The sequence below is a fragment of the Hordeum vulgare genome, chromosome 6H, assembly GCF_904849725.1.
Source record: "Hordeum vulgare subsp. vulgare chromosome 6H, MorexV3_pseudomolecules_assembly, whole genome shotgun sequence".
NCBI classification, from domain to species: Eukaryota; Viridiplantae; Streptophyta; class Magnoliopsida; order Poales; family Poaceae; genus Hordeum; species Hordeum vulgare.
This window is the reverse complement of record NC_058523.1, coordinates 11,022,244-11,166,422: the sequence shown is the minus strand read 5'-3', so window position 1 is coordinate 11,166,422 and position 144,179 is coordinate 11,022,244. Positions and strand designations below refer to the sequence as shown.

The 144,179-nt window shown below is 44.8% G+C and overlaps 5 protein-coding genes and 1 pseudogene across 8 annotated transcripts; 3 read left to right on the top strand and 3 right to left on the bottom strand.

Moving 5' to 3' along the window:
• Positions 1-50,281: 50,281 nt before the first annotated feature.
• On the top strand, positions 50,282-54,034 carry LOC123401279 (protein KINESIN LIGHT CHAIN-RELATED 1). Its single transcript, XM_045095052.1, has 3 exons — positions 50,282-51,111; positions 51,333-52,241; positions 53,479-54,034. Exons 1-3 carry the CDS (start codon positions 50,438-50,440, stop codon positions 53,723-53,725), a joined length of 1,830 nt encoding a protein of 609 aa, XP_044950987.1. The 5' UTR covers positions 50,282-50,437; the 3' UTR covers positions 53,726-54,034.
• Positions 54,035-59,354: 5,320 nt separating this feature from the next.
• LOC123404884 lies at positions 59,355-60,128 on the bottom strand (annotated as a pseudogene).
• Positions 60,129-63,730: 3,602 nt separating this feature from the next.
• Positions 63,731-73,422, top strand: LOC123401003 (lysine-specific demethylase JMJ25-like). Of its 2 annotated transcripts, none has more exons than XM_045094720.1 (16): positions 63,731-63,949; positions 64,347-64,367; positions 64,562-64,621; positions 64,726-64,857; positions 65,249-65,379; positions 65,550-65,649; positions 66,228-66,360; positions 66,664-66,727; positions 66,804-67,710; positions 68,222-68,551; positions 69,128-69,964; positions 70,047-70,119; positions 70,205-70,290; positions 71,068-71,187; positions 71,378-71,448; positions 71,911-73,422. In XM_045094720.1, exons 1-16 carry the CDS (start codon positions 63,746-63,748, stop codon positions 73,031-73,033), a joined length of 4,392 nt encoding a protein of 1,463 aa, XP_044950655.1. In that variant the 5' UTR covers positions 63,731-63,745; the 3' UTR covers positions 73,034-73,422. The 2 variants fall into 2 exon arrangements, with proteins under 2 accessions (XP_044950655.1, XP_044950654.1); XM_045094719.1 differs by having other exon boundaries at positions 64,347-64,400.
• A 2,377-nt stretch (positions 73,423-75,799) lies between these two features.
• Positions 75,800-76,937, top strand: LOC123401006. The gene has a single exon (XM_045094722.1). It carries the CDS (start codon positions 76,202-76,204, stop codon positions 76,760-76,762), a length of 561 nt encoding a protein of 186 aa, XP_044950657.1. The 5' UTR covers positions 75,800-76,201; the 3' UTR covers positions 76,763-76,937.
• On the bottom strand, positions 76,921-81,261 carry LOC123401004 (P-loop NTPase domain-containing protein LPA1-like). The gene is made up of 7 exons (XM_045094721.1): positions 81,000-81,261; positions 80,106-80,368; positions 79,852-79,933; positions 79,249-79,671; positions 78,330-79,070; positions 77,968-78,087; positions 76,921-77,441 (listed from the first exon to the last, which is right to left on the bottom strand). The coding sequence occupies exons 1-7, from the start codon at positions 81,135-81,137 to the stop codon at positions 77,115-77,117; spliced, it is 2,094 nt and encodes a 697-aa protein (XP_044950656.1). The 5' UTR covers positions 81,138-81,261; the 3' UTR covers positions 76,921-77,114.
• Positions 81,262-94,091: 12,830 nt separating this feature from the next.
• Positions 94,092-120,499, bottom strand: LOC123405608 (two-component response regulator ORR21-like). Of its 3 annotated transcripts, none has more exons than XM_045099239.1 (4): positions 120,207-120,499; positions 99,473-99,637; positions 99,186-99,365; positions 94,092-94,454 (listed from the first exon to the last, which is right to left on the bottom strand). In XM_045099239.1, the coding sequence occupies exons 1-4, from the start codon at positions 120,436-120,438 to the stop codon at positions 94,417-94,419; spliced, it is 615 nt and encodes a 204-aa protein (XP_044955174.1). In that variant the 5' UTR covers positions 120,439-120,499; the 3' UTR covers positions 94,092-94,416. The 3 variants fall into 3 exon arrangements, with proteins under 3 accessions (XP_044955174.1, XP_044955173.1, XP_044955172.1); XM_045099238.1 differs by lacking the exon at positions 120,207-120,499 and adding an exon at positions 99,746-100,001; XM_045099237.1 differs by lacking the exons at positions 94,092-94,454; positions 99,186-99,365; positions 99,473-99,637 and adding exons at positions 114,531-114,893; positions 119,632-119,826; positions 119,934-120,098 and having other exon boundaries at positions 120,207-120,490.
• Positions 120,500-144,179: the final 23,680 nt, after the last annotated feature.

Genomic DNA, 144,179 nt, shown 5'->3' with positions numbered 1-144,179 from the left:
TTGACAAGATAATAGCATGGAACCATCAAAAATTATAGATACGTTGGAGACGTATCATGGCCCAATCCCTTTTATAGCAAGGGACAAGCCTGGACAAACTCTTATAGGAGGTAAAGCGCTCCCGAGGACACATGGGAATTTCTGTCAAGCTAGTTTTCATCATGTTCATATGATTCACGTTCGCTACTTTGATAGTTTGATATGTGGGTGGACCGGTGCTTGGGTGCTGCTCTTACTTGGACAAACATCCCACTTATGATTAACCCCTCTCGCAAGCATCCGCAACTATGAAAGAAGAATTAAAACAAAGTCTAACCATAGCATTAAACTAGTGGATCCAAATCAGCCCCTTACGAAGCAACGCATAAACTAGGGTTTAAGCTTCTGTCACTCTAGCAACCCATCATCTACTTACTACTTCCCAATGCCTTCCTCTAGGCCCAAATAATGGTGAAGTGTTATGTATTCGACGTTCACATAACACCACTAGAGGAGAGACAACATACAACACATCAAAATATCGAACGAATACCAAATTCACATGACTACTTATAGCAAGACTTATCCCATGTCCTCAGGAACAAAAGTGACTACTGACAAAGCATAATAATATTCATGACCAGAGAGGTTTTGAATAGCATCAAGGATCTGAACATATAATCTTCCACCGAGTAATCCAACTAGCACCAACTACAAAGAGTAATTAACACTACTAGCAACCTTACAAGTACCAATCGGAGTCGCGAGACGGAGATTGGTTACAAGAGATGAACTAGGGTTTGGAGATGAGATGGTGCTGATGAAGATGTTGATGGTGATGAGTCCCCTCCGATAAGAGGAGTGTTGGTGATGACGATGACGATGATTTCCCTCTCCGGGTGGGAAGTTTCCCCGGCAGGACGACCCTGCCTGAGCTCTAGATTGATTCTGCTCAAGTTCCGCCTCGTGGCGGCGGCGATTCCTCCCGAAAGCCTCCTCTTGATTTTTTCTGGAACGAAACCCTCCTTATAGCAAAAGAGGGGAGCCAAAGGGCCAACAGGGAGCCCACAAGCCCCCTAGGCGCGGCCAGGGGGTAGGCCGCGCCTAGCAGGCTTGTGGCCTCCTCGTGGCTGCCCTCTGGTACTTCTTCCGCCCGGTATTTTTGATAAATTCCAAAATAATTCCTCTTTGATTTTCACGGCTTTTGGAGTTGCGCAGAATAGGTATCTGAAACTTGCTCCCTTTTCAGGCCAGAATTCCAGCTGCCGGCATTCTTCCTCTTCATGTAAACCTTGCAAAATAAGAGAGTAAAGGCATAAGTATTGTACCGTGAAGTGTAATAACAGCCCAAAAAGCGATAAATATCAACATAAAAGCATGATGCAAAATGGACATATCAACTCCCCCAAGCTTAGACTTCGCTTGTCCTCAAGCGGAAACCGAGATCAATAAATATGCCCACATGTTTAGAGAGAGAGAGAGGTGTCGACCAAACAAGATATGGACATGCAGACATCATGATCATAATCAGAACAGCAATATCATCATATAACCTCTTATGCTAAAGTGATAATTCCTTCACAAAGTAAAGTATGGATCAAGAACCTTATTGAGAATTAACAACCAATAGCCTTTAGTCATTGAAGCAATTGCAATTTATCACAACATCGGAAAGAGTCAAATAAGAGCTTGTAAAGCAAATCCACATACTCAATTATCCTTTCTTCTTCTACAATTGCTACAACTCACGTGGTACTCATGAGATCAAAGTTTCAGTCAGACACAGAGAAAGATAGGGGCTTATAGTTTCGCCTCCCAACTATTTACCTCAAGGGTAATGTCAACAATAATAATTCATGAATACTTGCTTCCAAGTTGACATATGAATATAGATCTTTCCCTAGCACATGACGTTAGCCAAGATAATGGCGAAATAAGGAATTGGTGTCGATCACCCTGACTCTTTTAAGGGCAAAAAGTAAAGGTACAAGATAGGCCCTTCGCAGAGGGAAGCAGAGGTTGTCATGCGCTTTTGAGGTTTGGATGTGTGACCTCTTAGTGTGAAGCAACGTCACTTTATATTGCCTCGTGTGATAAAGAACTTTATTATGCAGTATGTCGCCTTTGTGTCTTCCTCATCCAGGTTCGTACAAAGCTTATTTTCTACACACTAATAGATCATACATACTTAGGGAGCAATTTTTATTACTTGCACCGATGGCAACTTACTTGAGGGATCTTATTTAATCCATAGGTAGGTATGGTCGACTCTCATGGCAAAACTGGGTTGAAGGTGTATGGATGCACAAGTAGTATCTCTACTTGGTGCGGAAGTTTTGGCTGATATGAGGTGGAAGCAAGCGTCACATGCTAAGGGATCTCTAGTCATATAATCATTGTTAGGAACCAAGCAAACATAATTCATTATGTTGTCTTCCTTGTCCAACATCTACTTCTAAGCATGCAATAGTTTAGTGAGTGTTCACAATCATAGATGGTGTCCAAGATTATATATTTATATGTGAACCTCTCCTTCTTTATTACTTCCTATTAATTGCAACAATGACCAAGGTCTACGTTTGTCCACCCACGACAAGTTTCAATCAACATTCTTTTTATATGTGAAGTCATCACTTCCCGTAAGATCATTACATGATCTTTCATGCTTTTGCTCTTTTATCATTATTTTCTTTAGATCATGGCATGAAGCAAGGCCCTTAACTAAAACTCTCTTTATTATATGACTCACGAACTAGAATACATCGAGGGTGACACAAAGCAAAACTCAAGCCTAAAACACTAAGAACTTTATTCTACTAGAGAAAGATAAAACCAAAAAGGATTGAACTAAGAAAAGGTAAAGGCAAAATATGTGTTGGTGATACGATACCGGGGCAACTCCCCCAAGCTTGGCACAAGCCAAGGGGATTGCCCATACCCGTGCTTAGTTGTCTTCCTTTGGAGGTGATGGTGGTGGAGTTATTGCAACCTGGGTTTGATCCTCCGTCTTCCAAGGCATAGATGCTCCATCATGGAAAGATGATCGAGTCTCCAGAATCCTCAAATCTGCAGCCAACCGTATTGATTTAAATCTATACTCATACTCACAGCTTTGGTTCTGCAGGTCATAAATCTGGGCTTGGAGGTGATCAATTCTGTCATAGAGCCTGGAGAGGTGCTTCCCGATGTCATTGGCATCGATCTTGTGCTTGTTGGTGAACTCCGTGATCATCATGTGGTTGGCGTTGAGTCCGCGTTCCACCATCCCTTGGCACTTGAAGACTTGTTGCTCCATTGCTTCAAGCCTCGCCTCCACGCTTCCGGTCTTCTTGGGCCCCTCAACATCACGAATGTGCAGCACCCCCTCACGCATCTCGATAGATTGAGGGTGTTGCAGCACTCTCCCGAGGTAGGGATTGATGACCTTCTCGAAGAACTTGTCCTTCGGGGCTTTTGGGGACGCCATAGTGATCTAGATCTGTCAGCACAACAGCTCGAAACGAAAATACAGGAAATTTGCACGATACGAGGGTAAGACCTTTCGGGAGAATATATAATGATTTTTTTCGACCAGAAGGAGTACTCTGCAAGAAAACGGAGTCCGGGAGGCACACGAGGTGGTCACAAGCCCCCCAGGCGCGGCCAGGGGTGTGGCCCACACCTCGCAGGCTTGTCGCCTCCTCGTGCGCTTTCTAGACTACTTTAAATTTTCTATTTTTCTAAAAATTCCAAAACGGAGAAAAATTCCTACTGGAAAAGTTTTGGAGTCGGTTTACTTACCGAATCACATACCTCTTTGTTTCGGAGTCTGAAACAGGCTGATAAATATCCCTTATGTACTCCTTCGGAGTTATGGTATTGATAATATTGCTTTCAACATTTATGGGAGTACCTGAGATATAATGCTTGATTCTGTGCCCATTTACCACTCTCGGAAAATTACCTTCCGTGTTGTTGATCTTGATGGCACCGGAACGATATACTTCCTCAACAATGTAAGGACCTTCCCATTTAGAGAGAAGCTTGCGTGCAAAAAATCTTAAACGAGAATTATATAGCAAGACATAATCACCTACATTGAACTCACGTTTTTGTATCCTTTTATCATGCCACCTCTTAACCTTTTCTTTGAACGACTTGGCATTTTCATATGCATGAGCTCTCCATTCATCAAGCGAGCTAATATCAAATAACCTCTTCTCACCAGCAAGTTTGAAATCAAAGTTGAGCTCTTTGATTTCCCAATAAGCATTATGCTCTAGCTCAAGAGGTAAATGACATGCTTTACCGTAAACCATTTTGTAAGGAGACATGCCCATGGGATTGTTATAAGCAGTTCTATAAGCCCACAGTGGATCATCGAGCTTCTTAGACCAATTCTTTCTAGACCTATTAACAGTCTTTTGCATAATTAGTTTAATCTCTCTATTACTTAGCTCTACTTGACCACTGGATTGAGGGTGATAGGGAGATGCAATTCTATGGTGGACATCATACTTAGCAAGCGTTTTACGGAAAGCACCATGAATAAAATGTGAACCACCATCGGTCATTAGATATCTAGGGACTCCAAATCTAGGGAAAATAACTTCTTTAAGCATCCTGATAGAAGTGTTGTGATCAGCACTACTAGTTGGGATAGCTTCTACCCACTTAGTAACGTAATCAACAGCAACTAGGATATGAGTATACCCGTTGGATTTTGGAAAAGGTCCCATATAATCAAAGCCCCAAACATCAAATGGTTCAATGACAAGTGAATAGTTCATAGGCATTTCCTGACGTTTACCAATATTACCTATTCTTTGACATTCGTCACAAGACAAGACAAACTTATGGGCATCCTTGAAGAGAGTGGGCCAATAGAAACCTGATTGCAATACCTTGTGTGCAGTTCTGTCTCCCGCATGGTGTCCTCCGTAAGCCTCGGAGTGACACTTCTGTAGGATCTGTCCCTGTTCATGTTCAGGTACACAACGTCTAATAACACCATCTACTCCTTCCTTATAAAGGTGAGGATCATCCCAAAAGTAATGTCTCAAATCAAAGAAGAATTTCTTCTTTTGCTGGTATGTGAAACTAGGTGGTATATATTGGCAACGATATAATTTGCATAATCAACATACCACGCTGTACTACGTGAAGTATTGATGACATTCAGTTCCTCATCAGGAAATATTTCATCAATAGGTTGTGGGTCATCAAGAACATTCTCCAACCTAGACAAGTTATCTGCTACGGGGTTCTCAGCACCGTTCCTGTCGACAACATGCAAATCAAATTCTTGTAGCAAGAGAACCCATCTGATAAGTCTAGGTTTAGCGTCTTTCTTTTCCATGAGGTATTTAATAGCAGCGTGATCAGTGTGAATAGTGACTTTGGAATCAACTATGTAAGATCTAAACTTTTCACATGCAAACACGACTGCTAAATATTCCTTTTCAGTAGTAGCATAGTTTCTTTGGGCACTGTCTAGAGTTTTACTAGCATAGTGAATAACATTCAATTTCTTATCAACTCTTTGTCCTAGGACAGCACCAACAGCATAATCACTAGCATCACACATGATTTCAAAGGGTAATTTCCAATCAGGTGGTTGAACAATAGGCGCAGTTATCAATGCCTTTTTAAGTATTTCGAAGGCTTCCTCACAATCATCGTCAAAAACAAAAGGAATATCCTTTTGCAAGAGATTGGTAAGAGGCCTAGAAATCTTAGAAAAGTCCTTAATGAACCTTCTATAGAAACCAACATGACCAAGGAAACTTCTTATACCTTTGATATCTGTATGGCATGGCATTTTTTCGATCGCATCAACCTTAGCCTTATCGACTTCAATACCTCTTTCAGAAATGTTATGTCCTAAGACGATGCCTTCATTAACCATAAAGTGGCACTTCTCCCAATTCAAGACAAGGTTGGTATCTTTACATCTCTACAAGACTCGATCAAGGTTATTGAGGCAATCATCAAAAGAAGACCCGTAAACGGAGAAGTCATCCATGAAAACCTCAACAATCTTTTCACAAAAGTCAGAGAATATAGCCATCATACATCTTTGAAAGGTAGCAAGTTCATTATATAAGCCAAAAGGCATACGTCTGTAAGCAAAGGTACCAAAAGGGCAGGTGAAAGTGGTTTTCTCCTGATCAGATTGTGCAACTGGTATTTGGGAGAAACCAGAATAACCATCTAGAAAGCAGAAGTGTGTGTGTTTAGACAGTCTTTCTAGCATTTTGTGGATAAAAGGCAAAGGGTAATGATCTTTCCTAGTGGCCGTATTCAATTTCCTAAAATCAATCACCATCCTATAGCCAGTAATAATCCTGAGTGGGATCAATTCATCCTTACCATTAGGGACAACGGTAATACCTCCCTTCTTAGGGACGCAATGCACCGGACTCACCCAATCACTATGATCAACGCGATAGATAATACCTGCTTCCAGGAGCTTTAGTATTTCTTTTCTCACTACCTCTTTCATCTTAGGATTTAATCTCCGTTGATGATCGGACTGGTTTGGAATCGGGATCGGTTTTAATCTTGTGCTGGCATAGAGTGGGACTAATGCCATTAAGATCATCAAGAGTATATCCAATAGCAGCACGGTGCTTCCTCGGAGTTTTTAGTAACTTCTTTTCTTCATGCTCTGAGAGGCTAGCACTAATAATAACAGGATATATCTCTTTTTCATCGAGATAAGCATACTTAAGAGTATAAGGCAACTGTTTGAGCTCGAACACGGGATCACCCTTTGGTGGGGGTGGATCTGCAAGCAGTTCAACACGCAAATTATTCTTAAGGATAGGATATTGTTCAAAGATAACTCTATCTATCTCATCCCTTTCATCCATATGCATATCATTTTCATGCTCAAGCAAGTATTGCTCTAAAGGATCAATAGGAGGCACGGCAATAAAAGCGAGGGAAATAATTTCATCCTTACTAGGCAACTCTTTTTCATGAGGTTGTCTACCAAACTTGGAGAAATTGAACTCATGTGACACACCTTCAAAGCCAACAGTGACAGTTTGCTTCTCACAGTCAATATGAGCATTGACAGTATTAAGGAAGGGTCTGCCAAATATGATGGGACAAAAGCTATCTTGTGTGGTAGCAAGAACGAGAAAATCAGCAGGATACTTCGTTTTACCACACAAGACTTCAACATCTCTAACAATTCCCAAAGGGCAGATAGTATCTCTATTGGCAAGCTGAATAGTGACATCAATAGGTTCCATCTCAACAGGTGCAATCTCGTCTTTAATTTCATCATATAAGGATTGAGGTATTACACTAACACTAGCACCCATGTCACATAAACCATGATAACAATGATCTCCTATCTTAACAGAAACAACAGGTGTGCCAACAATAGGCCTATGTTTGTCTCTAGCATGTGGTTTAGCAATTCTAGCAGCATCTTCACACAAGTGAATATCATGGCCATCAACATTGTCGGACAGGATATCTTTGATAATAGCAATGCTAAGTTCAACTCTAATTTGCTCAGGGGGTGTAGGTGTTCTAATGTAGCCCCTACGCATCACAGTTGAAACTTCAGAATGATCCTTTATCCTAACAGGGAAAGGTGGTTTCTCAATGTAAGCACTAGGAACAATAGGATCATTATAAGCAATGACTTTCTCTTCAACTGGATTGGGTTTAACTACATTGATTTCTAAGGCAGTATGATATTTAAACCACTTCTCTTTAGGGAGATCAATATGAGCAGCAAATGATTCACACAATGAAGCTACTATCTCAGAGTCAAGTCCAAATTTAGCGCTAAAATCACAAAAAGTATTTGTTTCAACAAAGGATTTAACGCAATCAAACTTGAGATTCTTACCTGACTCCTTACCTTCATCAAACTCCCAATCTTCAGAGTTGCGTTTAATGCTTTCCAATAAATTCCATTTGAAGTCAATATCTCTCTTCTTAAAAGAACCGGTACAAGAAGTGTCAAGCATGGTGCGATTATCATGAGAAAGCCGAGCATAGAAGTTCTGAATGATAATTTCTCTCGAGAGCTCATGGTTGGGGCATGAATATAACATTGATTTAAGCCTCCCCCAAGCTTGAGCTATACTTTCTCTGTCACGAGGCCAAAAATTATAAATATAATTCCGATCACGATGTACCAAATGCATAGGATAAAACCTTTGATGAAATTCCAATCTCAATCGGTTGTAGTTCCATGATCCAGTATCATCACATAGCCTATACCATGTCAATGCTCTATCCATCAAACATAAGGGAAAGGCCTTCTTCTTGACCTCATCCTCGGGCAAACCTGCAAGCTTAAATAAACCACAAACTTCATCTACATAGATTAGATGCAAGTCGGGATGTGATGTTCCATCTCCTCTAAAAGGATTAGCCAGCAGTTTATCAAGCATACCCGAAGGAAATTCATAGCAAATATTTTCAATAGGTGCAGTAGGTTGAGGAGAAACTCCTTGTGCTTCCGTTCGAGGTGAAGATACCCCGAACAAGCTCCTCAAAGGATTAGTTTCCATAGTGACAAGTGACAATAAATTTCAGCACACTATATAAATGTTTCCTTGCCAAATTACACTTACCAAAGGCGCTTCACTCCCCGGCAACGGCGCGAGAAAAGAGTCTTGATGGCCCACAAGTGTAGGGGATCTATCGTTGTCCTTTCAATAAGTAAGAGTGTCGAACCCAATGAGGATCAGAAGGATCTGACAAGTGGTTTTCAGCAAGGTATTCTCTGCAAGCACTGAAATTAACGGTAACAGAAAATTGTGTGGTAAGATGATTCGTAGCAAGTAGCAAGTAACAATAGTAACAACGGTGCAGAAAAATGGCCCAATCCCTTTTGTAGCAAGGGACAAGCCTGGACAAACTCTTATAGGAGGTAAAGCGCTCCCGAGGACACATGGGAATTTCTGTCAAGCTAGTTTTCATCATGTTCATATGATTCACGTTCGCTACTTTGATAGTTTGATATGTGGGTGGACCAGTGCTTGGGTGCTGCCCTTACCTGGACAAACATCCCACTTATGATTAACCCCTCTCGCAAGCATCCGCAACTACGAAAGAATAATTACAACAAAGTCTAACCATAGCATTAAACTAGTGGATCCAAATCAGCCCCTTACGAAGCAACACATAAACTAGGGTTTAAGCTTCTGTCACTCTAGCAACCCATCATCTACTTACTACTTCCCAATGCCTTCCTCTAGGCCCAAATAATGGTGAAGTGTTATGTATTCGACGTTCACATAACACCACTAGAGGAGAGACAACATACAACACATCAAAATATCGAACGAATACCAAATTCACATGACTACTTATAGCAAGACTTATCCCATGTCCTCAGGAACAAAAGTGACTACTGACAAAGCATAATAATATTCATGACCAGAGAGGTTTTGAATAGCATCAAGGATCTGAACATATAATCTTCCACCGAGCAATCCAACTAGCATCAACTACAAAGAGTAATTAACACTACTAGCAACCTTACAAGTACCAATCGGAGTCGCGAAACGGAGATTGGTTACAAGAGATGAACTAGGGTTTGGAGATGAGATGGTGCTGATGAAGATGTTGATGATGATTGATACGTCTCCAACATATCTATAATTTTTGATGGTTTCATGCTATTATATTGTCAAACTTTGGATGTTATGCATACCTTTTATATATTTTTTGGGACTAACTTATTAACTCAGTGCCAAGCGCCAGTTCCTGTTTTTTCCATGTTTTTGACCCCTTTCAGAGGAGATTTTGAAACGGAGTCCAAACGGAAGAAAACCCCCGAAAAGATGTTTTCTGGAATGGAAGAAGATCGGGGAGCTTGAGAGCCAAGGCAGGGGAGCCTCAGGGGCCCCACAAGCCCCCACCCCGCGGCCCGGGGGGAGGCCACGCCATCCAGGCTTGTAGGCGCCCTTTGCCCTAGGGTTTGCGCCTATATATTCCCTAAAAATCCCAAAAAAATCAAGAGATCATCGAAAGTACTTTTCCGCTGCCGCAAGCTTCTGTCTCCGCAAGATCCCATCTGGGGCACGTTCTGGTGCCCTGTCGGAAGGGAGATTCGGACACGGAGGGCTTCTTCATCAACACCATGACCTCTCTGATGATGCGTGAGTAGTTCACCATAGACCTACGGGTCCATAGCTAGTAACTAGATGGCTTCTTCTCTCTCTTGGATCTTCAATACAAAGTTCTCCATGATCTTCATGGAGATCTATCCAATGTAATCTTCTTTTGCGGTGTGTTTGTCGAGATCCGATGAATTGTGGATTTATGATCAGATTATCTATGAATCTTATTTGAGTTTCTTCATATCTCTCTTATGCATGATTTCATATCCTTGTAATTCTCTTTGAGTTGTGGGTTTTGTTTGGCCAACTAGATCTATGATTCTTCCTTTGTGTTGCGATCGGGATCGCGTGATGGTTAACACCTACCAACCCTTCCCCTAGGAGTATGCGTTTAGCACCTTGTTTCGATTACTAATAAAACTTCCGCAACAAGTATGTGAGTTCTTCATGACTAATGTGAGTCCATGGTATAGATTCACTTTCACCTTCCACCATTGCTAGCCTCTCTAGTATCGTGCAATTTTCGCCGGTACACAAACCCACCATATGCCTTCCTCAAAACAGCCACCATACCTACCTACTATGGCATTTTCATAGCCATTCCAAGATATATTGCCATGCAACTCCCACCGTTCCGTCTCATGACTTGTGTCGTCACTCTCATATTGCCATTGCATGATCGTAAGATAGCTAGCAAGATGTTTCAACGTCATACGCCAAGCTAGATCGTTGCACATCCCGGTACACTTCCGGAGGCATTTCCTATAGAGTCATCATCGTTCTAAGCTTTGAGCTATGAGTAAATAAAAGTGTGATGATCATCATTATTAGAGCATTGTCCCATGTGAGGAAATAAAATAAAAAAAGAGGCCAAAGTTGCCCACATAAAAAAAGAGAAAAAAAGAGGCCAAAGAGCCCAAATAAAAAAAAATAGAAAAAGAGAGAAGGGACAATGCTACTATCTTTTTCCACACTTGTGCTTCATAATAGCACCATGTTCTTCATGATTGAGAGCCTCTTGTTTTGTCACCACCATATGCTAGTGGGAATTTTCATTATATAATTTGGCTTGTGTATTCCAAGGATGGGCTTCCTCAAATTGCCCTAGGTCTTCGTGAGCAAGCAAGTTGGATGCACACCCACTAGTTCTCATTTTGAGCTTTCACATACTTATAGCTCTAGTACATCCTTTGTATGGGAATCCCTACTCATTCACATTGATATCTATTAATGGGCATCTCCATAGCCCTTTAATACGCCGAGTCAATGTGACCATCTCCTCCTTTTTGTCTCACAACCACCACCACACTTTGTTCCACCTATAGTGCTATATCCATGGCTCACGCTCATGTATTGCGTGAGAGTTGAAAAAGGTTTGAGAAAGTAAGAGTGCAAAAACAATTACTTGGACAATACCGGGGTTGTGCATGATTTAAATTAGTTGTGCGAGGATGATGGAGCATAGCCAGACTATATGATTTTGTAGGGATAACTTTTTTTGGCCTTGTTATTTCGAAAGTTCATGATTACCTTGCTAGTTTGCTTGAAGTATTATTGTTTTCATGTCGATAGAAAACTATTGTTTTGAATCTTACGGATCTGAACATGCATGTCACATAAAAGAAGTTACAAAGGACAACTATGCTAGGTAGCATTCCACATCAAAAATTCAGTCTTTATCACTTCCCTACTCGAGGACGAGCAGGAGTTAAGCTTGGGGATGCTTGATACGTCTCCAACGTATCTATAATTTTTGATGGTTCCATGCTATTATCTTGTCAAACTTTGGATGTTTTGTATGCCTTTTATATCTTTTATGGGACTAACTTATTAACTCGGTGCCAAGTGCCAGTTCCTGTTTTTTCCGTGTTTTTGACCCTTTTCACAGGAGGATTTTAAACGGTGTCCAAACGGATTAAAACTTCCGAAAAGATATTTTTTTCGGAACAGAAGATATGCACGAGACTTGAGAACCAAGGCACGGGCCACGAGGGGACCCCACAAGCCCCCTAGGCGCGGCCAGGGGGCGCGCCTAGCAGGCTTGTGGGCCCCGTGTGGCTCGTCTGCCCTACCTCTTCCGCCTATTAATTCAGAAAAAATCCAAAACTGCGCGAGAGATCCACGAAAATACTTTTCCGTCGCCGCAAGCTTCTGTCTCCGCAAGATCCCATCTAGGGCACGTTTTCTGGTGCCCTGTCGGAGGGGGGATTCGGATACGGAGGGCTTCTTCATCAACACCATGACCTCTCTGATGATGCGTGAGTAGTTAACCATAGACCTTCGGGTCCATAGCTAGTAGCTAGATGGCTTCTTCTCTCTCTTGGATCTGCAATACAAAGTTCTCCATGATCTTCATGGAGATCTATCCGATGTAATCTTGTTTTGCGGTGTGTTTGTTGAGATCCGATGAATTGTGGATTTATGATCAGATTATCTATGAATCTTATTTGAGTTTCTTCTGATCTCTTATATGCATGATTTCATATCCTTGTAATTCTCTTCGAGTTGTGGGTTTTGTTTGGCCAACTTGATCTATGATTCTTGCAATGGGAGAAGTGCTTGGTTTTGGGTTCATACCGTGCGGTGACCTCACCCAGTGACAGAAGGGGTAGCGAGGCATGCATCATGTTGTTGCCATCAAGGGTAAAAAGATGGGGTTTTCATCATTGGTTTGAGTTTACCCCTCTACATCATGTCATCTTGCTTAAAGCGTTACTCTGTTCGTCATGAACTCAATACACTAGATGCATGCTGGATAGCGGTCGATGTGTGGAGTAATAGTAGTAGATGCAGAAAGTATCGGTCTACTTGTCTCGGACGTGATGCCTATATGTATGTGTTGGGGAACGTCGCATGGGAAACAAAAATTTTCCTACGCGCACGAAGACCTATCATGGTGATGTCCATCTACGAGAGGGGATGAGTGATCTACGTACCCTTGTAGATCGTACAGCAGAAGCGTTAGTGAACGCGGTTGATGTAGTGGAACGTCCTCACGTCCCTCGATCCGCCCCGCGAACAATCCCGCGATCAGTCCCACGATCTAGTACCGAACGGACGGCACCTCCGCGTTCAGCACACATACAGCTCGACGATGATCTCGGCCTTCTTGATCCAGCAAGAGAGACGGAGAGGTAGAAGAGTTCTCCGGCAGCGTGACGACGCTCCGGAGGTTGGTGATGACCTTGTCTCAGCAGGGCTCCGCCCGAGCTCCGCAGAAACGCGATCTAGAGGAAAAACCGTGGAGGTATGTGGTCGGGCTGCCGTGGAAAAGTCGTCTCAAATCAGCCCTAAAACCTCCGTATATATAGGTGGGAGGGAGGGGAGGAGGCAGCCTCAAAACCTAAAGGTTTGGCCGAAATTGGAGGTGGAGGAGTCCTACTCCAATCCTACTTGGAGTAGGATTCCACCTTCCCACTTGGAAACTCTTTCCACCTTGTGTTTTTTCCTTCTCAAACCTTATGAGCCTTAGTGGGAACTTATTCCAGCCCACTAGGGGCTGGTTTATCTCTTCCCATAGCCCATGAGACCCCTTGGGGCGTGACACCCCTCCCGATGGTCCCCGGCACCCCTCCCGGCACTCCCGGTACACTACCGATGAGCCCGAAACTTTTCCGGTAATGCACGAAAACCTTCCGGTAACCAAATGAGGTCATCCTATATATCAATCTTCGTTTCCGGACCATTCCGGAAACCCTCGTGACGTCCGTGATCTCATCCGGGACTCCGAACAACATTCGGTAACCAACCATATAACTCAAATACGCATAAAACAACGTCGAACCTTAAGTGTGCAGACCCTGCGGGTTCGAGAACTATGTAGACATGACCCGAGAGACTCCTCGGTCAATATCCAATAGCGGGACCTGGATGCCCATATTGGATCCTACATATTCTACGAAGATCTTATCGTTTGAACCTCAGTGCCAAGGATTCATATAATCCCGTATGTCATTCCCTTTGTCCTTCGGTATGTTACTTGCCCGAGATTCGATCGTAAGTATCCGTATACCTATTTCAATCTCGTTTACTGGCAAGTCTCTTTACTCGTTCCGTAATACAAGATCCCGCAACTTACACTAAGTTACATTGCTTGCAAGGCTTGTGTGTGATGTTGTATTACCGAGTGGGCCCCGAGATACCTCTCCGTTCACACGGAGTGACAAATCCCAGTCTTGATCCATACTAACTCAACTAACACCTTCGGAGATACCTGTAGAGCATCTTTATAGTCACCCAGTTACGTTGCGACGTTTGATACACACAAAGCATTCCTCCGGTGTCAGTGAGTTATATGATCTCATGGTCATAGGAATAAATACTTGACACGCAGAAAACAGTAGCAACAAAATGACACGATCAACATGCTACGTCTATTAGTTTGGGTCTAGTCCATCACATGATTCTCCTAATGATGTGATCCCGTTATCAAGTGACAACACTTGCCTATGGCCAGGAAACCTTGACCATCTTTGATCAACGAGCTAGTCAACTAGAGGCTTACTAGGGATAGTGTTTTGTCTATGTATCCACACAAGTATTGTGTTTCCAATCAATACAATTATAGCATGGATAATAAACGATTATCATGAACTAAGAAATATAATAATAACTAATTTATTATTGCCTCTAGGGCATATTTCCAACAGTCTCCCACTTGCACTAGAGTCAATAATCTAGTTCACATCACCATGTGATTCCAACGAATCCAACACCCATATAGTTATGGGGTCTGATCACGTCTTGCTCGTGAGAGAGGTTTTAGTCAACGGTTCTGAAACTTTCAGATTCGTGCGTTCTCTACAAATCTTTATGTCATCTTATAGATGCTGCTACTACGTGCTATTCGGAAATGCTCCAAATATCTACTCTACTATACGAATCCGTTTCACTACTCATAGTTATCCGGATTAGTGTCAAAGCTTGCATTGACGTAACCCTTTACGACAAACTCTTTAACCACCTCCATAATCGAGAAAAATTCCTTAGTCCATTAGTTACTAAGGATAAATTTCGACCGCTGCTAGTGATTCAATCATGGATCACTCTCTGTACCTCTCAACATACTTTGAGTCAAGGCACACTTCAGGTGCGGTACACAGCATGGCATACTTTAGATTCTACGGCTAAGGCATAGAAGACGACCTTCGTCTATTCTCTTTATTCTACCATGGTCGGTTTTTGAGTCTTACTCAAATTCACACCTCACAACGCAACCAAGAACTCCTTCTTTGCTGGTCTATTTTGAACTCTTTCAAAAACTTGTCAAGGCATGCATCTTGTTGAAACTTCTATTAAGCGCTTTCGATCTATCTCCATAGATCTTTGATGCTCAACGTTCAAGTAGCGTAATCCAGGTACTCCTTTGAAAACTTCTTTCAAACAACCTTGTATGCTTTACAGAAATTCTACATTACTTCTGATCCACAATATGTCAACCACATATACCTATCAGAAATTCTATAGTGCTCCCACTCACTTCTTTGGAAATACAAGTTTCTCATAAACCTTGTACAAACCCAAAATCTTTGATCATCTCATCAAAGTGTATATTCCAACTCCGAGATGCTTGCACCAGTCCATTGAAGGATCACTGGAGCTTGCATACTTGCTAGTATCTTTAGGATTAACAAAACCTTCTGGTTGTATCACATACAATGTTTGCTCAAGGAAACCGTCGAGAAAACAATGTTTTGACATCCTACGTGCAATATTTCATAAATAATGCATCAACAACTAACATAATTCTAACAGACTTTTAGCATCGCTACGAGTGAGAAAGTCTCATCATAGTCAACTGTTTGATCTTATCGAAAACATCTTTGCGACAAGTCGAGCTTTTCTTAATAGTGACTTATCACCATCATCGTCTGTCTTCCTTTAAAAATCCATCTTTACTCAATAGTCCTATGACCATCAAGTAATTCTTCCAAAGTCTACACTTTGTTTTCATCCATGGATCCTCTCTCGGATTTCATGGCTTCCAGCCATTTGTCGGAATCTGGGCCCACCATCGCTTTCTCCATAACTCGTAGGTTCACTGTTGCTCAACAACATGACCTCCAAGACAGGGTTACCGTACTACTCTGCAGCAGTACGCGACCTTTTCGACCTACGAGGTTTGTAGTAACTTTATTCGAAGCTCAATGATCACCATCATCAGCTTCCACTTCAATTGGTGTAGGCGCCACAGGAACAACTTCCTGCGCCCTGCTACACACTGGTTGAAGTGATGGTTCAATAACCTCATCAAGTTCTACTACCCTCCCACTCAATTCTTTCGAGAGAAACCTTTCCTCGAGAAAGGATCCGTTTCTAGAAACAAACACTTTGCTTTCGGATCTGAGATAGGAGATGTACCCAACTGTTTTGGATACCCTATGAAGAAGCATTTATCCGCTTTGGGTTCGAGCTTATCAGACTGAAACTTTTTCACATAAGTGTCGAAACCCCAAACTTTCAGGAAACGACAGTTTAGATTTCTCTAAACCTCAGTCTATACTGTGTCATCTCAACGGAAATACGCGGTGCCCTATTTAAAGTGAGTGCGGTTGTCTCTAATGCAAAACCCATAAACGATAGTGGTAATTCGATAAGAGACATCATACTATGCACCATACCAAATAGTGCGTGGCTATGACGTTCAGACACATCATCACAATATGATGTTCCAGGTGGCATGAACTGCGAAACAATTTCCACATTGTCTTAACTGCGTACCAAAAACCCGTAACTCAGATTTTCATTTCCATGATCATATCGTAGAAAGTTTATCCTCTTGTTACGATGAACTTCACTCTGGAACGGAATTGAACTTTTCAACATTTCAGACTTGTGATTCATTAAGTAAATACTCCTGTATCTACTCAAATCGTCAGTGAAGTAAGAACATAATGATATCCACTGCGTGCCTCAGCACCCATTGGACTGCATACATCAAAATGTATCACTTCCAACAAGTTACTATCTTATTTCATCTCAATGAAAACAAGGCCTTGCTCATGTGGTATGATTTGCATGTCACTAGTGATTCGAAATCAGGTGAGTACAAAGATCCATCAGCATGGAGCCTCTTCATGCAATTTATACTAACATGACTCAAGCGGCAGTGCCACAAGTAAGTGGTACTATCATCATTAACTCGTATCTTTTGGCACCAATATCATGAACATGTGTAACACTACGATCGAGATTCAATAAACCATTGAAGGTGAATATTCAAGAAAATAGAGTAACCATTATTCTCCTTAAATGAATAATCGTATTGCAATAAACACGATACAATCATGTTCATGCTTAACGCAAGCACCAAATAACAATTATTTAGGTTTAACACCAATCCCGATGGTAAAGGGAGCGTGCGACGTTTGATCATATCAACCTTGGAAACACTTCCAACACGTATCGTCACCTCGCCTTTAGCTAGTCTCCGTTTATGCCGTAGCTTTCATTTCGTGTTACTAATCACTTAGCAACCGAACCGGTATCCAATACCCTCATGCTACTAGGAGTACTAGTAAAGTACACATCATGTATATCAAATACACTTCTTTCGACTTTTGCCAGCCTTCTTATCTACCAAGTATCTAGAGTTGCTCCGCCTCAGTGACTGTTCCCCTCATTACAGAAGCACTTAGTCTCGGGTTTGGGTTTAATCTTGGGTCTCTTCATTAGTGCAGCAACTGTTTTGCCGTTTCACGAAGTATCCCTTCTAGCCCTTGCCTTTCTTGAAACTTAGTGGTTTTACAAACCATCAACTATTGACGCTCCTTCTTGATTTCTACTTTCGCAGTGTCAAACATCACGAATCACTCAAGGATCATTGTATCTATCCTTGATATGTTATAGTTCATCACGAAGCTCTCACAGCTTGGTGGCAGTGACTTTTGGAGAACCATCACTATGTCATCTGGAAGATTAACTCCCACTTGATTCAAGTGTTTGTCGTACTCAGACAATCTGAGCACACGCTCAACGATTGAGCTTTTCTCATTTACTTTGTGGACAAAGAATCTTGTTGGAGGTCTCGTACCTCTTAACAAGGGCACAAGCATGAAATCACAATTTCATCTCTTTAGAACATCACTTATGTTCCGTGACGTTTCAAAACGTCTTCGGCGCCTTGCTTCTGAGCCATTAAGTATTTTGCACTGAACTATCATGTAGTCATCAGAAACGTGTATGTCGGATGTTCACAGCATCCACAGACGACGCTCGAGGTGCAGCACACCAAGTGGTGCATTAAGGACATAAGCCTTCTGCGCAGCAACGAGGACAATCCTCTGCAAAGTTTGCTACTATCAACTTTCAACTAAATTTTCTCTAGGAACATATAAAAACAGTAGAGCTATAGCGCAAGCTACATCGTAATTCGCAAAGACCATTAAACTATGTTCATGACAATTAGTTCAATTAATCATATTACTTAAGAACTCCCACTCAAAAAGTACATCTCTCTAGTCATTTGAGTGGTACATGATCCAAATCCACTATCTCAAGTCCGATCATCACGTGAGTCGAGAATAGTTTCAGTGGTAAGCATCTCTATGCTAATCATATCAACTATACGATTCATGCTCGACCTTTCGGTCTCATGTGTTCCGAGGCCATGTCTGCACATGCTAGGCTCGTCAAGCTTAACCCGAGTGTTCTGCGTGTGCAACTGTTTTGCACCCGTTGTATGTGAACGTTGAGTCTATCACACCCGATCATCACGTGGTGTCTCGAAACGAAGAACTGTCGCAACGGTGCACAGTCGGGGAGAACACAATTTCGTCTTGAAATTTTAGTGAGAGATCACCTCATAATGCTACCGTCGTTCTAAGCAAAATAAGGTGCATAAAAGGATTAACATCACATGCAATTCATAAGTGACATGATATGGCCATCATCACGTGCTTCTTGATCTCCATCACCAAAGCACCGGCACGATCTTCTTGTCACCGGCGCCACACCATGATCATCCATCAACGTGTTGCCATCGGGGTTGTCGTGCTACTTATGCTATTACTACTAAAGCTACATCCTAGCAAAATAGTAAACGCATCTGCAAGCACAAACGTTAGTATAAAGACAACCCTATGGCTCCTGCCGGTTGCCGTACCATCGACGTGCAAGTCGATATTTCTATTACAACATGATCATCTCATACATCCAATATATCACATCACATCGTTGGCCATATCACATCACAATCATACCCTGCAAAAACAAGTTAGACGTCCTCTAATTTTGTTGTTGCAGGTTTTACGTGGTGACCGAGGGTATCTAGTAGGATCGCATCTTACTTACGCAAACACCACAACGGAGATATATGAGTTGCTATTTAACCTCATCCAAGGACCTCCTCGGTCAAATCCGATTCAACTAAAGTTGGAGAAACAGTCACTTGCCAGTCATCTTTGAGCAAAGGGGGTTACTCGTAACGATGAAACCAGTCTCTCGTAAGCGTACGAGTAATGTCGGTCCAAGCCGCTTCAATCCAACAATACCGTGGAATCAAGAAAAGACTAAGGAGGGCAGCAAAACGCACATCACCGCCCACAAAAACTTTTGTGTTCTACTCGAGAAGACATCTACGCATGAACCTAGCTCATGATGCCACTGTTGGGGAACGTCGCATGGGAAACAAAAATTTTCCTACGCGCACGAAGACCTATCATGGTGATGTCCATCTACGAGAGGGGATGAGTGATCTACGTACCCTTGTAGATCGTACAGCAGAAGCGTTAGTGAACGCGGTTGATGTAGTGGAACGTCCTCACGTCCCTCGATCCGCCCCGCGAACAATCCCGCGATCAGTCCCACGATCTAGTACCGAACGGACGGCACCTCCGCGTTCAGCACACATACAGCTCGACGATGATCTCGGCCTTCTTGATCCAGCAAGAGAGACGGAGAGGTAGAAGAGTTCTCCGGCAGCGTGACGGCGCTCCGGAGGTTGGTGATGACCTTGTCTCAGCAGGGCTCCGCCCGAGCTCCGCAGAAACGCGATCTAGAGGAAAAACCGTGGAGGTATGTGGTCGGGCTGCCGTGGAAAAGTCGTCTCAAATCAGCCCTAAAACCTCCGTATATATAGGTGGGAGGGAGGGGAGGAGGCAGCCTCAAAACCTAAAGGTTTGGCCGAAATTGGAGGTGGAGGAGTCCTACTCCAATCCTACTTGGAGTAGGATTCCACCTTCCCACTTGGAAACTCTTTCCACCTTGTGTTTTTTCCTTCTCAAACCTTATGAGCCTTAGTGGGAACTTATTCCAGCCCACTAGGGGCTGGTTTATCTCTTCCCATAGCCCATGAGACCCCTTGGGGCGTGACACCCCTCCCGATGGTCCCCGGCACCCCTCCCGGCACTCCCGGTACACTACCGATGAGCCCGAAACTTTTCCGGTAATGCACGAAAACCTTCCGGTAACCAAATGAGGTCATCCTATATATCAATCTTCGTTTCCGGACCATTCCGGAAACCCTCGTGACGTCCGTGATCTCATCCGGGACTCCGAACAACATTCGGTAACCAACCATATAACTCAAATACGCATAAAACAACGTCGAACCTTAAGTGTGCAGACCCTGCGGGTTCGAGAACTATGTAGACATGACCCGAGAGACTCCTCGGTCAATATCCAATAGCGGGACCTGGATGCCCATATTGGATCCTACATATTCTACGAAGATCTTATCGTTTGAACCTCAGTGCCAAGGATTCATATAATCCCGTATGTCATTCCCTTTGTCCTTCGGTATGTTACTTGCCCGAGATTCGATCGTAAGTATCCGTATACCTATTTCAATCTCGTTTACTGGCAAGTCTCTTTACTCGTTCCGTAATACAAGATCCCGCAACTTACACTAAGTTACATTGCTTGCAAGGCTTGTGTGTGATGTTGTATTACCGAGTGGGCCCCGAGATACCTCTCCGTTCACACGGAGTGACAAATCCCAGTCTTGATCCATACTAACTCAACTAACACCTTCGGAGATACCTGTAGAGCATCTTTATAGTCACCCAGTTACGTTGCGACGTTTGATACACACAAAGCATTCCTCCGGTGTCAGTGAGTTATATGATCTCATGGTCATAGGAATAAATACTTGACACGCAGAAAACAGTAGCAACAAAATGACACGATCAACATGCTACGTCTATTAGTTTGGGTCTAGTCCATCACATGATTCTCCTAATGATGTGATCCCGTTATCAAGTGACAACACTTGCCTATGGCCAGGAAACCTTGACCATCTTTGATCAACGAGCTAGTCAACTAGAGGCTTACTAGGGATAGTGTTTTGTCTATGTATCCACACAAGTATTGTGTTTCCAATCAATACAATTATAGCATGGATAATAAACGATTATCATGAACTAAGAAATATAATAATAACTAATTTATTATTGCCTCTAGGGCATATTTCCAACAGTATGATCATTGCCTTAGATAACGTCATGACTTTGCGCGGTTCTATCAATTGCTCGACAGTAATTTGTTCACCCACCGTAATATTTGCTATTTTGAGAGAAGCCTCTAGTGAACACTATGGCCCGCAGGTCTACTTCACACCATATTTTCAGCTTTACAATTTTACTTCGTTGCACTTTCCGCCTTCAGATTCACTTTGCAATCAATCTTGAAGGGATTGACAACCCCTTTATAGCGTTGGGTGCAAGCTCTTTTGTGTTTGCGCAGGTACTCTGGACTTGGCGCGATTCTCCTACTGGATTGATACCTTGGTTCTCAAAATGAGGGAAATACTTACTGCTCATGTGATGCATCACATTTTCCTCTTCAAGGGAAAAACCAACGCAAGCTCAAGAGGCAGCAGAAGGATTTCTGTCGCCGTAGCAGGGTACGATGGAGAAGCGGACGCATGGATACAGTGTCAGCGGTCGTACCACTGACGGACGTCGGCTCTGACCCGTCAACCATGCATAGTACCCGCACGCCAGCGCCGACTCCATTACCCGATCCGGCATGGCTACAGTGGAGACGGCCGTACCGGTGACCGGCGCCGGATCTCATAAGACGACGCCGAACGTACAACACGCGTCCTACATGGGCAACATACCCCAACCCCATAGGCTGGCCGGCGGGTCCCATGGCCAGATGGGACCTTGCAACCGGCGGGCCCCACAAGCGACAAGACTAAACTGTAGTGGGGCCCCTGGCCGACCTGAGAGGCTGCTAGCCGGGTCCCCCATAGTGTACTTATATCCATTTTGTAGGTTGGTGGGTTCGTCTATAACCCCCCCCCCACCACCACCACCACCCTCCATGCAGGGGGGCGGCCATTCTTACACCCACACTCACACACATGAGAGGTAGAACTCGAGCCGACTGCTCCTTCTTCCTCGTCCGTCGAACAGCTCAAGGAGCATACTGTAAACACTTTGGTTCATCAACCATGCCGGCAGGACTAGGGGTATTATCTCCCACGGAGAGCCCCGAACTTGGGTACATCGTGCGTCTTGCTTGCTAGCTACCAATCTTGTTCTCGGAGCCTGTCGGTGTCCTTTCGGGCCCAACACCTTCGATAAGCCTACCTATGGCATATGTCGTGAGAAAACGATGACAGGCACTCTGTTGCCACCCGTTTTCAAACTTGCATCCGTTATTAGTTGCCGGTTCTCTCTGTTTTTTTCGACCGTTCTGATACCAACCACACGCACACACGCGTACGGCATCGTTAAAATATTATTTTCAAAAGTGTGTGTAAAATATTCTCGGATTGGGTTGGAACTTGGCGTGCGGTCTTATTTTAATGTAGGTAGACCGTGCGTCAATTTTTGTCGCGATCGGAGTCCGTTTGATACCCGAACTGTTCGACCTATAGCGGCACTATAGCCGGTTTAATTGTCGGACTTTCGGTGTTTTAAAAACTCTGTCACCGGGTGCCCATTTCCCCTCTCATATCCACATAGCCCCCTCTACACAGCACACCATATCCATCCTAGCCTACCCCTCTGATTCAGACCGTCCGATCGAGATCTCGCGGCCCAAAAATGGTGCAAACCCCCCTAACCTAGCCCCCTTGCCATATTTATACAACCCCCTACCTAATTAGGGACAAAACCCTAACTTCTAGGTATTATCCCGCAGCCGCCGCCAGCCAGCATCTCCCTCGGGATCCTTCCCGACCACCTCCCTCGTTTTCATCCTCCACCAGCCATAGCCATGCCCTCCCCTTTGATTTGTGTTGGGGAACGTCGCATGGGAAACAAAAAAATTCCTACGCGCACGAAGACCTATCATGGTGATGTCCATCTACGAGAGGGGATGAGTGATCTACATACCCTTGTAGATCGTACAGCAGAAGCGTTAGAGAACGCGGTTGATGTAGTGGAACGTCCTCACGTCCCTCGATCCGCCCCGCGAACAATCCCGCGATCAGTCCCACGATCTAGTACCGAACGGACGGCACCTCCGCGTTCAGCACACGTACAGCTCGACGATGATCTCGGCCTTCTTGATCCAGCAAGAGAGACGGAGAGGTAGAAGAGTTCTCCGGCAGCGTGACGGCGCTCCGGAGGTTGGTGATGATCTTGTCTCAGCAGGGCTCCGCCCGAGCTCCGCAGAAACACGATCTAGAGGAAAAACTATGGAGGTATGTGGTCGGGCAGCCGTGAGAAAGTCGTCTCAAATCTGCCCTAAAAGCCCCATATATATAGGAGGAGGGAGGGGCACCTTGCCTTGGGGTGCAAGGGACTCCCAAGGGGTCGGTCGAGCCAAGGGGGGGAGGACTCCCCCCCCCAAACCGAGTTGGACTTGGTTTGGTGGGAGGAGTCCCCCTCCCTTCCCACTTCTTCCCTCCTTTTTTTTTCTTTTCCTTTGATTTTCTTATATTGGCGCATAGGCCTCCTTGGGGCTGTCCCACCAGCCCACTAAGGGCTGGTGTGTCCCCCAAAAGCCTATGGGCTTCCTCGGAGTGGGTTGCCCCCCTCCGGTGAACTCCCGGAACCCATTCGTCATTCCCGGTACATTCCCGGTAACTCCGAAAACCTTCCGGTAATCAAATGAGATCATCCTATATATCAATCTTCATTTCCGGACCATTCCGGAAACCCTCGTGACGTCCGTGATCTCATCCGGGACTCCGAACAACATTCGGTAACCAACCATATAACTCAAATACGCATAAAACAACGTCGAACCTTAAGTGTGCAGACCCTACGGGTTCGAGAACTATGTAGACATGACCCGAGAGACTCCTCGGTCAATACCTAACAGCGGGACCTGGATGCCCATATTGGATCCTACATATTCTACGAAGATCTTTATCGTTTGAACCTCAGTGCCAAGGATTCGTATAATCCCGTATGTCATTCCCTTTGTCCTTCGGTATGTTACTTGCCCGAGATTCGATCGTCGGTATCCGCATACCTATTTCAATCTCGTTTACCCGCAAGTCTCTTTACTCGTTTCGTAATACAAGATCCCGCAACTTACACTAAGTCACATTGCTTGCAAGGCTTGTGTGTGATGTTGTATTACCGAGTGGGCCCCGAGATACCTCTCGGTCACACGGAGTGACAAATCCCAGTCTTGATCCATACTAACTCAACTAACACCTTCGGAGATACCTGTAGAGCATCTTTATAGTCACCCAGTTACGTTGCGACGTTTGATACACACAAAGCATTCCTCCGGTGTCAGTGAGTTATATGATCTCATGGTCATAGGAATAAATACTTGACACGCAGAAAACAGTAGCAACAAAATGACACGATCAACATGCTACGTCTTATTAGTTTGGGTCTAGTCCATCACGTGATTCTCCTAATGACGTGATCCAGTTATCAAGCAACAACACCTTGTTCATAATCAGAAGACACTGACTATCATCGATCAACTGGCTAGCCAACTAGAGGCATGCTAGGGACGGTGTTTTGTCTATGTATCCACACATGTAAATGAGTCTTCATTCAATACAATTATAGCATGGATAATAAACTATTATCTTGATACAGGAATTATAATAATAACTATACATTTATTATTGCCTCTAGGGCATAATTCCAACAGTCTCCCACTTGCACTAGAGTCAATAATCCAGCCCTCACATCACCATGTGAATTACATTGTAATAAATCTAACACCCATACAGTTCTGGTGTCGATCATGTTTTGGCCGTGGAAGAGGTTTAGTCAGCGGGTCTGCTACATTCAGATCCGTGTGCACTTTGCATATATTTACGTCCTCCTCCTCGACGTAGTCGCGGATGAGGTTGAAGCGTCGTTTGATGTGTCTGGTCTTCTTGTGAAACCTTGGTTCCTTTGCTAAGGCAATGGCACCAGTGTTGTCACGGAACAAGGTTATTGGATCCAGTGCACTTGGCACTACTCCAAGATCCGTCATGAACTACTTCATCCAGACACCCTCCTTAGCCGCCTCCGAGGCAGCCATGTACTCCGCTTCACATGTAGAATCTGCTACGACGCTTTGCTTGGAACTGCACCAGCTTACTGCACCCCCATTAAGAATAAATACGTATCCGGTTTGCGACTTAGAGTCGTCCGGATCTGTGTCAAAGCTTGCATCGACGTAACCTTTTACGGCGAGCTCTTCGTCACCTCCATACACGAGAAACATCTCCTTAGTCCTTTTCAGGTACTTCAGGATATTCTTGACCGCCGTCCAGTGATCCACTCCTGGATTACTCTAGAACCTACCTGCCATACTTATGGCCAGGCTAACATCCGGTCTAGTGCACAGCATTGCATACATGATAGAGCCTACGGCTGAAGCATAGGGGACGGAGCGCATATGCTCTCTATCTTCATTAGTTGCTGGGCACTGAGTCTTACTCAATCTCGTACCTTGTAACACCGGCAAGAACCCTTTCTTGGACTGTTCCATTTTGAACCTCTTCAAAACTTTATCAAGGTATGTGCTTTGTGAAAGTCCTATCAGGCGTTTTGATCTATCCCTATAGATCTTTAATGCCCAGAATGTAAGCAGCTTCTCCTAGGTCCTTCATAGAGAAACTTTTATTCAAGTAACCTTTTATGCTCTCCAAAAGCTCTACGTTGTTTCCAATCAGTAATATGTCATCCACATATAATATTAGAAACGCCACAGAGCTCCCACTCACTTTCTTGTAAATACAAGATTCTCCAACCACTTGTATAAACCCAAATGCTTTGATCACCTCATCAAAGCGCTTGTTCCAACTCCGAGATGCTTGCACCAGTCCATAAATGGATCGCTGGAGCTTGCACACCTTGTCAGCATTTTTAGGATCGACAAAACCTTCGGGTTGCATCATATACAACTCTTCCTTAAGGAAACCGTTAAGGAACGCCGTTTTGACATCCATCTGCCAGATTTCATAATCGAAAAATGCAGCTATTGCTAACATGATTCTGACGGACTTAAGCATCGCTACGGGTACCGTGAGCGTCCGTCTTCTTCTTAAAGATCCATTTGTTCTGAATAGCCTTGCGGCCTTCAGGTAGTATCTCCAAAGTCCACACTTTGTTCTCATACATGGATCCTATCTCGGATTTCATGGCTTCTAGCCATTTGTTGGAATCTGGGCCCACCATTGCTTCTTCATAATTCGCAGGTTCATTGTTCTCTAATAACATGATTGACAAGACGGGATTACCGTACCACTCTGGAGCAGCGCGTGATCTCGTCGACCTGCGTGGTTCAACAGAAACTTGAACTGGAGTTTCATGATCATCATCATTAACTTCCTCCTCAACCGGCGTTGCAACGACAGAGGTTTCCCCTTGCCCTGCGCCACCATCCAGAGGGATGAGAGGTTCGACAACCTCGTCAAGTTCTATCTTCCTCCCACTCAATTCTCTCGAGAGAAACTCCTTCTCGAGAAAAGTTCCGTTTTTAGCAACAAACACTTTGCCCTCGGATTTGAGATAGAAGGTGTACCCAACTGTCTCCTTTGGGTAACCTATGAAGACGCACTTTTCTGCTTTGGGTTCCAGCTTTTCACGCTGAAGCTTTTTGACATAAGCATCACATCCCCAAATTTTAAGAAACGACAACTTTGGTCTTTTGCCATACCACAGTTCGTATGGTGTCGTCTCAACGGATTTTGATGGTGCCCTATTTAAAGTGAATGCAGTTGTTTCTAATGCATAACCCCAAAATGATAACGGCAAATCAGTAAGAGACATCATAGATCGCACCATCTCTAACAAAGTACGATTACGACGTTCAGACACACCATTACGCTGTGGTGTTCCAGGCGGTGTTAATTGCGAAACAATTCCACATTGTCTTAAGTGAGTACCAAACTCGAAACTCAGATATTCACCCCCACGATTAGACCGTAGGAACTTGATCTTCTTGTTACGATGATTTTCTACTTCACTCTGAAATTGCTTGAACTTTTCAAATGTTTCAGACTTGTGTTTCATCAAGTAGACATAACCATATCTACTTAAATCGTCAGTGAAGGTGAGAAAATAACGATATCCGCCGCGTGCCTCCACGCTCATCGGACCACACACATCGGTATGTATGATTTCCAACAAGTCACTTGCACGCTCCATTGTTCCGGAGAACGGAGTTTTAGTCATCTTGCCCATGAGGCATGGTTCGCACGTGTCAAGTGAATCAAAGTCAAGTGACTCCAAAAGTCCATCGGCATGGAGTTTCTTCATGCACTTTACACCAATATGACCCAAGCCGCAGTGCCACAAAAACATGGCGCTATCATTGTTTACTCTAACTCTTTTGGTCTCAACGTTATGTATATGCGTATCGCTATCGAGATTCAATATGAACAATCCTCTCACATTCGGTGCATGACCATAAAAGATGTTACTCATAGAAATAGAACAACCATTATTCTCAGACTTAGAAGAGTAACCGTCTCGCAATAAACAAGATCCAGATATAATGTTCATGCTCAACGCAGGCACTAAATAACAATGATTTAAGTTCATCACTAATCCCGATGGTAGTTGAAGTGACACGGTGCCGACGGCGATTGCATCAACCTTGGAACCGTTTCCTACGCGCATCGTCACTTCGTCTTTCGCCAGCCTTCGTCTATTCCGCAGTTCCTGCTTCGAGTTGCAAATGTGAGCAACAGAACCGGTATCGAATACCCAGGCACTACTACGAGAGCCGGTTAAGTACACATCAATAACATGTATATCAAATATACCTGATTTTTCTTTGCCCGCCTTCTTATCTGCCAGATACTTGGGGCAATTGCGCTTCCAGTGACCCATACCCTTGCAATAGAAGCACTCTGTTTCAGGCTTAGGTCCAGCCTTGGGTTTCTTCGGCGGATTGGCAACAGGCTTACCGTTCTTCTTCGAATTGCCCTTCTTGCCTTTGCCGTTTCTCTTGAAACTAGTGGTCTTGCTCACCATCAACACTTGATGCTCTTTACGGAGTTCAGACTCTGCGACTTTCAGCATCGCAAACAACTCGCCGGGAGACTTTTTCATCCCTTGCATGTTGTAGTTCAACACAAAGCCTTTATAGCTTGGCGGCAGTGATTGGAGGATTCTGTCAGTGATAGCTTCTTGCGGGAGTTCAATCCCCAGTTCAGCTAGACGGTTTGAGTACCCAGACATTTTGAGCACATGTTCACTGACAGACGAGTTTTCCTCCATCTTGCAAGCATAGAATTTATCGGAGGTCTCATACCTCTCGATCTGGGCGTTCTTCTGAAAGATAAACTTCAACTCCTGGAACATCTCAAATGCTCCATGACGCTCAAAGCGACGTTGAAGTCCCGGCTCTAAGCCATACAAGACTGCACATTGAACTATTGAGTAGTCCTCCTTACGTGCTAACCAAGCGTTCTTAACATCCTGATCAGCCACAGCGGGTGGTTCATCTCCTAGCGCAGCATTAAGGACATAATCCTTCTTTCCATCTTGTAAGATTAGCTTAAGATTACGAGCCCAGTCTACAAAGTTGCTTCCATCATCTTTCAACTTAGCTTTCTCTAGGAACGTATTAAAATTCAGGATGACACTTGCGTGAGCCATGATCTACAACACAAATATATAAAAAGTGGACTTAGACTATGTTCAAGATAATTAGAGTTCAACTTAATCAAATTATATGCTAAACTCCCACTCAAAAAGTACATCTCTCTAGTCATTTGAGTGGTTCATGATCCACTTACACTATCCCAAGTCCGATCATCACGTGAGTCGAGAGTAGTTTCAGTGGTAAGCATTCCTATGCTAATCATATCAACTATATGATTCATGATCGACCTTTCGGTCTCATGTGTTCCGAGGCCATGTCTGCACATGCTAGGCTCGTCAAGTTTAACCCGAGTGTTCCGCGTGCGCAACTGTTTTGCACCCGTTGCATGTGAACGTTGAGTCTATCACACCCGATCATCACGTGGTGTCTCGAAACGACAAACTGTAGCAACGGTGCACAGTCGGGGAGAACACAATTTCGTCTTGAAATTTTAGTGAGAGATCACCTCATAATGCTACCGTCGTTCTAAGCAAAATAAGGTGCATAAAAGGATTAACATCACATGCAATTCATAAGTGACATGATATGGCCATCATCACGTGCTTCTTGATCTCCATCACCAAAGCACCGGCACGATCTTCTTGTCACCGGCGCCACACCATGATCATCCATCAACGTGTTGCCATCGGGGTTGTCGTGCTACTTATGCTATTACTACTAAAGCTACATCCTAGCAAAATAGTAAACGCATCTGCAAGCACAAATATGTTAGTATAAAGACAACCCTATGGCTCCTGCCGGTTGCCGTACCATTGACGTGCAAGTCGATATTTCTATTACAACATGATCATCTCATACATCCAATATATCACATCACATCATTGGCCATATCACATCACAATCATACCCTGCAAAAACAAGTTAGACGTCCTCTAATTTTGTTGTTGCAAGTTTTACGTGGTGACCATGGGTATCTAGTAGGATCGCATCTTACTTACGCAAACACCACAACGGAGATATATGAGTTGCTATTTGACCTCATCCAAGGACCTCCTCGGTCAAATACGATTCAACTAAAGTTGGAGAAACCGTCACTTGCCAGTCATCTTTGAGCAAAGGGGGTTACTCGTAACGATGAAACCAGTCTCTCGTAAGCGTACGAGTAATGTCGGTCCAAGCCGCTTCAATCCAACAATACCACGGAATCAAGAAAAGACTAAGGAGGGCAGCAAAACGCACATCACCGCCCACAAAACCTTTTGTATTCTACTCGAGAAGACATCTACGCATGAACCTAGCTCATGATGCCACTGTTGGGGAACGTCGCATGGGAAACAAAAAATTTCCTACGCGCACGAAGACCTATCATGGTGATGTCCATCTACGAGAGGGGATGAGTGATCTACGTACCCTTGTAGATCATACAGCAGAAGCGTTAGAGAACGCGGTTGATGTAGTGGAACGTCCTCACGTCCCTCGATCCGCCCCGCGAACAATCCCGCGATCAGTCCCACGATCTAGTACCGAACGGACGGCACCTCCGCGTTCAGCACACGTACAGCTCGACGATGATCTCGGCCTTCTTGATCCAGCAAGAGAGACGGAGAGGTAGAAGAGTTCTCCGGCAGCGTGACGGCGCTCCGGAGGTTGGTGATGATCTTGTCTCAGCAGGGCTCCGCCCGAGCTCCGCAGAAACACGATCTAGAGGAAAAACTATGGAGGTATGTGGTCGGGCAGCCGTGAGAAAGTCGTCTCAAATCTGCCCTAAAAGCCCCATATATATAGGAGGAGGGAGGGGGACCTTGCCTTGGGGTCCAAGGGACTCCCAAGTGGTCGGCCGAGCCAAGGGGGGGAGGACTCCCCCCCCCCAAACCGAGTTGGACTTGGTTTGGTGGGAGGAGTCCCCCTCCCTTCCCACTTCTTCCCTCCTTTTTTTTTCCTTTGATTTTCTTATCTTGGCGCATAGGCCTCCTTGGGGCTGTCCCACCAGCCCACTAAGGGCTGGTGTGTAATCCCGTATGTCATTCCCTTTGTCCTTCGGTATGTTACTTGCCCGAGATTCGATTGTCGGTATCCGCATACCTATTTCAATCTCGTTTACCGGCAAGTCTCTTTACTCGTTCCGTAATACAAGATCCCGCAACTTACACTAAGTCACATTGCTTGCAAGGCTTGTGTGTGATGTTGTATTACCGAGTGGGCCCCGAGATACCTCTCTGTCACACGGAGTGACAAATCCCAGTCTTGATCCATACTAACTCAACTAACACCTTCGGAGATACCTGTAGAGCATCTTTATAGTCACCCAGTTACGTTGCGACGTTTGATACACACAAAGCATTCCTCCGGTGTCAGTGAGTTATATGATCTCATGGTCATAGGAATAAATACTTGACACGCAGAAAACAGTAGCAACAAAATGACACGATCAACATGCTACGTCTTATTAGTTTGGGTCTAGTCCATCACGTGATTCTCCTAATGACGTGATCCAGTTATCAAGCAACAACACCTTGTTCATAATCAGAAGACACTGACTATCATCGATCAACTGGCTAGCCAACTAGAGGCATGCTAGGGACGGTGTTTTGTCTATGTATCCACACATGTAAATGAGTCTTCATTCAATACAATTATAGCATGGATAATAAACTATTATCTTGATACAGGAATTATAATAATAACTATACATTTATTATTGCCTCTAGGGCATAATTCCAACAATTTGGACCGTCCAGATCGAAATCTGACGGCCCTTAGAGCCTCCTGTAGCCTCCCTCGACCTGATCTTGAGGAGCCCGAGCTCATCTCGTCTCCACCAGCACCGAGGGCCGCCCGACCCCTCCGTCGCACCTCTTCTACGAGCCGCCGCCGTCGACCAACGCCACGCCTAGGCTAGTGCCTAGTCATGACGAGTTAATGGATATACTTCTCGCCCCTCGTTGGTTAACCCAAGTGGAAGGTGGAGATGTAGTCAGCAGCAAATTTCCCTTACACAAAGACTGTAAGGTTTATCGAACCAGGATGACTCCTAGGCTCAACAAGTAGGTGTCTTCCACCCTGGCGCTAGCAGAAGACATGGACCTGCACACACAACAAATAACTTTGCTCCCAACGAGTAGAGAGAGGTTGTCAATCTATCCGGCCTTGTAGTTTACAAAGTATCAAAACACAAGCGGGAAGGTAATAGTGATTGCAACGGAAAAGTAAATGAAAGCGGTAAATGATGGAGGTGTAAACAATGATGGTGATATGGACCGGAGTCACGTGATGTTCACTAGTGATGTCTCTCTCCCAAAAGACGATAAACAACTATGCTTGGGTAAAAAAATCACAGTTGGGCAATTGACAGAATTATGATCGCACTGCAATGCTAATTATGCTCCTTGATAGTTAGAGGTTCCATAGTAATGGACAGTACGCCAAGACAAGTAGCCCGTTTATTTATCAGCATCTACTTACTAATCATCCACCTTGAGATATCTATCCAGAACACCTCTCCGGTATTAAGTTGCGAGCCCCACCCAAAGTGTAAACTCAAAGCAACGGACAACTGCATTAACGAACTATGCATAAGGTAAATAATCCTTGCAACCGTGGTCACAAGCACCATTGTTTTCTCCCGGGTGGGAACAAGCACATACCCTAGTCTCATGTTTCTGTCACTCAAGCTAGACATCGAGGGGCATGAACCTACAATCATGCATAACGCTCCCTCTTGGAGTTACAATCTACTACTTGGCCAAAACAATAAATAGCAACGAAGAACATGCAAGAATCACTAAGGAACATAATATAAAAGGATAATAAACTATATAACTCATAACAATCTGAACATAATCCGAGCATAGCAAAAGCAAGAGAATTACATAGATGCCTTGATCATGTAGGACAGCTCACAAGGACTAACCGTTGAAGCACAAGATTGGAGAGAAGACATCACATAGCTACTGGTCATGGACTCATGGTCCAAGGAGGACTACTCACGACATGTCCGGGAAGCGTCCATGGCGGTGGAGAAGCTCCCAGAGGTCAATCCTCCCTCCGGTAGGGTGCCGGGAAGAGGTCACCTGACGCTCCCAATCTTGGAAGTGCTGCGGCGGCGGAACGATGGAGAAATTCGCGATTCCAGAAAGTCTTCGAGGGTTTCCTCACGGGGCCCTAAATATAGGCCAAATGAGGGCACCGGAGGAGGTGGGACCCACCCAAGCGACCTCCTGGCGCGACCTAGGGCAGGCCGCCTAGGAGACCCCTGGGCCCCCTTTGCCCCTCCTTCGGTGATCCCGAAGCTTATATTTCGCTGATTTTATATATATATATTCTGGATTTTTTTGGGCTTCGGAAAATTCGGTAAAAGCCCGTGCAAAATAGACATCAGCAGACAGAAACAGGCACTGGGTGCACTGGGTTACTAGGTTAGTCCAAATATGTGTAAAATGATATAAAAGTCTAGCAAAATATATAACAATGTCACCCAAAAGATCATGGAACAAGCAGAAATTATAGATACGTTTGGGACGTATCACCTGCCCGTGCCCTTCTCCATCCTCTCTTCATGTATATCCTCTCACCTCGTTCTATTCCTCTCTGTGACAGCCAGGAAGCCATGGAGCTACCGCCCGATCTGCTGAAACTGCAGACGCCAAGCCTTGTCGTCGCCGGGAATGGATCCCTCTGCCCCGGATCTGTCCATCACGTTGATCCCCTCAACCAGATCCGGCAAGGATTGGCCGGAGAGGGCATCGCCGCCAGCCATGTGCCCTTCATGTCCTAGCCGTTGACTGAGGAGGAGGACGAGCCCCGCTCGCCTCACCTCGTGCGGGCCAGCGCCAGTCCAGCAGTTGGCCCGGATGCCTCGCCCCGACCTAGCTCGGTGCACCCGGTCAGGTGGGCCTCGAGTCGGCCCGGCTTCCCCTACCTCCTCTTCAGGCCCGAAGGTGAGCCCCCGCAGCCCCCTCTATTTTGCGCATGTGGCGCCATATTTTTAACTTGGGCATGCCCTGTTAGGCCCGTGTAGGGCAGATTCGGACCAGTAATGCTTTTTAAGCACGTGTGATTTTCTTTAATGTCGGTAAAATGCATATTTTCAAACGGCCGTAGTTTTAAATCCGTGTGTCAGACCGCGACGAGTTATGTATGTAACTTGGCTAGAATTTCGCGTAGATTAATAGTTTCCAACTCTCATGCATATTTAAAGTTGTTTAACGTGATGTTTGCATCCGTTTGCGTGTCGACGTGATAGAAACGGTTTAGTCTGTAGTTAATTAATTAACCGTAGCTCCGTTGGACTAGAACGACGAGTAAAATCACGTGCACCGATTTGTTATGTCGTTTTGCAAACATAAAAGGTGATTAGGACAAATCTAGACAGATTTAGAATATAACACATGGGGTCCTTTCAGAGATGCTATATGTCGTTTCCGGCCTCATTTAAAATGCCTATATAGGTAGATTATTGTGCTTCAGCCCTTGCCATGTTAACAACATTTTAATATTTCCGTGTTAATAAACGGGGGTGAACTAAGTAATTAAATGTGGAGTTCCGTCAATATGCAACTCGTTGCATATTGAGCTTCACTTAATGTGTAGCGTTTGACTGTGGGAATTGTCATGCCATGCCTTGCATATTTGAAACTGCTCATACATCATATGTGTTGTGCATCATGTCGTGCATGTGATGTGGTGAATATCGTGTGTTGATGCTTGTTTCCGGTTTGCTTTGTCTTGATAGAGTTCCGCAAGCGTCTCGGAATGTGAGGACCCATTCAACTATGTCGGTTCGTCTGCTTCATGGAGTCGTTCTTCTTCCAAGAGGGATCTCATGCAAGATGATCATTTTCCAAGATACCATTACTATCATTGCCATGCTAGTTATTTTGTTTCTACCGTTATGTCTCGCTGCCTACCACCTGTTAAATATCAGACTCCCAACATTGCCATGAATACCTTCAACCTTACTACAACCAAGCAAACCACTGATTGGCTATGTTACCGCTTGCTTAACCATGTGTTAGCGTGCTAGTTGCACGCGTAGTTGCTTCCATGTGTTAACATGGGTTCCTTGTTATATCACCCTATATTAATGCTATTTAATTTAAAGCACCTATATACTTGGTAAAAGGTGGAAGCCTTTCTAGCATGGTGTTTTGTTCCACCTTTGTCGTATTAGTTTCGGCTACCGGTGTTATGTTCCATAAATGAGCGCTCCTAACATGCTTGGGGTTGTTATGGGGACCCCCTAGATTCTCGTTTTGGGATAAAGCTCGTCTGTCAAGGCCCAACATTGGTACTATATTTTCCCAACATAATAATTCTGTTAATACTGAAAAACATAGGGCGTCATGAACCCGAGGAGTAATTCAACATAATACAGGGAGGGCCAGTGCTGATGGTGCTGGTCCAAAATAGAGGATCGTGCGGGGCCAACCCGGGGCAACTCGGGAGATGTCTATCAGGCCACCATATGCTTCACTTATTCGTCGTGTCCTGAGAACGAGATACGCGGCTCCTATCGGGATTGTCGACATGCCGGGCGGCCTTGCCTGATTTGTTTTACCTTTCTCGAGCGTCTTATGCGAGGGATTCCAAGGATGCTTTGGGTTATCTCGAGGTTGAGGTTTTCCAATAGGAACCCGAGGAGATCACGGGTTTCCCTGATCGAGGTCATTCCGCTGCAGCGTGTGGTAGTTTGTGATGGACTAGTTGGAGCACCCCTACAGGGTTAATTCTTTTGGAAAGTCGTGCCCGCGGTTATGTGGCAACGTGGAAGCTTTGTTTAACATCCGGTTTTAGATAACTTGAAGTAAGCTTAATTAAAACTTGTCAACTGAGTGTGCAACCGTGATTGTCTCTTTTGTGAGCTCCTTCTCCGATCGAGGACACGGTGGGGTTATGCCTCACGTAAGTAGGTGTACAGGATCATTTATTTGATCATCAGAAGTTCACGTCCGCTATGCGTAGATCATCCCCCTCTTTATTCTTGTACTCGTAACTTAGCCACTAAATAAATGCTTAGTCGCTTGCTACAGCCTCACCACTTAACCATATCTCACCCATTAAGCTTTGCTAGTCTTGATACCTTTGGAAATGAGATTGTTGAGTCCCATGTGGCTCACAGATTACTACAACACCATTTGTAGGTATAGGTAAAGGGTTACTTTGACGTGAGCGCGCTGATTGTGCTATTTGGAGTTTCTTCTTCTTCATCATCATCAATATAGGATGGGTTCCAGGCCGGCAGCCTAGGATAGCAAGGATGGACGTCGTTCTTTTATCGTTTGTTTTCGTCCGTAGTCGGGCTCTGCTCTTCATCATGATGATTGTATGTATTGTACTGATGTGACTCTGATGTAGCTTGTGGCGAGTGTAAGCCAACTCCTTATACTCATCTTTTCAGTACATGTACTTGTAACGATATCCATTCTTGCGAAAACGACGAGATGCGTTTCTATCCCTGTCGAGGCCCTCGCGCCAAAATAAGGATAGGACCGCATCTTAGGCGTTACATATCTATTCTAGATTCATTTTGTTCTAGCACACATTTTCAGATAATATTTGACTTCTCTCCTTTAGTTTACATGCCAAGTCTTGCCTCTGTTATTGTGGCCTACTTTCCTCAAGACTGCATGACTAGTATTATCTTTGTTACAATGATCATATTATATCTATTATTTATTTCTTTTAAATCATTCGGTAAATTGCTCATTTTTCAACAGTATCATCGGGATTTTTGAATGAATTCCACCATGGCTTCTATAAAGCTCATCAACCTCAATCTAATTTTTTCTGGAGATACGGTTGCCAAAACCTGATGGTTTTCAAGATCAGCCTCAAAACCAGAATAGCAGAAATCCATTTGGTGTTGTTGAAAGCCATAGAGTTCCTATATTTTGACAAACACCAAATGACACCAGAAGTGACAATATTTAAAGCAGAGTTATTATTATCAAAAATCCAGAATCTAGAGTGGTTTGTAATGAAGGACCAACTACTTCTAGATAAAACACAATCAAACAACAAATGAAAGCATATTCATCTTTAATGTAAAAAAACACAGTCTAGAGGTTTGATTATGTGCAATTTCCTAAGATTGTCCCTAGTCATTTGCTTGTTGTGAGAAAGCAACAAGAGAAAGATATGAATATTAGGTGGAACTTTAAGATTCCAAACAACAGTAACACAATCTAGTTGTACCCCTCTAAAGTTGATCACATGGTAAAGGTAATAGATAGAATATTGTCCTTTAATTTGTTCTCCAGCTCCCAAAGCAGTGAATTGTATCTTCACTAAATATAATATCACCATCTATCTCCACTAGTTGGTACCATTGTTCCAGGACTTTATCATGAAAGATCCTTCTAAAAGAAAGCTTTAGTTGATGACAATCTGAATCCTTACTAATACATTTAGACTGCTCGTTACAAATACAATATACATGCCAAAATTGCAAAAAAATGGAGAGGTACCAAACTAGGTGTATTTCCCAAAACTTGATCTCATCTCCCTTGGAAATCTTCCATCTATATCCTAATTTAAGAGCTTGAATTACGGATATGACTCCCTTCTAGAACCTAGATACCTTAAGATTAGAGCTTGGGAGCGAAACAAGTTAGGTTTGTCGAAGTTGTATTTATGATCTATTATTTGCTTCGAGAGTTTCCCATCACCTACATAATATCTTTTGATCCAAGAACCCATAAGGCAGAGATTAATCTTCTACATATTGGGAATCCCTAGGACCTCAAACTCTTTCTTCATACAAACTAGTTTCCAATTAGCTAGGTGGAGCTTCCTGTGATCCTCAAAACCATTCCACTGGTAATGTGACATATAGGAATTGATCATATCAATAGCCCACTTAGGGAATTCAAAGAAGGACAAAGGTGGATAGAAATGCTTGTTGGGTAACGTAGCATAAATTCAAAATTTTCCTACGCATATTCAGATCTTCCTATGGAGAGACCAGCAACGAGAGAGGGGTAAGAGCATCTTCATACCTTTGAAGATCGCTAAGCGGAAGCGTTGCTAGAACGCGGTTGATGGAGTCGTACTCACAGCGATTCCGATCTAGTGCCGAACTACGGCACCTCCGCGTTCAACACACGTGCAGCCCGGTGACGTCTCCCGCACCTTGATCCAGCAAGGAGGATGGAGAGGTTGGGGAAGAACTCCAGCAGAACGACGGCGTGGTGTCGATGGAGAGACGAGGTCTCCCGGTAGGGCTTCACCAAGCACCGGCAGAGAGGAGGAGGAAGAAGGGCAGGGCTGCGCCGAGAGAGAGGCAAAAGTCTGATCTCCAATGGCCAAAAGTGCCCACTATATATAGGGGGGGAGGGGCTGCGCCCCCTTCAGGGTTTCCCTCTCCTGGGGGGGCGGCAGCCCTAGATGGGGCTGGTGCGGCGGCCAAGAGGGGGAGGAGGGGTGTGGCGCACCCCTGGTGGGCCTTAGGCCCACCTGGCTTAGGGTTTGCCCCCCCCCCCTTTTCTCTCCCCCACGCATTGGGCTGAGTGGGGAGGCACACCAGCCCACCTAGGGGCTGGTTCCCTTCCCCACTTGGCCCACCTTACCACCCGGGGTCGTTGCCCCCCTTCGGTGGACCCCCGGGGCCACCTCCGGTGGTCCCGGTGGTCCTGGTACGTTACCGGTGATGCCCGAAACACTTCCGGTGTCCGAAACCATCAGTCCTATATATAAATATTTACCTCCGGACCATTCCGGAGCTCCTCGTGACGTCCGGGATCTCATCCGGGACTCCGAACAACTTTCGGTAACCTTGTATAACAATTCCCTATAACCCTAGCGTCACCGAACCTTAAGTGTGTAGACCCTACGGGTTCGGGAGACAGGCAGACATGACCGAGACACCTCTCCGGCCAATAACCATCAGCGGGGTCTGGATACCCATGGTGGCTCCCACTTGCTCCATGATGATCTCATCGGATGAACCACAATGTCAAGGATTCAATTAATCCCGTATACGATTCCCTTTGTCTGTCGGTATTGAACTTGCCCGAGATTCGATCGTCGGTATACCTATACCTTGTTCAATCTCGTTACCGGTAAGTCTCTTTACTCGTTCCGTAGCACGTCATCGTGTGACTAACTCCTTAGTCACATTGAGCTCATGATGATGTTCTACCGAGTGGCCCCAGAGATACCTCTCCGTCACACGGAGTGACAAATCCCGATCTCGATTCGTACCAACCCAACAGACACTTTCGGAGGTACCCGTAGTGCACCTTTATAGTCACCCAGTTACGTTGTGACGTTTGATACACCCAAAGCACTCCTACGGTATCCAGGAGTTGCACAATCTCACGGTCGAAGGAAAAGATACTTGACATTAGAAAAGCTTTAGCATACGAACAATACGATCTAGTGCTATGCTTAGGATTGGGTCTTGTCCATCACATCATTCTCCCAATGATGTGATCCCGTTATCAATGACATCTAATGCCCATGATCAGGAAACCATGATCATCTATTGACTAACGAGCTAGCCAACTAGAGGCTTGCTAGGGACACATTGTGATCTATTTATTCACACATGTATTACTGTTTCCTGTTAATACAATTATAGCATGAACAATAGACGATTATCATGAACAAGGAAATATGATAATAACCATTTTATTATTGCCTCTAGGGCATATTTCCAACAGTCTCCCACTTGCACTAGAGTCAATAATCTAGTTACATTGTGATGTATCGAACACCCATAGCATTATGGTGTTGATCATGTTTTGCTCGTGGAAGAGGTTTAGTCAACGGGTCTGCAATATTCAGATCCGTGTGTACTTTACAAATATCTATCACTCCACTCTGGACATGGTCGTGGATGGAGTTGTAGCGGCGTTTGATGAGCTTCGTCTTCCGGTGAAACCTGGGCTCCTTGGCTATGGCAATGGCCCCAGTGTTATCACAGAAGAGTGTCATTGGACCCGACGCGCTTGGAACCAATCCAAGGTCGGTGATGAGCTCCTTCATCCAAATTCCTTCATGAGCTGCTTCTGAAGCAGCTATGTACTCCGCTTCACATGTAGATGCTGCCACAACTTCTTGCTTGCTGCTGCACCAGCTCACTGCCCCACCATTCAACACATATAAGTATCCGGTCTGTGACTTAGAGTCATCTGGATCTGTGTCGAAGCTAGCATCGACGTAACCCTTTACGACGAGCTCTTCGTCACCTCCATAAACGAGAAACATTTCCTTAGTCTTTTTCAGGTACTTAAGGATATTCTTGACCGTTGTCCAGTGTTCCATACCGGGATCACTTTGGTACCTCCCTACCAAGCTTATGGCAAGGTTTATATCAGGTCTGGTACATAGCATGGCATACATTAGAGAGCCCACGGCTGATGCGTAGGGGACAGAACTCATCTTCTCTCTATCTGCTGCCGTGGTCGGCGACTGAGTCTTACTCAATCTCACACCTTGCAAAACTGGCAAGAACCCTTTCTTTGAGTTTTCCATATTGAACTTCTTCAATATCTTGTCAAGGTATGTACTTTGCGAAAGACCTATGAGGCGTCTTGATCTATCTCTATAGATCTTGATGCCTAATATGTATGCAGCTTCTCCAAGGTCCTTCATTGAAAAACTTTTGATCAAATAGGCCTTTATGCTCTCCAACATCTCTATATTATTCCCCATCAATAATATGTCATCCACATACAGTATGAGGAAAGCTACAGAGCTCCCACTCACTTTCTTGTATAGACAGGCTTCTCCGTAAACCTGTATGAACCCAAATGTTTTAATCACCTCATTAAAGTGAATGTTCCAACTCCGAGATGCTTGCACCAGCCCATAGATGGAGCGTTGGAGCTTGCACACTTTGTTAGCACCCTTAGGGTCGACAAAACCTTCTGGTTGCATCATATACAATTCTTCCTTAAGGTTCCCGTTCAGGAACGCTGTTTTGACGTCCATTTGCCAAATTTCATAATAATAAAAGGCGGCAATTGCTAACATGATTCGGACTGATTTCAGCTTCTCTACGAGAGAGAAAGTCTCTTCGTAGTCAACTCCTTGAATTTGTCGAAAACCCTTTGCGACAAGTCGAGCTTTGTAAATGGTTACATTACCGTTTGCATCAGTCTTCTTCTTGAAGATCCATTTATTTTCTATGGCTCGCCGGTCATCGGGCAAGTCCACCAAAGTCCATACTTTGTTCTCATACATGGATCCTATCTCGGATTTCATAGCCTCAAGCCATTTGTTGGAATCCGGGCCCGCCATCGCTTCTTCATAGTTCGAAGGTTCACCGTTGTCTAACAACATGATTTCCATCACAGGGTTTCCGTACCACTCTGGTGCGGAGCGTGCCCTTGTGGACCTTCGCGGTTCAGTAGTAACTTGATCCGAAGCTTCATGATCATCATCATTAAATTCCTCTTCAGTTGGTGTAGGCGCCATAGGAACAACTTCCCGCGCTGCGCTACTATCCTGTTCAAGAGGGGGTGTAATTACCTCATCAAGTTCTACCTTCCTCCCACTTACTTCTTTCGAGAGAAACTCTTTCTCTAGAAAGGATCCGTTCTTGGCAACAAAGGTTTTACCTTCGGATCTAAGATAGAAGGTATACCCAATAGTTTCCTTAGGGTATCCTATGAACACGCATTTCTCCGCTTTGGGTTCGAGCTTACCTGGTTGAAGTTTCTTCACATAAGCATCGCAGCCCCAAACTTTAAGAAACGACAACTTAGGTTTCTTGCCAAACCATAGTTCATACGGTGTCGTCTCAACGGATTTAGATGGTGCCCTATTTAAAGTGAATGCTGCAGTTTCTAATGCGTATCCCCAAAATGATAGCGGTAGGTCAGTAAGAGACATCATAGATCGTACCATATCTAATAAAGTGCAATTACGATGTTCAGACACTCCGTTGCGTTGCGGTGTGCCAGGCGGCATCAGTTGTGAAACGATTCCACACTTCCTTAGGTGTGTGCCAAACTCGTGACTCAAATATTCCCCTCCACGATCAGATCGCAGACATTTAATTTTTCTGTCACGTTAATTCTCAACCTCACTCTGAGATTCCTTGAACCTTTCAAACGTCTCAGATTTGTGCTTCATTAAGTAGATATACCAATACCTACTCAAATCATCGGTGAGAGTGAGAACATAATGATAGCCACCGCGAGCTTCAACGTTCATTGGACCACACACATCAGTATGTATTATTTCCAATAAGTCGGTTGCTCTCTCCATTATTCCTGAGAATGGAGTCTTAGTCATCTTGCCCATGAGGCACGGTTCGCATGTGTCAAATGATTCAAAGTCAAGAGACTCTAATAGTCCATCAGTATGGAGCTTCTTCATGCGCTTAACGCCGATATGACCAAGGCGGCAGTGCCACAAGTATGTGGGACTATCATTATCAACTTTACATCTTTTGGTACTCACACTATGAATATGCGTAACATCACGATCGAGATTCATCAAGAATAAACCATTCACCAGCGGAGCATGAACATAAAACATATCACTCATATAAATAGAACAACCATTATTCTCTGACTTAAATGAGTAGTCGTCTCGCATTAAGCAAGACCCTGATACAATATTCATGCTCAAAGCTGGTACTAAATAACAATTATTAATGTTTAAAACTAATCCCGACGGTAGATGTAGAGGTAGCGTGCCGACGGCGATCACATCGACTTTTGGAACCATTCCCCACGCGCATCGTCACCTCGTCCTTGGCCAGTCTCCGCTTATTCCCGCAGTTCCTGCTTTGAGTTGCAAATGTGAGCAACAACACCGGTATCAAATACCCAGGAGCTACTACGAGCGCTGGTAAGGTACACATCAATAACATGTATATCACATATACCTTTAACGTTGCCGGCCTTCTTGTCCGCTAAATATTTGGGGCAGTTCCGCTTCCAGTGACCTTTTCCTTTGCAATAGAAGCACTCAGTCTCAGGCTTGGGTCCATTCTTTTTCTTCTTCCCGACATCTGGCTTACCGGGCGCGGCAACAGCTTTGCCGTCTTTCTTGAAGTTCTTCTTACCCTTGCCTTTCTTGAAACTAGTGGTCTTGTTGACCATCAACACTTGATGCTCTTTCTTGATTTCTACTTCTGCAGACTTGAGCATCGAGTACAACTCGGGAATGGTCTTCTCCATCCCTTGCATGTTGTAGTTAAGCACAAAGCCTTTGTAGCTTGGTGGGAGAGACTGGAGGATTCTGTTAATTATAGCATCATCCGGAAGTTCGACTCCAAGTGAAGTCAGACGACCGTGTAACCCAGACATTTTGAGTATGTGCTCACTGACAGAACTGTTCTCCTCCATCTTACAGCTAAAGAACTTGTCGGAGACTTCATATCTCTCGACACGGGCATGAGCTTGAAAAACTAGCTTCAGCTCCTGGAACATCTCATATGCCCCGTGTTGCTCAAAACGCCTTTGGAGCCCCGTTTCTAAACTGTATAACATGCCACACCTAACCAGAGAGTAGTCATCACTCCGCGTTTGCTAGACGTTCAGAATGTCCTGGGCTGCTGCGGGAGCGGGAGGGTCACCTAGCGACGCATCAAGGACATAAGCCTTTTTAGCTGCTTCAAGGATGAGCTTCAAGTTGCGAACCCAGTCCGCATAGTTGCTACCATCATCTTTCAGCTTGTTTTTCTCTAGGAATGCGTTGAAATTGAGGTTGACGTTGGCCATCTACAATATTTATAAAGACAACTTTTAGACTAAGTTCATGACAGTTAAGTTCATTTAATCAAATTAAGTATGAACTCCCACTTAAATCGACATCCCTCTAGTCATCTAAGTGATACATGATCCATGTTGACTAACCCGTGTCCGATCATCACGTGAGACGGACTAGTCACCATGGTAAGCAACTTCATGCTAATCGTATTCAACCATACGACTCATGTTCGACCTTTCGGTCTCTTGTATTCGAGGTCATGTATGTACATGCTAAGCTCATCGAGTCAACCTAGGTGTTTCGCATGTGTAAATCTAGCTTACACCCGTTGTATGCAAACGTTAGAATCTATCACACCCGATCATCACGTGGTGCTTCGAGACAACGAACCTTCGCAACGGTGCACACTTAGGGGAATACGTTCTCGAAATTTTAAGAGGGATCATCTTATTATGCTACCGTCATTCTAAGCAATAAGATGTAAAACATGATAAACATCACAATGCAATCATATAGTGACATGATATGGCCATTATCATCTTCGCCCTTTCGATCTCCATCTTCAGGCATCGCATGATCATCATCGTCACCGGCGTGACACCATGATCTCCATCATCATGATATCCATCATCGTGTCTCCGTGAAGTCGTCACGCCAACTACTACTATCACTACTACTATAGCTAACCGTTAGCAATGAAGTAAAAGTAGTAAGCACATGGCGTTGCATCTCATACAATAAATTAAGACAACTCCTATGGCTCCTGCCGGTTGTCATACTCATCGACATGCAAGTCGTGAAACCTATTACAATAACATGTTCATCTCATACATCATACATGCAACATCACAACTTTGGCCATATCACATCACATGTCAAACCCTGCAAAAACAAGTTAGACGTCCTCTAATTGTTGTTGCAAGTTTTACGTGGTTGATTTGGGTTTCTAGCAAGAACACCTTCTTACCTACGTGACAGCCACAACGATGATATGCCAAAGATATTTACCCTTCATAAGGACCCTTTTCATCAAATCCAATCCGACTAGAGTAGGAGAGACACACACCCGCTAGCCACCTTTATGCACGGTGTGCATGTCTGTCGGTGGAACCAGTATCACGTAAGCGTACGTGTAAAGTCGGTCTGGGCCGCTTCATCCCACAATACCGCCGGAAAAGAATAAGACTAGTAGAAATTGACAAATCATCGCCCACAACTTTTGTGTTCTACTCGTGCATAGAATCTACGCATAGAAAACCTGGCTCGGATGCCACTGTTGGGTAACGTAGCATAAATTCAAAATTTTCCTACGCATATTCAGATCTTCCTATGGAGAGACCAGCAACGAGAGAGGGGTAAGAGCATCTTCATACCTTTGAAGATCGCTAAGCGAAAGCGTTGCTAGAACGCGGTTGATGGAGTCGTACTCGCAGCGACTCCGATCTAGTGCCGAACTACGGCACCTCCGCGTTCAACACACGTGCAGCCCGGTGACGTCTCCCGCACCTTGATCCAGCAAGGAGGATGGAGAGGTTGGGGAAGAACTCCACCAACATGACGGCGTAGTGTCGATGGAGAGACGAGGTCTCCCGGCAGGGCTTCGCCAAGCACCGGCAGAGAGGAGGAGGAAGAAGGGCAGGGCTGCGCCGAGAGAGAGGCAAAAGTCTGATCTCCAATGGCCAAAAGTGCCCACTATATATAGGGGGAGGGAGGGGTTGCGCCCCCTTGAGGGTTTCCCTCTCCTGGGGGGGCAGCCCTAGATGGGGCTGGTGCAGCGGCCAAGGGGGGGAGGAGGGGTGTGGCGCACCCCTGGTGGGCCTTAGGCCCACCTGGCTTAGGGTTTGCCCCCCCCCTTTCTCTCCCCCACGCATTGGGCTGAGTGGGGAGGCACACCAGCCCACCTAGGAGCTGGTTCCCTTCCCCACTTGGCACACCTTACCTCCCGGGGTCGTTGCCCCCCTTCGGTGGACCCCCGGGGCCACCTCCGATGGTCCCGGTACGTTACCAGTGATGCCCGAAACACTTCCGGTGTCCGAAACCATCCGTCCTATATATCAATCTTTACCTCCGGACCATTATGGAGCTCCTCGTGACGTCCGGGATCTCATCCGGGACTCTGAACAACTTTCGCTAACCTCGTATAACAATTCCTTATAACCCTAGCGTCACCGAACCTTAAGTGTGTAGACCCTACGGGTTCGGGAGACACGCAGACATGACCGAGACACCTCTCCGGCCAATAACCATCAGCGGGATATGGATACCCATGGTGGCTCCCACTTGATCCACGATGATCTCATCGGATGAACCACAATGTCAAGGATTCAATTAATCCCGTATACGATTCCCTTTGTCTGTCGGTATTGAACTTGCCCGAGATTCGATCGTCGGTATACCTATACCTTGTTCAATCTCGTTACTGGTAAGTCTCTTTACTCGTTCCGTAGTACGTCATCGTGTGACTAACTCCTTAGTCACATTGAGCTCATGATGATGTTCTACCGAGTGGGCCCAGAGATACCTCTCCGTCACACGGAGTGACAAATCCCGATCTCGATTCGTACCAACCCAACAGACACTTTCGGAGGTACCTGTAGTGCATCTTTATAGTCACCCAGTTACGTTGTGACGTTTGATACACCCAAAGCACTCCTACGGTATCCGGGAGTTGCACAATCTCACGGTCGAAGGAAAAGATACTTGACATTAGAAAAGCTTTAGCATACGAACAATACGATCTAGTGCTATGCTTAGGATTGGGTCTTGTCCATCACATCATTCTCCCAATGATGTGATCCCGTTATCAATGACATCTAATGCCCATGATCAGGAAACCATGATCATCTATTGACTAACGAGCTAGCCAACTAGAGGCTTGCTAGGGACACATTGTGATCTATTTATTCACACATGTATTACTGTTTCCTGTTAATACAATTATAGCATGAACAATAGACGATTATCATGAACAAGGAAATATGATAATAACCATTTTATTATTGCCTCTAGGACATATTTCCAACAATGCTAGCAGGACAAACCTGAATAAGCATGAGCCGACCTTTATGTGAGAGGAGCTTCCCTCTCCAACCAACAATTCTCTTTCAAAATTTATCTATAGAGGTTGAATATCCTCCTTTATAAGATTTTCATGGTGAAGAGGAATCCCAAGGCATCTAATGGGAAAACTACATGCATTGTGTTCTAATAGGTTTAGGAAGATCTTGATATAATCATCTTCGATACTGATAGGAATAAGCTCAGTCTTGTTGTCGTTGAATCTCATGCCAGAAACTTGTTCAAAGTAGTTCAAGATTGTTTTCAGGTTTTGGGCATGATGTGAATCATTATATAGGAGTATTATAGCATCATAAGCATACTGAAGGCATATAACCCCCGTGGAAAACCTCAGTGCAAAGCCTTTTGATCAAATGATGAGCAAAAACTTTAGAATAATCCTAGTAAGGACATCGACTACTAAATTAAATAAAAGAGGGGAAATGGAACCCCTTTACCTTAGCCCTTTGCCGGTGACAAAGAAATCCCAATCAACATTGTTTATTTTGACACGAGATGAGCCTTCATGGGTGATTTGGTGGGTCCAAGATAGCCATTCATCACTAAGGCCTCTAATTATAAGGATTTTAACTAGAAACTCAAGGTTCACTTTATCAAAAACCTTTTCATAGTTTAATTTAAGCACTAACCCATGAGTCTCACTCACTTTGAGGAAATCATTGACTCGTAGCTGCTCGCTCAGCTTAGGAGTAGCGATTAGTCGCTGAATCGGCCTATTAACTGGATTAACCGGTTAACCATTAATCAGTGTAATTTCAAACACAATAGAAGAAAATTTTGTATCGAGAAAAAAATCTACATTGCAAATATGAAGTAAATGGCACCATTTTCGTTTCTTAATAGGTGAAAAACATGTGTACCATAACAATCAACCATGTGGGCATACAAAGTATCAACAAACATGTATACAAGAACACCACTTTTTTGTTGATTTTCACCTAGGGATGCATCTTCGAGAGATTGCGCCCACACGACGGTGACAGACAGTGGAAAAGTGATGGAGGCCATGCAGGGCGTCTGAACAGGTCGATTGTTGGAGGTGGCGGGTCCTAAAGAATGAGGGGAAGTAGTGGCGCATAGATGGAGAAGATAAAGCAGCAACACACATAGGAAGAGGGAAAGCGGCGACGCGCCGATGAGGACCTGATCAATCGCCATCTCAGTCGGGAGGGGACGAGAGGAGCGGGAAGGGGTGGGTGAAGGGCTAAGCCCTTAGCTCTTTAAGAGCAGCAGGGCCGCAGGTGCTGTGAGGGGTTATGAGCCAAATAACCGGTCTTTGTTTGCTCATGAGTTAGCGGGCCAACAGGGATTAATCAGCCTGGCAACCAATTAATTGGTCTAACACACCATTTAATCGGCGTGACAAGTTCACGCGATAAACAGGTGTTATTCGATTCGGCCACCCAATGAGTAGTGATTAAACTGGCCAATTAACTGATTAATCACATGAATTCTTGAACAATGGTCTCACTAGAGGGGACACAATGTAAAATGTCATGGGCAGCGACTACACTTTTGAAATATACCTACCTTTATGGAAGACAGATTGATTACTAGAAATTATTCTCTATAAAATAGTGTAGAGCCTATTAGCAAGAACTTTGATAAAAATGGTACTACAATTAAGCAAGTTGATAGGTCTGAACTTTTTCATAGATGTTGCTTCAGATTCTTTAGAAATGTGGGCAAGCACGGGAAAATTAAGCCTATAAATGTCTAATTTTTCATTATAGAAATCATCAAACATAGCCATTAAATCACTTTTTTTCAAGCCCCAAAAGTGTTGATAAAAAAAGAAATGAATCCCATTTGGTCTAGGAGCACCACCAGAGTAAGAATAAAAATAGTTCTTTTAACTTCAACTTCAGAAGATGGTGCCTCTAAAAGCTCATTTTCAATTATCCACACCTCTTCTTCAATAGAGTAAAAGTTTACATTTAAATTAAAGCCTTATTTGGGTTCTAGATTAGAGTGGCCTTTGTAGTAGCCACTAACTACCCTCATCATACCTTTAATCTCAGTCACTGGACCAGCAGAACCATCTAAAGTGCGAATATAGGTTTTCCTTCTTCTTTGGTTATCTACTACACGAAGATATCCAATATTCCTATCTCCCTCCTTAACATCCTTATCTCTATACCCTTGTTTGGCTTTGGTTTTTTCTTGGAGCCACCCTTTTTGCAACTCCGAATCAATGAATTTAAGTAGCAAATTTCAGCTTCTGATAAGTCTGAGGATATAGGTTTAATATCTAACTTATCATACTCCTCTAACAGGACCGTTTTAAATCTCCTCGCGTAGGCCTCTTCATTAGAGCTCCACCCTTCGATGATTCTAAGCTTTGTAATTTTCTCCTCCCAAATGTCAATAGGTGTTTTCGGAAGAAGTTGGTTCCTTCTAAATTTTGGTCACCGAGCCTTTAAATCTCCTCACCACTTTTCAAGTGGGTAACTACTGGATTTAGGGGAGAGATCAAGCCAGAGAGCCCCGGATCAAAGGGGTATGATCTCTACCACATCTTGGTACGACTCTACAAGTAGAGAAAGAAAAAATCTTACCTAATTATGTGTCAAAGAGCCTATCTATGGTCGACATTATTAAATCAGCCTGATTATTTATCCAACAAATGTCCTACTAAAAAGTTAATCTATAATAACATCCAAATTCCAATCAATCCATTGAAACCGTCACCCCATTCGTTGTTAATGACACCATTACTCTCATATCTAGAACACCTAACGAGGTTAAAATATCCATCTATTAGGGTGTGAGTAGAAACCTCTATGAACATGCTATCCAACTCATATATAAATGCTTCTTTTCCTTCCTCATAAGGTGAGCCATAAATTGTAATAATTCTAGAATCCTAATTATTACTCTAAATCTAAACATTGCAATATATTAAAAAAATCTAAGATACACCAACAAAAAATGTCGAATACATCTAAGTCCACCTCCATTAGGATGACACCAACGAGCATGTAGATGGTAAATTGTTCCAAGCAAGGACCCTAGTAGGGTGTCAGTGAAGCTCTCCTTTTTAGTTTTATGAAACCCTACCATAGTATCACGCGTTTTATTGACAATGTCTACAATTAAATGTTTTCTATCACGGGTAGCTATGCCCGTAACATTTCAAAAAAAGAGAATTCAACAGTATCTCATTCGTTAGAAGATCAAAAATGCCCCTGAAAAATAGACACCTAAAAGTCCGTTTTTTTAAGATATAAAAAAACGGCCGACCTGTTTCTTATTCCGATCTTCATTTAGCAGAAATTTCTTCTTTCGTCCTCCCAACAACGCCGCCGAATAAAGCGATCCCACAACAATGAATCGAACATAGGAGAGAATCGACTACAATCTGGGGAACTTCAGTTCGCCTTCAATATAGGAAAGCTGAATAAAAAACATCTTTGCTAAATGAAAAATTCCAGATCATCGTATATCAGAGTTAGAGTTTAGATCGATCATGGCCGTCGATCGTCACTTGATCATGGATGATGGATCCAACGGCGGGGAGGAGCCATCATGACGCCAGGCAAGCATCCCGTTGCCATCGCGGCGCGGCGCCACCGCAGTGCGGCAGGCACGACGCGGCCTCTTCAAGTCTTCCCTGTGAAGCAAGAACCAGCTCAGAGATCCCGCAAATGGTAGCTCGCCTCCTCTTCTAGCCCACCCTCCACCCACCCGCCCACCCACCCTCCTCCCCACACGCAGCCATGCCGGGGCTCGCCGCAGCGGACGCCTCGCCGCCGGCCGCGGCGCCGGCGCCGCGGCGGCTCTCCTCGCCGCTCCCGAGGCGCGCGCCGCCGTCGCCGTCCCCCTCGTCCGCGTCCCGCGCGCTCGGCAAGCCGGCGCGGAAGTCGCTGGGGCAGGGCCAGCACCCGGAGGCGACGGACGAGGCGGCGCTGGACAACCCGGATCTGGGCCCCTTCCTGCTAAAGCAGGCGCGGGACGCCATGGTGTCCGGCGAGGGCGGGGGCGCGGCGCGCGCGCTCGAGTTCGCCGAGCGCGCGGCCCGCGCGCTCGAGCGCCGCGGCGAGGGCGCCGAGCTCGAGCTCGCCATGAGCCTCCACGTCGCCGCCGCGATCCACTGCGGGCTCGGCAGGCACGCCGACGCCGTCCCCGTGCTCGAGCGCGCTGTTGCTGTCGTCACCCCGCCGCCCGCGCCGGCCGAGGGCGAGGAGGCGCCGCAGCCGGAGGAGGAGGAGGCGGTGGATGACCGCAAGGGGGAGGAGTGGGCGCTCGCCGCCTTCTCCGGATGGATGCAGCTCGGCGACACCCACGCCATGCTCGGCCGCATGGACGAGTCCATCGCCTGCTACGGCAAGGGCTTCGAGATCCAGATGGCCGCCCTCGGCGACCGCGACCCCCGCGTCGCCGAGACCTGCAGGTCAGTCGCCGTTTCTCGATCTAGATCCCCCTCTCCGTTGCTTCCACCTCCTCCAAGTTTGCTCGTCAAAAGCAAAATCTTCACCTTTTTTTCACTGCCTTCAGTTTTAGTTTTATATTGCCGCGGATCTCGGCAGAACTGGCATTAAGATCACACCAAACACATAAGAAATTCACAGAGAATGAAAATTTTAAAATGTGCTGTTCTTGTCCAATGAGCAGGTATCTGGCTGAAGCGCATGTGCAGGCTCTGCAGTTCGACGAGGCTGAGAAACTGTGCCGCAAAGCCCTCGAGATCCACCGGGAGCACAGCGCCCCTGCATCCCTCGAGGAGGCCTCCGATCGCCGCCTGATGGCCCTTATCCTCGACGCCAAGGGTGACTACGACGGCGCCCTGGAGCACCTTGTGCTGGCCTCCATGACCATGGTTGCCAATGGCCGTGACGTCGAGGTTGCCACGATCGATGTCGCGATAGGCAACACCTACCTCGCCCTTGCTCGTTTCGATGAGTCTGTCTTCTCCTACCAGAAGGCCCTGACCGTCCTCAAGTCTGCCCGTGGGGATGACCACCCTTCGGTGGCATCCGTCTTCGTCCGCCTTGCAGACCTCTATCACCGCACAGGGAAGCTCCGCGAGTCCAAATCCTACTGCGAGAATGCTCTCCGTGTCTATGCGAAGCCCGCGCCTGGTGCTGCCCCTGATGAGGTTGCTGGAGGCCTAATGGAGATTGCTGCCATCTATGAGGCGCTTGGAGACCTTGATGAGGCCTTAAAGCTTCTTCAAAGGGCGCTGAAGTTGCTCGAGGACTCACCAGGGCAGTGGAGCACCGTTGCTGGTATTGAAGCTCAAATGGGGGTGTTGTACTACATGATAGGGAGATATGCCGATTCAAGGAACTCGTTCGAGAGTGCGGTTTCCAAATTGAGGGCTAGTGGGGAGAGGAAGTCCGCATTTTTCGGCGTTCTGCTGAACCAGATGGGGCTAGCTTGCGTACAGCTGTTCAAGATTGATGAGGCTGCACAGCTGTTTGAAGAAGCACGGGCAGTTCTAGAGCAGGAGTGTGGCGCCTCTCATCCGGATACTCTTGGTGTGTACAGCAACCTGGCTGCGATCTATGATGCCATGGGAAGGTATGTCTTGAAAACACAAACTAGATTCTTCTGCAACCCCTAGTCATTTTATTCAGAACCTGATCATATCTTGTAGTGTAATGCATGTATGATCTCTAAATTGTTGGCATATGCTTGTATCTTCTCCTCATTGTTTACATCTGTAGATTAACGCCCATGCCCCATGGTTTTATTGTGCTATATCTGAAGGAATGAGCAGTAGGTTGTACTTTGAAGTTCTAATGGTTTCTAAAATCTTTAATGTGGTGGGTGGCTAGATTTAATTATTCTATGCAAGGTTGCTCAATTTAATTGCAAACAGCCCATATATAAATCTTGACGAATCATGCTTTGATCTTCACTTCCTCCATGTGAGGGCATCATTCTGTCTTAGTGGTCCATCATCTAGACACCAACATGTTGCTGCAAGCTAATGATTTACACAACTTGGTCTAAATTAATGGCAAGTGACCCATGAGTTCCAAGCTAACACACACTGGACCTGTTACTGGGGCTGTTGAATTTAGGCCTAAGCAAACATCTACATTTATGATTTTGTTTTTTCCTTCAGTCCTATATGACCACCTTTGTCTCTTCAGCATATGATTGCATTTCGCCTGTGATCTTGGCATCGGCACAACTGCGACTGTTGAATTGGCAGTGTGCATAATGAATTTAGGATCTCTATGGTTACACATATGCTTGTAACAGCATTTAGCACTCATTGCTTACAGCTGTAGGAGTAATGGAGCTGATTTTGTTCTGCTCTCTGAAGAGATGAACATGTGGGGTCCGCTCGTAAATTATGATGCTTTGTTAAATGTTGAACAGGCCGGTGGGTGGGGGTGGGCTACCTAATTTAAATTGCACACATCCAAGAGATTGCTTGCTGAATTATCGGTTGGTCATTCCTGCCATCTGAGGGCATCTTTTTATTTTAGTGGTCCATCATCTAGTTGCCCACATGTTGCTTCATGTTAATGAGTTATGTATACAATATGATTTTAATTCATGTTCCCTGTCCTTCCTGTTAGATGACCCATTTCTGTCACTTGATATCTTTTCTATATGAAGTAGCATGCTCTGGGTTCCGCTATCACATTATAGCAGAACTTACCAAGTGCCACAGTTCTACCAGTAACAAAAACAACTGCCCACAGAAGGAACAACTGAACATAAACAACTGCCCAACCAACACCATATGCCTAACAAGAATGTTTCTCCATTACTTGACACTTGGTTTATGATGATCCATCAGGGTGGAAGACGCGATCGAGATCCTGGAGCACGTGCTGAAAGTGCGTGAGGAGAAGCTGGGCACGGCGAACCCGGACGTGGAGGACGAGAAGAAGCGGCTTGCGGAGCTGCTGAAGGAGGCAGGGCGGTCCCGGAACCGGAAGCAGAAGTCGCTGGAGAACCTGTTCGGGTCCGGTGGTGCTGCGCGGGGCGCCAAGAAGGATGGCTCCGGGGGCAGGCGGTGGACCAACTTCGGGTTCAGGAGCTGAGCCGAGGAGAAAACAGTGCCGCGGGCCCTTGTAACATAAGAGGAGAGAGAAAGGGAGAAAAGGAAGGGAAGAGAGAGAAGCATGTGTAAAGAAAGAAAGGTGTTGCTGGTAGAGTAGGAAGGAAGATGAGATGATTGTGGTTGCAGTTTGCTTGAGGTTTCTACATGTTCTACATGTCTTGGTTGCTGTGTACTTGTTACTGGAAGTGTTATGTTGGGAGTTCTTTTGTTTTACAGTTAGTTAACTGGCTCTTCTGCTGCTGTTGTATCTGGATAATTTAAGCAATATATATATACACTGTTGGTTGGTTGTGCTGGTGGTTCCTTGATTTGTTTGCTACTTCCTCTGTCCCAAAATAAGTGTCGTTCGGCTAGTACAAAATTTATATTAATTTTGTATTAAATTTGCGACACTTATTTTGCGATGGGGGAGTACTTTATACATGAGGCTAACTTGGGCTTCGCCATCGGCCCGCCAAGCATGTTATTGTTGTCGGTTGTTTCGTTTTGCTTTTATCGCATCGGCTTGGGATTAATTATGTTTTGGCGGATTTTTTATCTGCGTTGGCTGCTGTTGAAGATGGTATTTGTTTTGGAAGAAGAGTGGAGTTGTTCAGGTGTCAACCAGTGTTAGTTGTGTAAGCCCTTGGGAACTTCATTTTCACACTGAAATTGTTCTTTTCTTTGAGATTTTTTATTTTCGAGAAATATTTCACACTGAAATTGTTGCTACTGTTCACATGGGGCGGCTCAGAAAACTCTCACTCGCTCGGCTAGGCTTCTTTCTCCACTCCCTCGCTTAGTTTTTTCCGCGCTCAAGTGCTAGCCCTGTAAAAATCAAATATTTGGTTCTAAAATAATAAATATCAAATATTTGGTTTTAAAATAATAAAAATCAAATATTTTTTACTTATTTGAAAAAATATACGATGAGTAAACAATGTATTATTGGATAATTGATAGAAAAACGCATATTTATGTAATATTTATTCATAACAAGGATCATACATATAGGCAGTACGTTCATAAGCAAGTAAACCGACTCCTGCATACATCTATTACTACTACTTCACTTATCAACCGCTATTCAACATGCATTTAGGGTATCAAATAAAAATAGAGTAATATTTGGAACAAGGTGACATGATGTAGACAAAGTAAACTCAACTAATATTAAATAAACCTTATCGTTTTATCCTTAGTGGCAACAATACAATACGTGCCATGTCCCCTTCAGTCACTAGGATCACAACCCACCACTTTCACTGAAGATAAATCAATATAGTTGGCCAAACCAAACCGTTATATCAGAGAGAAATATGAAGCTATCATAATCATGCGTATAAGAATTCAGAGATGACTCAAATACTTTTCATAAATAATATGAACATAAATCCATAATTCATCGAATCCCAACAAACACACCGCAAAGAGGGTTACATAAGATAGATCACCGCGGAAATCGCGGTGATCTTTGCATTGAAGAACATAGAGAGAGATAGTCATCTAGGTACTAACTACGAACTCGTAGGTCTGTGATAGACTACTCACACATCACCATGGAAGCAACAAGGTTGATGTAGAGGCCCTCCGTCATCGATCCGCCCTCTGACAGTGCACCGGAACATGGCTCCAGATGGGATCACTGCGAATAGAAGCTTGCGGCGGCGGAAAAGTATTTCGGGTTTCTCTCCGGTGTTTTCCCACTATATTATGGTTTATATGAGCAGAGTTAAGGCAAGAAGCGTCGGGAGGTGGTCCCAAGCCATCAGGACGCGCCCTGTTGACTTGGGGCCAACTCATGTGGTGTTTGGTCTCCCTTCGAAGCTTCGAGGTCTTATTTCGTCCAAAAAATCATCAAAAAGTTTCATTGCATTTGGACTTTGTTTGATACTGATTTCTTGAAAAGCCAAAAACACGGAGAAAACAACAACTAGCACTAGGCACTGGGTTAATAAGTTAGTTCCCAAAAAAATATAAAACAACATATAAATGCATATAAAGCATCCAAGATCTCATGGTCATAGGAACAAATACTTGACACGCAAAAAACAATAGCAATAAAACGACACGATCAATATGCTACGTTTATAGTTTGGGTCTCGTCCATCACATGATTCTCGTAATGATATGATCCCGTTATCAAGTGACAACACTTGTCTATGGTTAGAAACCTTGATCATCTTTGATCAACGAGCTAGTCAACTAGAGGCTTACTAGGGACAATGTTTTGTCTATGTGTCCATACATGTACTTGTGTTTCCAATCAATACAATTATAGCGTGGACAATAAACGATTATCACGAACAAAAAAAAATAACTAATTTATTATTGCCTCTAGGACATATTTCCAAAACGAGCACGGGGCAATGGGATGAACGTCTCGTGCAAAACTCATTTTGTGCAGATGACACTAGGTTGATTCTGCAGATGCCGCTGCCTAAGGGGGTGCAAGACTTCATAGCTTGGCAATTTGATAGCAAGGGCCTTCACTCACGATTTTTTGGAGAGTACGCCAGCGGCGTACCATATTTTTATAGAAGGAAGCAAGACAATTTACAAGAAGATCAAGCCTTTGCGAACAAAGGCCCGATCCAACACCACTGCCCACACCAAAAAGAAAACTAAGGCTACTCTCTCACTAAAAGTAATGGGCATTTGTCCCAATCGTTTTGTCCCGGTTGGAGAACTGGGACTGATGTCCTCTTTTCCACTAGTGACTCGCTGAATCGAGGAGGTGAAGGCGTCATCAAGCTGTACGTGTGTTGAACGCGGAGGTGTCGTCCGTTCGGCTATATGTCACACGATGTGGCTATGTCCTATGGCAGCAGACCTGGGAATCAAGAGGGTGGAGTTTGAAACTAACTCGCAGTTGTTGTGAGAAGCAATGGACCTGTAAAGGATTGATTCATCACCCTACACCGTTGTTATTGAAGACCCCAAGTATCAACTGAAGATGTGGTTCTCCAAAAATGTAATAACAGTCTGCCGTCGTAGTGCCAATTCGGTTGCACATGAATTAGCTAGTCTTGGGTGTATGTATCCTGAAAACTCTATGATGAAGTGGGAGTCGGATGTACCTGCCCAAGTAGTTGTTTGTGTCTCGGGTGATCTATCTGAACGTCGTTAAGTTATAACGCTTTTGCTTTGCCTTCAAAATAATAATAAGGGAAGAGAAATATTGAAAGAAGTAATTAAGAATAAAATCATGTGTAAAGAAAGGAAGATGTTGCTGGTATATTAGGAATGAAAATGACATGCCTTTGTGACTGCAGCTTGTGTGAGATTGTTTACAAAACTATCGTTGTTTGTTGGCCACATACTGAAGCATCCATCGTTATTGCCTTTCCACGTTTGGCACGGGTCATTTGGTATATAGAAATTATCCAGGAATTCCAGATACCTGGTTTCATTAGGAAGTTCTGCCCGTGAATGCATTTGGTTTCTATTAATCACGATATCATGTTCCAGTTGAAAGTTTCGCTAACATGTACTCCATCGAAAACTCCGCCGAAACCTCATGTCGGTGTTAGACTACCCATAGTTGGGAGTAACTTCAACAGTACCATAAGATCCAACTCAACAAATTTGCTTATGCGACAATGATTTAATAAAAAAAGAGATGAATTAAGTAACATAGCTAATTATTCATACTATAAGTAACATCACATATATCAAGACAATATGAGTCTACAAACTAGTAATAAATAAAGTGTTGCATGACACTATATATATGTTACTTTCAACTACAAAGATAGTAACATAGACTAGTAACATATACATGACACTAGTTGAAGTTACCGCCTTTATAGGTAGTCTTAGCCAAACCAATGTGCATAGAGGAATATATAGCTAGTTAGAGGGATATGGGATAAAGAGAACAGAAGGTGGGCCAAACAATGCTGCTTTCGGGGCACCTTTTCCATGGCCTCGTTGGTATGCACTACTCAGTGAACTCTATTGCTTGTATGATTGTCTATTCCTTTGTTGGCCTAAGAATATATCTTTTGGTGGCGATAGTAGTGACCCAGTTCATTTTACAGGGATCAAACCTGCCGTGTCTGCAAAGAAAACGGATCACTCCAGCGTCGCACCTCGTGTGCACGTCACGGAAGGTTAAGCAGTCACCATAGGAGGAGAGTCCTTCGCCTCCATCCATTCCCCCTTGCCGTCGTTGGCCCGTGCCGCCGTGCAAAGCCTGCCTGGTGCTAGCGGCGACGGGACCCTCTATCCTCTCCGCGTGTGCGATCTCGGCACGGACCGACGATCCCAGACGAGGGCACGACGCTGGGCTAGGGTACTGTGGTGGTCTTCGGTTCTTTGTCCCAGTCGTCGAGAGCAGGTCGCGGTGGCGTTTCTTGCCTGGATTGGTGGCGGCCGGCAGGGGCATTGCCCAGGTCTGGCCTGTCAGGATCCAGGGGCGTTTCACGGTGGTTGCCCATGTTGTTCTTCGTGTACTGAAACCTCGATCTGCTTGATCTGGATACCAACAGGTTCCGGTCTTCCTCTCGGACATTTCAGCTTTGGGTCTATGGCGTCACTGGATATCTAGATCGGAATGGAATTGACCCGGTCGGGTGGCACCAAGCTTTGCTATCTTGTAGGTACCATGGGACATGTCTAGGTATAGATTTCCACCACGTTGACAATGATGAAAAAGGTCATAGTGGCTGCCACCGGAGACTTGTAATGGCAAAGAGGAGTTTTGGTTGGGTCGAAGAATGGCGGCACATGTTTTTTCATGTGTGTCGGTGTTGACTACTTGCAGCGGCGGCCTTGACATGAGGGGACGGCAACACACATGGACAACATTTTTTAAAGGTGCTTCTCGAGCACCGAGCAACGATCTTCATGGTGAAAGCCCAAGATCTAGCCTTCATTGGTTGTACATGGCAATTATTTTGAGAATGTTGTTTTTGGGATCCCGGATTCTTCCGAATGAAAACTCAACATCTTATGCTGCTATAGATACTAGTTAGCATGTACGTGCAACGCACGACTAACCGAATAATTTATAAATTACTCTTAATATTAAAATTTTAGTATATATATATAGCTGCAAAAATATTGAAACACACACAATATACTAAATTGAGCTGCAAAAAAAAATTGTGTCGCGAAACTTATCCGCTGATTTCTTAAGCAGCGCAAGAACCTCCTTCCAGTTGTTCACACATGAATGAATCTTCCTTTCAATTCTTACTTGTATACTAAATCGATCATGAGGGAGACAGTGGAATAGAAAAGACAAGAAAAGAAGAAAATCGACCGACGCCCAACCAAAAACAGGAATCTCACAAAGAATGACGGACATGCCGTAATGATTGAAGAGGCATCAATCACCAGCAGCGCAATTTGCTCTGCCTTACGGCTCACGCTCGCAGCTAGCCAAATGCTCTTCCCACTAATAGCGTCTCTTAACAAAAGCTCTTCTAATCTAAACAAAAAATACCCCGCAAAGAAAAAAAAACTAAACAAAAAATGATCTTTTCAAAAAAGAGCAGTCTGTCATCTCATTCTCATCTGCAAGAGATATAAAATTGGCGCACAAGCTAAAAAAAATAAGCAAATTACACGCATTTTTTACAGTCAAGGTCTGCGCCGCAGTTCCGGTGGCGGCGTGGAGTTCATCATGGTCGTGCCACCGCCGGCGAAGCGGCCCACTTTTTGCTCGACTCGGGATCGTCCCTTCCCCTCCGCGTGGACCCGTCCCACCCCTTTCCACCGACCCGTTGCCTCCCCCTGGGGCCCACGACATCGTCCTCGCCAGGAACGCCTGCCACCGCCGCCCGCCGCCGGCGTTGCCGAAGCTGCCTCCGCCGCCCGCGGGCCGGCCTCCGCGCACGCTCCCCTCGGGGCTCCGCCCGCCGCCGGCGTTGCCGAAGCTGCCTCCCCCGCCCGCGGGCCGGCCTCCGCGCACGCTCCCCTCGGGGCTCGCTCCGACGAGGTCGATCAGGCTCGTGGCGTGGCGCAGGCGGCGCAACCTGAGCACCTGCTCCCTCACGTGGTGCAGTAGCCGCAGGGTGAACCTCTTGTGGTCGCTCCACTCGACGGTCGCCGCCGACGCCACGAAGAGCGAGTGCCCCGTCGAGTGCGACCTCGGCAGCCTCGCCGCCCGCCGCTCGCCGCAGCATCTCCAGCTCCATCGCCTCCTCCTTCCTGTCGTCCTCGTCGCTCTCCTCCTCTTCCCGCACCGGTATCGCCATGGCGTGCGGCGGCGATGACGAAGGCGAGGGCTGACGCCGCGCCACCTGCACCGGCGACGGGGGCGGAGGCGGCGGCTTCTCGAGGTTGGCGCGGAAGAGCGGGCACGTGATCCGCGCCTCCAACCAGGGGTCGATGCACTCCGGGTGGAAGGCGTGCGAGCAGTGCGGCAGCAGCCGGAGGAGGAGGTGGAGCACGGTTTTTTTTTACGGGGAGGTGCAACAGTTGGATCTATTTTTGTTTACTCGCTGTAGGAGGAGGTGGAGCACGGTCAGCCTTTGGTGAATTTGGTAACTGCACACCGTCGTGGTGCATGGATGGTGGAAGGCCGTTAGATTGGAATTTGTTGACTAATTGTGTGATGGTGATTAATGTTTGTTTTTTATGGGTGTAATAGCTGTGTGTACTTAGAAAAGTTTTCGTTTGATCTTTTATTAGTTGTACTAGCAAAAGAGCCCGTGCATTACAACGGGGTAACAAAATTATGCCCTTCAAATCAACCGACTCGTAACATATTTTACCTACAATGATTATAAATAATATACAACCCATTTTGTTAATTAAAATCAATAAAACTGATGTTGATTGCACTTAATAATTAGACATGTTAATATAATACAATTAGTTGATGGACTACAGGACATGACACAAACTTAGAGACCGGTTATCGTGAACCAAAATAAATCAAACAGATTAAGTGATTAGATCTTTTATTGCAACTACAAGCTCGACTCACCACCAGGCTTAAGTTCTCTTATTGCACACAATGTGTAGCTGCTACTAAAATGTTGATATCACCTCCGACAGCAAGGCTTTTTTATTCTCCCCCTTCTCACGCCCTCTCTTAACTGCAAAAAGTTTCAGATACACCATGGTTGCTTGCTTTCTTGGCAGCTAATTTACAGATCCGAACACACTTTGCAAGGCCAAACTGGAGAAAGGTGTACTCTGTCTTGGTACCCACAAGAACCCTTGTATAGGTTAGTCACATTTGATTAACAAAAAATTGGTTGTGCACCTGATCAAAAATGAGAGAGAAAGGAACAATCAACAGAGTGATGCTCACGTACTATTCAAGAGGAGGAGACTCAATTGCCGTGTTGCAAGCCTGCAACCCACGGGTACATAATTTTTCCAAGTGTATGTCGTCATATACATGCCTAATGCTCAATAATCGATGGAAAAATTGATTGCTAATGTTTGAAGAGTAAAAGAACAGCCTACACGAATATGATCATGCCAAGGGTGGTATTAATCAGTATTATCTAGCTATGTTTTTCCGGTCCAAGTGACATTTCCAATTTCTCATGGAAAAGGTATTTTTCAGATTTTTTTCCTGTTTTAGGATATATCACCACCTATATGTGCTTTGCAACAGTTTTTGGGCCACGGAAAACAAATGTATTAGAGTCCGAAGAGGCTAAGAAAACTCTGATTAATCAAACAACATGAATGTATACTGGAGAAATTAACTGGCATATATTTCCTAATAGATGGGCCGACTGTCAAAATATTTGAATCAAAGCAGGTTGCTTCTTGCAATTTCAAGCCTTCGGTTTACTTCTTACTTTTGTCCAAGCTTCCAAGGGAGCGCTTTGTATTGATGGAGGTGCTTCATAAAGCAGTTGAGATATATATGCATGGGCTGTGAATGCATAAACAACTAAAGATTTAGTGGTATTCACCTTGTGAACAAAGATGAAACCAAGTCTAGACATGAAAATAGAAATCACATGATTTCGATAACAGAAGCATCACCATCTAGGAAACTAAAACACTCACAATTAGCCTAATTAATTTTAGATTGGGCTCATACATTAGCAAACACCTTATGGAAAAAGGGGTCACACATTACATAAAATTGCAGATGAAAAGAAAGAGAAGGTAAGTGACCTTAGAATTTATAGATGAAAAGCATGCTCCAATAGTACACAACGTTGCTGAACTATGCATCTCCTGAAATCTGAAACCAACAGGCCACATCTCACCATGGCGCTTCTCCATTTTTTAGCCCATTCAGTACATTGATGTGAGGAATAAATCAATAGATCTATGTGTTATTTGAGGCATAATCTGGGTTACAAACTGCAAGAATTCTTTCCAATCGGACCAGCCACATCCATCTTGAACAAATTAACTAAGAAATAATAACGTGAAACTATGAGTGCTCAGCACCGGCTGCAGCTCTAATGATAACCCCTCCTAGCACCAGCAGACCGAGCTACTGAACCCAAGCGTATGTCAAGGTTTCCTAGTTAATTTGGTCAACTACTGAATTTGGAAAGGGGATTTGACTTACAGGGAGTAGCTAGGTGACCTTCAGGTGTGAAACAAAGTACCTTGTTCGTGCTTCGGGCTCGGGGATGAGGCCGAGAGGAGCTTTGGGAGGCCGCCGGCAGTAGGAGCTCGGGGTGGCCGGCAGCCCCAGGTGAGGTCGGATTAAATTTCCGCCTCCATGAAGACCTCCTCCTGCACCAGAGGTCGTCGTTGCTACAAACCTCCCCGGGACAAGCAACCGTGTTCACGAGCTTTGCCTCACCAGCATCCTTCTCCTCCTCCTTGAAGTAATTGAGCCGGGATGCACGGAATCGAGCTATTGGAGCAGCTGTCGGGGCTCTTGAGATTGGCGCTACAGGGGAAGTCCACGCAGGCGGTGAGTATGGCGGCCGCGTGGACGTACTTGGTATGGGAGCAGGTATCCGATGCCCGGGAAGCTCAGGTGAGGAGGGCGGCCACATGGCGCCCGTAGACAACACAGTTCTGGCTGCACACTGCACCACGCTGCCGTCTGCAGCAGCAAGCCGCCGCCCGTCCGACCTCCAGTCATCGCACCTCCCCTCTTTCCCCCTTTATCTCCTCCCCTGTCTCCGTGCCTCCTTTGTGACATGAGCTCCGGATGCCTTGGATCCGACAGAGCTCCGGCCTTCCTCGTCATGATCGGCGACCCCCGTCCTCACCGCCCGCCTCTAGATCCTCCCTAGCCCCTGCCGCGTACAGATCCGTGTGCTGCAAGCTCCATCCCCCGCCGTTGTTCTGCAGATCGCGGGTTGAACGCAGAGTTCTTTTTCACAAACGAAAGGTTTTTATTTTCACTTATTTACTGGAGTGCGGGTTGATTTCTGAAAACGGCAGGGGCTTTTGTGCAAAAACGCTACGACGGAAGACCAGAAACCTAATTTGCTTTATTAGTAGGTATAGATAGATAGACTACAGATATCCATATGCATGCATATATGTACGTAGATGAACTTGAGCTAAACCTAGCGTAGTGTCGGGTGTATATTAGCGTGTATCGGTGCAGGCAGCTCAAAGCCCGCTCGAACCCCGCGACACCCATGGGCCGTCCGGGCCGGGCCGCCCGCGCAAAGAAGAAGAAGAAGAAGCGGCGGCGCCACCGGTTTCCGAAGTTTCGGAACGCGCGCGCGCTCGGCACCCGCCCGCGAAACCAAAACCGGCAGCGGATTATACGCCGTCTCATTCTTCTTTCCTTCCCATTTACAGTACTTATTAATTATTACCTTTTACCCCTCGGCGTACGCGCCGCGTGTCCCTGCCGACGGGGCCCCCACGTACGCCCCTCGCTGGGCCGGCTCCCCGGGCCCGGTGATCCCGTGACTGACACCGACAGGCGGGCCCGACGCGGGGAGGCGATAAAGGCTCGTGGTCTCCTGGTCCTCGGGCTCGATCCGAGTTCGACTTTGGCTACTCAGGCTCAGACCCAGACTCCAACTCCAACACCGACCGGAGAAGCCGAGCCCACCTTCCCCCCCCTCTCCCTCCGCCGACGCCGGGGAGAAGCAGCAGCAGCAGCAGCAGCATGCCGCCGAAGCGCGGGCGGGGGAGAGGCCGGGGCCGGGGCCGGGGGCGGGGGCGCGGGAGGCGGCGCAAGGTCACGTACGCGGACGAGGGGAGCGGCGGAGGGACTGACGACGACCTAGGTCTGCCGGACCTCCCTTCCGCATCCACCGCCCAGACCACGCGCGGCCGCGGCCGCGGACGACGGCCCGCTGTGGAGTCGGAGGTAACCTAGCGCCGTACCACGCTAGCTAGGTCTCCCCTCCCCTCCCCTCCGAGCTCTCCCAGTGCAGCCATCCACCCAGCCGCCTCGCCGGAGGAGCGTCTCGGCGCGGCCTCGGCAGAGGAGCCAGCCGGCCGTCTCGTTGGGCCGTGCTTTTGTTTCGTTCCTGCCTTATTCTCGCCTGCTTCCGGGAGGAGCGCCGACTGCGGGATCTCAACCCAGGCCACCTCCCGTATCTGACCTAGGGTTTTGGTGGTCGGTGTGGCACAGCCTGTTCGTCTTCGCTTACTAAATCCATGAGCTAGGGTTTTAACAGCCGCTCACAATACTCAACACATACCAGCGGATTTTAGCAGCTCCCCCCTTTAATGAACAAACGCTTAACGGTTGTTGCTGGCAGGAGGGCGATGACGCGATGGAGGTCAGCGAGGAGTTGCCGCCCCCTTCTGATGTGGTGAGTATAATTTCCCCTCAAGCAAGGAGCTGCCTCCCCCACCGCCTTCTGATGTGGTTGATATGCATACCCATGACTTTGAGCAGCTCCCCCTAACTTTTCCTTCTGGAAGAGCTTCGTGAAATCCTCAATGGCTGCTTCTTGTTGCTCCTGGGTTGCAGGAGAACGGCGTGGAGAAGGGCAACAAAGACATGGAGATGCCACCGCAGGATTCTGCCGAGGTCATTGTTTGTTCTTATGGCATGCAAGTTTCATGGATTGAATTGTTTTAGAAAGCAGTAATGCTTGCATTGTTTCATCCTCATGCTGGGTTCCTTCATTCCAGGACAAAGACACAGAAGGGGGAACTGAGAACTCAAGACCAGCAAGAAAGCGTAGGAGAGATTCTGTTGCTGACCCCTCTTCACTTGAGCCTAGGCCTGCGCGAGTTAGGAAGACGCTGAATCCTGCACCCAAGGTTACAAGCTTCTTCTACCTTTCTTGTCGATACTACTGCCATCCCTTCAGTTTTCAAGTCTAATGAGTGGTGGATGGATGATTATGACTGTGTGTGCTCATGTTGTTTGTGCACAATTTGTAAGAATTTTCCTAGTTGCTTGTATGTTTTTCATATATTAGACAGGCACACACATAATCTATTTTAAATTCGCTTTTGTATATACGTAAACAAGGAGCATAACTGGCAATATGCATGCATTCTCGAAGCAACGCTTCAGCTACCAAAGATGTCAAATACTTTACATAAAAAGTGCCTACATTTTCTGAATACCTGCTCACATTATAGCCTTTACCTTTCCCAGTATGTACATAGCACATGACATGTTTTTGTTTGTGGCTGGCATTTGCAGGATACAAAAAAGAGAGATGGAACTTCAAACATGTGTCATCAATGCCAGAGGAATGACAATGGAAGAGTCGTGCGTTGTCTGGGCTGCAAAGAATATATGAGGAGATACTGCATGCTCTGCATAAATCGCTGGTTTGTGCCCTCTAAGCCCATTCTTCTGTTGCATTTGCCTGCCTGTTTTCATGGAGTTAAAGCACTTGCGTTTTTTTTTCACCTCGTATTTTGTAAGTACTTTGTTCAGTCACCATGATGTGTTTGTTAACAAAATGACCTGGCTTGTGTTTGTTGCGTGATCCGAACAGGTATCCGCATTTAACAGAAGATGACTTTGTGAATAGTTGTCCATTTTGTCGCAATAATTGCAACTGCAAGACTTGTCTGCGGAAAAACATAATAAGCAAGGTATGCCTTCAGTCTTGTGTTTCAGGCTTCATTTCAAATTTGTTTCCTGTCTGCAGTATGTTTGATACTCCAATGCCTCTATACACTTGCGTAATCCTGAAGCAACTTGAGAGGGCAAATGCCATGCATTCCCGTTGCTTTAAATTTGTGTTTTCCACTGTAGTGCGGTGTATAGTAAAAAAGCTGCCAATGCTGTTATAGCATAACGGTAAGCTCTCCAGGTGAGGGAGCTGCCTGCCAGGGCTCGAACCCTGGTGGCACAAAAAAAAGGTCCCTCGCTGGTTCCCCTGCTAGTGGCTGTGCCTGTGGTAATGGTGTGACCCATGGGGGCCCTGGTTGCTGGCCCAGGTGACGGTGCAGCCTGCCAGGGTCCAGGGCCATCTCTTGGTTGGTTGGCTGAGAGCCTCCTTAGTGAAATTCTGTGGGGCGGTCTTACCCCACCTGCAGTTTTTTTTTTGTAGTAAAAAAGCTTCCTTTTTGGGGACTTTTGGCCATTCATGAAGATTTGAAATAGTTAGTCAGCGTAAATAATAGCACAAAAATAAATTGCTTGTTTGTTCCTCTTATTTATTCCACAGGTTGACAAATGGAAAGTATCCCGTGAAGATAAAATTAAATTCTCTCATCGAACTATACACTTTCTGCTCCCATGGCTGAAAGACTTCCACCACGAGCAGATGCAAGAGAAAATTGTTGAGGCAACAATTAAAGGTATTATTGTTGGCTTGTTAAAACGTTAGTTTGTCAGTTTCTTGCTTAAGAACACGATTCTACCCTGTCCCTTCGTCGTTTCAGGCATTGACTTTGTCCAATACAACCCAATGATCATTTATTTTTCTATTGATCTGAAGTTGATACTATAAAAAATAATAAAATATTTCGGTGTTCAATAGTTATCCGAATTTCAGAATTTTGACTGTATGCATTTCAGGATGGACTTGTCATTTATTTAGGAATAATTAGTAAGTCAATGCTCCGTTGGCTCTGCTATTTCTGATGTTGCTTCCATAACAGGCATTGATGCATGCGAAGTGAAGGTTCCACAAGCTAATTGTGCAAAAAATGAAAGGATATTCTGGTTAGTCTTGCTTCATTTTTGAAGTGTGCAAATTAGTTGTTCTTGGTTGTCTAATTCGTAATTTTCTCTGGGACAGTAACAACTGCAGAACATCTATAGTTGACTTCCACAGAAGCTGTGATAAATGTTCCTATGATATCTGCCTCATTTGCTGCCGGGAGCTTCGTCTTGGGCGCTGTCCTGGTGGTGCTGCTGCAAGTAACATGGTCCTTACACAACCTGAGGTAGAAGGCAAGGAAGATTTGCAACAGACACGTAGTGATGATAACGCTGTGAGTCAAAAGATTCCTGATGGACAGAATGGCCTGTTGAGGAACAGTGCAGTTCCTGTTGAGGATAGTGCTGCTGTTGCAAGTAGCACGGTCCTTACACAACCTGAGGTAGAAGGCAAGGAAGATTTGCAACAGACAAGTAGTGATGATAACTCTGTGAGTCAAAAGCTTTCTGATGGACAGAGTGATGTGTTGATGGACAATGCAGTTCCTGTTGAGGATAGTGCTGCTTTGAGTCGATGGATGGTAAATAGCAATGGAAGCATACCTTGCCCGCCAGTTACATTTGGTGGTTGTGGAGATTCTGTTCTTGAACTTAAGTCATTGTTGGAGGAAAATGCTGTTTCTGACTTATTGGAGATGGCCAATGCAGAGGGCAACAATGAAAGAGTGCTGGAGGTGGGAGGGTCAAAATGTTCTTGTGTCACTGACTCTGGTGATGCGACATCACAGAAATTGGCTTGTAGAGAGAACTCGAGTGACAACTACATATATTGCCCAAATGCTAGAGATGTTCAAAGTGGAGCTTTAGATCATTTCCAGGAGCACTGGTTGAAGGGTGAGCCTGTTATTGTTCGTGACGTGCTTGCATTAACTTCTGGGTTGAGCTGGGAACCAATGGTTATGTGGCGAGCTGTACGAGAAAAGAAAGAAAAGAATGAACGTGAGCGGCTATGTGTTACAGCTCTTGAGTGCCTGTCATGGGTTGAGGTAACTGGCATCATGATACTTTCTAGAATAGCATCAGTAGGATTGCCTGTGACAACTGATATCAAGTATACTGCATGCATAGATCTTTGAAATTCATTCAATTACTAGATGCAGAGTTTCTTCTGCTTTCATTAACTTTATGATTCTGTTTCTAGCAGATTGATACTAATGAGCATGGAGAATTTCTTGGAATGTAGGTGTATGTATGTCTGTGAATACATGATCAGTTAGTGTGCTTGCTACATAAGAATTCAAGTTAACAGAGTTCCTATGAATTTAACTTTTGTTTCTGCCTGCACACCGTCTAGTATTTTCATGTACTGATGTGTTTTTGGTGGTGGGCAAGTCCCAAGTGTTCCTTGTATGTTCAACATGGTTAACCATGGTTGGGGTACTATGGATGTTTCTTCTGAACCTGATTTCCTATGTTGCACTTAGCATCTAGATCATTTTTATTTTGACATGAAATATTCTTAACAGTACCATTACTTTTGTTGAATTTTTAATGCAGGTTGAGGTGAACACTCACTTCTTTTTTGATGGGTATTCTCGTGGGGCTGTTGGTCCAGAGGGTTTGCCCTTGTTACTCAAGCTTAAAGATTGGCCACAACACAGCTCATTTGAGGAGCGATTGCCACGGCATGGTGCCGAGTTCATATCTGCTTTGCCATTTCGTGAATATACAGATCATAAATCTGGTCCTCTTAATCTGGCAGTGAAGCTACCACCTGATGTCATAAAGCCAGATCTTGGTCCAAAGACTTACATTGCGTATGGTGTTGCTCAGGAGTTAGGAATTGGTGATTCGGTCACCAAGATTCATTGCGACATGTCTGATGCGGTAGATAAATTGATATTTCTTATGCTTCCTTCCATTCATATATGTACACATTATGGATTGCCATCTAGTTCATTTTGAATCTGAAGTTGTTATGCTTACATTTTATCCTTGTGGTATTTCGAAAAAGAATTAGGGTAGAAGTTAGACTCAAGCCTCGGTATCGGGTTTGCAACCTGGTGTCCACCATTACATGCCAGGAGATTTGATTATCTATACATGCAGTTTGAGTTAAGCACTGCGTGAAGATGAATATCACCTATATATGTTCTAGGTGTAACTGCCTGTAGGTTCTGAGTTTGCTTTTGTTGCTTTCAGTCAAGCCTGCATGCTTTGGTTTTGCTTTAATGCTAGACATAGCAGTTCACATTGTTGGACTCTTGGTTGCTGATGGATCAGTGATCACTTGTGTTCAGAAACCGTAAAAACATTAATTTAGTGATTGTGAAGATATATTTGGCACATACTTCACCCAGCTGCCACATTGACCTTTCCCCTGTTTTGATGTCTCGATTTGACAATGTTTTGATTTCCTTGTACAGTTTATGATTGAAATCCTGTTTCGTATTGTATAAATAGGTCAATATCCTAACACATACTGATGAAATAAAGCTCAAAGCAGAAAGGATTACAGCTATTGAGAAAAAGAAAGAGAGTTTGGCCAGAAAAGATGACAGAAATCTTCAAGCTTCACAAATAGATCCTGACCGTGACATGTCGATAGCTGAATTAATCAAGGTGCCGAGACCTGAAGGAATTGAAGATGGCTCAGTCATTAAGCAGCCACTATCTGATGCTCTTTTAGATGAGCGGGATGGGGCTCACCAAGATGTGGTAGCAGATGAAGCTGAGGGAAACTTGACTCTGAATGGGCGAGTGGCCATTGAAGGTGAAGGGGTTCACAAAGATGTGGTAGCTGATGAAGCTGAGGGAAACTTGACCGTGAATGGGCGATCATCCATTGAAGGTGATGTGGATCATACAGATCTTTCCATTTCTAAGGAGATTGAAGAAGGCACAGTTAAGGAGAGGGAGGGTGAGGGTAGTCCTTTCAGCCGTGAAGATAAAAGTGCATCTCCAGATAATACAGATGTAACATGTGAACCTACTGGTCATCAAACACGACCCAGACGAAGTGCCACTCGTTATTCTAATTTATCAGAGAGAAAAAAGAAAGGAAGCACAGGGAGAAAAAAGAAAGAGAGAAAAAAGAAAGGAAGCACAGAAGATGAGATGTCTGAACTTCCCATATATCTTGAGCCAAAAGACGATGGTCTCCCATTTGCAGACGAAAATCAACCAGAGGGTGGTGCATTGTGGGATATATTCCGCCGGGAAGACGCCAGTAAACTGCATGAGTATCTAACAAAGCATTCAGAGGAGTTTAGGCATTACAACTATGAATCAGTAAAGCAGGTGATTTAGCTCCGTTAACTGTTTGACCATGGAATGCCTTGTGGCATCTTATTCTAATGTCGTGTAACTGTTTATCTTGCAGGTTATTCATCCTATACATGACCAGTGCTTTTACCTAACAAATGAGCACAAGAGAAAGCTTAAGGAAGAATATGGTCAGTTCAGAATAATGATTTATTTTGGAAGATTAACATTACTTCAGTGATTTACTTCCTGGTTCTTTACCATTTGCGTATGCAGGAGTTGAGCCTTGGACATTTGAACAGAAGCTTGGTGATGCAGTCTTTATTCCTGCAGGATGTCCCCACCAAGTCAGAAATTTGAAGGTATGATATGCCACACATGGAAACAGTTGCTGATTTCCTCTGTCATTAATGCCATACAGAAATGACTCCTTTTTAAGTTTGACCATGTATATAGAAATATATAATAACATCCAGAACATCAAGTATATATATAGTACGAAAATGTACTTAGGTTTGTCAGGTCAAACATATTTAATAAGAATAGAAAAAATATGGTAACATGACCCTGTATATACACCCTCATTCCTAAATACAGGTCCTTTTAGAGGTTTCACTAGGGAACTGCATACGGATGTATAGACATACTTTAGAGTGTAGATTTACTCATTTTGCTCTGTATGTGGTCTCCTAGTGAAATCTCTAAAAAGACTTATACTCCCTCCGTCCGGAATTACTTGTCACACAAATGTATAAAATTGGATGTACCTAAAGCTAAAATACATCTACTCCCTCTATCCATATATATAGGGCCTAATGTGTTTTTCGAGGCTAACTTTGACCGTATGCTAGAGCAATAATATATGACATGCAAGTTACACAAAGCATATCGTCAAATTCGTACGTGAAAGGAGCTTTCATTGATATAATTTTTACATTATACATTTCATATACTATTAATCTTATCAATAGTCAAAGGCAATCTCGAAAAATGCATTAGGCCCTATATATATGGATGGAGGGAGTAGATACATTCATTCATATGACAAGTATTTCCGGACGGAGGGAGTATTTAGGAACGGAAGGAGTAGAAATGTAGCATTTCTCTTTTTGTTAACTGCTTCTTTTGTTCTTTGGCAGTCATGTATAAAGGTTGCACTTGACTTTGTTTCTCCGGAAAATTTACAAGAGTGTATCAGGCTGACAGAAGAGTTTCGTCTGCTTCCAAAAGGGCATAGAGTGAGTGAAGATAAGCTAGAGGTATGCCGTTTTCCTATACTCTCATATTTGTCTTTTTATTTATCTCTATGCTAATCCTGACCATGACAATATATGAACATTCTTGTTCATACATAGTATGCCACCCTTGATATCTCCGTAACTGTTACATGCTCTATTTTTTCTGCACTCTTTTGTAATTCTGAAATCCTGTGACAATCTGAACTGACAGGTTAAGAAGATAGCTTTTCATGCAATCAAGAAAGCCATTCATTATATCAAGAAAAAACCTGAGGATAAAAGGTTAGTGACAGCAACTCCCAGCATGGTCTGAACATGCTTTTGCTATGACATAAAATGTACCAACACAGGATACGTGTAAATAATGCTACATTAGTGTTCCTGTGCACATCTGCCTACTGCTATGCTATGCACACTTTTGCAGGGCCTCTTTATCTGCAATCTGATTATTATTTTAGTAATGGTGCATTGGTGATCTTATGCATTGCTGAGGGTCTTTTTGAAAATGAATTAAATGAACTCCATTCGCATGTTCATTATTTCCAAACAAAACTGTGCTACATGGAGGTGCTGTTGCCATGCAAATTTTGTGGAGATAACTGGGGAGTTGATTTCCAAAATTTAAAGTTCCCATATTGTGATCTGAGAACCTATCATGCACTGATGGTTAAGTAGGTTAAGTGCTTTATTATTAGGATATTATTTACTTTGTAAATAATGAAAAATATTGTATTCTTTCACCAGCTCTGATGACGAAGTTCAAGATAAACCTGTTCCAAGAAAAAGGAAACCTGGTCCGAAAAAGGGAAAACTTGGTCGTCCGAAAAAAGGGAAAACTGGCCCAGTTGAACCTGCAGAACCAGAGGAGCACGAAGAACAATCAGCTCAGGAAATGTCCCCAGTTGAAGATGAAGGTGCAGAAATGGAGGCGGACCAGGGGCAATCGGCTCTGGACATGTGTGAAGCGAAACCTGGCACAAGTGTCCGGTGTGGTTCGAGAAAAAGAAAACCTGGTAGTCTGAAAAAAGGAGAACCTGGCTGTGCGAAAAAAGGGAGACCTGGTCGTTCAAAAAAGGGAAAACCTGGTCCAAACGAACCTGCAGAACCAGAGGAACAAGACGAAGGTGCAGAAATGGAGGTGGACCAAGGGCAATCAGCTTTGGACATGTCTGAAGGGAAAGATCGAGCTGCTGAAATGGAGCAACAAGAAGAGTCAGCTCTGGGCATGTCTGAACCTAAAGATGAACCTACAGAAATGGAGGAGCACCAGGAAGAGTCGGCTCAGGGCATGTCTGAACCTAAAGATGAGCCTGCAGAAATGGAGGAGCAACAGGAACGGTCAGCTCTGGACATGACTGAAGCCGAAGACAAACCTGCGGAGATAGTGGAGCACCTGGAAGAGTCAGCTCTGGACATGACTGAAGCTGAAGACAAACCTGCAGAGATGAAGGAGCACCAGGACCGGTCAGCTCAGGACATGACTGAAGCCAAAGACAAGCCTGCAGAGATGGAGGTTCACCAAGAACAGCCAGCTCTAGATATGTCTGTAGATGAAGACGGGCTTGCAGAAATGAAGGGGCACCGAGGACAGTCAGCTCAGGACATGCCTGAAGTCGAAGATGGAGCTGCAGAACTGGACATGCCTGAAGCTAAAGTTGAAGCTGCCAAAGACATGCCTGAAGTAAAAAATGGAGCTGCAAAAATGGAGGACATGCCTGAAGCTAAAGTTGAAGCTGCCAAAGAAGGCGAGCCATCAGAAACAGAGGAGCGCCACGAGCAACCATCTGATGGCATCTCTGAAGCTAAAGAAGAAGGTCCTGCAGTGGCCCAGGAGGCTGAGGCTACCACCATGCCTAGAACGGCATGAGGGGCAACGCTTTGCGCCCGCCGCTCTGTAGAGACCGTGTTCCACCCGTATGACCATGACTATATCCGTTGTAGTAGCATTTTGCGGGAGCGCATCGACGAGAGACCGTCGAGCTCCCTGACCCCCGAACTTGCCGCTCAGCAGGTGTTCGAGCGCCTGTAGGGCGGGCTGGGGAGGGGAACCGGAGGCGCTCCGTGAGAACCTTGGTTGTGGAGCGCCGCTTGGTAGTTGTCTATCTGTGGGCTGTGGAAGACTGGATGAACAGCCATAATTATTTTGGTGGTGTTTTTAGTAGTGCTGACAGCAGGGTTGCTGTATACTTAACCTTGTAAGCTGGGACTTGCATATCAACCTCCAGTGACCGTATTAATTAATGTTGGTTTATTATTTGTCTTGGGTCCATGTGCATCTTCCATTCATATGTGCCTGTCGTGCTGCTGTATATATAGACATATTTTAGAATGCAAATTCGTCCGTAGTGAAATATCTAGAAAAACTTGTACTACTAGAAACGGAGGTAGTAGTTGCTACTAGTAAGATCCGTCATCAAGATGGTGATCGCAGCACCACTTTATGTCTGGGTTGAGAACTCTTTTGCTCTGGCCTTTCTTTCATTGGGCTTAGGAACGATCAACTTATGTTGTTACCTTGTTGAGAGTGTCATCCACAACCTGATTGACTCCATCGTAGGTGTTAATTTGATACCTTGTAAAGGCTCTGCCATGTTATGTTTTCTTTTTTGAGGCTACCATGTTATGTACTCTGTTTGTTGATGTATTTGGCGCAGCTGCCTTGTGAAGAGACCTTCTATTTAACGCTGTAGGCGCTGGGAGGATGCAAAACACCCCTGAAAAATGGCACAGGTTAAATAACTAGAATATCAGGGATTTTATTGCAAAACATACGATATGGTAGAGCTTTTTGTAGGTACATCCTGCGCTCATAAAAAGGAAGTAGAGAACATTCATATACTAGTGAGCCCGGTTGCCAAACATCGCTCCGATTGTCCACCCAGCTGTAGGATAAAGTTTGAAGCAGAGATGCGGTGATGGGAGGACCACTTTGGGTGTGTTTGGAAGCGGTTTTCATCTTATGCTAGTTGTTTTCATTTGAGACATGTTGAGTCTAGACATGCTTAGTATATACAACTGTGGTTGTTTAGTGTAGTTGTTTGGTAACAGTGTATGTATTGACGCATGCTGAGCTGAGGCTGTGTTTGGTAGGCTGCATCAAACGAGATATGCTATGCCAAGAGTGTGTTTGATAGGCGTCATCAAACGAGACATGAATATATTTTTTGGATGACTTCGTCCTCCCCACTCTGTCCCGACCCCTCACCTATATCCACCTCCCCCCCGATCCCCTCTGCTCGCACCTCCTCCACCCATGGCGTCGCCCAACCTTCACCAGCCACGCCCCCTCACCTCCCGTCGGCAGCCTAGAAACCCTGTGCTGCCCATCAGGTTTCTCCCCCCACCTGACTCCAACCCACTCCCAAGTGTGCCTCGATCCATGGCGATGGATTCGGGCTGATCCAGCCCTGCCGCGCCCTAGGCGAAGGGAGCGAGCAACAGACGCCGTTGACTCCGTGTGCCCTCATCGGAGACACCTCCTCCGCCCCCCGTGTTGGATCCTATCATGGGGACACGGTGGTGCAACCACATACTATGCTGACACGGTGAGGTAGACCAGGGCGGCGAGGTAGAGCAGGGATGGGCGGCGAGGTAGACCAGGGCGGCGAGGTAGAGCAGGGATGGGCGGCGAGGTAGAGCAGGGATGGGCGGCGAGGTAGACCATGGCGGCGAGGTAGAGCAGGGATGGGCGGCGAGGTAGACCAGGGCGATGACGAGGTAGACCGGGGAGGCGACGTCGACGTACACGGAGGAAGGGCTTGCGCAGGGATGCAGATCAGGCGGCAGCCGCCATGGGTTCACGAGAGAGAGGAGGGCTGCGAGGGGGTGGCTGCTAGGTCAGGGAGGGAAGGCCGAGCGAGGAAACGGTGCGGAAGGAGAGGTCGTTCGATCCAAAGTGGGCCAGGGAGAGATTTTGCGTGGGTCGAAACCAGCATAGCTGAGCCCAGCTCGCCTGTATGGGCGAGCTCTCCTCAGCATAGCCGAGGGCCTTTTTTGCATCAGCTGGGCTATGCTGAGGAGAGCCCATACACTCTGCCAAACACCCAAAAGTGGGTTGAAGAGGAAACTTCTACCCTTATGCACCTTATATACATGCTACCAAACACACCCTTTATGTTTGGGCTGAGAACCCTCTGCTCTGGCCTTTTTGTCGTTGTTGTTGGGCTGGAAACGATGAACTTGTGTTGTTACCTTGCTGAGCGCGTCGTCCATGTTACAACCTGATTGGTTGGCGGTCTTTGGTCAGACAAGGTGACAATGGTACAATGGCGTGTATCCCTTCGTGAGGGTGTTACGGTGAAAGAAGTTGACCCCATCTTTTTTTTTCTTGCGAGGCAACTCCATCACAGGTGCTAACTTCATATTTTGTATAGGCTCTGTCGTGATTGTCTATGTTTACGTGCTTTGCTTGCTGATGTATTTGGCCTAGTTGCCTTGTGAAGGGGACCTCCCATGGGAGGACCCAAAACACGCACCCCACCCCCCGCGTGCCCTTTCGGGACGGTCCATGCACGGGGCGGGCCGGTCCCTCTATGTTCTATTCATTTTGTACTTACTGTTTTTTTCTTTCACCTTTTTTTTCTTTGTTCTTCTTCAAAATGATTCAGGATTTCAAAAAAGTTCCATTTGTTTTCGAAAATGTGAATTCACACAATGTCTGCGAATCTTTATAAAATGTTTACAAAACATAACATTCTCGCGAACTTTAAAAACTGCCCCCAGATTTTAAAATATGTCATAGATTCAAAAAACGCCCATGAGTTCTGAAAACATTCTTCAAAACAGAAAGACATCCATGCATTTGAGAAATTGCACCCAAATTTTTAAAAAGGTTTGTCCATTCAAAAAAATGTTTGCTGATTGTAAGAACAAACGTCCCTTGAACGTTCCGAAAACCGGAAAGGAGTCCACCAGCGGCCCACTAAAAAAACAAGAAAACCCCGCCAAATAGGACCGGCCCAGCTGCGGAATGGGAAGGGAAGGGATAATGTTCCTGAAACATTTCTGAGACGAAGCGTAGAGGCAGAGGTCGCTGATGGCCATGAGCATGGCAGCGGCAGCCTCCCCGTCTTGCTCGCTGCCTCCATGGCCTGCCTCCACCTCCTCCACACGCAGCAGCCTCCTCCTCCTCCACACCGCCACCGCCACCGTCGCCCGGCGAGCCGTTTCTCCGAGCGCGCGCCGCCTTGGCCGCCCGCGGGCGCTGCCGGAGACGGCGCTGGTGGCGGCCGGGGTGGCGGCGGCGGGGGTCGCCGCCGCCGCCGTCCTCCTGCGTGGCGACCGAAAGACCGACCAGCTGGCGCCCAGTAGGGAGCAAGGCGAGAACCAGGCGGCGGCGACGGAGGAGTGCTCGGCGTGCGGCGGGAGCGGCCTCTGCCCGCGGTGCAAGGGGGAGGGGTTCGTGTTCAAGGAGGTCGGCGAGGAGGCGGCCGGCCGGGCGCGGCGGGCCGCCAAGAACATGGCCACCCGCTACACCGCCGGCCTCCCCACCAAGTGGACCTACTGCAACCGCTGCTCCTCCACCCGCTCCTGCACCGCCTGCGACGGCGCCGGCGCCGTCCCCGTCCGCGCCACCACCACCACCACCACCAGTTAGCCTAGCCAGATCTGCCTCTGTTCTCTTCTTCAGTAATATATAATTTGCTGCATCCCACTGTTCTTCTTCTGCCATGAATCAATCCTCATCTACATCCTGCTGCTACTCATGTATCATGTATGTATATATATATATATAATTATATATAGATCCATCCATGGTCTATCCTGATCTACTTCATCTCAGAAACTAATACAACAACAACATATGATGGGGGTGCTACTTGCAACCATCTCATACCACAACAAGAAGAAGAACAACAACACAGCTAGATAGCTATCTATCTATCTATCTATCTATCTATCTAGCTTAACTCAAGCTCAGGTGAGGATGATGGCAGTGGGCTGCTACACTACAACAGCCCTTCCAGGTCGAGTGCCCATCGTCGCCTCGCCTTGGCGTCGCAGCCCCGGTTCCCGCCGTTCATTGCCAGAGGGTGGGCGCATGGCATCTCTGCGCCGCCGTCGTTTCCCATCTCCAGGAACTGGTTCAGGTTGTTGTCAGCCTTCTTCATGGCGTTATCGTCATCGCCGCCTCCTGCGCCCAGGGCGAGGGGCTGCTTCACCAGGGTGGTCAGCCGCTCATCATTGGAACAGTAGCCGTTTTCTCTCATGGCCAGGTCGTCGTACTCCTCGTCCGACTTGGTCGACTGCTCGTCCACTGACCCTGCTTCCTCCATCTGCTCCGTGTTTATTCATCAATGACAAAAGAATGGACAATCAGTTTTAAGTGCACTGAACTTTCCTATTTGACTTAAACGGTGTCTCTCTTGGTAGAATGCAGCACCGTGATAAAACTGCAGCCCAACATACTCATTTTTTCATCTACATTAAAGAATGAGGCTGACTGGCTTCAAATTTTTGTACCACTAGCACAAACAACTATAAAATTTACCTCATTTGTACTCCCTCCGTTCCTAAATATAAGTCTTGTTAGAGGTTTCACTAGGAGACTACATACGGAGCAAATGAGTGAATCTACACTCTAAAATATGTCTATATACATCCGTATGTAGCCCCCTAGTGAAACATCTAAAAAGACTTATATTTAGGAACGAAGGGAGTAGTTTCTTATTATTGTAGCAGCAGCTTTTGTAAGGTTTTCCCAGAAGCAAGTTAAGTTAATTCTTCATGCCAGACATTATTGTCATGACATTACTGTGCAGAGAAAAGGAGGGGGAAAGATGAAGAATAATTTCACACTACCTCCTGAATATCCTTTTCTTCGTCAGTTAGTTCATCGTCATCAGTCTCTGCATCACCAGCATCGATTTCCTCTGCTTCTTCCTCGCTGTCGAACACTGAATACTCATCCCCAAGCTGTATCTGTATGAGATGAAGCAGTGCCAGGCCAAGTACAGTATTAGCATTTTACATCAACTAATACTAGGATAGAAATGCCGCATATAAGAAATCTGAAGCTTCCAGAATATATCTATGCACAGAACTGTCATGACTTGTGAGCCGTGAAAAACATTAAATTCTTATCATAGTATAACTCAATTTCTATGCATATAACCAATTGTGAAATATACGTAATAACATAAAGGCTTAGTTAAGATGCAAACCTCTTTGGAATTATCATCTGACATCTTTGGTGTGCTGCAACACGAGGATAAATACCTACTCCCTGTATCCGTGCCATCAGCCTTGGAGTCATCGGCGCTCCCAGCATGACTGGTGCATCCGGTATCACTTGGCCACGCGCTAATCCCAAAATAGCCAAACTGAAGATTGACAGGCTCTGCCTTCCCAATTTGCAGCGGGCCATACATAGGACTTCCAACCGACTTGTCACTGCCCGTGCCGTCATTTACGTTTCCACCGCTGTCGCCGGCATCAACAGGCCACGCCTTAGCAACGGAACCATCGGTGTTAAGCAGAGCCATCAGATTCCTAGAAGACCCCTTCCTCTGAATCAGCTGAAACATTCCCTTGGAACTCAACGAGTTTGCGGCGCACTGGTTCCTGTACTCTTCATCCACCATACCTGCAGTGTTTGTATGTGGGTCATAAAACTGCTCCCCCGCCTCCCGCCGGCGAAGGCAGCTGAAAACCGTGGCGTGTATGGCAGCCACGCTTCGGTCCACGTTGGTGTTGTTGATCTTCGGCACACGATGCTTGTCGGCCCGGTTGCAGAGGTATTCCTGGATTGCTCTGATGTTCTGGATGTATTTGACGTACCTGTTCTTTGCTGGATCAAGCGTCATGTACTTTGCACGGACTGCAAACCGTTCCATGTGCTTCTCCTCGTTGGTAATGTATACCATAAACGGTATCACGGAGGGATGTTTCTTCATCAGGCCCATCTATTATATATCAGACAATCATTAAGAGAAATCATAATGATTTCACTGCATAGTTACTCTATAAGAAAGACGAGAATGCAATTACTAAGGAAACATAAATAACACTGGTAAACAACATGATTTTGTTTTGTGTGTGTATGTGTGAGGAGAATAGCATATGGTTCTTGACCATACATACCACAAAATTCAGGCTTAAATGAACCCCTTCTACGATTAAAGATTCCTTCCGCTCCTCCCAGGTCGTAATTAATCTGTCAAGGCTGCCAATGATCATCTCGCTCTGCGCTTTGTACCCTTCTATGGCCATCTTCTTTTTGCTGGGAGCTTCGGTTCTAGGGGGCAGGTCTGAGGATGTGCCGTTACACTTGTCATCTGAAGTGCCATCATCTTTGTCTGCATCGGCATTTGAATGAGAAATAGCAGCGAGTTTATTTGCCTTGCTTTTCGCCTTAGCTTGGGCAACCGCAACAGGGTCTAGATAATCTCCTGCGTGGTAGGTTGACGCGTAGAGCAGAGGGTTTTCTCTCTCTTCTACGAAACTCCTCATCATGTGCCGTATAGAATCGGTAGAAACCACGGTTGTGATACCCAACCTGTTACCCTGGAAGAAAAAAAATCAGGATTAAGGAATTCCAGAATTATCAGCCGATTCACTTGTAGCAAGCAACACGGTTCTCCATGGATGTATAATACTGTATAGTAAGTGCGAGCACGAGGTGTTCACCGACTTTTATCCACCAAAAAAGGGTTTCCCTAACTACTATAGAAGATAAACACTTACCAACAAGGATGATAGAGTGGACTTGCCGCATCCACTCGTGCCACACAAGAGTACTGTCACCGATTCTTTCCTCTCCTTTATCCTGATGTAGAACACAAAAAAGGAAAGGTCATTGATGAAAGGAACTCCTATCAGAACATTTCACAGGAGCCATTCAACTTCTCGAAGACTGGTGACAGAGTTCAGTTGCATATCTTCTATGATATGATCTTGGGAAATAGACAAGGTTTGGCGAAATGGTGCGGCGCAGTTACCTGCAGGCAAGGAGCAGGTCGGCTCTCTGATTGGGCCCGACGTACTTGTACAAGGTGAGGGCGTCGCACACGACATCCAGGAACTCTTCCCTGGAAACAACAGCAGTGGTCTGGGTCTTGTACAGCTCGAACGGTATGTTAGTCATGTTCTCCGCGTCGAGGAGCTCGGCGACTTTGATGCTGTCTTGCTGTGTGGTGGATCCGTCCAGTTTCGACGGGTCTACAAAGTCGCTCCTGGTCACGTCGAACACTCTCTTGCTGATCTGGTGTCATGAACAAACAAGTGGCTGGGTGAGACGTTGTAGTCGGTTTTTACTCCTGATTGCATCTAGGATGGCAACAGTGACTGTTTATATGATGTATAAGCAAACAAATAGTGTGCCAAAATTGGAATCCTTAGACAAGGCAGATACTACCACTATTTTTCTGAACAAAACCGTGATGACATGGACAGAGATACTACGATTGCGATGTGGAGTCCAACCTATCTCTCTATCTAGTATCATTAGTAATCATTCAGTAGTACCACTAAATTGGGGGACTGCACTCAGGAGAACAGATTTTACAAAAGTGGGCTGTAGGATGTGTTAGAAGCAAACAGAGAGTGTAAGAATTGTGATTTATTTCAGACAAGGCGGGTAGTATTATACCGGGGAACAAAAAATAACCAGCTTGATACAGATGTAAGAATTAATGTTGCATGCAGGGCATGGTGGACATTCGTGAACTGAATCATGGTGACAGCGATAGAGACAGTAGTGTGCTGAGTCTAATCTAAAGATTCAGACTGAACCCAGTGAAAAAAAAATATGTAAACTGGACCATGAAACCATACACCTATTAAGTACAGAAAAACTGAATTGGCAGACAGATTGGGGGAGGGGAAGGCGGGACCTTGAAGGCGTGGCGTGGCTTGCAGCCCATGAGCTGGAGCGCGCTCTGCAGGACGGGGCGCGTGTAGCGGAAGCCGCTCCCCTGGCGGCCGTCGGCGACGGCAATGTAGAGCGGCGGCTGCTGCTTGGCGGCGGCCATGTCCGTCCCCTGCCCGGACTTGTTTGGGCAGGCGGCGAGCGGAGGAGAGAAGAAGCTGTGTATGGATGGAGAGGGCGGCGAGTCGAGGAGGAGCGCTGGTGGTGGAGGGGGAGGGGGGTTTGAGCCCGGGCGGGCATCGTCGCGGCGCGGGGATGCGGCAGGAGGTGGCGGGGGGCGGAGGGCGGTGCGGCGGCAGATGTCGCGCGCCGGGGACACGCCGCGGCCGCCCGTGGCATACACCTGTCCCCCCGCCCCGCCACGCCACGCCCACACTCTCGGCCTCCTTCGCTCCCTCTCGCCCCTGTCCGGTCATCCTGTCGTCTTGTTCCTTTCTAACCTTTTTTTGTTGTTGGTTTTTTTAGCCTTTTATTATTTATTTATATTCTATTTTCTCCGTTTCAAAATATAAGACCTTTTAAAGATTTCACTAGGGGGCTACATATGGAGCAAAATGAATGAATCTATACTCTAAAATATGTCTATATACATCCGTATGTAGTTTATAATGAAATGGGAGTAGTAGTACTCCTATTTGGTATACTGTCAATACCCGCCGTAAATAAGTGACTCCACTTTATACTAGAAATACTTGCAATGCTAAACTTTGCCAATTTTTTGATAATTTGGGTACTTTCAATGGTCTAAAGGTACACTAACAACCTATCGTCAGTGCCGCCACGGTAAATATTTAGCCGTGGTGGGCGCTAAATATACCCGTCACTGCTACGTATTTTGTGTGGCCGGCACTATGTTTCATCCACCGCCGCAAAGTATTTACCGTCGAGGATTGAGTCAAAGGCCCGTCGTTGTCAATATTTTTTTTCAAGCTTTCTGCGTTGGAATTTAGCGAATTTTTTCCCACACAATCCTAAAAAAATCAGTTTATCACCACCACCCCGGTACCTCGACTCAAAAAATCGTATCCATCACCACAACCCATGCCCCACCACCGTGCACGATCGCACCCCAACCCCAACCCTGGCACTTCCGCCCTTCCATCGGCGTCCCGACGCCCTCCACCGCCCCCTACACCGGCGTCTCGGCCCCTCCAGCGGCTACTAGGCCGGCGCCTCGTCCCCTAGGTGGGCTCCTATTCCTATATATACAATCAGTTGATATAACACTAACAAAAAACAGGGCTTTGATCCAGGTGAGATAGGAGCTTTAATCCCGGTTCTGTTACGAACCGGGACCAATGGGTGCATCAGTCCCGGTTCGTGAGGCCAGGGCGCCGGTCGGGCCAGGGTCCCGGTTCGTCTGACCCCTTTGGTCCCGGTTCCAGACACGAACCAGGACCAGTGGTCCTCGCTCCTGGCGCATAACCTTTAGTCCCGGTTGGTGGGTGGAACCGGGACTAAAGGTCTGTCTTCTGTCCCGGTTCTGGCCACCAACCGAGACTAAAGAGATGCCTATATATATCCTCGCCTCTGCCCATCCTCTCTGTTTTTGCCATGTGGAAGGTGTGCATGCCCTGCTTTGTTCACCATTCTATGCATGCACATGAGGTGTTCGATGAAATGTCCGAGCCACACTTAAGCTTTCTCCTCTCCAAGATCGGCCTCCAAGCTCCATTTTCCTCAAGATTTGTCTAGGTTTGGCGGTGCATCAACTATACAAGTGTTCTAAAAGGTTAGCTACTTCATCCTTTCATCTCTCAGTTTAGCTCATTTCAAATGCTCTAGAAGTAGAGTGGTTTGTGGATTTTAGTGTACGAGTGTATGTGGGAGTTCTTTTGATTTAGATGCACAATTTGAGCTCATATTAACTTCTTAGAGTCTGCACTTGTGTAGGGTGCCGTCCCGTCCCCGTCATCACCGTCGTCGATCGCCCGCGTCGATCTCGTCGCCGACACCACCGTGATGAGCCTCTTGTTCTTATCTTCTTTCTAAAAGAAAACAAAATTCTTACTTGTATGATTTAGATAGATACTTGTATAAATTTCTTACTTTTATTATTGTGTTTTATTATATAGTGCGATGATTTTGGTATCCGGCCACGTCGGCCTTGTCCGGCCTATGATTCAGACGTGGTATATTTTCTTTTATAACTATTTGTTTCATTTAATTAGTGTTTATGACAATTATGCCGACCAACGTGACATGGATGTTTTTATCTAGGAGGTATGTGAATCGGAAATTCCAACCGACCCTCTTGTTGAGAGGTTAAATTTAATTGAAAAAGAAAACAATTACTTGAAGAAAAAATTGAAAATAGTTGAGGAGAGGAATATGGAATTGGAGTTGCATATTGCCGATGTCGTCGATCATCACAAGATCAAGATGGATACAATGTGGTTGAAGATGGATACAATGCGTTTGAAGATGGATGCAATGCGCTTGAAGATTAGGAATATTAGAAAATATGCCATTGATAAAGAGGCTTGGTATCATTATGCTGTTGGGTCAATTGTTACCTTAGTTGCGATGTTGATCACATTTGTTGTTACATAGTTGTATGTTCTTTTATGAGAACTATATATGAACTTTATGTATTTATTTTTACAGTAATAACATTTGATCACTACTGTACTTTGGTTTTAAGTGATGATGAACTTGTATTAATTTGGTCATTTCTCTATTTATGATGTTTTGTAATAGTTTTTGATATGCTTAATTTCATAATACATATGAACCGCCAATGGATGTATGGTGACCGACGCACTTCAGAGTACATTACGGGCCTGCGTAATTTTCTCGGTGTGGCCGAGGCAACCAAGCAGAATGGTTTTATGTACTGTCCATGTGTTAACTGTGAGAATAAGAAGGATCACTCTTCCCCGAAACCTTTCACGTCCACCTGCTTGAGAAGGGTTTTATGCCCCATTATTATGTTTGGAGCAAGCACGGAGAAAGAGGGGTTATGATGGAAGTTAATGAAGAAGAAGAGGATGATGACAACTATTCGGATCCTATGTTCCCTGAATATGGTGATCCTGCAATGAGGGAAGTCGAAGATCAAGAGGCACCAGACGATGTGCCCGATGATGATATTCATCGGGTCATTGTTGATGCACAGAAATAATGCGAAAGTGAAAGGGAGAAGTTGAAGTTCGAGCGCATGTTAGAGGATCACAAAAAAGCGCTGTACCCAAATTGCGAAGATGGCAACACAAAGCTTGGTACCACACTGGAATTGCTGCAATGAAAGGCAGAGAATGGTTTATCTGACAAGGATTTGGGAAACTACTGAAAATAATGAAGAAAAAGCTTCCAAAGGATAATGAATTGCCTGAGAGTACATACGAAGCAAAGAAGGTTCTCTGCCCTCTAGGATTGGAGGTGCAAAAGATACATGCATGCCCTAATGACTGCATCCTCTGAAATGGTGAGTATGAGGATTTGAACACATACCCAGTATGCGGTGCATTGCGGTATAAGACCAGACGAGATGACCCTCATGATGGTGAGGGCGAGTGCCCCAGGAAGAGGGTTCCTGCAAAGGTGATGTGGTATGCTCCTATAATACCACAGTTGAATTGTTTGTTTAGAAACAAAGAACATGCCAAGTTGATGCGATGGCACAAGGAAGACCATAAGAAAGAGGGAAGTTGAGAGCACCCGCAATCGAGAGAAGGTGGGGGGACTTTACACGTGATGCAAGGAACGTATGGTTTGGTTTAAGTGCAGATGGCATTAATTCGTTTGGGGAGCACAACAACAATCATAACACCCGACCCGTGACTCTATGTATCTATAACCTTCCTCCTTGGTTGTGCATGAAGCGGAAGTTCATTATGATGCGAGTGCTCATCCAAGACCCTACACAACCCGGCAACGACATTGATGTGTACCTAAGGCCATTAGTTGAAGAAATTTTACAACTGTGGAATGGAAAAGGTGTACGTGTGTGGGATGAGCACAAACAACAGGAATTTGACCTACATGTGTTGCTGTTTGTAACCATCGATGATTGGCCTACTCTCAGTAACCTTTTAGGACAGACAAACAAGGGATACCATGCATGCACGCATTGTTTAGATGACACCGCAAGTATATATTTGGACAAATGCAAGAAGAATGTGTACCTGGGTCATCGTCTATTTCTTTCGACCAACCATCAATGTCGAAAGAAAGTCAAGAATTTCAAAGGCGAGGCAGATCACCAGAAGAAGCTCGCCCTCCGTACTAGTGATCACATACTTGATATGGTCAATGATTTACAAGTAATCTTTGAAAAGGGTCCTGACGGATAGTCTGTTCCGAATGACGCCAAGGGACGCACACCCATGTGGAAGAAGAAATCTATATTTTGGAACCTACCCTATTGGAAAGACCTAGAGGTCCGCTCTGCAATCGACGTGATGCACGTGACGAAGAATGTTTGCGTGAACTTACTAGGATTCTTGTGCGTGCATGGGAAGATGTGGCGCTCCGCCTGATTACCACTGTAGCCAGACGGTCGCCGCGCATACCAGCCCAGGAAATCACTCTGGCATGCACGTTTACAACAAGTATCATGAACACATGCATTTATTTTAATGGATATAATAGTCTTACATGGTATATTACAAGGGTGGTGGCAGCGGAAAAGCTCTATCTAAGCCAGCATGGTCTTGGTGCGGCTCCAATCCACAGGGATCTGACTCGGTTACGCTCCTAGCCCGCGAACGCTCTGGCTCCTCGACGACGGACGACGGATCCTTATGTGAACCTGGCCATGTTAAAAGCCGCTGAGTACTTTCGAATGTACTCGCAAGCAAAGCAAACTAACATATACACTAAGCAATGCAATTTATGGCATTCAAGCATGCACTTGTTATTAGAACAATATTAATTATCATGGTATAACTTACCTATCTAGCAGGATTAAATATCATAATAGGGTTATCTAGCAAGATAACTACTAAACTAAATACTATAAGGTAAAGCTTATTAAGTAAATGATTTATACTCCAAATGTCCTCACGATCCAATCTGAATCTGATCCAAATCCAATCCAACTCATGTGGTCATCCGACCACTCATCTCATAGCCATCCCATGGCTAACATGTCATATACTCCCTCCGTTCCTAAATATAAGTCTTTTAAGAGATTTCACTAAGAGACTACATACGGAGCAAAATGAGTGAATCTATACTCTAAAGTATGTCTATATACATCCGTATGTAGTCCTTTAGTGAAACCTCTAAAAAGACTTATATTTAGGAACGGAGGGAGTACCTGACATCTTCCGATGTCTGCACGAGACGAGTTCTTCCATCATTATTATCACTGATATGGTTGACCACCTACTGAGGTCTGGACGGGCTGTCCAATACCGTGGACGCGGCTATTCGAATAGATTTGACACTCTGCAGAGGTTGCACACTTTACCACACCATGGAGCACTGACCTCGTGATCCCATTCGGGTGGACCAATGTTGCTCCAACGGAACCTGCCTGACCTGTGACTCTTCCATCGTACCACCGACATTCATCCTCCCCCGGAGTCCTGCCCTGGATGGCCCCGTGTCCTCATGACACCCTGGGAGGCAAAACATTCAAACCAGGCGTGAGGGGCTTGCTTAAGGCCATAGAGAGAGCGATGAATGCGGCATACCATGCCATCATGAACAAAATATCCAGGTGGTGGCTGCATGTAAACCTCCTCACGTAGCTCACCATTAAGAAAGGCATTATTAGCATCAAGTTGAGACACATACCCGTGACGAATGGAGGCCATGACAAGAAGTGTGCGAACAATGATCATATGGGCCACATGAGCAAAAGTCACATCTTAATCACGACCATGCTCCTGCTGAAAGCCATGAGCCACAAGACGAGATTTTTAACGCTCAAGAGAACCATTAGAGCGAGTCTTAACCTTGTAGACCCACTTACAAGTGATGGGACGAACACCAGGAGGAAGAGAAACAAGATCCCACGTGCTAGTGTGCTCAAGAGCTGCAAGCTCCTCGGCCATCGCAAACTTCCATTTGGGATGAACAATAGGTTAGCGATAAGATGTTGGCTAAAAAACCACAGAACCAACGCTTGGAAAACCAAGGCAATCAACGGGCGAAAGTGGACGAGGATGCAAGCCATAACTAGGCTGAGACGAGGAAGATGGCACATGAGTAGACACATCCATAACACGTGGACGACGAGTATAATACTAAGGAAAAGAAGGAAGAATAGGAGGAGGGATCTCCGGAGTAGGCGAAGGTGACGAAGACGACACGGGGGATGCAGGTGCAGAATATTGTGACAAGTGAGGGTAGGAAACCATGGGAGATGACAACGTCGAATCTATAACAGGTGGAGAAGCAAGGGCAGTAGGACGGATGGGAAAGGGCTCAACGGTAGTTACTGGTGTGTCAGGAAAAGAGAGGATATATATATCATCCACTTCAAAGGTCGAGGAAGATGGACACGGGTAGAAGGGACGAGACTCATCAAAAGTCACATTTCCAGAAATACGCATCCGACGACTGGCAGGATCACAACAATGATAGCCCTTATGCTCATTGCTATAACCTAAGAAGACACACTCGACTGACTGAGCGAATAGTTTTGTGCGTTCATGAGGGGCAAGAAGAACATGGGAAGCACAACCAAACAAACGAAGTGCCGAATAATCGGGAGAAGGATCAAAGAGATGCGCAAAAGGAACGCCATCCTGCAAAGCAGTGGACATCTAAAGGTTGATGAGATACATGGAAGTCGAGTCAGCCTCAGCCCAAAAGTGAGGCGGAAGAGAGGCAACGATCATGATCACACGAGCCATCTCAAGAAGGTGACGATGCTTGCGCTCAACCACGCCATTCTGAGCATGAGCACCAGGACAAGAGAACTGAGCAAGAGTACCCTGCTCAACGAGAAATCCACGCAACATCTTGGAGATATACTCTCCAGCAGAGTCAGCACGGAATTTATGAATAGGCGTAGAGAACTCTGTGTGAACCATGACAGAAAAACACTTATAGATAGATAAGACCTCACTACGAGAAGACATAAAAAAGATCCATGATGAACCACAAGTATAGGGGATCAATCGTAGTCCTTTATATAAGTAAAAGTGACGAACCCAACGAGAAGGAGAAGGAAATGACAAGCAATTTTTAGCAACGTATTCTCTGCAAATGTTGTAAGTAACAGTGATAGATTGTATTGTAGCAAGATAATTCGTAACAAGTGACAAGTAACAATAGTAGAAAAGGTGCATCAAGGTAGACCAATCCTTTTTGTAGCAAAGGACAGTCCTGAAAGTACTCACATATAAAGCAAGCACTCTCGAGGACACATGGGAATTTCTGTCTAGTCATGTTTATCATATTGAGTTGATCCGCGTTTGCTAATTTGATAATTTGATATGTGGGTGGACCGATGCTAAGGTGCTGCTATTACTTGAACAAACAACCAACTTATGATTACCATCTCTCTCAAGCATACACAACTACGAAAGAAGAATTAAGATAAATCTAACCATAGCATTAAACATGTGGATCCAAATCAGTCCCTCATGAAGCAACGCATAAACTGGGGTTTAAGCTTCTATCACTCTCGCAACCCATCATCTACTTGTTACTCCATAATGACTTCCCTTAGGCCCATAACATGGTGAAGTGTCATGTAGCCGACGTTCATATGAAACCACTAAGAGAAGTAACAACATACATATCATCAAAATATCGAACGAATACCAACTTTATATGATCACTTATAACCGGACTTCTCCCATGTCCCCAGGAACAATAATTACTACTTACACCTCATCAACATGTTCAATATCAGAGGTGTAATAATGATAATTAAGGATCTGAACATAATATCTTCGACCAAGTAATCCAACAGGCATCAAGTACAAGATGTAATCAACACAAGTAGTAACCCACATGTACCAATCTAAGGTTTTGAGACAAAGATTGAATAAAAGAGATGAACTAGGGTTGGAGATGAGATGGTGTTGGTGAAGATGTTGATGAAGATTGGTCCTCCCACGAAGGAGGAAGCGTTGGTGATGACGATGGCTTCGATTTCCCCCTCCTTGAGGGATGATTCCTCGACAAAATCTCTTTGTCGGAGAGCAAAAGGGCCTCTTCCTAGGTTTCCGCTTCGAGACGGCGGCGCTTCATCCCGAAAGGTTGCTTATGACTTTTCTAGGTCAAAACACACCATATAGGAGAAGATGGACGTCAGAGGGCCAGCGGGGGGCCACAAGGCATCAGCGCGCGACCAAGGGGTGGTCACACCCTGTTGCCTTGTGGACAGCACATGGCCCCATCTGGTATAATTCTGTCCCAATAATTCTTAAATATTCCAAAAAAATCTCCGTGAAATTACAGGTCATTTGGAGCAAGTTGATTTTTCTGCCTTTTTCTCGGTTTCTCGATCCAGAATTCCAGTTTCCAGATATTTCCCTCTTAGTGGTGTACTTTGCATATTCAGAGAAAAAGGGCATAAGAATTGTATGATAATAGGGAATAATGGACAAGAATAACACAAACAACAATAATAATTCATGATGCAAAATGGACGTATCAATCCACATGTGTCGAGAGAAATCATCTATAAAGATACTATAGTAGCGATGGCCTCCCTTTAAGGAAAATGGAGATGGACCCCAAACATCAGAGTGAACAAGGTCAAAAGGACGCTGAGACACAGTCTCGCTATAAGGATAATTTAACTAAACCTGTTTACCAAGTCGGCAACCATGATAGTCTAAAGGCACACCGCCGGAGATGGATCCAAGAAGACTACGTCGAACTAAGGATGAGAGACAAAATCCACATAAATGACCCAGGCGATGATGCCACTACTGAAAAGGGATTGTAGACAAGGCAATAGAGGTGGAGAGACTAGCGGCGGTGGTAGCGGATGGAAGGTGAAGCCACCCAAGCTCCCAGAGACCCTCAGAGTCACGACACCGAGGGCCAGCACCAAGGAGGGAACGAGAGTCAATAACATGACCACCAGAAATGAGCTGCATGGTAAGACGAGGAACACGGGAAACATCGGGAAAATGAAAAGATGAACTGCTAAGAGTGCCTCGGCCAGTAACCGGGAGAGAGGTACCATCAACAATAAGAAGATGAACAAGAGACTCGAGAGGTCGAGTAGATGACATGTTAGATGAATCATGAGTCATATGAAAAGATGCTCCAGTATCAAGAATCCATGAAGATGTACCTCCTTCTGTAGAAGGTGGTCTCACAATGCTAGAAGAGCTCGTAGCAGAACCAACAGAACGTGTCGATGAAGAACCCGAATATGGAGCTAGCAGGCATCAAAATCGCACAATGTCCTACTCAATCAGGGGCACAACTGAAGATGTCGATGTAGATGCACCCGCCAATAGAGAGTCGGAGGCAATCAGCAGGGGGCGAAGTCACACAATCCCCTCCTCGGTGAAGTACACAACTGGAGCTGGCGACGTAGTGGCACCAAGAGAGAAGCGGCCACCACCACCTATGGAAGCCGCTAAATGTGTGGTGTAGCATGACCAGCATTGTCTGGAGAGGCCGGTGGAGAAGACAAGGCCGTGTGCAGACAAGCACCAAGCGCCAAGGGAAGACGCGTGGGCGAAGCGCAATAAATGGAGTCATATGCACCAGTACAACCGATGAAAGTCGCGAGAGGTATGGGGGAAGAGCGACATTCATCGATGAAAGTCGTAAGAGGAGTCGGTGTAGAGCGACAATCATCATATATGGAGCTCGCAGGAGTAGCAGCAGAAGAGCTACCGGCACAACATGCGGAAGACAATGAAGGGGACGATGTTACATACGAACGAGTATCAATCATCGAGAAACGACCAATATGTGAGACATGAGTAGTGAAGAAAACACCGTCAGGAGTCACCGGGCAGAGAGGGACATGTGTACCCGACAAAAAAAAATCCTTTTTCCTTATTTATGAGGCATGCAGTACTACTGCTCACACGTGAGTAGGAGAGGCTCTCGACCACAACCGCACGGAGATCACGCGAGCAACAGCACAACAACAGCTAAATCCAACCAAGGACGACGGAGAAGGGCGGCAGACGAGATGCAGTAGGTCCAGCGACGGCTGACTGGGGAGTCCGACAGATGGCAGCGAGCTCTAGTGAGGGGAGGCGGCCTCCGGCTGCAATACATAGGAGGAGGTAGCCCACGGGGAAGATCAACAGTCCGGGCGGCGGCCTCCGGCTTCAATCCAGAGGAGAAGGCGGCCCACGGGGCAGTGCGATGCGGGCGAGCAGAAGACTGCGGGGCGGGGTGATCTAGCGAGCGAAAGACTGTGGGGCAGGGCGATCTGATCCGATCGGAAGTGGCAGAGAAGATCCGACGGGCAAGCGGCCTCAATCTGGACTTGGGAGCAACAGTTGTAGCAACCCAGGAGGATACTACACCGACGAGCGACCTTCCGCTGGAACAGCCTTCAACGAGGGAAAGAGGAGACAACGCCATAGGCGGTTGTGCGAGAAATTGGATTGGGAGGAGCACAAAAATACCTATGCTCTAATACCATGTTAGAAATATGCAACCTGTATTCCCTAAGGGCCAATGGCCAATATATATATATACATATATAACTCTAACAATAATTAGCTTAATTTTTTATGCGATCTCATCTTACATCCTTAAGAAGTTGGTTCCAAGTCTCTCAACATGCAAAGTGCCCACTCACCATCCCACTAAGCAATGCATTTACAATCTTCTCTTCCACTAAGCCATGCAAAATATTCCACATAAGCGTTCTTAACATGCAAAGTGTCCACCTCAACGTCCCATTAAGCAACACATTTAAGTCTTCTCTCCCTCTAAGCCATGTAAAATTTGCCAACTAAGCGAGTCATAAATTTAACCTATAAATTATAATTATTTTTGCATTAGTATGTGCATGTAACACTGCCACCTCATATATTCATGTTAGTCAGTCTTCATATTTTATTAGAAATGAAAATTTTAATAGTTTCATAAGTTTTATTCTATTTTTAGACACTTTATTTTATTAATTTATAAGTTTATACTTTCTTTCCATTAGATTTAGCAACTACTTATGCATTTTTCAACAAAGTTACCGTAGCAATGGGCGGGGAGAGTCATCCACATTATGCATGTCCAATTTTTCTCCAATGAAGAAGACACCCGCGTGGACAACTCCAAAGAATTATAAACTCACATTATGCTACTTGTTCCAAAACTTTTGCAACAATAAACTAATTAAGTATAATAAATCTCATGTATTTGTATTTTCATGCTGATACTGTTAATTGTAATATTCATGTTCCACATAAGCAAGTATCATCTAAATATATTGCCAACAATTTCCGCAGCAAAGCGCGAGGAATTGTCTAGTTTACTAGGAAGTGAATGCTATATGCATGAGCTAACGCTTCCGTGGAACCAATCTATGTTGTCGTGGCAATGATTTCATTGCAGCCCACTGTAGTGAGCAGTGGCGGGCGGTAACAAACGCCCGCCGCCCGTACATCTACCGACTAACGACGGTCCATAAGGAAACTCAGGGATATTAATGCATCCTTTTAGTAGAGAACCGGAATAAAGAATTAACACATAGTGAATACATAAACTCCTCAAACTACGACAATCACGAAAAAGAATCTCAATTATTGTCGTCGTGGGGTATGCAGATCATGCCACGTAATAGGTGCATACAACTTGCAAGATAAGATCTAAAACACTCTTATATTCATAGAAACATAATAGGTCCAGATCTGAAATTATGGCACTCGAACCATAGTGACAAGCATTAAACATAGCAAAGCCATAGCAACATCAATCTCGTAACATAGTGGATACTAGGGATCAAGCCCTATCAAATTAACTTGATCAAATGGTAAATCTCATCCAATCCTATCACCATCCAGCAAGCCTAGAAAGTAATTACTCACTCGCAATGGTGAGCATCATGATGATGTTCATGGGGAAGGGTTGGTGATGATGATGGTGACAAATCCCCTCTTTAGAGCCCCAAATGGACTTCAGATCATACCTCCGGTGAAGAACATGAGGTGGCACTAGCTTTGTCTCGTAGAATGCGATGAAAAACTTCTCCCCTATTTTTATCTTTGGAGTTTGGAATTTATAGGACTGAAATTAAGGTTGGCGGAGCCACGAGGTGACCCCAAGCTAACAGGGCATGCGGGGGGGGGGGGGGGGGGGTGGGGGGTGGGGGGTGGACGCGCCCTGTTGGCTCGTAACCAACAGGTGCCCCCCCTCTGGTGGGTCTTCGCTCCAATAATTTTTATATTGTCTGGAAAAAATATGTAAAAAGTTTCGTTCAATTCCGAAAACTTTTATTTCTGCACGAAAACAACACCATGGCAGTTTTGTTGAAAACAACGTCAGTCCAGATTAGTTTCATTCAAATCATGCAAATTAGAGTCCTAAACAAGAGAAAAAAATCTTGGAAAAGTAGATACGTTTGTGACGTATCAAAGTACGACTACATCAACCACGTTATATACGCTTCCGCTTAACGGTCTACAAGGGAACGTAGACACTTTCACTCTCGTTGCTATGCATATGTGTAGATATATCTTGGGTGTTCGTAGTTTTGTTTTTGTTTTCCATACTTAGTTCCCCAACAATTAGTTGTGAGAATAATGACAATGAAGGCAAAGTGGGCACTGGTTATGTTTTAGTGAAAGGTGAATTATGAGGAGTCATATTTGGACAAACCAAATCCTAGGGATGGGAGACAAGTGGTGAACCGCATGTACCAGATACCGGGGCTTGCTTAAGGCAATATAGGGACTTGTGGAGTCGGCATACATGAAAAGGTTTGTGGAGCAAATGAAAGCTAAAGGTTGGTGGTTGTATACTGTTTCGGTGAAAAGAATGTAGGGAGATTGTAAATGTTGTAGGTTGTGGTTGATGAATTCAACACCATTGTTGCTTTGCATTCATTGGAGAGAAGCATGAAACTGGTTAAGCACAAAGGTGTAAAAGTGTTGCAAAGTAATACCGATGACAGACTTGTTATGTAATGGAGAAGTTCCGGAATAGTGTGAGTACTCATCAAGAATAATGACATAACATTTATAACTCGAAAAACTAAAATAGGAGAAGTCCACAAATGAGGGTGTATTATTTGGAACGAGCGGTAGTAAAATAATGGGATGGATAAAAAGGCAAGCATTGTTGTTGTCCAATTTAGCAAGAAGCACAAACAGGAGATTGCAGAATTGTTCTATTACATGATGGAAGAAAATTTGTAGCTATTATAGAAAAAGGAAGCTCGGCCCAGCTGATCCCCAAGACTCCGTTGCCCCAAATCGCCGAAGCTAGTTGTACAACAAGCTCTGGCGCAACTTTTATTCATCAAGCAGAAGTTGTAGAGGTCGCCTGAGCTATTTGATCTCTGGAGGATTCTCGTTGTTTCTAGGTCCTTGAAAGAGGAACAATAGGGATCAGATTTAGATGAAAAATAATATCACAATAACATTATGAACAAATATTAAGTTCTTGATAGTAGGTGGGAAACTAAAACATTATGAACAAGAAGCAAGAGAAGTGGATCTAGTAGTTGTGATGGGGAGCCTCGAACCATTTCCAACTACAACACTATGGGAATTGTGCATTGATGGTGAATAATAATTGTCGAGGATACTTTCATTCTTCACAATGTCAGAGGTGGCTCGGTGGAGTTGGGCTGAATTGAGAAATGGCTTATTGGGATTTTGATCATGGAGTATTGATCCCACAATGGAGTATGCGGGATGGAAGTATAGCACCGCTAGGATTGGGATGGAGTGCTTGGTTGAGGGATGGATGCACCGTCAGAAATGGGCAGCATCCAAGCATCACCTCGTTGTTTCAGATGAAAAGTCGCCCACCATGGAGAGAAGTTGCCTGACCAAGGAAACTAGGGCTGGACATATTGTTAATGACTAGTGTAGTTGGGAGCACCATGTCTATGAACTAGCCCGTCTAGGTGCACGGGTTGATGACTAGTGTCTATGAATTCTAGTATTGCTACGTTTACACGAGTTTCTAGTGGGACAGTCGTGATCCGAGTGACAGTTTTATCCTGTGCAGTCACTGTTTCGTTCCTTGCTGTGTTGCCCCTCAGCGTTGACATACACGCTTCCATTGTTTGGATAGAGTAGTTGCCAGTGGTGAGTGTCGTGGTGCATGTGTCATCGTCTCGAAGAAGCCCTCAGGTTTCTTATCCATGGGTTGATGACTACGACTGGTCATTAATTAACCCGATGTCAAGATGGTGCTTCTTGCGCACCAACATCTTATGTGTGCAACTTGGGTGAAAAACCTTGGTCACCAGGATAGCATTGTCATGTTGAGCTCACTTCATCATCTATGGCGACCACCAACGCTTGCTCCACTTGCTAGTTGATAAGGATGATGTTCGGATCACAACCTAAGGACTAGAAAGGTGAATAGTCCTATAAAATAATTGTTCTGATTTAAGGTTTGCAGTTTTTAGCACAAGACAAGAAGAACAATACAAGCAAAAATACTTATCTAGCAAGTAAGAGTAATGAGCGGCCAAAAATGACAAGTTGCAAATAAGTAGTAGGTAGGGTTTAGGAAAGCAAAACACTCATGCTGCAAGGATGTTTCCTGTGTGACAATGCCTCTAAATGGTATTTTAATGTGATGAAAATATTGCTAGTGGACCTAATTATAGTTTTTAAGCTTAATCTCAGGTAAATGGTTCCTCGGACAATTATTGTGGAGAGGGTTCACCCCCTCCCCAGTCACAGACAAACACACACTTCAAAAAGATCAAACATGTGGTTTTCCGGCTACTCAAAGCTTTTGCTTTGATTTATTTGAGTCGTAGGAAAACCGCACTATCAAGATGGTTCAAAGTTGTAGAATGATGGTGTGGGAACACCAAAAACTTATACTCTCGCCGTCCTACATCTACCACCAAAAAAGATCCTTCCAACCATCATGTTCTCATCCTCAGTGTGTCGTGAGAGTGTGCACAAAGTATCTGGTCACCTCGTGCACAAGGGCCAGTGATCAACTCTATGGACACCCCGTGTGCACGAGGTCCTGGACCATGTGCACACAGGGTATCACTTAACTCTCTTGACACCCCTTTCGCATGGGGTCAGATGTCTGGAAAAGGGTTCATAGTGAGCAACACTATATATTGGCACCTTCTTCTAACTCCAACCCTATCATTTTTCTTTGACATCATCCACCATTTCCAACACCTCATATTTCTCATATATATTTGTCTCTCCCACCAAAATTGTTGATACTTTGGGAACTGAGGGGGCAGGGTCCGATCTACAAGTTGACCAAACCGATTCATGTCCCCGACAAGATTTCTTCACAATCAATATGTTACTCATGGAGCTTGGGCTCCTAGATGTATAGGGTTCCTCCGAAAGCTTCGTTACCTGTTGTGTGCTCCAGATACATAAGTAAAGGTGTGTTGGTCGCTCTCAAGACTAACACCAAGTGATTCGAGGCACATCCATTGGAGGTGACTTGAGGAGATTACGGTAGGCCATTTGGTGGTGTTCCGGAGCCTTGACACCGACACCACTCCAACGGAGATTAGCACTTCCCCAAGGAAGTGTGAACTTTGGGATAAAATGTGTGCCCGCGACTCACTTGTGGGTATTCCTTTCCCCGCGGTACTTTGCCTTGTATTCTCGTGGGCTTGTTAATTATATGGCTGCCTAGTGTACATTGCCTTGAGATTTCTTACCATTTATGTTGAGTCCACCTAGTTGCATACATAGAGAACTTAGTTTATACTTAAATCTCTAAGGCCTCCTTTGGTTTGTTTGAATATTGTAGAAATTATATATGATAGAATTTTCAAAGGAAACAATCCTTTATATCCCTTTGGTTTGTTGAAATGGATTCCTATTACTATCCATAGGAACCAATCTTTCAAATTTCAAAGAATTTTTTTTAGTTTAGACTCAATGAAAGAATTCACATCCTATGCATCCAATGACATATCTTTCTCTATAGTAATTGAGATACATGTCATCTCACTTCCAATGATTTCCCTATTCCTATGATATTCCTGTCCTATGAATCAAAGGAGGCTTAAAAATTGACAATTAAGCTTAAAATTTAGTCTCCCATTCACCTGCCCCCTCTAGTCAATATCGATCCTTTCACCGTGGCTCATGTAGTGCACGCTATCATACGTCCAAATTAATGGATGCTTCAAACCAAGGGTTCCAGGATCACAATGACCCCGATTGTGATGCCAACCAAGCAACCCATGAATCACATATTCTATCATGTGTTGAACTTAGATGCGTCGCTAAGTGTAGATCTTCACAAAGTGGGTGATGCACAAGCCCATACAACATGATATGATCTGGAGTGACTACTCCTAACCGTCTAGAATATGCTCAACATCCAAGAGTAACAAGCAAAGCAAAGTACTTGATAAGAACTACTTGAATGATCTTCAACCAAAGCTTCTCTCAAGAATCTAAGTGATCACTCTTTCATAGGAATACGATTATGGTGAAGGAAATGAACTAGAGGTGTAGGTTTTCAATAAAGGGGAGTTCGTGGCTTTGAAAGAATCGAAGAAGTAAACATGGAATCACCCAACACTTCATTTCTTATTGGCCTTCCTTGGATGTCTCTTCCTCGTGTGATTAGTGGATGTAGTGGGATTGAGCAAAGTGACTTGTAAATGGTGGAATGAGTGAGTGAAATGATTAAAGGTGGAACGAAATGGTTGTAGCCACATATGTGTACTAGAGGTTATTTATAGAGAAGATCCCGAATCTGAATGTTACTATAAAATTAACTAGGCTTGGAAGCACTAGTAGTAAACTAGCGGAACAACCAAGACCGTTCAAATAAATCTGAGTGGTTGGTGCATGCATGCTATAGAGAACGGTGACGCCTTCACTTCTGGTAGAAACAACGACAATTTTCCCTATGATTTCCCTGAAGAATGAAGGTCCTTGGGATGGCAGTACCGTCCAAAATATCTGCTGGAGCAAGGTTTTGGAAAGCGAGACCGTACATGAAGAGTTTGGGTTGCCATGGGTTTTAATCTAGGCGCCTAGCCCCTGCCTCAGAAAAGAGGTAAAGCACTATGAAGTGAGATCTCTTATTGGGGGTCTTTTATGCAAGAGAGCATGCGACGCACAAGCAAGCCTGACTGGGCTGCCCCCTTGTCAGTCACTTCACCGAGCATACTGTAGCAAGCGGTTCATTGTAGTGTGCGGTTCACTGCAGCAACATGTTACTATAGCAGTTATTGTTTTGTTTTACCAATATTATTTTTCACCAGTTAAAAATGAGAGAGTCTATTTTAGGAAAGTGTGATTTTTTTCAAAATCCACGAACATTTTCTTCAATAATATAAAAATTAAATTTAATCGCTCTTTTTTCAAACTTGGTTAAGCACAAACTTTTTTGAACCATGAACTTTCGGAAAACGTAAGCATTTTTTAAAAATGGGAACAATTTATGAAGTCTTAAAGTTTTTTTGTAAATTCAAAATATTTTTAATTTCCGAACATTTTTTGAAAAAGCAAACACGTTTTGCAATTTCTGAACAATTTTGATTTTTAAACATTTTTATAGAAAATGATAAAAAAAAGGAAAATGAAAGAACCAATTAGGAACCTTCTAGAAGGGTCACAAAAAAGGTCCTCTCTTACAAACAGTTAATCGAGTCGGTCGCTCCCTTTCTGAAGCAGTGGTGTCTTGACGCAAAATGGGTAAATAGGAAAATCCCTATGGAGTGACATCCAAACTAAGGCTAGACAGACTGAGAGAGGTTTTCGAATCGGCCCAAGCTTCATTGGGCCTCACTAGTTAATGAGCTGGCTCGGTCCATCTCGACACAAAAAGGCCACGCCGGCACATATGGCTGAGTGCGTTGGACGCAGTGCCGACCCAAATCTAAAACGAGACGGACCCGGGCGGACGGCCGACCCAAACGGACAAACGAACAAAAAGCAGACAAGATCACCGTTCGTTTGAGTCGGCCCGTTGGAGTTACTCTTACAAGTGAAATCTTGAACGAGAAACTAATTAATCGAGTAGAAATAGAAACATATATCATGTATGATGCAGCCACCACAAACAGCCAAACATGGTGGAGATGGAAATGGTGGTTGGCCATCCCTTAGAAACATATCTGACGCACCTTGTGTTTCATTGTCGTCGGAGCCCCCCTTGTCTGGGCCGTCCACTTGCATTCCCCTCTGCATGACATGGAACCAGATATTTCTCATCTCCTGGTAGCACAGAGGCTTTGCGATGAAGCAGCAAGCACCTTCGTTAATTGTCCTCATCACCATCTTCTTGCTATAATCGGTAGAGAAGACTACACAAACACATCCAGGATTTTCAGATCTATATCTGTATGTATCGCTACTGACCTAAAAGTAGCCATGCATGCATGTAAATATGTGCGACATGTCGAGGACTCACTGATGACCGGGTAACGATCTCGGACGCGCTCGAGGAGGTCGAAGCCATCAAATCCTGCCCCTTTGCCGCCGGCGTGCACGACTGTCATGATGATGTCAAAGTCGACACCTTTTCGATCATTCTCCACCTCTCTCAGTGCTTCTATCGGCGACGCCATCGCCGTCACTGCACGACACAAACACGTACGTTACAAGCGGGTCCAGATCTTCCAAGAAAAGGCAGACAAGACATGCAACACTGAGCGCTAGGAGATCCCATATGGTTGTGGAGTACCTTTGTAGCCACAACTCTTGAGAATTTGCGTCGAGTCCTGGAGGCTCCTGGGGTCATCCTCCACCACGAGGACCCTCATCCCCACGGGGAAATCCTCAGCTGGGAAAGTGTCCCTGACAGTGCTCGAAGGGAAGGTGTCGCCGTTCTCCATGGCACACACGCACCTACTGCTTGTCACAAGGTACTGCTGGTGATAGAAAGAGTGTGGAAAAGATCCAAAGATACAACCCATATATATATAGTCCAAAGCTTCTTTTCTCTTCAAGAAAGAGATTGGAGTAATGCACTAAGATTTGCAATATATTTTTTAATTAATGCAGTGCACTAAAACTATATGCAACGTATTGAACTACATATAATGTAGTAGTGACCTTTCCAATTAATAGAGTATATTAAAGGTACATGATTCCAATCGCACAACTGCCAATTGCTTAATTAGTGAAGTGCATTGAAACTAAATATATTGTATTAATATTTCATATAATGTATTAAAACTCTATATATTGTTGTAACCTTTCTCGTGGTCCTTATGGCAGAAGCACAACTGTGCTTACCGTAGAAGCAGATCTGTGCTTCCGCAATAAACAGAAATGTGTTTCTCGTGGAGCCCAGTTCAAAAAAAGCATAGATGTGCAACGCAAAGGAAAAAATCTTCTCCATGACGTAGGAAAAACAAGGCAAAAACCAGAAAAACATTCTAAAATCCAAAAACACATACAAGAAAATAGATGACCAAAATTCAGAGAAAGCGTTCGCCACCTGACATATGGTGACGGCTGGACGGGTCCCTTGGCGCACTCCTAGGTTAGCAAAGGTGCCCCTTGAAGTGCCCTGAAAGGGTAACTGCTGGTTAGTGACTCCCGAGTGTGCCTCTTCGTCGTTTAACACACTAGATTACACAACAACACATAGGGCGTCGACCGTATGGGCCGGCCCGGTAAATCGCTTGCTTGCTCTCCTGCGAAAAAAAGGCAAGCTCGCTCGCTGCCCATTCAACTATGTGTTCGTTTATCACAAAGACAAAAAAACTACGTGTCTATGGTTTTAAAAAACAGTTTGCTATCTGCTAGACAATTGTATTAGAAAAGACGACCGGTTTCCTTATTAATTTTTAAAAATCTTGATAAAATCGTCAAATATTCATGATTTTAAAATTGCTCAAGGATTTCAAGAGAGGTCCATGAACTTGAAAAATGTAAGGGTTTTGAAAAAATGTTCACATATTTGGAAAAGGACAATTCAGGAAAAGTTCATGAACTACTTTAAAAACATTAAAACTCAGAATTTGTTTTTTCTAATTTTAAAAGTTCCTGAAAAGGATCCTAAATTTGAAACATCTTCATGTATTTGAAATAAAGTTCATGGATTTGAGAGTTCATAAATTTGAAATAGTTCATGCATTCCATAAATGTTCTAGAACTAGAAAAGGTTAAACTATTTTGTGGATTCAAAAAAATCATAGATTCGAAAGCCATCTATGGATTAGAAAAAAAATCATGGATTAGAATATAGTTCATGGGTTAAAATTGTTCCTCAATTTTTAAAATGTTTACAGATTTGAAAAATGTTCGTGTATTCCAAAAACATACAATTCTTCTTTTTAGCGAATTTGTAGGACAATGTCTGTTAATTTTGTAAAATTTCACATAACTAAAACTCTTCTTTGGTTTTCAGGTGGTAGCTACTACCTAGAAATGGTAGTAGAATCGGACCTATTCAGGGTCATTCAATGCATTATAGACGTATGTTGATTTAAAATGAAATAAATTAGATAAATGGTAAATAAAAGCAAATAATATAATAAGCTAACATAGAAAAAGGTAAAATGGAAACAAGTAAATTGAAAAGGAAAACAATAAAAGAAAACACACACAAAAACATCAAAACCAAAAAAAAAGATGGAAAAAACTACCCAGGGAAAACCTAGTCCAAAAACGACGGGGAGAGATAGTGGGCCGCGGCCTAGTTATATGTAGTGGAATGGGGGTGTGTGCCATGTACCCTTTTGCATATTTGACGAGAGCAACTAATTGACGAGCGCTCCTTAGGGAGTCTCCTAACGATCACTCTCACGCGCCATCATTTGGCACGTTCTGAGCCGTCATCACGTGTCGCGCTCTGAGCGTTTTCCCTGGTTTGTTTTTTTGCACGCGTTTTCAGCTTTTTAGGTGGTTTATTAAATGTTTTTTCGGGGTTTCAGTTTTTCATCGGTCTTTCTTAGATTTTGGACGAAAAATACCTTTTTTGCGCTAAAAGACATGTTTTATTGTTTCTTGAAAAGCATGGTTTTGCTTCCGCGATTGACACGGATATACTTTCTTGAGAGGCACGACGGTTCGTCTCAGAAATGAAAAAACACGTTTTCTATTTCTTTCGCGAGAGGCACGATCGTGCATCTCGGAAAAATAAAAATAGAACACATTTTTTTCCTTCCATGAGAGGCACGGTTTTTCCGTTTGTTTTTTTGTGTGTGAAAAAAAAGTTTGTCAAAACCTATCAACATGTGATCTAGTTTTGAAGACTTCGACGGTTGGAATCCAACGACGAAAACAGTTTAAAATTTGAACGTATAATTTAAGAGATGAAACGTTTTGAAAATAACGAATCTACAAAAAAGGAGGAGCTCTCAGGTTACGACAACTGACACACATGCAGTGCGTTATTTGTCAAAACCTGAGGAGGTGAGAGTGATCTTTAAAAGAAGTACTCCATTCGTCCGAAAATACATGTAATAGAAATAAATATATCTAGATGTACTTTAGTTCTAGATACATATATTTTTATCAATTTGTGCGAGAAGTAATTCCGGACGGAGGGAGTACTCCTTAATTAGTGATTTGGATGATTGACGCTTAAAGCGCGAAATAGGATTTGGCGTGACTCCCTCAATATCTATTAAGGTGATGCAATCTCGAACCTGCTTGAACGAGGCCATGCCAACCCTTTATTTTTGGTATACACTCTACCCTTTGGTTAATCTACATTGCTTCTCTATTTACTTGAAAAGAATGTAAGGTTTCATATTATTTTTTCACCACCAGTTCGTCCAAACTTACTGATATGATAATGAATCACCATTATTCACTTATCTTCTAAATCAATTTTACTTTAATTTGCCTAACACACTTTCATCAAAACATAAGGTAAATCACATGCAAGATTGGACTATATACATTTATTTATCGATTTTGCTAAAGCACATCTAGAAATGACATAAGTATTACACATCCAAGTCCTATATCATTGATTTTTATTTATATGTTTGCATTAATATGGATAGATAAATCGCAAGCTTACGTACTAGCATTGTCCTAGTAGTGATGTAAAAAGGAGATGTTTTGTCGCCATTTAAAAGAAAACATGGCACCAATACTATTGTTTTATCTGCGTGTAATAAACATCATAGCCGGCAATGATATGCTGTCATGGTCAGTTCATATGTGAGCAGTAACAAATCAATCGTGTTGTTTAGATTCTTTATTTCAACATCATTACCAGTGTATGTATTGTTTAGATTGACTAGCATAAAGACCCGTGCGTTGCAACGGAAAATACTAATTAGAGTACAAATCTTGAAATTATTGATTTTTTATAGTTTATGTGAACATTTTTTTAAAATTTCATTGACATTTTCTTCGAACTCATGAATATGTTTTTAATGCATGATCATTTTCCGAATTATCAATGTTTTATATTTGCTAAATAGTTTTTTGAAAACCATGAATTATTTTATAATATGCGAACAATTTTCTAAAATAATCCACATTTTTTGAATCCGTAAACATTTAATGATTTCCCAAAGCATTTTTTGAATTATAGAACAATTTACGATTTCATGATTTTTTTTAAAAAAACTCGCAACTTTTGAAATTATAATATGCGAACAATTTTTAAAATTATCCACATTTTTTTCAATCCATAAACATTTAATGATTTCCCAAAGAATTTTTTGAATTATAGAATAATTTACGATTTCATGATTTTTTTTTTGAAATTTTGCAACTTTTAAAATTTGGGTTTCTGAAAATTCCCTATTTAGTTTATAAAGAAAAATCAAATATGGACGGGCTCATGAACTGGTGCTAGGACAAAGGAGGGGCATGCTGCTATTAAAGAGAGAAAAAAAGGGGTAGAAGAAATTTCAACAAAGAGGGATTGAACCCAGCTCTCTTGGATGCACAAGAGGTGCTCCAGCCACTACGACAAACGGCTGGTAGTGGGAAATTAGGGTCTCAGTCTTTAAGAAGGATTGATACACTAGCAAATGATGTAACTGTGTTTCCCAATGCAATATAAAAGCCGTCAGGCTTTCCCCGCTCAAAAAAAAAGAAGGATAGCGTTGACAGGAAAAAAATCTGAACCGTTTTTTCAATTATGGATGGCATAGTGGGTGATTTAAGCCAACTTCGGGGGTAATTTTAATGACGTACCACAGAAACAATAGATGCTTTATTAATAGATAAAGATTTCCTTGGTTAGTTTGCCGGCAATGATATGCAATCATGGTCAGTTCATATGTGAGCAGTAGCAAATCAATCGTGTTGTTTAGATTCTTCGTTTCAACATCATTACCAGTGTATGTATTGTTTAGATTGATTTCCTTGGTTAGTTTGCCATTGACCTCGCCGCGCGTACATCGTAGCCCCGAACAGGCTAGCTGGCTTGAACGGTGAACCGATCGACGACGATGTGCGACGGTGAAATCATGATATCCCTGTGTGGCAACCGTCCCGGTAAAAACCGCGTCGAGCGCAACAAACAACAATGTTTGGTCCATATGATAATGGAAAGCGAGCTCGATAAACCCCAAGAGAATCTTCCTACTGCTTTTGACGCGCAAGGAAGAATGTTCGCATGCATCCTCCGTCCATCGCCGTCCGTAATTTAACCAACCAAGCGTGTGCCTTGTAAGATGACCCGCCCTATCCATGCATGACTATACTTGGCTGATGGGTTGGGATACACGGTGCTTGTTTCGTTTTCCAACGACCTCAAGCATCAGACGCGCTGGTCAGTGGCTCTAGCCGGCCCGACGACTGACCGCTCATTCGTTCCCCTGGCCGTGAACCCCGCAACCGAGATGGCGACAACGAAGCCCATGCCAAAGAAAAAGTATCAAATCTAGAGATCTTAAAAAGCCACGGCCTTAAGTCTGACGGCGCAAGCTCGGACATGATCCTTATATATACTGACCCTGCCAAGTAGAAGGGTGTTTTTTTTTCACTTTCAGTGCATACCGCCTATGCTACCAAGCATCCTCAGGGCCCCCCTGCTAGCATTCATCACCAGCAACCGTGTTGTATCAGCAACAGTCGGCTCTCTCAAGTACTCTGGACCAAACACAACTATGATAGCTTTGCAAAACCTATACATGGACTGAAAGCATATGGACTTGTTCATTCGTACATACTCATCAATGAGATCATTGGAAACTCCATATGCAAGCATCCGAATGTTAGCAGTGCATATTTTATAAGGGGAGAAGCCAATCTTTCCAAGGTAGTCCCTCTTGCATTTGAAATAGTTATCGTACTCGATCACCCCCTCCCGAATACGGTTGACTACATGCCTAGTCATGCAAAAACGACGTTGAAATATGGAATCTTTGTATAAAGCGGGTTTCGGATCTCGAAGTAGTCCTTCCAGAATAGGAAATGTCCATTCTCCCGGTTGCGATTCAGCGCCGACATATGCCTCGGTATGGAGCCCCTAAACTGCCGCCGGTCCTTACTAAGGTGGTCATAGACGAACGCAGCTCCCACGATCTCTTCATCGTCGGATAAAGAATCATCGAAATCACAAATAAAGTTATGGAAGAAAAGTTCATTGTCGGGGTCCATTTGTACCTTGCGGGCATCTTGGACAAATTGGGCCAGTGAAATGCCCCGCGCCCCATCGAGACAAAGTAGCAGAGCTGGGCGTCGGGGACGGTGGTGGCAGGAGATGAGGTTGCAGAGAAGGGTTAGTCTGCGGCAGGTTGCCTAGCGGCGACAACAGAAATGGGTGGCGGGAGTGGGAGGCAGAGCGGGAGGGATCGTTGGAGGGGAAGGGAAAAAGGAGGATGGCCTTTGTGCCACTGGCTGGCGGTCCAAGGGAAGAGACGCGCGGGCGTCGCGCGCGTCCGTCCCGTGTCTGCGTTGATGCAAATCCGCCCTAAATTTAAGTCTGCAATGGATCACGAATGAACGAAAAACGGACGCGTGTTCGTTTGAATTGACATGTTGGACGATGTTTTCTGTCCGAGATGATCTAAACGAACGTGAGGGGATGAAAGGGATGGTCTACTTTGATAAAAAAATTAGGATTTGATCCATTCTGGCCAGTTTTCTACGATATTAATCACTGATTTTGGGACTCGGGGTGACACAAACGTTTGGGGAACTTGGGACCCGGTTTCGGGGACCTCATCAAAAGTCGTAGATTTGGTCCATTTTGGCCAGTTTTCTATGCAATTTGTGAGTGATTTTGGTTCCCGGGGCCATCCGAACGTTCGGGGAACTCTGGGGAGTGGTTGTAGGGACCTCGTGAAAACTCGTACATTTGGTCTATTCTGGCTAGTTTTCTATGCTATTACTCACTGATTTTGGGACCCGGGTCGATACGAACGTTCGGGAAACTTTGGGGTCAGGTTACGGGGACCTCGTGAAAACTTGCAGATTTGGTCCATTCTCGCCTGTTTCCTATGCTATTACTCAGTGATTTTGTGTCCCATGGCGCTACAAACGTTCGGGAAACTTCGGGGACCGGTTACGGGGACCTCGTCAAAACTTGCAGATTAGTCCATTCTGGCCAGTTTTTATGCTATTAGTCACCGATTTTGGTTCCGCGGGAGATCTGAACGTTCCGCGAACTCCGGGGACCGGTTACGGGGACCTCATGAAAACTCACAGACTTAGTCCATTCTAATTAGTTTTGTACCCTATTACTCATTGTTTTGGGACTCGGGGCGATACAAATGTTCATGGAACTTGGGGTCCGGTTATGGGGACCTCATCAAAACTCACAGATTTGGTCTATTTGGGCCGGGTTTCTATGCAACTTTTCACTCATTTTGGTTCTCGGGGCGATCCGAACGTTCTGCGAACTCCGGGGACCCGTTACGGGGACCTCATCAAAACTTGCAGTTTTTATCCATTCTGGCCAGTTTTCTACACTATTTCTTACTGATTTTGGGACCCGGGAAGATACGAATATTCGGGGAACTGCGGGGTGCGGTTACGGAGACCTCGTGAAAGCTCGTAGATTTGGTCCATTCTGGCCAGTTTTCTATGCTATTACACACTGATTTTGGGTCCCGTGGCGCTACAAACGTTCGGGGAACTTCTCGCACCTGTTACGGGGACCTCGTCAAAACTCGTAGATTTGGTCCATTTTTGCCAGTTTTCTATGCTATTAGTCATTGATTTGTATCCCGGGATGATCTAAACGTTCTGCTAACTCCGAGGACCCATTACGGGGACCTCGTCAAAACTCGCAGATTTTGTCCATTCTAGCCAGTTTTCTACGCTATTACTCAATGATTCTTTGTCTCGTGGCGCTACAAACGTTCGGGGAACTTCGGCGGACCGGTTACGGGGACTTCGTCAAAACTCGTAGATTTGGTCCATTCTAGCCAGTTTTCTATGCTATTAGTCACTGATTTTGGTTTCCAAGGTGATTCGAACGTTGTGCGAACTTCGGGGACCGGCTACGGGGACCTCATCAAAACTCGCAGTTTCTATCCATTCTGGCTAGTTTTCTACGCTATGTCTTACTATTTTGGGACCCGGGGCGATATGAATGTTCAGGGAACTACGGGGTCCGGTTACACGGACTTCGTGAAAGCTCATAGATTTGGTCCATTCTGCCCAGTTTTCTATGCTATTACTCACGGATTTTGGGTCCCGTGGCGATACAAACGTTCGGGGAACTTCAAGGACGTGTTACGGGGACCTCGTCAAAACTCGTAGATTTGGTCCATTCTGGCAAGTTTTGCATGCTATTATTCACCGATTTTCGTTCCCTGGATGATCTGAACGTTCCGCTAAATCCGAGGACCGTTTACGGGGACCTCGCACTAAACTCGCAGATTTTGTCCATTCTGGCCAGTTTTCTACGCTTTTACTCATTGATTTTGGGACCTGGAGCGACACGAATGTTCGAGGCACTTTGGGTCCCGGTTACGGGGACCTCATGCCAGTTTTTTATGTTATTACTCAATGATTCTCTGTCCCGTGGCGCTACAAACGTTCGGGGAACTTCGAAGACCGGTTACGGGACCTTGTCAAAACTCGTAGATTTGGTCCATCCTAGCCAGTTTTCTATGCTATTAGTCACTGATTTTGCTTTCCAGGGTGATTCGAACGTTGTGCGAACTCCGGGGACCGATTACGGGGACTTCATCAAAACTCGCAGTTTTTGTCCATTCTGGCCAGTTTTCTACGCTATTTCTCACTGTTTTTTGGGACCTGGGGCGTTCGGGGAATTTTGGAGTCCGGTTACGGGGACCTCGTGAAAGCTCGCAGATTTGGTCCATTCTCGCCTGTTTTCTATGCTATTACTCAGTGATTCTGTGTCCCGTGGCGCTACGAACGTTCGGGGAACTTTGGGGACTGGTTACGGGGACCTTTCCAAAACTCGCAGAATATTTCATTCCGACCAGTTCTCTATGCTATTAGTCACTGATTTTGGATCCCGGGATGATCTGAACGTTCCGCTAACTCCGGGGACCGATTACGGGGACCTCGTGAAAACTCGCAGCTTTTGTCCATTCTGGCCAGTTTTCTACGCTATTACCCACTGATTTTGGGACCCAGGGCGATATGAACGTTCCAGGAACTTTGGGTTCTGGTTACGGGGACCTCGTGAAAACTTGCAGATTTGGTCCATTCTGGCCAGTTTTCTATGCTATTACTCACTGATTCTGTGTCTTGTGGCGCTACAAACGTTCGGGGAACTTCGGGGACCGGTTACGGGGACCTCGTGAAAACTCGTATATATGGTCCATTCTGGCCAGTTTTCTATGCTATTAGTCACTGATTTTGGTTTCTAGGGCGATTCGAACGTTGTGCGAACTCTGGGGACCGGTTACGGGGACCTCATCAAAACTCATAGTTTTTATCCATTATGGCTAGTTTTCTACGCTATTTCTTACTGATTTTGGGACCCAGGGCGATACGATTGTTCAGTGAACTGCGGGGTCCGGTTACGGGGACCTCGTGAAAGCTCGTAGATTTGGTCCATTCTGGCCAATTTTCTATGCTATTAGTCACTGATTTTGGGCCTATTGGCGCTACAAACGTCGGGGAACTTCTTGGACGTGTTACGGGGACCTCGTCAAAACTCGCAGATTTGGTCCATTCTGGCAATTTTCTATGCTATTAGTCACTGATTTTGGTTCCCTGGATGATCTGAACGTTCCGCTAACTCCGAGGACCTCGCACTAAACTCGCAATTTTTGTCCATTCTGGCTAGTTTTCCATGCTTTTACTCACTGATTTTGGGACCTGGAGCGATACAAACGTTCGAGGAACTTTGGGTCCCAGTTATGGGGACCTCATGAAAACTCGTAGATTCGGTCCATTCTGGCCAATTTTCTATGCTATTACTCAATGATTCTGTGTCCCGTGGCGGTACAAACGTTCGAGGAACTTCGGGGACCAGTTACGGGGACCTCGTGAAAACTCATAGATTTGGTCCATTCTGGCCAGTTTTCTATGCTATTAGTCATCATTTTGGTTTCCAGAGCGATTCGAACATTGTGCGAACTCCGAGGACCGGTTACGGGGACTTCATCAAAACTCACAGTTTTTGTCCATTCTGGCGAGTTTCTCACTGATATTGGGACCTGGGGCAATACGAATATTCGGGGAACTTCGGGGTCCGGTTATGGGGAACTCGTGAAAGCTCACACATTTGGTCAATTCTAGCTAGTTTTCTATGCTATTACTCAGTGATCTTGCATCCCATGGCGCTACAAACGTTCGCGTAACTTTGGGGACCTGTTACGGGGACCTGGTTAAAACTCGCAGATTAGGCCATTCTGGCCAGTTTTTTAGGTTATTAGTCCCCGATTTTGGTTCCGCGAGCGATCTGAACATTCCGCGAACTCCGGGGACCGGTTACGGGGACCTCGTGAAAACTCGCAGAGTTGGTCCATTCTAGTTAGTTTTGTACGCTATTACTCATTGGTTTTGAGACTCGGGGCGATACGAATGTTCGAGGAACTTGGGGGTCCTATTATGGGCACCTCGTCAAAATCGCAGATTTGGTCCATTTGGGCCAGTTTTCTATGCAAATTCTCATTGATTTTGGTTCCCGGGGCGATCCGAACGCTCAGGGAACTCTAGGGACCCGTTACGGCGACCTCATCAAAACTTGCAGTTTTTATCCATTCTGGCCAGTTTTCTACGCTTTTTCTTACTGATTTTGGGACCCGGGGCAATACGAATATTCGGGGAACTGCGGAGTCCGGTTACGGAGACCTCGTGAAAGCTCGTAGATTTGGTCCATCCTGGCCAGTTTTCTATGCTATTACAAACTGATTTTGGGTCCCGTGGCGCTACAAACGTTCAGGGAACTTCTAGGACCAGTTATGGGGACCTCGTCAAAATTCGGAGATTTGGTCCATTTTGGTTAGGTTTTATGCTATTACTCACTGATTTTGGATCCCAGGATGATCTGGACATTCCGCTAACTCCGAGAACCGATTACGTGGACCTCGTCAAAACTCGCAGATTTTGTCCATTCTAGCCAGTTTCTACGCTATTACCCACTGATTTTGGGACACGGGGCGATACGAACGTTCGAGGAACTTTATGTTCCGGTTACGGGGACCTCGTGAAAACTCGCAGATTTGGTCCATTCTGGCCAGTTTTATATGCTATTACTCACTGATTATGTGTCTCGTGGCGCTACAAACGTTTGGGGAACTTCGGGGACCAGTTACGGGGACCTCGTGAAAACTCTTAGATATGGTCCATTCTGTCCATTTTTCTATGATATTATTCACTGATTTTGGTTTCGAGGGCGATTCGAACGTTGTGCGAACTCCGGGGACCGGCTACGGGGACCTCATCAAAACTCACAGTTTTTATCCATTCTTGCTAGTTTTCTACGCTATTTCTTACTAATTTTGGGACCCGGGGCGATACGAATGTTCGGGGAACTGCGGGTTCCGGTTACAGGGACCTCGTGAAAGCTCGTAGATTTGGTCCATTCTGGCCAGTTTTCTATGCTATTACTCACTGATTTTGGGCCCCTTGGTGCTACAAACATCGCGGAGCTTCTAGGACCTGTTACGGGGACCTCGTGAAAACTCGCAGATTTGATCCATTCTGGCCAGCTTTCTATGCTATTAGTCACTGATTTTGGTTCCGTGGATGATCTGAACGTTCCGCTAACTCCAAGGATCGATTATGGGGACCTCGCACTAAACTCGCAGATTTTGTCCATTATGGTCAGTTTTCTACGCTTTTACTCACTGATTTTGGGACCTGGAGCGATACGAACGTCCGAGGAGCTTTGGGTCCCGGTTACGGGGACCTCATGAAAACTCGTAGATTTGGTCCATTCTGGCCAGTTTTCTATGGTATTAGTCAATGATTCTGTGTCCCGTGGCGCAACAAACGTTCGGGGAACTTCGGGGACCGGTTACGGGGACCTCGTCAAAACTCGTAGATTTGGTCCATTTTGGCTAGTTTTCTATGCTAGTAGTCACTAATTTTGGTTTCCAGAGCGATTCGAACGTTGTGCGAACTCCCGGGGCCGGTTACGAGGACTTCATCCAAACTCGCAGTTTTTGTCCATTCTAGCTAGTTTTCTCACTGATTTTGGGACGTGGGGCGATGCGAATATTCGGGGAACTTCGGGGTTCGGTTATGGGGACCTCGTGAAAACTCATAGATTTGATCCATTATTGCCAGTTTTCTACGCTATTAATCACTGATTTTGGGACCCGGGGCGATACAAACGTTCCGGAAACTTGGGGCCCGGTTCCGGGGACCTCATCAAAACTTCTGTCATCATAGGTCATAGGCTGCTGTTTTGGTCCGCCAGTTTTCTATGCTATTAGTCACTGATTTTGGTTCCCGGGCGATCTAAACGTTCCGGGAACTCCGGCGACATCTTCAAAACTCGCGGATTTGGTCCATTATGTCGAGTTTTCTATGCTATTACTCACAGATTTTGGGTCCCGGGGCGAGCCAAACGTTCAGCGACCTCGTCAAAACTCGCATATTTTGGTCCATTCTGGCAACTTTTATATGTTATTACTAACTAATTTTGGTTCTCGGGGCGATCCGAACATTCCGGGAATTCCGGGGACCGGTTGCGAGGACCTCGGCAAAACTCGCAGATTTTGTCCATTCTGGCCAGCTTTCTATGCTATTATTCACTAGTTTTGGGACCCGAGGCGATACGAATGTTCGGGGAACTTCGGGGTCCGGTTACGGAGACCACATCAAAACTCGTAGATTTTGTCCGTTCTCGCCAGTTTTCTATGCTATTACTCACTAATTTTATGTCCCGTGGCGCTACAAACGTTCGGGGAACTTCTGGGACTGGTTACGGGGACCTCATCAAAACTCGCAGCTTTGGTCCATTCTGGCCAGTTTTCTATTCTATTACTCACTGATTCTATGTCCCGTGGTGCTACAAACATTCGGGGAACTTCGGGGACTCGTACGGGGACCTCGTCAAAACTGACAGATTTGGTCCATTCTCACCAGTTTTCTATGCTATTACTCACAGATTTTGGGTCCCACGGCGATCCGAATATTCTGCGAACTCCGAGGACCGGTTACAGGGACCTCATCAAAGCTCGCATATTTTGTCCATTCTGGCCAGTTTTCTACGCTATTACTCACTGATTTGGGGACCCGGGGCGATACGAATGTGCGAGGAACTTGGGGGACCGGTTACGGGGACCTCATCAAAACTCACAGATTTTGTCCATTCTGGCCAGTTTTCTATGCTATTACTCACTGATTTTGGTTCCCGGGGCGATCTGAACGTTTCGCGAACTCCGGAGACCTCGTCAAAACTCGCGGATTTGGTCCATTCTTTTCAGTTTTCTATGCTATTACTCACAGATTTTGGGCCCCGGGGCGATTCGAACGTTCGGGGAACTTCGTGGTCCGTTATGGGGACATTGTCAAAACTCGCACATTTTGGTCCATTCTGGCTAGTTTTATATGCTATTACTCACTGACTTTGGTAGCCGGGGCGATCCGAAAATTCTGCGAATTCCGGGGATCGATTGAGATGACCTTGGCAAAACTCGCAGATTTTGTCCATTGTGGCGAGCTTTCTATGCTATTACTCACTGATTTTGGGACACGAGGCGATACGAATGTTCTTGGTACTTTGGGGTCCGCTTACGGAGACCACGTCAAAACTCGTAGATTTTGTCCGTTCTGGCCAGTTTTCTATGCTATTACTCACTGATTCTATGTCCCGTGGCGCTACAAATGTTCGGAGAACTTCGGGGACTAGTTATGGGGACCTCGTCAAAACTCGCAGATTTGGTCCATTCTGACCAGTTTTCTGTGCTATTACTCACAGAATTTGGGTCCCAGGGCGATCCAAACATTCTGTGAACTCCGAGGACCGGTTACGGGGACCTCATTAAAACTCGCTGATTTTGTCCATTCTGGCTAGTTTTCTACGCTATTACTCACTGATTTTGGGACCCTGTGCGATACGAATGTTCGGGGAACTTAGGGGACCGGTTACGGGGACCTTGTCAAAACTCGCAGATTTGGTCCATTCTGGCCTGTTTTCTATGCTATTACTCACTGATTTTGGTTCCCGGGCGATTTGAACTTTCCACGAACTCCGGGGACCTCGTCAAAACTCGCTGATTTGGTCCATTCTGTCCAGTTTTCTATGTTATTACTCATAGATTTTGGGTCCTGGGGCGATCCAAACGTCCGGGGAACTTCAGGGTCCGGTTATGGGGACATTATCAAAACTCGCATATTTTGGTCCATTCTGGCCAGTTTTATATGCAATTACTCACTGATTTTGCCTCTGGTGGGTCTTCGCTCCAATAATTTTTATATTGTGTGGAAAAAGTATCTAAAAAGTGTCGTTCAATTCCAAAAACTTTTATTTCCGCACGAAAACAACACCATGGCAGTTTTGTAGAAAACAACGCCAGTCCAGATTAGTTTCATTCAAATCATGCAAATTAGAGTCCTAAACAAGAGAATAAAATCTTGGAAAAGTAGATACGTTTGTGACGTATCAAAGTACGACTACATCAACCACGTTATATACGCTTCCGCTTAACGGTCTACAAGGGCACGTAGACACTTTCACTCTCGTTGCTATGCATATGTGTAGATATATCTTGGGTGTTCGTAGTTTTGTTTTTGTTTTCCATACTTAGTTCCCTAACAATTAGTTGTGAGAATAATGACAATGAAGGCAAAGTGGGCACTGGTTATGTTTTAGTGAAAGGTGAATTATGAGGAGTCATATTTGGACAAAACAAATCCTAGGGATGGGAGACAAGTGGTGAACCGCATGTACCTTGTGGAGTCGGCATACATGAAAAGGTTTGTGGAGCAAATGAAAGCTAAAGGTTGGTGGTTGTATACTGTTTCGGTGAAAAGAATGTAGGGAGATTATAAATGTTGTAGGTTGTGGTTGATGAATTCAACACCATTGTTGCTTTGCATTCATTGGAGAGAAGCATGAAACTGGTTAAGCACAAAGGTGTAAAAGTGTTGCAAAGTAATACCGATGACAGACTTGTTATGTAATGGAGAAGTTCCGGAATAGTGTGAGTACTCATCAAGAATAATGACATAACATTTATAACTCGAAAAACTAAAATAGGAGAAGTCCACAAATGAGGGTGTATTATTTGGAACGAGCGGTAGTAAAATAATGGGATGGATAAAAAGGCAAGCATTGTTGTTGTCCAATTTAGCAAGAATCACAAACATGAGATTGCAGACTTGTTCTATTACATGATGGAAGATAATTTGTAGCTATTATAGAAAAAGGAAGCTCGGCTCAGCTGATCCCCAAGACTCCGTTGCCCCAAATCGCCGAAGCTAGTTGTACAACAAGCTCTGGCGCAACTTTTATTCATCAAGCAGAAGTTGTAGAGGTCGCCTGAGCTATTTGATCTCTGGAGGATTCTCGTTGTTTCTAGGTCCTTGAAAGAGGAACAATAGGGATCAGAATTAGATGAAAAATAATATCACAATAACATTATGAACAAATATTAAGTTCTTGATAGTAGGTGGGAAACTAAAATATTATGAACAAGAAGCAAGAGAAGTGGATCTAGTTGTTGTGATGGGGAGCCTCGAACCATTTCCAACTACAACACTATGGGAATTGTGCATTGATGGTGAATAATAATTGTCGAGGATAATTTCATTCTTCACAATGTGAGAGGTGGCTCGGTGGAGTTGGGCTGAATTGAGAAATGGCTTATTGGGATTTTGATCATGGAGTATTGATCCCACGATGGAGTATGCGGGATGGAAGTATAGCACCACTAGGATTGGGATGGAGTGCTTGGTTGAGGGATGGAGGCACCGTCAGAAATGGGCAGCATCCAAGCATCACCTCGTTGTTTCAGATGAAAAGTCGCCCACCATGGAGAGAAGTTGCCTGACCAAGGAAACTAGGGCTGGACATATTTTTAGTGACTAGTGTAGTTGGGAGCACCATGTCTATGAACTAGCCCGTGTAGGTGCACGAGTTGATGACTAGTGTCTATGAATTCTAGTATTGCTACGTTTACACGAGTTTCTAGTGGGACAGTCGTGATCCGAGTGACAGTTTTATCCTATGCAGTCACTGTTTCATTCCTTGCTGTGTTGCCCCTCAGTGTTGACATACACGCTTCCATTGTTTGGATAGAGTAGTTGCCAGTGGTGAGTGTCGTGGTGCATGTGTCATCGTCTCGAAGAAGCCCTCAGGTTTCTTATCCATGGGTTGATGACTACGACTGGTTATTAATTAACCCGATGTCAAGATGGTGCTTCTTGCGCACCAACGTCTTATGTGTGCAACTTGGGTGAAAAACCTCGGTCACCAGGATAGCATTGTCGATGTTGAGCTCACTCCATCATCTATGGCGATCAGCAACGCTTGCTCCACTTGCTAGCTGCTAAGGATGATGTTCGGATCACAATCTAAGGACTAGAAAGGTGAATAGTCCTATAAAATAATTGTTCTGATTTAAGGTTTGCAGTTTTTAGCACAAGACAAGAAGAACAATACAAGCAAAAATACTTATCTAGCAAGTAAGAGTAATGAGCGGCCAAAAATGACAAGTTGCAAATAAGTAGTAGGTAGGGTTTAGGAAAGCAAAACACTCATGCTGCAAGGATGTTTCTTGTGTGACAATGCCTCTAAATGGTATTTTAATGTGATGAAAATATTGCTAGTGGACCTAATTATAGTTTTTAAGCTTAATCTCAGGTAAATGGTTCCTCGGACAATTATTGTGGAGAGGGTTCACCCCCTCCCCAGTCACACACAAACACACACTTCAAAAAAGATCAAACATGTGGTTTTCCGGCTACTCAAAGCTTTTGCTTCGATTTATTTGAGTCGTAGGAAAACCGCACTATCAAGATGGTTGAAAGTTGTAGAATGTTGGTGTGGGAACACCAAAAACTTATACTCTTGCCGTCCTACATCTACCACCAAAAAAGATCCTTCCATCCATCATGTTCTCATCCTCAGTGTGTCGTGAGAGTGTGCACAAAGTATCTGGTCACCTCATGCACAAGGGCCAGTGATCAACTCTATGGACACCCCGTGTGCACGAGGTCCTGGACCATGTGCACACAGGGTATCACTTAACTCTCTTGACACCCCTTTCGCATGGGGTCAGATGTCTGGAAAAGGGTTCATAGTGAGCAACAATATATATTAGCACCTTCTTCTAACTCCAACCCTATCATTTTTCTTTGACATCATCCACCATTTCCAACACCTCATATTTCTCATATATATTTGTCTCTCCCACCAAAATTGTTGATACTTTGGGAACTGTGGGAGCAGGGTCCGATCTACATGTTGACCAAACCGATTCATGTCCCCGACAAGATTTCTTCACAATCAATATGTTACTCATGGAGCTTGGGCTCCTAGATGTATAGGGTTCCTCCGAAAGCTTCGTTACCTGTTGTGTGCTCCAGATACATAAGTAAAGGTGTGTTGGTCGCTCTCAAGACTAACACCAAGTGATTCGAGGCACATCCATTGGAGGTGACTTTGGAGATTACGGTAGGCCATTTGGTGGTGTTCCGGAGCCTTGACACCGACACCACTCCAACGGAGATTAGCACTTCCCCAAGGAAGTGTGAACTTTGGGATAAAATGTGTGCCCGCGACTCACTTGTGGGTATTCCTTTCCCCCGCGGCACTTTGCCTTGTATTCTCGTGGGCTTGTTAATTGTATGGCTGCCTAGTGTACATTGCCTTGAGATTTCTTACCATTTATGTTGAGTCCACCTAGTTGCATATATAGAGAACTTAGTTTATACTTAAATCTCTAAGGCCTCCTTTGGTTTGTTTAAATATTGTAGAAATTATATATGATCGAATTTTCAAAGGAAACAGTCATTTATATCCCTTTGGTTTGTTGAAATGGATTCCTATTACTATCCATCGGAACGAATCTTTCAAATTTTAAAGTATTTTGTTAGTTTAGACTCAATGAAAGAATTCACATCCTATGCATCCAATGACATATCTTTCTCTATAGTAATTGAGATACATGTCATCTCACTTCCAATGATTTCCATATTCCTATGATATTCCTGTCCTATGAATCAAAGGAGGCTTAAAAATTGACAATTAAGCTTAAAATTTAGTCTCCCATTCACCTGCCCCCTCTAGTCAATATCGATCCTTTCACCGTGGCTCATGTAGTGCACGCTATCATACGTCCAAATTAATGGATGCTTCAAACCAAGGGTTCTAGGATCACAATGACCCCGATTGTGATGCCAACCAAGCAACCCATGAATCACATATTCCATCATGTGTTGAACTTAGATGCGTCGCTAAGTGTAGATCTTCACAAAGTGGGTGGTGGACAAGCCCATACAACATGATATGATCTGGAGTGACTACTCCTAACCGTCTAGAATATGCTCAACATCCAAGAGTAACAAGCAAAGCAAAGTACTTGATAAGAACTACTTGAATGATCTTCAATCAAAGCTTCTCTCAAGAATCTAAGTGATCACTCTTTCATAGGAATACGATTATGGTGAAGGAAATGAACTAGAGGTGTAGGTATTCAATAAAGGGGAGTTCGTGGCTTTGAAAGAATCGAAGAAGTAAACATGGAATCACCCAACACTTCATTTCTTATTGGCCTTCCTTGGATGTCTCTTCCTCGTGTGATTAGTGGATGTAGTGGGATTGAGCAAAGTGACTTGTAAATGGTGGAATGAGTGAGTGAAATGATTAAAGGTGGAACGAAATGGTTGTAGCCACATATGTGTACTAGAGGTTATTTATAGAGAAGATCCCAAATCTGAATGTTACTATAAAATTAACTAGGCTTGGAAGCACTAGTAGTAAACTAGCGGAACAACCAAGACCGTTCAAATAAATCTGAGTGGTTTGAGCATGCATGCTATAGAGAACGGTGACGCCTTCACTTCTGGTAGCAACGACGACAATTTTCCCTATGATTTCCCTTAAGAATGAAGGTCCATGGGATGGCAGTACCGTCCAAAATATCCGCTGGAGCAAGGTTTTGGAAAGCGAGACCGTACATGAAGAGTTTGGGTTGCCATGGGTTTTAATATAGGCACCTAGCCCCTGCCTCAGAAAAGAGGTAAAGCACTATGAAGTGAGATCTCTTATTGGGGGTGTTTTATGCAAGAGAGCATGCGACGCACAAGCAAGCCTGACTGGGCTGCCCCCTTGTCAGTCACTTCACCGAGCATACTGTAGCAAGCGGTTCATTGTAGTGTGCGGTTCACTGCAGCAACATGTTACTATAGCAGTTGTTGTTTTGTTTTACCAATATTATTTTTCACCAGTTAAAAATGAGAGAGTCTATTTTAGGAAAGTGTGATTTTTTTCAAAATCCACGAACATTTTCTTCAATAATATAAAAATTAAATTTAATCGCTCTTTTTTCAAACTTGGTTAAGCACAAACTTTTTTGAAACATGAACTTACGGAAAACGTAAGCATTTTTTAAAAATGGGAACAATTTATGAAGTCTTAAAGTTTTTTTATAAACTCAAAATATTTTTAATTTCCGAACATTTTTTGAAAAAGCAAACACGTTTTGCAATTTCTGAATAATTTAGATTTTTAAACATTTTTATAGAAAATGATAAAAAAAGGAAAATGAAAGAACCAATTAGGAACCTTCTAAAAGGGTCACAAAAAAGGTCCTCTCTTACAAACAGTTAATCGAGTCGGTCGCTCCCTTTCTGAAGCAGTGGTGTCTTGACGCAAAATGGGTAAATAGGAAAATCCCTATGGAGTGACATCCAAACTAAGGCTAGACAGACTGAGAGAGGTTTTCGAATCGGCCCAAGCTTCATTGGGCCTCACTAGTTAATGAGCTGGCTCGGTCCATCTCGACACAAAAAGGCCACGCCGGCACATATGGCTGAGTGCGTTGGACGCAGTGTCGACCCAAATCTAAAACGAGACGGACCCGGGCGGACGGCCGACCCAAACGGACAAACGAACAAAAAACAGACAAGATCACCGTTCGTTTGAGTCGGCCCGTTGGAGTTACTCTTACAAGTGAAATCTTGAACGATTACTCAGAAACTAATTAATCGAGTAGAAATAGAAACATATATCATGTATGATGCAGCCACCACAAACAGCCAAACATGGTGGAGATGGAAATGGTGGTTGGCCATCCCTTAGAAACATATCTGACGCACCTTGTGTTTCATTGAAGCCCCGTTGGTTGTCGTCGGAGCCCCCCTTGTCTGGGCCGTCCACTTGCATTCCCCTCTGCATGACATGGAACCAGATATTTCTCATCTCCTGGTAGCACAGAGGCTTTGCGATGAAGCAGCAAGCACCTTCGTTAATTGTCCTCATCACCATCTTCTTGCTATAATCGGTAGAGAAGACTACACAAACACATCCAGGATTTTCAGATCTATATCTGTATGTATCGCTACTGACCTAAAAGTAGCCATGCATGCATGTAAATATGTGCGACATGTCGAGGACTCACTGATGACCGGGTAACGATCCCGGACGCGCTCGAGGAGGTCGAAGCCATCAAATCCTGCCCCTTTGCCGCCGGCGTGCACGACTGTCATGATGATGTCAAAGTCGACACCTTTTCGATTATTCTCCACCTCTCTCAGTGCTTCTATCGGCGACGCTATCGCCGTCACTGCACGACACAAACACGTACGTTACAAGCGGGTCCAGATCTTCCAAGAAAAGGCAGACAAGACATGCAACACTGAGCGCTAGGAGATCCCATATGTTTGTGGAGTACCTTTGTAGCCACAACTCTCGAGAATTTGCGTCGAGTCCTGGAGGCTCCTGGGGTCATCCTCCACCATGAGGACCCTCATCCCCACGGGGAAATCCTCAGCTGGGAAAGTGTCCCTGACAGTGCTCGAAGGGAAGGTGTCGCCGTTCTCCATGGCACACACGCACCTACTGCTTGTCACAAGGTACTGCTGGTGATAGAAAGAGTGTGGAAAAGATCCAAAGATACAACCCATATATATATAGTCCAAAGCCTCTTTTCTCTTCAAGAAAGAGATTGGAGTAATGCACTAAGATTTGCCATATATATTTTAATTAATGCAGTGCACTAAAACTATATGCAACGTATTGAACTACATATAATGTAGTATAGACCTTTCCAATTAATAGAGTATATTAAAGGTACATGATTCCAATCGCACAACTGCCAATTGCTTAATTAGTGAAGTGCATTGAAACTAAATATATTGTATTAATATTTCATATAATGTATTAAAACTCTATATATTGTTGTAACCTTTCTCGTGGTCCTTATGGCAGAAGCACAACTGTGCTTACCGTAGAAGCAGATCTGTGCTTCCGCAATAAACAGAAATGTGTTTTTCGTGGAGCCCAGTTCAAAAAAAGCATAGATGTGCAACGCAAAGGAAAAAATCTTCTCCATGACGTAGGAAAAACAAGGCAAAAACCAGAAAAACATTCTAAAATCCAAAAACACATACAAGAAAATAGATGACCAAAATTCAGAGAAAGCGTTCGCCACCTGACATATGGTGACGGCTGGACGGGTCCCTTGGCGCACTCCTAGGTTAGCAAAGGTGCCCCTTGAAGTGCCCTGAAAGGGTAACTGCTGGTTAGTGACTCCCGAGTGTGCCTCTTCGTCGTTTAACACACTAGATTACACAACAACACATAGGGCGTCGACCGTATGGGCCGGCCCGGTAAATCGCTTGCTTGCTCTCCTGCGAAAAAAGGCAAGCTCGCTCGCTGCCCATTCAACTATGTGTTCGTTTATCATAAAGACAAAAAAACTACGTGTCTATGGTTTTAAAAAAGAGTTTGCTATCTGCTAGACAATTGTATTAGAAAAGACGACCGGTTTCCTTATTAATTTTTAAAAATCTTGATAAAATCGTAAAATATTCATGATTTTAAAATTGCTCAAGGATTTCAAGAGAGGTCCATGAACTTGAAAAATGTAAGGGTTTGAAAAAATGTTCACATATTTGGAAAAGGACAATTCAAGAAAAGTTCATGAACTACTTTAAAAACATTAAAACTCAGAATTTGTTTTTTCTAATTTTAAAAGTTCCTGAAAAGGATCCTAAATTTGAAACATCTTCATGTATTTGAAATAAAGTTCAGGGATTTGAGAGTTCATAAATTTGAAATAGTTCATGCATTCCATAAATGTTCTAGAACTAGAAAAGGTTAAACTATTTTGTGGATTCAAAAAAATCATAGATTTGAAAGCCATCTAAGGATTAGAAAAAAAATCATGGATTAGAATATAGTTCATGGGTTAAAATTGTTCCTCAATTTTTAAAATGTTTACAGATTTGAAAAATGTTCGTGTATTCCAAAAACATACAATTCTTCTTTTTTTGCGAATTTGTAGGACAATGTCTGTTAATTTTGTAAAATTTCACATAACTAAAATCTTCTTTGGTTTTCAGGTGGTAGCTACTACCTAGAAATGGTAGTAGAATCGGACCTATTCAGGGTCAGACAATGCATTATAGACGTATGCTGATTTAAAATGAAATAAATTAGATAAATGGTAAATAATAACAAATAATATAATAAGCTAACATAGAAAAAGGTAAAATGGAAACAAGTAAATTGAAAAGGAAAACAATAAAAGAAAACAGACACAAAAACATCAAAACCAAAAAAAAAGATGGAAAAAACTACCCAGGGAAAACCTAGTCCAAAAACGACGGGGAGAGATAGTGGGCCACGGCCTAGTTATATGTAGTGGAATGGGGGGTGTGTGCCATGTACCCTTTTGCATATTTGACGAGAGCAACTAATTGACGAGCGCTCCTTAGGGAGCCTCCTAACGATCACTCTCACGCGCCATCATTTGGCACGTTCTGATCCGTCATCACGTGTCGCGCTCCGAGCGTTTTCCCTGGTTTGTTTTTTTGCACGCGTTTTCAGCTTTTTAGGTGGTTTATTACGTGTTTTTTTGGGGTTTCAGTTTTTCATCGGTCTTTCTTAGATTTTGGACGAAAAATACCTTTTTTGCGCTAAAAGACATGTTTTTTTGTTTCTTGAAAAGCATGGTTTTGCTTCCGCGATTGGCACGGATATACTTTCTTGAGAGGCACGACGGTTCGTCTCAGAAATGAAAAAACACGTTTTCTATTTCTTTTGCGAGAGGCACGATCGTGCATCTCGGAAAAATAAAAATAGAACACATTTTTTCCTTCCATGAGAGGCACGGTTTTTCCGTTTGTTTTTTTGTGTGTGAAAAAAAGTTTGTCAAAACCTATCAACATGTGATCTAGTTTTGAAGACTTCGACGGTTGGAATCCAACGATGAAAACAGTTTAAAATTTGAACGTATAATTTAAGAGATGAAACATTTTGAAAATAACGAATCTACAAAAAAGGAGGAGCTCTCAGGTTACGACAACTGACACACATGCAGTGCGTTATTTGTCAAAACCTGAGGAGGTGAGAGTGATCTTTAAAAGAAGTACTCCATTCGTCCGAAAATACATGTAATAGAAATAAATATATCTAGATGTACTTTAGTTCTAGATACATATATTTTTATCAATTTATGCAAGAAGTAATTCCGAACGGAGGGAGTACTCCTTAATTAGTGATTTGGATGATTGACGCTTAAAGCGCGAAATAGGATTTGGCGTGACTCCCTCAATATCTATTAAGGTGATGCAATCTCGAACCTGCTTGAACGAGGCCATGCCAACCCTTTATTTTTGGTATACACTCTACCCTTTGGTTAATCTACATTGCTTCTCTATTTACTTGAAAAGAATGTAAGGTTTCATATTATTTTTTCACCACCAGTTCGTCCAAACTTACTGATATGATAATGAATCACCATTATTCACTTATCTTCTAAATCAATTTTACTTTAATTTGCCTAACACACTTTCATCAAAACATAAGGTAAATCACATGCAAGATTGGACTATATACATTTATTTTTCGATTTTGCTAAAGCACATCTAGAAATGACATAAGTATTACACATCCAAGTCCTATATACAGCTGCTCGTCGTTTCACTGCATCTCGGCGTCGGGCTCGTGGCTAGGGAGCTTCAAGGGGATGCGGCGGAGCTAATGCGTGGCTCGGAAGGGAGAAGGGGCGGCTAGATCGACGGCGAGCTCGAGCTCTGCTCGGGCTCCAGTGGCGGCACAAGGAGGGAGGAGAGATCCGAGAGGAGGGGGAGAACTGGCGTTGGGAATGGATAGCCACGGGCTCGGGAAGCTTATCCCCGGCCTTGCCAGCGCGAGGCGGCGGCCAGGCAGGCGCACAGGTGCGTGGCCGCGCCGGAGTACGCGGCGGCCCACCTCCTGCTGCCCACTGGCGGGGGAGGAAGACGACAGGAGCTGAGATGGGCCGGGCTAGGTGAGCGACAGGTAACTTCTTTTCCCTTTTTTCTGTTTTTGTTTCTGTTTTGCCATTTCACTGATTTTCTATTTATTTCAACTCCCAAATAGATTGTAAAAGCTATGTTAAGCACCCTAGAATAATTTATGGAATATTTCCAACTATTTCCAAAGTTTTCAACATTTTTGAAAATTTAAAGTTTCTGATTTCAAATTTAAAACTTGAAACCAGTAGCTTTTGCATTTATTTAAAATGCTTAAAGTGTCAAGAAAATAGTTTTCTTCAATGCCCATTTACTTTCATGATTTAACAGAAAGTTTGAACTTTTCTTGAGGCCATTTTGGATTCATTGATTTTAACTAGTTTGAGATTTCCTTTATTTATTGAAATGGCTAGGGTTTGAGTTTTTTTTCCTTTACCACTTTCTTGTTCTTGTTGGAAAATTCTTAGATGCAGATGCAAAGAAGACATGAGCACAAGACTAACTTGCTTGAGGTGTCAGGGATGTGACAACTCACCCCCACTCAGAAGAATCTCGTCCCGAGATTTAGAAGTCGTCGGGAATAACGCAGGATATTCAAGTCGGAGACGATCCTTTCTTTCCCAAGTTGCCTCCTTTTCAGAATGATTTGACCATTGAACTTTAAGAAATTTGAGGTTTCGACGTCGAGTGGTACGCTCAGCTTGATCAAGAATACGCACGGGGTATTCTCGGTATGAAAGGTTATCTTGGAGATCAAGCGTTTCGTGGTCCACTTCACGGATAGGATCCGAAAAGCAACGCATGAGTTGCGAGACGTGGAAAACATCATGAACCTTGGAAAGATGTGGAGGAAGTTCCAACTGGTAGGCAACTTCTCCTCGTTTGGCAAGAATGCGAAAAGGACCAATGTAACGAGGAGCCAATTTTCCCTTGATACCGAATCGATGGGTACCCTTCAAAGGTGTAACCCGAAGGTAAGCCTTCTCGTCAACTTCAAAGGTCACAGCCTTATGATGACGATCATATTGGCTCTTTTGACGAGACTGGGCTATTTCAACTTTTCACGAATAATGCGAACCTGCTCTTCTGCATCCTGGATCATATCCAGGCCAAAGAGTTGCCTCTCTCCGGTTTCTGACCAATTAAGAGGTGTTCGACATCTTCGTCCATAGAGAACTTCAAAAGGGGCTTTTCCCAAGCTTGATTGGTAACTATTGTTATAAGCGAATTCGGCGAATGGAAGACACTTCTCCCAATTCATACCGAACGATATAACACAAGCTCGGAGCATATCTTCTAGAATTTGATTCACTCTTTCTACTTGACCACTTGATTGGGGATGGAAAGCAGTGCTAAAAGATAAGTGAGTCCCCATGGCATTTTGAAAGCTTTCCCAGAAGCGAGAAGTAAAGATACTTCCACGGTCCGAGTTAATCTCCAGGGGAACACCATGAAGAGACACCATTCGAGAGATATATAACTCTGCTAGCTCGCTAGCTGTTATACTCTCACGAACAGGAAGAAAATGAGCCACTTTGAAAAGACGGTCAACGACCACAAAGATAGCATTATTCCCTTTCTTGGTCTTGAGAAATCCGGTAATGAAATCCATGCTAACTTTATCCCATTTCCATTCAGGAATAGCTAGAGGTTGAAGGGTGCCAGCAGGCCTTTGATGTTCTGCCTTAACTCGACGACAAACATCGCAGTTAGCAACGAACCCAGCAATTTCTCTCTTCATCCTAGTCCACCAGAACCTCTGGCGTAGGTCCTGATACATCTTGGTACTACCGGGATGAATGGTGAGAGGAGAATCATGAGCCTCCTTAAGGATTAACTGCCTTAGATGTGGGTTCTTAGGAACCACTAGACGATTCTGGAAGAACACAACACCTTGATCATTCATGGAAAATTCTTTAGCGTTTCCGCTAAAAATATTTTCCTTGATCCGTGATATACCCTTGTCACGCTTTTGGCCAGCTATAATTTGATCCTGAAGAGTAGGCTTCGCCACCAGGGTAGAAAGGAATCCTTGAGGAACAATATGAAGATTCAACTTCCGAAAGTCCTCATAGAGATGTGGTTGACCTTGTTGTAGCATCAAATTGTTACAATAAGATTTACGGCTTAGTGCATCGGCCATAACATTGGCCTTCCCCGGGGTGTAAGTTATCCCTAAGTCGTAATCGGAGATCAACTCAACCCACCGTCTTTGCCTGAGATTCAAATCCGGCTGGGTGAAGATATATTTCAGACTTTGGTGATCAGTGAATATTTTGCAACGATTACCCAGAAGGTAATGTCGCCAGGTTTTTAGTGCATGGACCACAACTGCAAGCTCAAGGTCATGTGTGGGATAATTATCCTCATGTGGACGCAACTGTCGAGATGCGTATGCAATCACATGACGATCTTGCATGAGAATGCAACCTAATCCTTGTCGCGAGCGTCGCAATAGATAACAAAGTCCTTAGAAAAATATGGTGGTAGCAACACAGGTGCGGAAGTCAGGCGTCTTTTTAGTTCCTGAAAACTATGCTCACACTGTGGTGTCCACTCGAACTTTTTATCTTTCTTGAGGAGTTCAGTTAGAGGCTTTGCAACATTGGAGAAATTCTCGACAAAGCGGAGACAATAGCTCGCTAGACCAAGAAAACTCCTAACTTGCTTAACCGATTCAGGTTGAGTCCAATCAAGGACAGCTTGAACTCTCTCGGGATTGACAACAATACCCTTACCAGAGATTACGTGACCCAGATAGGTCACTTCTGGTAACCAGAATTCACATTTTGAAAACTTGGCATAAAGGCGATGCTCTCGAAGTTTCATCAATACCAGCCTTAGATGCTCGGCATGTTCTTGTTCATTCTTCGAGTAGATGAGAATATCATCGAGGTATACCACGACGAATTTATCCAAATACTCCATGAAGATTGAATTCATCAGTCGAGAGAAGGTGGCTGGGGCATTGGTCAAACCGAAGGACATGACGGTGTACTCGTATTGGCCATAACGAGTAACGAAAGCCGTTTTTGGAATGTCCCCGTTCTTAATCTTGATTCGATGGTATCCCAACCTCAAATCCATTTTGGAGAAGACTGAGGATCCAGCGAGCTGATCGTACAGGTCGTTGATCCTGGGGAGCGGATACTTGTTCTTTATGGTGACCAGATTAACTGGTCGGTAATCTACAACCATCCGATCCGTTCCGTCTTTCTTCTTGATGAAGAGGACGGGGCAAGCCCAAGGAGAAGAGCTAGGACGAATGAAACCTTTATTCAAGGCCTCATCTAGTTGCTTCTTAAGTTCGGCTAGCTCCAGGGGTGCCATCTTATATGGTCTTCTGGCTATTGGGACAGTTCCGGGAACAAGATCTATCACAAACTCTACATATCTGTCAGGTGGAATTCCTGGCAGTTCCTCTGGAAAAACATCCGGGAAGTCACGGACTACCGGAATGTCTTCAAGTTCCGGAAGAGGGTTGGCATTTAAGGAATAGAGTTGGCATTTGGCAGCTCGAGTAGAAACATTTACTATCTCACACGAGGGATGGGTAAGCTGGACATTTCTAGAATGAGTATCAATCTTGGCATAGTGAGCTGACATCCAATCCATGCCCAAGATGATATTAATATCCAAAGATTTCAGGGCTATCAATGAGGCTAGAAAAACTAGCCTGTCTACTAGAATTTCATTGTCATAGGTTATCCTAGAGGTTTGCCATTTACTACCAGGGGTTTGGACAACCAATGGGATTGGCATATCACAAAAAGACATGTTATGCAACTGTGCATAACTTTCTGAAATGAAGGAATGAGAAGACCCAGTGTCAAAGAGAACGGACGCTGGGTGATGATTAACAAGAAGCGTACCCAGCATGACGTCGGGATCCTCTGCAGCTTCTTCTGCTGACACATAGTTCACACGGCCACGTGCAGGAGTTGGCTTCACATAGTAAGCTTTGCCCAACTTGGCCTGCCCGACAGACTTTCCGGGTTGCTTGGCACCCACATTCTCAGGACACTCACGAGAATAGTGCCCTGGTTCTCCACACTTGTAGCATATCACCTGGTTGGCACGTGGTGCAGCATTGCTAGCTGGACCACCATAAGCTTTTGCTGGAGGGTTGGCCTGATTCGTCTGAGGCGCCACGTAGGATGGCCTCGGAGTGTATCTTGGCGGCAGAGAACTGTTTGGAACCCACAGCCTGCGTTTTGGAAACGCGGAACCAGAAGATGAGCCAAAGTCACGGGAGTGCTTCCTTGTGGCTTCGAAGTCAGTATGTCCAGTCTCGGCACTGATCGCTTTGTTGACCAAGGCTTGAAAGCTTGCACACTCATGGAGGTGCAGATCACGACGAAGCTCAGGGCTCAGACCCTTACGGAACCTTGCTTGCTTCTTGGCATCAGTAGACACCTCCTCTGTTGCATAGCGGGCGAGGTTACCGAACTTGCGGCTATAGGCATCCGCAGACAACTTGCCCTGAGTGAAGGCACAAAATTCCTCTCTCTTTCTGTCCATCAGGCCCTCTGGAATATGGTGCAGACGAAAAGCTGCACTGAAGTCTGCCCATGTGGCTGCTGGTTCAGCGGGACGCATTGCTTCAAAATTCTCCCACCGCAGATTGGCGGGTCCCTCCAGGAAATATGCCGCAAAGGTCACCTTGTCGGCCTCAGACACATTCGCAGAACGAATCTTGCGTGAGATGCTGCACAACCAGTCATCAGCGTCGAGGGGGTCGACGGAATGATGAAACTTTGGAGGATTCAGCTTCACAAAGTCGTTGAGGGACACTGCAGCATTCCTAGGCTGACGAGCCGTATTCTGCTCAATACGCTCTAGCAGTCGGTTGGTCTCCCTTTTGTTTCTCTCTGCCTCAAGCATCACTTCCGCCAGAGAGGGCGGATGAGGCAGGTCTTCCTGCGACGCTTGACTACCCTCGCCTTGCTCATGACCAGGGGCACGGTTCAACCTGGTGAACACCATCCTGACAAACAAACTCATAGCTTAGACCAATATCATATCAATACTAGCTATGGATTAAGAATGTACTGAACACACGGAATGCGGAAATGAATATCCGAACAACATGGTAACAAGCAACTGCTATATATACACCATGGTTCATACACACCCTTACATAGTTCAGTACAACCTTAACTGAAGAGCAAACTACTGAAATTATGAAACTACTCATCAGAGGCTTACAAGCTTCCTATACATTATTTATCTAGGCCTCCGGAATTCATTTCACATTACAGGCATACTTCACAAGTCACGCAGGACTATGAACGTACGGCTACTACCATACCATCCTTCCGCTCACAGCTCAGGCATCCGCATAGAACATCTCATAGAGATTACCTCCATGACCTGGAAGCTCAACGTGTGGATCAGGAAACACTCTAGCCTGAGATCCCTGGGATCCATAAGGACACGGATGTGGCCTTGGTCCCCTGACTGGTGGTAAGAGGGGTCCCCGAAGAGGTGTGACTCCTCCTATGGCTGGCCAGTCAACGTGAGCCCGAAGATGGGTCCTAACAGGGTTCAGCATCTCCATATCTCCGTACCCTGTCTGGACTACCGGTGCCAGCTGCGTCAAAGTCGTCCACAGACGGGCACGGGTAGCATAAAGCTCCATGCGGAGAGCACGAGCATCCCTGTCTCTGTTCTCTAGCATCTCAACAGTGGACTGCAGTAGTGGATCCTCCATAGAAGAATCAAAATAGACTCCACTGAGGTATCCCTCTTCACCAGGCTGAGAGGCCGGAACATAGCAGAACTCTGAATTCTGCAGCAGTGCATGTCTCGCTCTCATAATGGTCAGCATTGAATAGGCAGCATCCTGTACTGCCATGTCAACAGTGACTCCCAACCCATAGGACAAATGGATTGGCTCCTCAGCTCCAGGGTAGTCTGGAAATACCCTAACAGTGCAGATGTACTGGCTCTGGTTGAAGTCTCGGTACTGTTCCTCTACTGTGTACTCGGGGTACCAGCGGTAACCGCACACCGACATCACCCTGACCAGCATGGCCGTATGACCCAGTACATCAATGCACCTGGTCAGATGTACCACCTGACGAGAAGGACGGCCAGGCATCTGTAAATAGAGAGTAATGCAAAAGCATTAGAGCTCCGAATGAAAAATTGGGCAGCATAACGACTGTAAATGCTCAAAAACAAATTTTGAGACAACCCAAAAATGGAATAGCGTAACCACTCAACTATCAAGTTCAACTCTCTGATCATCAAACTTATTTCCTTTTCCTAGGAATGAAAGAAACCCAATATCTCTTGACCCGTAGTCTTATAATCTACCGATCAGAAACACGAGCCTAGAAGAAGATGAGTAACCTAGTCCTTAATTCCCGCAGAAAAGACGAGGATGACCAGAATAGAATAACTTGAGAAGAGAACAAGAGTCTTACGTTCCCTTCCACACAAAAATCCCTTATATATAACTAAAGCAATTCTAGACTCAACTTCGACCAGTTTGGCTTAGTAATCCTACAGTCAGTCAGGCTCTGATACCAACGCTGTCGGGACCCCGATCCTAAGCCATAGGAATCCAGCCTGTAACACATCGCATCCCTTTGCGGTCTCACGCACGGTTAACTCCACGGCTGCAGCCTTACCTTAGCCGGGACCGTTTGCGTCTTTTGACTCACGTATGCAATAGTGTCGCTAGCATTCCAATGTCAAAGAACCCGGATCGACATGTCTAGTCATAAACCAAAGTGGCAGTACCGCACAAGGACAGGCATACATGACCCAACAAGGCAGGTGTTGGTCATCAGCAATGTAGACGAGTCGTAGCAAGCTACAAGGACTCCATTACATCGCGTGACATTTCCCCAAAGGGGACAGACACAGCGGCTAAGAAGGACACATGCCGGTCAACCAATGTGTCCGGAGCAGTAGCGAACTACCAAGGCTCGTTGGATCACAAAGGGGTATTTCCTTGTAAGGAGTGCTACTAAAGTTCACGGCTAGGTAATCGAACCCCATACATATCAAGTACGACACACGTACGCATGGTATTCCGATATGTATAGATACATCGATGGCATCACAACATAACCATAAACATACAAGCTTTATTTAAGAGGCCCGGAAGAGCCACACACATAATATTACACATTAAGGGTCTCACGACCCATAATAGAAGTCATTCAGTTACAAGCCAGCGGAAGAGTTTAAACTGTCTGAGTACAGACAGGACAACTAGAGGCACATGGCCTGACTATACTACGGATCCAACGTAGGGCCAGATCGTAGCTAGGACACCAGCTACTCGTCGTCGTCGATGTCTACGAAGAACCCTCCATTAGGGTCATTAGCAACCTCTGCAACATTTATTAAGCAAACATGAGTACGAAGGTACTCAACAAGACTTTAGGATAACTATCTACTCATGCAAAGTATCAAGAAGGTATTGTGGGGTTTCATGCGGAAAGCCAGCATTTGACTCGTGGCTAGACAACTTGCATTTTTAAATAATTTTGACAACTTGATTTCTCGCACACGAGTCCACTAACACCACAACAATACACCATTGTGGAATCATCCCGTCTCCATACGGAAATGCCGTCCACGACACTCACGCTTATCTTGACAATTTTATGAGTAGCCATTGAAGTTATCTATGAACAACATATGTCTCCAAGTAGTCCATATCCGCGGACGTGGCTATTCGAATAGATCATAACCCTGCAGGGGTGTACTTCGTCACACACGCTCTCGCCACTTATCGCCATGTGCACGTCATGCACCTCGGCAAACTTCAAGCGGAAGCCTAGCGAGGGAGTCGGCCACGACCGTTAACCACACTAGTACCTAGTCCAGGTTTATCGCCTATCTGAGAGTAACCCGTACGGAAGTCCGGCCGGGGTTTCCGCCACGGCCTCAAACGATGTGCGCAGGGTTCCCAAGCCCACCATCCGGGTGCCACTTGGTACACCGTGCCACTGCCTACCGCATCACGGCCCACCTCTTAGGTCAGCACCATGCACGGCCTCCAGCATTACTATAAACACCAGAAACTACTTGCAACTCCTGGACCGAGTACTAAGCGATTAATAGGCCGAGCGGGGTCATATTTCAGGGCCCAGCATGTGGTAGTATCTAGTCTTGGATTACATACACGGAACTCAGTTCCTAAGGACGGTTCCAATGAAACAACCCGCCATGTACTCCTACACAGCCTTTCACCGGTACCTTTACCAAATCAAGTTCAACACACAACCTTTGCTTACCGAACACATTCTCACAATTCTGTTCATCTCCCAGATGACAGACCATACACAACTCTAAGCATAGCATGCATAGCAGGATAAGACACATCATGGCTCAAGCAACTACCAGGTATGCTAGGTTGCAAGGTTCGGCTATTTACTGTGACAAGGTTAGGTCATGCAAATGAAGTGGGTTCAACTAACGTGGCAAAAGCAGTTGAAGCATTTGATCCTAATGCAATAAATAAGTGCAGGAGCAAGAACATGGGAATTATCGGGATGATCAAAAGGGTTGCTTGCCTTGTTGCTCAGAGGAGGTACAATATCCGTCAGACGGATATTCGGTGGAATCCGGGGGTGCGGAGCCTACCGAAATGAATGGCAACAATCAATAACAATCATATGCAAACAAGATGATGCATGAGCATGGCATGAGAATGCAAGGTGATAAGCTAATATAGTCAACATGTATTAGGTTTGAAGTTGATTTGAATCAAATTCAAATATCACTTCGAACGAGGTATTCTCAGATACCGTTTTAATTGATTCGACCTGATGCTCAGATCAACTTGATGTTAACATGCATGGGATGTCATGTTAAGTTGCTGGTTTGTTATTAGGACAGTGTGTGATCATGTCATTCATAATGAAATTTGAATAATTTCCAAATTCCATTTATAAAGTATTTATAAGAATTGACCAATTCATTAATCTACATGTTTGGGTTCTGTAACTTTTTCAAACATGATTGAAAATAGCATATTCAGATTCCTTGAATTTTTCTGATACTTTTTCATATATAAATTATTTTCATTGGAGTTACAGATTAATTACTATGAATTTTTGAAGTTTTAAACATTTCTGGAATTATTTTTATACTGGAAATACCTTTACTGCATCAGCATGACATCAGCAGGTCCATCTGGCCGTTGAAAGTCAAACCTGACCAGTGGGACCCACTGGTCAGTGTCTCTGGTCAATTTTAGTTTAAGATTAAACTTAATTAACTGATTAAACTTACTGGACCCACTTGTGAGTGTTTTATTAACTTATTTGATTTATTTTTATTATTTCTAAACTGATCAGAGGCTGGCCCCACCCGTCAGTAGCTCAGGCCAGCTGAGATCCACCGGCGGCGAGGTCATGCTCGCCGGCGGGGAGCCTCCGGCGACCACCAGAACGGCGGAGGGGCTCGGAAACGGTGCATAGGGGGCCAAACGCTACGCGGAGAGCACCAGAGGAACGACACATCTCTCGCAGCTCCATTTCTGCACTTAGCCGGGGCTGATCTGGCCGGAGATGACGCCGGCGACGAGCTCGGCGGGGCCAAGGTTCGGGCGTCATCGGGGTCTTTGATTCCGAGGGAACTACGCACGGAACTTAGCTCCTATGGCATCTACGCGACGGCCTGAAGCTGCTGGTGCCCTCAGAAGGACGAGCTGATCACCGGAGGGCTACCGGCGACGAGCTGCAGCGGCGGATCTTGCTGGGCTCCGGTGGAACTTGGGCTAGAGGAGGGGATCGACGGGGAGATCTTAGGGGAAATGACCGCATGCTCACGGGGAGTGCAGTGGTGGCGCTAGTCTGCTCGGGGACGGCCTGGAGAGGGAGAACGTCGGCGGCGATCTTCGGTGACCCGAGGAAGAAGACGACAGCTGCTCGTCGTTTCACTGCATCTCGGCGTCGGGCTCGTGGCTAGGGAGCTTCAGGGGGATGCGGCGGAGCTAATGCATGGCTCGGAAGGGAGAAGGGGCGGCTAGATCGACGGCGAGCTCGAGCTCTGCTCGGGCTCCAATGGCGGCAGAAGGAGGGAGGAGAGATCCGAGAGGAGGGGGAGAACTGGCGCTGGGAATGGATAGCCACGGGCTCGGGAAGCTTATCCCCGTCCTTGCCAGCGCGAGGCGGCGGCCAGGCAGGCGCACAGGTGCGTGGCCGCGCCGGAGCACGCGGCGGCCACCTCCTGCTGCCCACTGGCGGGGGAGGAAGACGACAGGAGCTGAGATGGGCCGGGCCAGGTGAGCGACAGGTAACTTCTTTTCCCTTTTTTTCTGTTTTTGTTTCTGTTTTGCCATTTCACTGATTTTCTATTTATTTCAACTCCCAAATAAATTGTAAAAGCTATGTTAAGCACCCTAGAATAATTGTTGGAATATTTCCAATTATTTCCAAAGTTTTCAACATTTTTGAAAATTTAAAGTTTCTGATTTCAAATTTAAAACTTGAAACCAGTAGCTTTTGCATTTATTTAAAATGCTTAAAGTGTCAAGAAAATAGTTTTCTTCAATGCCCATTTACTTTCATGATTTAACAGAAAGTTTGAACTTTTCTTGAGGCCATTTTGGATTCATTGATTTTAACTAGTTTGAGATTTCCTTTATTTAAAGAAATGGCTAGGGTTTGAGTTTTTTTTTCCTTTACCACTTTCTTGTTCTTGGTGGAAAATTCTTTGATGCAGATGCAAAGAAGACATGAGCACAAGACTAACTTGCTTGAGGTGTCAGGGATGTGACAAAGGTTTCATATTATTTTTTCACCACCAGTTCGTCCAAACTTACTAATATGATAATGAATCACCATTATTCACTTATCTTCTAAATCAAATTTACTTTAATTTGTCTAACACACTTTCATCAAAACATAAGGTAAATCACATGCAAGATTGGACTATATACATTTATTTATCGATTTTGCTAAAGCACATCTAGAAATGACATAAGTATTACACATCCAAGTCCTATATCATTGATTTTTATTTATATGTTTGCATTAATATGGATAGATAAATCGCAAGCTTACGTACTAGCATTGTCCTAGTAGTGATGTAAAAAGGAGAAATGTTTTGTCGCCATTTAAAAGAAAACATGGCACCAATACTATTGTTTTATCTGCGTGTAATAAACATCATAGCCGGCAATGATATGCTGCCATGGTCAGTTCATATGTGAGCAGTAACAAATCAATCGTGTTGTTTAGATTCTTTGTTTCAACATCATTACCAGTGTATGTATTGTTTAGATTGACTAGCACAAAAACCCGTGCGTTGCAACGGAGAATACAAATTAGAGTACAAATCTTGAAATTATTGACTTTTTTTAGTTTATGTGAACATTTTTTTTTAAATTTCATTGACATTTTCTTCGAACTCATGAATATGTTTTTAATGCATGATCATTTTCCGAATTATCAATGTTTTATATTTGCTAAATAGTTTTTTGAAAATCATGAATTATTTTATAATATGCGAACAATTTTCTAAAATAATCCACATTTTTTTGAATCCGTAAACATTTAATGATTTCCCAAAGCATTTTTTGAATTATAGAACAATTTATGATTTCATGATTTTTTTAAAAAAAATTCGCAACTTTTGAAATTATAATACGCGAACAATTTTTAAAATCATCCACATTTTTTTGAATCCGTAAACATTTAATGATTTCCGAAAGCATTTTTTGAGTTATAGAACAATTTATGATTTCATGATTTTTCTTTTGAAATTTTGCAACTTTCGAAATTTGGGTTTCTGAAAATTCCCTATTAAATTTATAAAGAAAAATCAAATATGGACGGGCTCATGAACTGGTGCTAGGACAAAGGAGGTGCATGCTGCTATTAAAGAGAGAAAAAAGGGGGAGAAGAAATTGCAAGAAAGAGGGATTGAACCCAGCTCTCTTGGATGCACAAGAGGTGCTCCAGCCACTACGACAAACGGCTGGTAGTGGGAAATTAGGGTCTCAGTCTTTAAGAAGGATAGCGTTGACAGGAAAAAAATCTGAACCGTTTTTTCAATTATGGATGGCATAGTGGGTGATTTAAGGCAACTTCTGGGGCAATTATAATGACGTACCACAGAAGCAATATATGCTTTATTAATAGATAAAGATTTCCTTGGTTAGTTTGCCGGCAATGATATGCAATCATGGTCAGTTCATATGTGAGCAGTAGCAAATCAATCGTGTTGTTTAGATTCTTCGTTTCAACATCATTACCAGTGTATGTATTGTTTAGATTGATTTCCTTGGTTAGTTTGCCATTGACCTCGCCGCGCGTCCACCGTAGCCCCGAACAGGCTAGCTGGCTTGAACGGTGAACCGATCGACGGCGACGTGCGACGGTGAAATCATGATATCCCTGTGTGGCAAGCGTCCCGGTAAAAACCGCGTCGAGCGCAACAAACAGCAACGTTTGGTCCATATGATAATGGAAAGCGAGCTCGATAAACCCCAAGAGAATCTTACTACTGCTTTTGACGCGCAAGGAAGGATGTTCCCATGCATCCTCCATCCATCGCCGTCCGTAATTTAACCAACCAAGCGTGTGCCTTGGTGGTCAGTCAGATGACCCGCCCTATCCATGCATGACTATACCTGGCTGATGGGTTGGGATACACGGTGCTTGTTTCATTTTCCAACGACCTCAAGCATCAGACGCGCCGGTCAGTGGCTCTAGCCGGCCCGACGACTGACCGCTCATTCGTTCCCCTGGCCGTGAACCCCGCAACCGAGATGGCGACAACGAAGCCCATGCCAAAGAAAAAGTATCAAATCTAGAGATCTTAAAAAGCCACGGCCTTAAGTCTGACGGCGCAAGCTCGGACATGATCCTTATATATACTGACCCTGCCAAGTAGAAGGGTGTTTTTTTTCACTTTCAGTGCATACCGCCTATGCTACCAAGCATCCTCAGGGCCCCCCTGCTAGCATTCTAGCATCATCACCAGCAACAGTGTTGTATCAGCAACAGTCGGGTCTCTCAAGTACTCTGGACCAAACACAACTATGATAGCTTTGCAAAACCTATACATGGACTGAAAGCATATGGACTTGTTCATTCGTACATACTCATCAATGAGATCATTGGAAACTCCATATGCAAGCATCCGAATGTTAGCAGTGCATATTTTATAAGGGGAGAAGCCAATCTTTCCAAGGTAGTCCCTCTTGCATTTGAAATAGTTATCGTGCTCGATCACCCCGTCCCGAATACGGTTGACTACATGCCTAGTCATGCAAAAACGACTTTGAAATATGGAATCTTTGTATAAAGCGGATTTCGGATCTCGAAGTAGTCCTTCCAGAATAGGAAATGTCCATTCTCCCGGTTGCGATTCAGCGCCGACATATGCCTCGGTATGGAGCCCCTAAACTGCCGCCGGTCCTTACTAAGGTGGTCATAGACGAACGCAGCTCCCACGATCTCTTCATCGTCGGATAAAGAATCATCGAAATCACAAATAAAGTTATCGAAGAAAAGTTCATTGTCGGGGTCCATTTGAACCTTGCGGGCATCTTGGACAAATTGGGCCAGTGAAATGCCTCGCGCCCCATCGAGACAAAGTAGCAGAGCTGGGCGTCGGGGACGGTGGTGGCAGGACATGAGGTTGCATGGAAGGCTTAGTCTGCGGCAGGTTGCCTAGCGGCGACAACAGAGATGGGTGGCGGGAGTGGGAGGCAGAGCGGGAGGGATCGTTGGAGGGGAAGGGAAAAAGGAGGACGGCCTTTGTGCCACTGGCTGGCGGTCCAAGGGAAGAGATGGGCGGGCGTCGCGCGCGTCCGTCCCGTGTCTGCGTTGATGCAAATCCGCCCTAAATTTAAGTCTGCAATCTAACGAATGAACAAAAAAAACGGACGCGTGTTCGTTTGAATCGACATGTTGGACGATGTTTTCTGTCCGAGACGATCTAAACGAACGTGAGGGGATGAAAGGGATGGTCTGCTTTGATAAAAAATTTAGGATTTGATCCATTCTGGCCAGTTTTCTACGATATTAATCACTGATTTTGGGACTCGGGGTGATACAAACGTTCGGGGAACTTGGGGCCCGGTTTCGGGGACCTCATCAAAAGTCGTAGATTTGGTCCATTTTGGCCAGTTTTCTATGCAATTTCTCAGTGATTTTGGTTCCCGGGGCCATCCGAACGTTCGGGGAACTCCGGGGAGTGGTTGTAGGGACCTCGTGAAAACTCGTACATTTGGTCTATTCTGGCTAGTTTTCTATGCTATTACTCACTGATTTTGGGACCCGGGTCGATACGAACGTTTGGGGAACTTTGGGGTCAGGTTACGGGGACCTCGTGAAAACTTGCAGATTTGGTCCATTCTAGCTAGTTTTGTACCCTATTACTCATTGTTTTGGGACTCGGGGCGATACAAATGTTCATGGAACTTGGGGTCCGGTTATGGGTACCTCATCAAAACCCACAGATTTGGTCTATTTGTGCGAGTTTTCTATGCAACTTCTCACTCATTTTGGTTCCCGGGGCGATCCGAACGTTCTGCGAACTCCGGGGACCCGTTACGGAGACCTCGTGAAAGCTCGTAGATTTGGTCCATTCTGGCCAGTTTCCTATGCTATTACGCACTGATTTTGGGTCCCGTGGCGCTACAAACGTTCGGGGAACTTCTCGGACCTGTTACGGGGACCTCGTCAAAACTCGTAGATTTGGTCCATGTTTGCCAGTTTTCTATGCTATTAGTCACTGATTTGTATCCCGGGATGATCTGAATGTTCCGCAAACTCCGAGGACCCATTACGGGGACCTTGTCAAAACTCGCAGATTTTGTCCATTCTGGCCAGTTTTCTACGCTATTACTCAATGATTCTGTGTCTCGTGGCGCTACAAACGTTCGGGGAACTTCGGGGACCGGTTACGGGGACCTCGTCAAAACTTGTATATTTGGTCCATTCTGGCCAGTTTTCTTAGTTATTAGTCACTGATTTTGGTTTCCAGGGTGATTCGAACGTTGTGCGAACTCCGGGGACCGGCTACGGGGACCTCATCAAAACTCACAGTTTTTATCCATTCTGGCTAGTTTTCTACGCTATGTCTTACTATTTTGGGACCCGGGGCGATATGAATATTCAGGGAACTATGGGGTCCGGTTACAGGGACTTCGTGAAAGCTCATAGATTTGGTCCATTCTGCCCAGTTTTCTATGCTATTACTCACGGATTATGGGTCCCGTGTCGCTACAAACGTTCGGGGAACTTCAAGGACGTGTTATGGGGACCTCGTCAAAACTCGCAGATTTGGTCCATTCTGGCAAGTTTTGTATGCTATTATTCACCGATTTTCGTTCCGTGGATGATCTGAACGTTCCGCTAAATCCGAGGACCGTTTACGGGGACCTCGCACTGAACTCGCAGATTTGGTCCATTCTGGCCAGTTTTCTACGCTTTTACTCACTGATTTTGGGACCCGGAGCGATACGAATGTTCGAGGAACTTTGGGTCCCGGTTACGGGGACCTCATGCAAACTCGTAGATTTGGTCCATTCTGGCCAGTTTTTTATGTTATTACTCAATGATTCTCTGTCCCGTGGCGCTACAAACGTTCGGGGAACTTCTAAGGCCGGTTACGGGGACCTCGTCAAAACTCGTAGATTTGGTCCATCCTAGCCAGTTTTCTATGCTATTAGTCACTGATTTTGCTTTCCAGGGCGATTCGAACGTTGTGCGAACTCCGGGGACCGGTTACGGGGACTTCATCAAAACTCGCAGTTTTTGTCCATTCTGGGCAGTTTTCTATGCTATTTCTCACTGTTTTTTGGGACCTGGGGCGTTCGGGGAATTTTGGAGTCCGGTTACGGGGACCTCGTGAAAGCTCGCAGATTTGGTCCATTCTCGCATGTTTTCTATGCTATTACTCAGTGGTTCTGTGTCCCGTGGCGCTACGAACGTTCGGGGAACTTTGGGGACTGGTTACGGGGACCTCGCCAAAACTCGCAGATTATTTCATTCCGGCCAGTTTTCTATGCTATTAGTCACTGATTTTGGATCCCGGGATGATCTGAACGTTCCGCTAACTCCGGGGACCGATTACGGGGACCTCGTGAAAACTCGCAGCTTTTGTCCATTCTGGCCAGTTTTCTACGCTATTACCCACTGATTTTGGGACCCGGGGCGATACGAACGTTCCAGGAACTTTGGGTTCTGGTTACGGGGACCTCGTGAAAACTCGCAGATTTGGTCCATTCTGGCCAGTTTTCTATGCTATTACTCACTGATTCTGTGTCTTGTGGCGCTACAAACGTTCGGGGAACTTCGGGGACCGGTTACGGGGACCTCGTGAAAACTCGTAGATATGGTCCATTCTGGCCAGTTTTCTATGCTATTAGTCACTGATTTTTGTTTCCAGGGCGATTCGAACGTTGTGCGAACTCCGGGGACCGGCTACAGGGACCTCATCAAAACTCACAGTTTTTATCCATTCTGGCTAGTTTTCTACGCTATTTCTTACTGATTTTGGGACCCGGGGCGATACGATTGTTCAGTGAACTGCGGGGTCTGGTTACGGGGACCTCGTGAAAGCTTGTAGATTTGGTCCATTCTGTCCAATTTTCTATGCTATTAGTCACTGATTTTGGGTCTATTGGCGCGACAAACGTCGGGGAACTTCTAGGACGTGTTACGGGGAGCTCGTCAAAACTCGCAGATTTGGTCCATTCTGGCAATTTTCTATGCTATTAGTCACTAATTTTGGTTCCCTGGATGATCTGAACGTTTCCCTAACTCCGATGACCGTTTACGGGGACCTCACACTAAACTCGCAAATTTTGAACATTCTGGCTAGTTTTCTATGCTTTTACTCACTGATTTTGGGACCTGGAGCGATACGAACGTTCGAGGAACTTTGGGTCCCGGTTACACGGACCTCATGAAAACTCGTAGATTTGGTCCATTCTGGACAGTTTTCTATGCTAGTACTCAATGATTCTGTGTCCCGTGGCGGTACAAACGTTCGGGGAACTTCGGGGACCGGTTACGGGGACCTCGTCAAAACTCATAGATTTGGTCCATTCTGGCCAGTTTTCTATGCTATTAGTCACTGATTTTGGTTTCCCGGGCGATTCGAACATTGTGCGAACTCCGAGGACCGATTACGGGGACTTCATCAAAACTCGCAGTTTTAGTCCATTCTGGCGAGTTTTCTACGCTATTTCTCACTGATATTGGGACCTGGGGCAATACGAATATTCGGGGAACTTCGGGGTCCGGTTATGGGAAACTCGTGAAAGCTCACACATGTGGTCAATTCTAGCTAGTTTTCTATGCTATTACTCAGTGATCTTGCATCCCATGGCGCTACAAACGTTCGCGTAACTTTGGGGACCTGTTACGGGGACCTCGTCAAAACTCGCAGATTAGGCCATCCTGGCCAGTTTTTTAGGTTATTAGTCCCCGATTTTGGTTCCGCGGGCGATGTGAACATTCCGCGAACTCCGGAGACCGGTTACGGGGACCTCATGAAAACTCGCAGAGTTGGTCCATTCTAGTTAGTTTTGTACGCTATTACTCATGGTTTTGGGACTCGGGGCGATACGAATGTTCAAGGAACTTGGGGTCCTATTATGGGCACGTGGTCAAAATCGCAGATTTGGTCCATTTGGGCCAGTTTTCTATGCAATTTCTTACTGATTTTGGTTGCGGGGCGATTCGAATGCTCGGGGAACTCTAGGGACCCGTTACGGGGACCTCATCAAAACTTGCAGTTTTTATCCATTCTGGCCAGTTTTCTACGCTTTTTCTTACTGATTTTGGGACCCGGGGCGATACGAATATTAGGGGAACTACAGAGTCCGGTTACGGAGACCTCGTGAAAGCTCGTAGATTTGGTCCATTCTGGCCAGTTTTGTATGCTATTATAAACTGATTTTGGGTCCCGTGGCGCTACAAACGTTCGGGGAACTTCTAGGACCTGTTACGGGGACCTCGTCAAAATTCGGAGATTTGGTCCTTTTTAGTTAGTTTTCTATGCTATTACTCACTGATTTTGGATCCCAGGATGATCTGGACGTTCCGCTAACTCCGAGAACCGATTACGTGGACCTCGTCAAAACTCGCAGATTTTGTCCATTCTAGCCAGTTTTCTACGCTATTACCCACTGATTTTGGGACACGGGGCGATACAAACGTTCGAGGAACTTTATGTTCCGATTACGGGGACCTCGTGACAACTCACAGATTTGGTCCATTCTGGCCAGTTTTATATGCTATTACTCACTGATTATGTGTCTCGTGGCGCTACAAACGTTCGGGGGACTTCGGGGACTGGTTACGGGGACCTCGTGAAAACTCTTAGATATGGTCCATTCTGGCCAGTTTTCTATAATATTAGTCACTGATTTTGGTTTCGAGGGCGATTCGAACGTTGTGCGAACTCCGGGGACCGGCTACGGGGACCTCATCAAAACTCATAGTTTTTATCCATTCTTGCTAGTTTTCTACGCTATTTCTTACTAATTTTGGGACCCGGGACGATACGAATGTTCGGAGAACTGCGGGTTCCGGTTACAGGGACCTCGTGAAAGCTCGTAGATTTGGTCCATTCTGGCCAGTTTTCTATGCTATTACTCACTGATTTTGGGCCCCTTGGTGCTACAAACATCGCAGAACTTCTAGGACCTGTTACAGGGACCTCGTCAAAACTCGCAGATTTGGTCCATTCTGGCCAGTTTTCTATGCTATTAGTCACTGATTTTGGTTCCGTGGATGATCTGAACGTTCCGCTAACTCCAAGGACCGATTATGGGGACCTCGCACTAAACTCGCAGATTTTGTCCATTCTGGTCAGTTTTCTACGCTTTTACTCACTGATTTTGGGACCTGGAGCGATACGAACGTCCGAGGAGCTTTGGGTCCCGGTTATGGGGACCTCATGAAAACTCGTAGATTTGGTCCATTCTGGTCAGTTTTCTATGGTATTAGTCAATGATTCTGTGTCCCATGGCGCAACAAACGTTCAGTGAACTTCGGGGACCGGTTACGGGGACCTCGTCAAAACTCGTAGATTTTCGTCCATTTTGGCTAGTTTTCTATGCTAGTAGTCACTAATTTTGGTTTCCATTGCGATTCGAACATTGTGCGAACTCCGGGTGCCGGTTACGGGGACTTCATCAAAACTCGCAGTTTTTGTCCATTCTGGCTAGTTTGCTCACTGATTTTGGGACGTGGGGCGATGCGAATATTCGGGGAACTTCGGGGTTCGGTTATGGGGACCTCGTGAAAACTCATAGATTTGATCCATTGTACGGTATTAATCACTGATTTTGGGACCCGGGGCGATACAAACGTTCCGGGAACTTGGGGCCCGGTTCCGGGGACCTCATCAAAACTCGTGTATCATAGGTCATAGGCTGCTGTTTTGGTCGGCCGGTTTTATATGCTATTAGTCACTGATTTTGGTTCCCGAGCGATCTAAACGTTCCGGGAACTCCGGCGACCTCTTCAAAACTCGCGGATTTGGTCCATTCTGTCCAGTTTTCTATGCTATTACTCACAGATTTTGGGTCCCGGGGCGATCCAAACGTTCATCGACCTCGTCAAAACTCGCATATTTTGGTCCTTTCTGGCCAGTTTTATGTTTTATTACTCACTAATTTTGGTTCTCGGGGCGATCCGAACATTCCGGGAATTCCGGGGACCGGTTGCGAGGGCCTCGGCAAAACTCGCAGATTTTGTCCATTCTGGCCAGCTTTCTATGCTATTATTCACTGGTTTTGGGACCCGAGGCGATACGAATGTTCGGGGAACTTCGGGGTCCGATTACGGAGACCACGTCAAAACTCGTAGATTTTGTCCGTTCTGGCCAGTTTTCTATGCTATTACTCACTAATTTTATGTCCCGTGGCGCTACAAACGTTCGGGGAACTTCTGGGACTGGTTACGGGGACCTCATCAAAACTCGCAGCTTTGGTCCATTCTGGCCAGTTTTCTGTGCTATTACTCACTGATTCTATGTCCCGTGGCGCAAGAAATATTCGGGGAACTTCGGGGACTCGTACGGGGACCTCGTCAAAACTGGCAGATTTGGTCCATTCTGACCAGTTTTCTATGCTATTACTCACAGATTTTGGGTCCCACGGCGATCCGAATATTCTGCGAACTCCGAGGACCGGTTACAGGGACCTCATCAAAACTCGCATATTTTGTCCATTCTGGCCAGTTTTCTACGCTATTACTCACTGATTTGGGGACCCGGGGTGATACGAATGTGCGGGGAACTTGGGGGACCGGTTACGGGGACCTCGTCAAAACTCAAAGATTTTGTCCATTCTGGCCAGTTTTCTATGCTATTACTCACTGATTTTGGTTCCCGGGGCGATCTGAACGATTCACAAACTCCGGAGACCTCGTCAAAACTCGCGGATTTGGTCCATTCTTTTCAGT

What these genes read in the sequence shown, in the direction of transcription:
- LOC123401279 (XM_045095052.1), top strand. Translation starts at nt 50,438, where the DNA reads ATGCCGGGGCTCGCCGCAGCGGACGCCTCGCCGCCGGCCGCGGCGCCG. An exon ending in CGCGTCGCCGAGACCTGCAG is followed by an intron (nt 51,112 to 51,332) that starts GTCAGTCGCCGT and finishes TCCAATGAGCAG; the next exon opens with GTATCTGGCTGAAGCGCATG. An exon ending in ATCTATGATGCCATGGGAAG is followed by an intron (nt 52,242 to 53,478) that starts GTATGTCTTGAA and finishes ATGATCCATCAG; the next exon opens with GGTGGAAGACGCGATCGAGA.
- LOC123401003 (XM_045094719.1), top strand. Translation starts at nt 63,746, where the DNA reads ATGCCGCCGAAGCGCGGGCGGGGGAGAGGCCGGGGCCGGGGCCGGGGG. An exon ending in ATGCTCTGCATAAATCGCTG is followed by an intron (nt 65,380 to 65,549) that starts GTTTGTGCCCTC and finishes TGATCCGAACAG; the next exon opens with GTATCCGCATTTAACAGAAG. An exon ending in ACTATGAATCAGTAAAGCAG is followed by an intron (nt 69,965 to 70,046) that starts GTGATTTAGCTC and finishes TTTATCTTGCAG; the next exon opens with GTTATTCATCCTATACATGA.
- LOC123401006 (XM_045094722.1), top strand. Translation starts at nt 76,202, where the DNA reads ATGGCCATGAGCATGGCAGCGGCAGCCTCCCCGTCTTGCTCGCTGCCT.
- LOC123401004 (XM_045094721.1), bottom strand. Translation starts at nt 81,137, where the DNA reads ATGGCCGCCGCCAAGCAGCAGCCGCCGCTCTACATTGCCGTCGCCGAC. An exon ending in CCACTCTATCATCCTTGTTG is followed by an intron (nt 79,672 to 79,851) that starts GTAAGTGTTTAT and finishes TTTTTCTTCCAG; the next exon opens with GGTAACAGGTTGGGTATCAC. An exon ending in AAGAAAAGGATATTCAGGAG is followed by an intron (nt 77,442 to 77,967) that starts GTAGTGTGAAAT and finishes AACACGGAGCAG; the next exon opens with ATGGAGGAAGCAGGGTCAGT.
- LOC123405608 (XM_045099237.1), bottom strand. Translation starts at nt 120,438, where the DNA reads ATGGGTTGTATCTTTGGATCTTTTCCACACTCTTTCTATCACCAGCAG. An exon ending in CGAGAGTTGTGGCTACAAAG is followed by an intron (nt 120,099 to 120,206) that starts GTACTCCACAAA and finishes TGTGTCGTGCAG; the next exon opens with TGACGGCGATAGCGTCGCCG. An exon ending in GGATCGTTACCCGGTCATCA is followed by an intron (nt 119,827 to 119,933) that starts GTGAGTCCTCGA and finishes GTGTTTGTGTAG; the next exon opens with TCTTCTCTACCGATTATAGC.